This window comes from Acanthopagrus latus, chromosome 1 (genome assembly GCF_904848185.1).
Source record: "Acanthopagrus latus isolate v.2019 chromosome 1, fAcaLat1.1, whole genome shotgun sequence".
Lineage (NCBI taxonomy): Eukaryota > Metazoa > Chordata > Actinopteri > Spariformes > Sparidae > Acanthopagrus > Acanthopagrus latus.
The window spans coordinates 10,033,946-10,168,392 of NC_051039.1; the positions used below are offsets into that span (position 1 = coordinate 10,033,946).

The 134,447-nt window shown below is 42.5% G+C and overlaps 3 protein-coding genes across 10 annotated transcripts; 1 reads left to right on the forward strand and 2 right to left on the reverse strand.

The window, feature by feature from the left end:
* The first annotated feature begins 1,950 nt into the window (after positions 1–1,950).
* On the forward strand, positions 1,951–73,900 carry znf827 (zinc finger protein 827). The gene is made up of 14 exons (XM_037116731.1): positions 1,951–2,309; positions 23,396–24,670; positions 26,869–27,041; positions 27,335–27,830; positions 36,219–36,497; positions 47,611–47,853; positions 51,785–51,839; positions 52,005–52,105; positions 58,340–58,477; positions 59,828–59,999; positions 61,306–61,472; positions 64,544–64,753; positions 65,817–65,994; positions 69,613–73,900. Exons 1-14 carry the CDS (start codon positions 2,267–2,269, stop codon positions 70,631–70,633), a joined length of 4,551 nt encoding a protein of 1,516 aa, XP_036972626.1. The 5' UTR covers positions 1,951–2,266; the 3' UTR covers positions 70,634–73,900.
* mmaa (metabolism of cobalamin associated A) lies at positions 61,294–97,613 on the reverse strand. 8 transcript variants are annotated; one of them, XM_037116690.1, is made up of 8 exons: positions 97,456–97,546; positions 97,300–97,361; positions 96,693–97,116; positions 95,346–95,468; positions 94,984–95,154; positions 93,007–93,092; positions 91,597–91,746; positions 86,983–88,430 (listed from the first exon to the last, which is right to left on the reverse strand). In XM_037116690.1, the coding sequence occupies exons 3-8, from the start codon at positions 97,114–97,116 to the stop codon at positions 88,146–88,148; spliced, it is 1,239 nt and encodes a 412-aa protein (XP_036972585.1). In that variant the 5' UTR covers positions 97,300–97,361; positions 97,456–97,546; the 3' UTR covers positions 86,983–88,145. The 8 variants fall into 8 exon arrangements, with proteins under 8 accessions (XP_036972613.1, XP_036972585.1, XP_036972567.1 ...); XM_037116718.1 differs by lacking the exons at positions 86,983–88,430; positions 97,300–97,361; positions 97,456–97,546 and adding exons at positions 61,294–61,422; positions 97,203–97,259; XM_037116672.1 differs by lacking the exon at positions 97,300–97,361 and having other exon boundaries at positions 97,456–97,613.
* Positions 97,614–99,361: 1,748 nt separating this feature from the next.
* smad1 (SMAD family member 1) lies at positions 99,362–116,273 on the reverse strand. Its single transcript, XM_037116644.1, has 7 exons — positions 116,041–116,273; positions 106,803–107,370; positions 104,227–104,496; positions 104,013–104,129; positions 101,933–102,157; positions 101,444–101,700; positions 99,362–100,996 (listed from the first exon to the last, which is right to left on the reverse strand). The coding sequence occupies exons 2-7, from the start codon at positions 107,200–107,202 to the stop codon at positions 100,853–100,855; spliced, it is 1,413 nt and encodes a 470-aa protein (XP_036972539.1). The 5' UTR covers positions 107,203–107,370; positions 116,041–116,273; the 3' UTR covers positions 99,362–100,852.
* Positions 116,274–134,447: the final 18,174 nt, after the last annotated feature.

The window sequence follows — 134,447 nt, forward strand, 5'->3', positions numbered from 1 at the left end:
CTTTGTCAAAGTTGAACATTTTACCAGCAGAACTTTATATGTCAGTGCTTAAACAGAGTACGTTTTCCCCGAGGTAGTTCGAGAAATCGTCTAGAGGTCTTGCCATATGCATATTTTGTGCTGTCCACCAAAGCAAAAAAAATACAGACAATGTGGAGAAAATGCAGAAACCAAAAAGAATTGAACTGTTTCCCTCATAGAAGGTCATTCACTCTTTGGATAGAGTGCTTGTCCATCCGCATCTGCAGGTAGGAACACAGCTGTCTCCGCACAGTCTATTAAAATTGCAACATAAACCATTAAAATGTTCAGCATTGCATCCCTGCGTTATCCCCTCCACAAATGAAAAACCTAATGGGATGTCTTAATCGTTTCATGCAGGAGATGCAATAATATATAACTCTTTTCTATTTGTGGAACATGTTTGTCCACTCTCCTCCTGATAGGCCCCATTTAATCATGTTGTTCTGTTTCCTAATTAGCAGAAATGCAAAGTGTCTTTGTCACCTGTGGACAGCCAAGAGGGCTAATTTGGGCTTTTCACTAATTGCCACGGTAACGAGCCTCCTGCGCCTCCGCTGGGGGTGGGTGGAAGGCATGGCAGGAGGAGGACTGGAGGATGGAAGGATGGAGGGATGAAGACACAGCTCTCCTCACACACGGCCGAGGTGTGAAAGAACGCGGCAGGCCAACAGAACGCAGCCTGGAGGAGTCCAACAGCAGGGAGTGGGGGACAGCCTGCGCTGTGAAAAAGCCCCAACACCCAGCTGAGAGGGAGGAGGATTCAGCTCTGGCCAGTTCTGGTCTCTCAACTTTGATGAGGAGATGACTACATTGGGTTGGATAATTGTTGGACATTTTTCTGACACTGACACCTGTTAAAAAAAAAACAAAAAAACCCTCCACCTGATTTCATTCTGGTTCCCACACAATGAACCTTTCTTTCTCTGCTGTTCTTTTAATAGACACATTTTAGGTAAAACTCAGCAGGCAGTTTTTAAATGAGCCGCCTGACATGTATGAAGCCCATGTGTGGGGGAACAGAGGTAGACGGGGGTGATGGGGGAAATAAGCCAGATATAAATAAAGGATGTTTGATCACGGGGATGTTTCCTGTTATTAAGTAAGCTGAAGTTCAGACTGCAGCTTTCAGGTGTTGCTTTCCCTCATGCGACTCTTATACAGATTATAAACGATGGTAAGATGGAAGCCTGGGAGAAACTTTCCTCAGAGGAGAAGCTCGGATTGTCATTACTGTAGTACTATTAAAACATGTACCGAAAAAAGTGTAATTAGTATTACAGATGCACAGCAGGATAGATTCAATGCATGCAGTGTTTCAGTCAAGACAAGCCCTTTTTTCCTACATTTAATTATCACCATGTTGCAAATGTTATATTTCATTTTAATTACAAGGAGGATTTGGTCACAGCATGTACAATCTATGCCTCAACGCGCCTCTGCTTTATGCGTTTCATGGCGCCTAAATGGACATTCATGTTCGCATCATTTGCATAAATTACCAACGTCACTCACTGTTATATTATTATTATTATTATTATTATTATCATTATTATATTGCTATTATTTTTACTGTTGTTGTTGTTGCAGGGGGAATTAAATAGATTCCGTAATTCAACTCCATCAGTATGGCCCCCTCTGCTGAATTATACCCTCTTTTGCTTTTTTTTTTTTTTTTTTCAAATACATTTTCTTTCCAGCAATACACCCTGAAAGCTTGGGGGCACCTTGTCCGTACGCCGCTCTCGGGGGCGAGCTCCTCGAGTGTGTGTGTGTGTGTGTATGTGCGTGCAAGGGAGCGCGTGCGTGTGTGTGTGTGTGTGTGTGTGAGTGAGAGAGAGCGAGACATAGGGAGAGAGAGAGAGAGAGAGCAATAGAGAGGGGGCGCGCGCGTGTGTGTGTGCGAGAGAGAGAGAGAGAGAGTGAGTGAGTGTGTGAGTGTGCGTGCGTGCGCGTGTGTGTCTGCTCTGCTGTTGCTGCCCTTTGATCCCTGCATTAGTGTTAGTTAGGGGCTCGGAGACACACTTGCACCGAGAGCAGCCATAGTCAAGACACGGCAACAACAACAGCGGCACCTCCTCCGCCTGTGTTCCCATTCCCCCCTCCAACAATACACTTTAAACCGAGCAAAGCCAGGTGCACGACCAAGTCCCTGCCATCACTGGCGCCTCCAGTCTCAATGGGAAAAACCTTTTTTCTTCTTATCCCCAAACAAGGACGAGAATGTGATTAAAAACGGGGGAAAATGCCAAGGAGGAAGCAGGAGCAACCCAAGCGCCTGCCTTCACGTAAGTCGTTCACTCGATTTGTTCCATTTTAGCGGCTCTCCGTGTGTTTTGCGCAGTAGTTTAGGGTTAAAGAGGTGAAACAGACAAAAGACTCGGCGTAGGTTATTTCTCCCTTTTTAGGTCCGAGCGAGGCAGCCATGTTGTTGGCGATGGGTAACGTTAGCCAAGGCAGTGAGTGGATAAATGATACGTGGCTTTATTAAAGAGTATTATCGATAGTGGTCCGATTCCGTCAAAGGTTGCGGTCAGTTGGCGTATGTGTCGGTTGTGTGTGAGGAACAACGGCCGAGCGTTTTCGGTAATGTGTTTCGCCTCTCGCTTGGTCGCTTTTCGGGCAGAAAGGGGAGGATCTGGGAGTCTGGCCGCAATAAAATGAAGGGTCAGTCGGATCAGACAAGCCAGAGTCTGGCTACCCATACCCCAGTGTTCCTAGTTAGCAATAGCGCTATCTAGCAACGCTCGGTAAACTTCAATTTCCTCGGCGATAAACGTCTAACTTTCGCCTCATAGTTAGTTGCTGGCTTCCATATCGCGGAACCCAATTTGTTCGCGCTTGTTTGTCGTCGACTTTAAAAAGTGTGGTGAGATTTCTTCCAACCCCCCCCCCCCCTTCTCCGCTTCTCCCGAGTCAATGTATTTTTTTTTTCTACCCCTCCCAGTCTGCATGCAGGCTATGTCAGAGCCATGGTCGGTCACCTGAAGTTCAGGGTTTTCCCCCCCTTCCCTTTGCAGCCATTCATTGCAGACAGACTACGATCGATAACGCGGTTAGAAAAAGGAAACGACAGTTATATGCTCCTCTACCTCGCTCGAAATAACACCGTGCCGCAGCTGAAGCCCCACTGTGATTCCCGTGTGGAGTTGATTTTGGTAGTAGCTCGGTTTACTTTTGTACGTTTGACCCTCAGTATCTTGGATGTTCGTATTGTGCCTTTTATCAGTCCAGATAATGAAATGCTGCGATAACACACTCCGGCCACTAGAGGATTGCCTGGACGGTAGTGGGCAATGACAACCATTATTAAAGGGAATTATCCACAGAGTGACATCTTTTTTTTCTTTTTTTTTTTTTTTTGTAATGCTCTTGGATCATTTCTGCTCAATACATGTGTAAGCAAACATCTCAATTAGTCACATTTGGTATGTGAATGTAATGAATAAGTGAGTGATTCATCTGTAAATCAACGGCGGCTTGGTACATTTATCTTATGACACTTATCGTCTTCGTTTCTTAAATGTCAGACGGTGCCAGCTGTTCGGCAAGAACCAGCCACGACCAGAAAAGACTCCTTAAGTTGTCTCCTTAACTCAGTTTACTGACGTACAGTTTACCTGATGCAGGGTTCAAAGGCAGGAGCTGCGCTCCCTCACCTGTGACAGATCAAGATCTCTCACACCTTGAATCAGATGTACATCAGAGGAATTCCTGCAGCTCCATGCAAATGTTTTCTCTATTTTTATTTATTTATTTTTTTAATGGGAATGCTCACTGCTCTGCTGCTCAGTTGTTTGACCTAGGGTTGAACTTGGGAAATTGCAGCGGCTGGCTGGGAGGCATAGAGAATGAGACTGGGTGACACTGGTGACTGACTGCGTGTGTGTGTGTGAGTGACAGGAGGATATTTGGACAGTGAGCCTTTCCTGATATGCTGCATAAGGAGTACGTAAGCCACATAGTTGGACTGCACTGAACAGGGTTATGATATATAACTGAACATGACCCTTTGCAGCCTTTTTTTTTAACTAACGCTTTCCATGCCGAGACTTCTTTCAGGGACCTTGTCTGCTGAACTTATTCTACTCATCAGTAATCAGAATCTGTGTTTTGTGAAGTGTATAAAGGGTAAAGTGTAATCATGAAGCTTTTTTTTTCGCAGCAGTTTTTCATTTCAACACGTGAAACAGGTTGCCCTTTCCTGAATTTCCCTTCTTGCACTCTTGACATTCATCTACTTAATTTAAGAATATGTGTTCCAGGGCATTTGTAAACTTGTTCATGATTAGATTAATAAAAAAAAAATCCAGTATTGAGTACAGTACAGCCCATTGATACTTTGATAAGTTGTTCATTTTCCTCCCAGATAAGAAAATAAGTGTCTTTTCTCCAGTAATTGCAGTGACTCATTGTGTAGGATTGTATGACATGTCACCTTGTTAACGGGGACAAATATATATTAATAGATTTTGAATATAATTCTGATGTGAGTCAGTAGTCTTGAAATATTGCAAAATTGGAATCGATTTGATGTGTTTGTGGAGCAGACGTAACATCATGTGTTAGCACCTGCTGCGATGCTGCCTACCTAAGGAATAGAAATTGATTGTCTATTTTAACATCCAAATGTACCCTGGAGTTGAATTTCCACTACTAGGATTTTTTTAGATGCTTCGTAATGATTAGAGTATTTAAGGACATGCTTTGTTAGTGTAAAATGTAAGATAAGCAACCAGTTAAACCAGTTTGATTATGATTTTATTTTTTATAAATCATCTTAACATGTTAGAAAATGATGGACAAGATAATTGTGAGATCCAGCAATGAGGTTGTGTTCACTAAAGCTTCCCTAATGATAAACAGCTTGTGTTGGAAAAAGGTGCACAGTTTATGTGTGAAAGCTGTGTTTCATACTGTCATCATTATAAAGTATGGATCAGTCAAACGTGAAGTCCTGTATTTTCCATCTTTTGGCCAAGAAGACCAAAGGTAGTCCATGTCAACCTTTCAATTAAGCTTTGTAATTGGTCTGCAACAAAAAATCTTCACCCACGGATCTGTAATCATGTACTCCCATGCAGGCACTGTACTAGGAGCACTGCTGTGCCTGTGTTCCTGGGTTTAAAATGAAAGGCTTTTTTTTATGATTTAGGAGTTGTTTCCCTCCTCAGTCAACAAACTGTCACCGAAAAGTATGAATTTGTCAGAAGCTTTTTGCGCTTTGTTTTGGATCTTCCCACTCTAGAATGGAAGTGTCACCTCATGCCATTCGCTGTCAGTCTGTGTGTTTTCATTATTCAGCCAACAACACCCTGGTGGTGTGCCAGCCAACAAGCACAATATCGAGCTTCAAATCTCTTCATCTGTGGTGAAAAAGGCCAAGCTAATACACTGGCTTTAATGCTGGAGGTGCTTTATCTTAGCACAGACCCAGATATATGGGCTGTGCAGCCCAGTGTGCACTGTCCTATTGTCTGTGGCACAGCTTGTGAGAGGAGACTATTCTTTAAGTGTGTGTGTGCACATGCGAAAGTGAATACGCAGCCTGTGTGTGTTTGTGTTTGTGTGTGCGTGTGTGTCTGTGGGTACATAAGCCGGCTATGGAGGTCACAGTACAGTATGGCGCCTTCACTCTGACAAGTAAACATGACCTTTGGTGCCACAATGAAAACTGCCATTCTTTATGACCTTGCAGCGTGCTATTGTTTGTGTAATTCTGCTGCTTTATTACTCACTCTTAAAAGTTAAGGTTAGTCAAAATGCTTATAAGGTCTAATATATTGTGTATGTGTCTTTGACTTTATAAATTACACAAGGGTTTAGTCAGAATGAGGCTTGATATGTAGTATTCTTTGCCACATTCTGGGCCAAAATGCAAACATTATAGGCTGTGTTGTCATCAGGTCGAAACAAGGCACGAGCATTGAGAGCATTTAGCTTTTGTGTTCGGAAGCATTTTCAAGTGAAACAGAATAAGCATGAAGGACACAACGCTGGGAGGAATTTGACTTGAACCTGGAAAAGTGAGCGTGAGAGCAGAATCCGTCAGGGAGCGAGAGATGAAGCCCATCGTATGCTCCATGTAGTTGCTGAAGCAGTCCACTGTAAAATGCCTTGAGCTGTCACTGTACAACTTTTCTGAAAGTGAATAAGTTCTAGCCAGCGGGCCCTTAATCATGGTATTTTACAGGAAACTGAACAAGATCTGCCATGGCGAACACCTGAAGGCACGCCAACATACAGGTTGCAGGCTAGCTAGCTGTCTTAATGAATATTGGCTCTGTGCAGCTAAAAGTTTAGGAGTAATTGACAGGTGGATGTCATGATATTATTGGTTGGTACTGGTTAGTTCAAGCCTACGTAAGTGCACGTCCTTTTTTGTTCAATAGGAATAAAACATGATTGGTTTTTGATATAAATATACAAACAAACTGAACATTTTTTGGCATGGCTTGTGCACGTTATCACCATGAATGTGATATTGAAGGGTTAAAAAGGCTTTTTTCATTATTTCTGAGCCAGTCGTCATCCTCGTCCTCAAAGCCTCTCAAGGCCATTGGGTGAGTACGTCAAAAATACTGCGAGTCCATATCATAAAGAGCACAACCTTAAGTGTTTTTGGAGTAAGACTTGTATTCTGCTCTTTTCTCTCCTTGCTTTCTTCATTTGAAATGGACAGATTTCTACTCCTCCTCATCAGCCAATAGCTGACTGACTGGGTGGCTCTCTACCTTACTGTAATGGCGGGTCACTGGCTCCTTTCCACTTGCTATGATTATAATGACCTTGGTGGGGCTGGGGCTTGAAAACATTGGTATAAGGGGAAAGGAAAATGAGAGGAGGTTTCCATTTCGCTCTTGGCATAAAATTTGCGGGGAATTTCTGCCAAGAATCCCCCACCCCACCTCACCACCACTGCCACGTCCCCCCCCAAGTTGATGGGGCTTGGGTGCTCTGGTGGTGTCGGGCGAGTGGAGCTCAAGCGAATAATGATACACAGGCTTTAACTTAGAAATGAATTAAAGGCCGGGGAAAGGTGGTGGATGCCTCTCTCCCCATACGCTGTAAGAAAGAGCATAGAAACCAGCTGTCAGGGAACGTTCATATTCTGCAGCCAAACTGAAGTCTGTCTTCTGTGTTTTAGAGTAAATGAAAACACAGACTGTGAATAAACAGTTGGGTAAGGTCTAATTGGCCTGGTTTCAAAGAAGTCGCTGAGCCTCAAGGTCTGGATCTTTGTACACAAATGTTAACCTTATTTGCTACTTTAGACAATTGGCAAGTCACATTTGCAGCATGGTGGTTTATCATGTCGGTGTTAAGATACAGGGTTAATACAGCGTTAAAAATGCATGTTTCCAAAGCTCTCTGTGGACACGTTTTTGTGTATCACGAGCATATGCACAATCTGAGATCACATAATTTATTACATTTATTGAACACCAAACACTGGCACTTCTCAGCAATGTCCTAGACACATGCATGCAACTTAGCAGATTTTTCACTGCGTGAAGAGCCAATAACCGTGAATGGCAGGTGACTCATGTAACTTAACATCCATAGAGGATTAAAAGGAAAACAATATAATGCAGAAAAAGATGCTCTGGGCTCTAATTTAAGACATTTTTTAATTTAAGGTTAGGGATAATAAATTTAATTGTTTAACTGTAACATAACTTGCCTCCTTTTTAAATGTCTGTGTCACAAGTGTTGGTATAAGCACATTTGAGGAATAATTGCAAAAATGTGTATATCAGCCAATATATTGATTTTCTGAATTGTTTGCTCCCTCGTATTGGTATTGGCACCAGCCTAAAAGATCAGTCATGCTCTAAACAGATTTTGAAAAAATATATTTTTTTAAGCTGCGCTGGCATCTGATAAGCACACTTACCAAAATACAAAGTTCAGGTGTCAGAATAGGTATCAGGAAGAACAAAAGTGGTACAGTCATGTTTGCCCAGCACAACTTTTACATATAGACAGGATGGCAGGAGTAAAAGCCAGACATCTGTCTGTTGTTCAGCCTAAGTTAGTGTAAGATATGCTTCTGCAAATAGTTATGTGAAACATGCCTTTGTGGTGGCATAACCCAAGTGCGTCTGGTATCGAGGTTGGGGTGCCAGTCTTTCCCTGCATGGTGCTCAGGCTGCCTCCTGCTGCACATTCAGGCATTAATGAATACCATTGTTCATCAGTGTGAGTATGGCAAAATAGTTAGCCACACACTTTATGGTATTCAGACATATTATCAAAGTTCCTTCCAACAGGTGAGCATGGTGTTGTAGATAAGTTGGAGTAATACTGGTGAACTTGGTTGACCCAGAATACAAGTGTATGTGTGTATACATGCATGTATGTGTGTGTGTGTGTGTGTGTGTATATATATATATATATCAGTCCCTAAATTTCATCCTTCTCCAGTAATTTTTATCTATTCGGAATTAACAAGAACAAACGTCTGTATTTTTTCTTCAGACAAGCAGAAAAAAGTTTATGTGACCTTGGCAAGAATTAAAACCCATGTTTTTGTCCTAAAACATGTGTAACCTTCACCTGAAAACCCTGGTACACCGTGGAATTTTGCTCACTTTTTACACTCCTAAATAGTTGCTCTTATCTTGTCGTATAAACCACACATTTTCTTGATTAGTAAATGTTTGAGGTCACTGGGAGACCCGAGTGTTTAATAATTTAGTTTTCAGCAGAAGAGCTGCAAAAGTGTTTACATGTCCATGTAAGAGAGGCTAGTTGTGCCCCTGAAGTCTAAAGTAGCTCACCCAAAGTTTTTACGTGGCACACTTGCAAAATGATGAGCATCTTTATTAAAGAAAAGTAATAATTTGACTGTTTCTCATACATTTATTTGATTTTCTTAAATATTATTATGTGCCATAATATGTCTGTCCAGCGAGAGCTTGACATTCAGGAGGTGAAAATACAGAGGGATGGGTATTGAATCTTAAACGGGTTTGCACCGTTCTCAGAGATAAAATATGCTACTTAATGCTCGTTCGGATTGGTATTTTAGTTTACCTGTTTTGCCCGATTTAAAACATTTATTTTGTTGATTTTTGTGCAGGCTGTAAAACCACAGCGACAGTAATGTTGTTTTAATGAATTATACAGAACAGAAGTAGACACATTGTTACTTAACAGCAGGTATTCTCAGTGCAAGTAGCAAAATGTTTCACAGTCTTGTATTTGGTAGTAATAATCAGCATTCAAAAAAATGTTCTTTCCAGTTTGTGATTCATTCGTTGTTTGCTGGCATCTTTTTAAGAAGTAAATTCTGTTACTCTGGTACACCACACTCTAGTACAAATTGTAAAATCAAAAAACTTTTAATGAGTAACATTTCCACATCGAAATGTCTAAAAATGACTGGACCTTATGTTGAGTTGTTTACTTGACATCATCTCAAATGTTTCCAACAATGTTAAAACCCAGAAAAAAAAACTAAATTTTGTCCAAGGTAGTAGTGGGTTTGATTTGGTCATCTCGTGATTTAACTTCTGGGGAAATGGAGGAAACATTAGATAATACGTCAGATAATGGGGGAGGAAGCTGTGAAGTTTGCTAAATGTAACTTTACAACATTACCTTGTCTGAGAACATTTCTCCCCGAATCACTGTCAGATTTGGTGTCAGATGGTGGTTGTTAAAAGACCACAACTCCCATGATCCCTGCGCTGCGTTATCAAAGTACGTCTTCAGTTTTCATGAATCGTTCAACTTTAAAATTTTGTCTCTCAGAAGAAAACCTCTGATTCATCCTGTTCAGCATCTGATTACAAATTACTTAATTTAATATCAATAGCGCAAGTTGAAATTCACTTTGGGAAAGTGTTTTTTCCTCTTCAGATGTTTGTTATCTAATAACTTCAAAGAGCCTCCTCTAAGCAGAAAAATCCTCTGCAGCACAAAATCAGGTAACAGTAGTCGTCCTAATACCTCCAGTACAGTACCTGCCTGTCTGTCTGCCTGGTCTCAATCAGACCCCCTCTGTGTGGAATGGAAGTGCCTCAGCCTTGGTAACGATTTTTCCCGTGTTGACAAGTCACAACATGGAGATCTACAGCTCGGAGAGCAGCCCTTTGGCTACGCAGAGCCCTGCTTGCACTGAGTAATAGCAATCTCACAGGAGTAGCAGGCTTTCAGCTGGCAGCAGTTCATACGGAACAGCTCGCCGGTGCAGCTGGGAAAGACAGAGCAGAGTGGAGAGGGAGAGAGGAGCTGGTGGTGGTGGTGGTAGCAGTGGAGATGGAGGGAGGGAGGAAGTGGAGAGGAAGAGCTGTTAAGAGCTTTGGGCGGTTTCTCTGTTGTTGTACCACACAAGTGCATCCAGGCCCTGCAGGACAAGCCTTTAACAGGCATGAGGGATGGAGAGCATGAGAGGAGAGGAGGAGGAGGAGGAGGAGGAGGTGGAGGAGGAGGCAGCGGCAGTGGAAAGGAGGTGGTGGTCTAGGGAGCTGAAGCCGGCCAGTCGTGCCAGACGCCCGCTCTAAACAGGGATGTGATTTATTGTTGGACTCTGTCTCACGTTTCACTCCTAGAAAGACACTAAAATTACATTGTAGAGATATAAAGAACTCCCCCAATTGTCTTAGAAGAAAGACCATCGCCTGTGGGCTGTGAAGAAATTTTGGAGCAAGTGGTACGTCTTTAACTAGTACGTGAAATAGGGAAGTTTTTGGCACAAAGGGGCATATGATCATAGTTTTTGGCTGTGGATTCTAATTTGCTTGTTGCTTTCTGACTGTCTTACAATCATATTGCTTTGCACATTATACATAAACTCTCCAGAATGCTACTTTTTAAAACGTGGTAATTCAGTGTAGGGTTATCAGCGTATGTATATTTTGCCAGGGGGCTTAAAATGGCTTTTGGCCAACACGTTGATCTTTGTCGCCCTCGCTGAATGCACTCTGCGCGGCGCAGTGCTATGAGATGACCTCACTTCCTGTGTGGGTAGAGGAGGGCAGGAGGCCTCTTACACACATGCATGCAGATATTCTCTCTCAAGCACAGCCTGGCTCTAGTTAGCCTTTAGTGCACTAGCCAGGCTAACCCCTCTCTCCTCTCAGTGTGGAAGTGTTTCCACATTGCACATTTAGGCAGTCAAGAGCAAGGCACAGGCTAATGTCTTTAACTAGCCGGGGCTAACAGCTGCGTGTCTGCAGCTTTTTGGGCTGTAGGATCAGTTTTATAGGGAGATTAAAAGTACAAGGAAGGAGGGGGAGCTGTTACAGACACAGGATAGTAGGACCATAAGGCAGTGACAGCTCTCTAGGGAAACAATATATCATCTCTAAAAAGAGAGTGGAAGTGTTTTGGCTGCGAGACAAAAATCCTGAGAAGTTAAAATCATTGACGTGATGTCATCTCAGAGAAAGCCATTGTCACTGCCGTGAGAGGTTATTTATGATGCTGAAAACGCAGGTGAGCGTCTTGACTAATTCAGTTTTGTGGAGGAGGCTCCCCCTTTTGCTCACCGTAGCTGTAGCCTCTCTTAATGCATTAAATGTACACTTTGATGCAGGTCTCATCCTGTCATTGTTTACCAAGGGTATTTGGTCACTTGATTTTGCCCTTGTGATGCTAATGAGATTAGCTAATCACTGGGTCTGTCAGCGTGAGTGAGGAGCCCCGTAGTTTATGGTACCTGTAAGAACTATAAGCATAAGTAGATATAAATCAGTGTTCCATGTATTTCATTTTTAAAAATAAGTGATTTCGCATTAATTATGACCATTTTAACACCATATCTGTGTATCAAAAGTACAAAAAGCTCAAGCTCCAAATGAATCTGGGGAAAGTAACAGAATTTAAAAAAAAATGAACTTATGGCTCCAAATAAAGAATATTTATTGGTCGTGGATTATTTTCTAAATCAATTGATAAGGTGTTTGGGCTCTAAAAAAAAACGCAGAACGGTGAAAAATGTCAGCCAGTATTTCCCAAAGCACAATCCTCAGATGACGTCCTCAAATGTATTATTTTCACAACCCAAATTTATTGGCTTTGGAGGACTAAAGAAATAAGGAAATATTAAAATCTAAGAAGCTGAAATCAGAGAATTTTACTCAAATTACTCAAACATTTGATCGATTATTAAAAATTATTGTTTTGTTTGATTAATTGCTGTGGCTCTAAATGAATGAATGGATTTAGGTAGCAAGTTGTTCTAAAAGTAGTCAATCAGACGGCTCAGCTCATGATTGCCCGTATGTTCCCACTGCCCACGAGTGTTTTGAATGGGGGCCATGTTGGTTCAGATTGCCATGTCATTAATCCCTCGTACTCTACAGGGGAGTGGTCAGCAGCAGATGTATTTGCACTTCCTCCAGAAGGTTTTCTAGATTAGCACAAATCCTCCCAGAAAAACCGTTTAAAAACCTCATTTGGCACGCACAGCCAGACTTTGTGCTCATAGCTGGCCAAAGACAGGCATCCCTCCCTCTACATCTCATTCTCTCTGACTCCCCTGATTTTTTTTCTTTTTTTTATCCCCACCTTGTGGTTGTCCGAGCTTAGCCCCGTGTCGATTTGGACAGGCCAGTGTAATTGTTTGGAAACTCGGGTTCTGTCATTTGCATGTAGCAAGCAGCCACTTTGCCAGTTTCAGTGGTTTGACCTTGTTGTACCTGCCAGCCAGAAATGAGATCATCAGAAGAGCAGACGAGAAGCTGACATCTCTCCTCCACCTACCCGTGGCTTTAAGTGATGGTTGTCATAGCAATCATTATGCCACAGAACAGACTCAGTGGGTGAAGGATGGCTTTGAATGCGGCAGCCTCGGGTCACAACCTGGTTATGACAGAACAGATAGACCTATGAGGGTTGCAATACACAGTCTGCACAAAGTAAACAGCCGCATACATAGCATGTCAGGTTCATATAGGTTTCAGGTGCAGATTGAAATTACTGAGGCAATGTCTCTTTTTATACCTTTGAAGAAAGGCAAGGCAGGTATTGGTGTAACGGGAGGGAAAGAGCAGCATGGGGCGAACAATGCCTCTCATTCCCATCAGCTGCCCTGGCTAGCATTTAACATGGAGATTGGAAACGGAATAAGCTCCCCCCCATTCTCCCTGGACCTGCATGTAAATGAGGTTAGCGGTTAGCATTTCCTGCTGTGCCACAGCAATTCTTCTCCCTCTCTTGCTCCCTCCTTTTCCCTTTTTTTTAATAATGGCCTGAAAGTGCTCCCCCTCTTCCTGGGGTAGGGACCGGGACCAATGCTGATTAGTGTCCCTGTCCTAAGTGACAGGCTAAAATCCAAGCAGGCACTGCCTTGGGCGCCTCTGCCAAACAGCCGTCAAAGCAATACCAGCATAAAAAAAAGGCATCTTCTCCAGCCTCCCCTCAATTCTCAAGATTCCCTCCCCCTTTCGTCTTCCTCGCGGCTCTGCTCATTCTCCCTTGTCGCCCATTCTCTAATAGACACTGCCTCCATCGCTCTAACACTCTGTCCCCATACATACATACATGCACATACAGAATTACCTCTCACACTCTTCCCCCACCTCCCACCAGACCTTGCTTTGTGTCCCTGGGTGGACTGGCTGCTATAGAGCCAAGTGTCCCTTTTGCCAAAAGGGCGATTTACAAACAATACATGGACGCTGTACACACTCCCACCTTCCACCCTCCTACTCTCTCTCTCACTTCTCTTCCACAGACACACAATCACCTCTGTGAGGAGTTTCAGTATGCCAGAAAACTACACAGCGGGGTGATGGCCTGTTCTTTTTCGCACTTGTTCCAAAGAATGTACCCTGTCTACTTGAGAATGCAAGTGCGACATCCACGTCTTGGTTGAATGAGGTTACTTTGTCAACCGGAAGAAAAAAAATGATGGGATCTGACTCGTATGTCAGGTGGCTTATAATTAGCAGTTTTCAAAACCACATGAAATGGTAATGTGAGCTGTATTGATGACAATTTTGCCTGATATAAAGCAAATACGCAAGGGATTTATGTTAGTTGAACAGCGGGCATATGCTAATTACTCAGTGTTTTAGAAGAGGAAATTGTAAAACTAAGAAAAGCTGTTATGCCTCCATTGTAGCTGTAATAAACTGGTTATCGTCATGCTGGATTTTTGGATTTCTCAGTAGGAAACACTGAAATACCTGTAAAACAACCACTGTAGCACGGTAAATTAATCAGGTTTTGCCAGTCAAAATGTAACGCTAGCAAATGCATTTTAAATACTCAGCTTATTATTGGCCATTTGTTGAAAATGTATTGTGTTGTGAGCAAGTCTTTGTCAGAGGCATCTTTTTTGTGTGTGTGTTTTTCACACATGTGCATGGAAAAACACTAAAGTTTTTTTCCTACCATATGTGGTGTTTTAAAGTGTGCTGCATGTGTTTGCCTGTGTTCAGTTTTTACAAAGAAGGATGCCACCCACATAAGCCTATTCCTATGAGATAGAACGGGTGAAGTCTTGATGAATATGAACAGCACTTTCTCACAAAATCAAGAGATGGGTGTACGTTGTATAGCGTTTAGACACAATACTGGCGGGGCGGCTCATTCATCCTGCAACCTATTTATTTATTTTGTTCATTTACATCAGCAGCAGTGATAATTGTTCGGAAATCTTTCGTGTAAATGAATCAGTCAAAAATAGAATTTTAAACTCAAAGGTTTCATTTTGAGTAATTATTTTATGAGAATGAAGGCCAGTTATTCTTAATTTGTTTGAGGTAGAGACATGCCATCTCAATAGTGTCCTTCTGAATAGCCTACTTATTTTTCAAAAATGAAAGGGCTGTGTTTTGGCTGGTTGCAGACAGACTTGGCATCTGGCTTTTATCTACAATAAATAGTGTTATATTATGACTCATGAAAACAACACAAATTATTACAAATTCTGGAAAGACTGTGTTGAAATTAAAGCAATGTTGGTTGTATTGTGTGTGTGTGTGTGCGCGTGCGTGCGTGTGTGTGTGTAGCTTACAATAGAGCAATCACAAAGGTCTAAAACAATTAACTAAAAGAGGTATGTAAAGAAGCCTTAAGTGGTAAAGATTGAAATACACAAAATAGTGCAGTGCAACATGAAATGATTTGAGGAAATTTTTAGCACTTTCCAAACCCATGTGACCAAGTGATTCTTTATGAGCAGAAACGTTGGTCAGCAGTTTTAAATGCTGGGATTAGATTTACGCTTCTGAGTAATACCCCTCATTGACACCCTGCTCTTAAAGACCCCAACACCCTCATCTGTTTTGGGATTACTTCCCTGCAATCCTCGAATAGAAACCTTTTGCAGACAAACATTTTCTGAATACACAGGCAGTTTTGCTAATTATGACAATAAATGTTCACTCAATTACAGACAAACCAATAAATGATATACAATGAATGGGAAGGCACTTCAAATTACATCTGACATTTAATATTTCTTTCTTCAGACTTTTGAAATGCTAATGTTTTCTGTTTTGGATGAACCTGTAGTGGGGATCCACAGATTTTAGCTGTTGAATTATACTTTTGAATTGTCAAATAATCTTGTAGTTTTTCATATTCAGTCACTGGAGAGCTGATGCATAGAATTGCTTTTAAAGATGAGAGGAAATGCGTACAACCTTGTCGGACATGAGGTCTTCTTTTCTAATGGCTACTTACTGTAGGTCAGTGCTTGTAAAGCAGATCCAATAAAAAGCATGACTCACCATTACCCAAAACTGTGCAAGCAGTGGACAAGTCATTCATAATGATAATAATAACACATTTGTCACCATGTTTGTCTGTAAAATCATCTAGTAAGATGTTGACCCAGGGCCAGTTGAACATCAGTTCCAAACCAGTGCCTTGGGAATACCAGTATTTGCGACTTAGTACTTCTCACTTTAAAACAATCCAGTTAATACGTGTACCTCTGTTGTAGGACAGGTCCGCAGTCATTAATGTATACCCAGTCAGAATCAGTGCCACCTTAGAGCTCCGCCGAGATCCAGTAGCTTGTAGAGTTATTTACACATGAATATGCTTGGGAAATATATCATTCGTTTGTCAGGGACAGGGTAAAAAATTAAGCCTTTTGTCCTCTTTTCAAATGGCTACTAAATGTTCAAAATGTACCAGCAGATCAATAAATTACAACAGTTTTTTGGCTGGTGAGTGAAGCAAAGCTACCAGCCACGGACTGCATATTTTACATTACAGCTTTTGGCTAGTGTCTGGTGCTAATTTTGACCCTGGTCAGTGGTATCAGTGGGTTTAATCTGTCTGATTTTTAAATGCACACGATGTCCCTGACCTTCATGAGCATCAGATTCATTCATGAATACAATAAGTGAGCATCTCTATGTTTGTCAGAAATCATTGACATCATGTAGGATTGGACGATATGACAATATACTGGATACATTGTGGGCATTTTTGTAAACCATATCAGCAGGACTGTGGAATGAATTTTTGGTAATATTAAATTATGAGTTTGATTAAATATTTGGATTTGGCCAATGATATAACACGGAGAATGAATTAAAGTAATTTCCTTGATGTCTCCCCAGTGATTGGCATTAAATATTTGCATCTTATATTGACAACTGAAATCAACTGCACTAATAGATTAAGTTGGGCATGTCAGTACAGACCGTTGAACACTAAACAAAAATATAGAAGCTGAGTGACGCATTTGCATCAGCTGAGCACCTTACCTTCAATTTATGCAAAATGCACATAATATGACTGAAGCTAGCGACACCAGTTTGGATCTGGTCTTATAAAGATGCCTCATTTCCATCATGTTTGGCTGCCATGGACGATCTTTATTGCCGCTGGCTATTTGTAGACAAGTGGTTAATCTTTGGGGAGGCACATGAATAACACCATATGCAGAATCTGGCCACAGTCTCTGCTCCCCTTGAGTGAGAGTCAGCATTTTTTATTTTACTGTGTAAATTTAGGTTAACTTTACAAACCAGTTGAGGAAGAATTTGGTTAGAATAATAAATGCTGCTTGAGTGTAATGCAAGATACAACTAGTTAAGTGATAGCTTCATTAACTGGCTAAGCACACACAGACTTCAATTTTAAAACAAACCATTTGAAATATATATATTTTTTTTAAATCTGGACACCAGGAATTTATACCTTCAGGCTTTTATTTTTACCAACTGACTGACACATTGGACAGATCAATGTTGTTTCTTATGGCTTTCACTTATTCATTTGTTTTCTTAAAGTGTTGCAGTTCTCTCTGTTTAGAAAGCCATAGCTTGGGTTTCATGTGGAAAAGTGTGCTTTTCCAGTAGACGTTTGAAGAAGAAAAATAAGCAAAATACACAAACATGACATTGAAAGTCTCTCATAGCAATGTGAAGTAATTAGAAAGTGACTGCCCTTTGTCACTTGAAATGGGGATTGGTAGACAGAGATGGGATTTGAAGTCTCATGTGTACTAGACATTTCAAACATTTTGATGCTGTTTTTGGGACTGTGACAGCGAACATTGGCCCGCTTTCACTCACCAATTAGTGTCATTAGCTGGGTAACACGGTTTGCTTGAAGCCTGGGATGTAGATTATTGCTAGAATGATAATCCTAATCATTTAGTGAGATACTCTTGGTGCTCAACTACAGAGGATGCTGTAAAGTGAGATGAAAAAAAGTTGTAAATGCTTCTTTCTGGGCGATTAGTTACTCACTCAGGCTTTGCTGTAATGGTCTCACACCATATTCACACATTTGCACCAGGATGTTGTTACATGGGCAATGTAAATTTGATGTCTTTCTTGGAATGTGGGAAAACTTTGAAACAGCTCTCTACAATTGAGCTGAATTCATAGACTATGATACCTGGCAGCAAATAAAATCAACTTCTAGAAAATATTGTTTGTTTAACTTTTCTGTGTGCGTCCAGATGTCAAAACAATAATTCATATTTTAGTGATACAACCATAATACAAACACATGTAAAACACAATATGTTTAGAAATGTAAGTTGCACACAACTTGGAATTGAATTATATCAGGACAATCGCTAGTCACTAATCAGACTGCATTGTTATCTCCTCTCATCACAATCTTTGTTATGTGTGTCAGTCTGTGCTGCAAAGATGCAATAGACATACCACTTCGCTCCCTCCAGCAGTTTAGATCCATAGCTTTGATGACACATTTGAGGTTATGAGCAAGTATTTTTTTTTTAACATGAGATGCTAAAAATGGAAGGGAAAAATAAACCAGGGGGTAAAGTGCACTTCATCTGCAATGAGGAATTTCAGAGGTCTGGGGCTCTCAGTCGTCTCATTCTCTTCCAAGAACACTTCTCCTTCCTGTTTCACCTCTGGCATGCCGCCCAAAGTACCCACAAACCACGGAGGCCAAGGCCGAAAATACACAGATGGTAATTTGCACTACATTTCAATACGACTCAACCGCCATTATATATAGCCCTGCTGCCTGAACCCTGATCCTCACTCAGAGTATCGTCTCACCTCAGATTCCAGCTAAAAGATGGGCTCTCTATGTCTTTGTCACAGACTCAGAATCAGTTGGACAGGGCAACAGAGGCAGTTGTGGGAGAAATGAAGGCGTTTTCGTAATGTTTGAATGTCTAACATGAACCTTGATCAATGCACAGGACACGTGTCAGTTGTTGAAGGGATGTTTAGCTTATATTTTCCTAGAAGGAACACCTTCTTTCAAGCTTTTCCGAAGTCAGCATAGGTAAAGGCAACTGACAACTTCTGTACAGTATAATTGACTACATAATGGTCAAAAATAGTTTACTATAATATAATGTATGTATGTAACCAACTTCGAACAGGCGAATTTAAAGAAATGGTGGTATCTTCCAACACAGCGCACAGGGCTTCACACCTTCACCAAGTTCTTTAAAAAGTAAAAAAGTTACCTGCTCCACTGTACGGCATTTTTGCTTCAGTGATCACATGTCTTGCCCGTAACCTTGTTTGTTGTCATGTTTCATCAACTTCCTAATGGAAATAACATGATGTGTAAACTTTGGAGCAATTATCATGTTGCTCCTGCAAAAGAACAACAGTGTTTAACAGATTGATGGTGTATAATTTAATGTGAAGCGGGGAGAGAGGGAGGGGATGTATGTCTGCGAGCTCCCACACATCCAGCTGGATTTATTTAGAGCATCTGTGTTATTTTTATTTATTAATTTATTTTTAGTATTTGCATTGCTGTTGATGGAGACGGCATAAAGGGGGGGAAGGGATGAAGGGAGATGTATACAAGATGAAAAAAGCCTGTGGGCGTGAAAGAGATCAAGCAAGTGAGAGATTACGGGAAAAAAAGTGAAGGGAAGCGATCCTGATCCAGTGTGTCCCAATTAATGGAATTACCTTCCTCCTCGGGAGGACTGTTAGTCATTTGCCGAGACGTGAGCCCGCCAGTAGAGCGTCTCTCCCACCATATTGTCCAGCAGGCGCTAATAAGGCAGCCCTGACCGCCGGGCGTGCTCATTAGCATAGCCCGCGGCCGTGGCAACCCCCGCCAGGGCCCAGCCGGACACTTAATTACCGCCGTGGCTCCTTCCTCACTAAATCCATACTACTGCCTCCCTTCCTATGTCCTCACCCCCTGCTCTAACTCCTTAACCCACCCACGCAGACACACACATGCATGCAGCATTGTTCCCCCCCCCCCCCCCCATTCATAGCAGGGAAGATGTAGGGCTAATCATTTTGGCGATGTACATGTGATGGCTTTAGTCTTGGTACGTTGTGGCAGTCTTTTATGTTTTCTCTCCTTTTTATGGCTTTGCGGTCAGCAGTCTTTTGAGATTTTAGTGATTCCTCGACCTGCACTACCTCTCTCTTGGCCTCTCTTACTCTCATTGCTATATTAGCTCATGGCCATGGCTCTCATTTTGACATCAGCACAGTATCGATGCACCCCTGTCCAGCCTTAATCGGCTAATGGCCTCCTCTTCTTTCCTGCCCAGCCAAATCAGCCCCTCCCATAACCATCTCTCTATCTGTCCCTTCCTTCCTTCACCTTCCCCCTCTCTTCTCCCCCCCATACCCTGTTCAGGCCTGGGGTCAGTGAGGCCAATTTTCATGCCTGGCTAAGTCACAGAACAGCTTTGTGTGTATATATGTGTGTGTGTGTGTGTGTGTGTGTGTGTGTGTGTGTGTGTGTGTGTGTGTGTGTTCATGAGAAAGGAAGGGAGGAAAGACAGAAAGAGAGAGATGTTAGTCAGCAGCCTCACACAAGTCATGTGATGGATGACCTCCTGACCTACCTTTACTCCAGTCCCTTTGCTCTTCCCCTTACCAGCGATCATTTTGTGTGACAGGGAAATCTGGCTGACTCCTGTACCGAACTCATACATATGTGCCTGCGCGCACACACACACACACACACACACACAACATGCACCCCACTCTGACCTAGAAAAACCATGTCCAAAATAGTCTTGCCAAGTTCACAAATGGAGATTGTTGACAGCACTGCGTGGTGAAACAATGAACAAGCACACTACCTGTAATGTCCAGCTGTTTTTAGCTTAGTTACAGGCTGTGAGCTTTCTGTCTCCTTTTTTTATGACAGGTTAACACAAGGCACAGGTTCCCAAACACTGTAAGTCACAGAGGTGCTACATCCAAATATTTTTAGCTGCTCACTGTACATCTCTGTTCAGTCTCAAGGCAGTTTATTTTAGCCAGTCTTGAAGCCTCACAGTCCCCTCTTAATGCAGCCTCAGCTTGCACTTTGACTTGTTATGGCACTCTCTTTGTCTATAATGTGGTGGCACTATACATCCCTGTGGCCCAGAGAGAAAATCCCCCGCCACTGCACCACTGAATCACCCATGTGTGAGTGATAACAGATCCAGACTGCTGAGCACCCCGCAGCTGTTTGTCTCAACATGCAAGTCATCCCCGCCATTACACCGCTAAATGGTTCCCTTTCAGTGGCAGACGCTTGCCGCCTCGTCCCGTATCTCCATGCCTCCATCACTTGGGGGAGGTTGCAGTTACTGTCGCCGAGCCAGCCGCCTTACTGGAGGCAAAGCAGTTGAATGTGTGTCAGGGGAAAAAAAATGCAGTGGGGGCAGGACTCCGGCGTTAAATCACATTCTTGGCTGTGTAGTTTAAACATATGTGTGCACGTGCATTTGTTTGTCCCCATGTGTGCGGTGGGCATACAGCAGCAAGTACAGAGCTCAGACGAAGCCCCCTTAGAGCTTGGGCCGGAGACCATGACCTTGGGAAATGTCATTCCGCCTACGGGGGTGGTTCGCCTGTGACACACAAAGCCATGGTAGTGGAGTGCATCGATGCACTGTACCACTCTGGCAGAAGCCTGGTGGTGTAGTCTTGCGTCCAGTTGCACCTAACCCTGAGATTTAAGAGTGGACCTTGGAAGCAAGAGAGTTCAGCCTCAAAGCTGAGACCTCGGGTCAGCAATCTAGCGATTTCCCTCTAACCACATTACAGCCATTAGTGGCTCTTGCTGCTTTTCACATGTCACATGGAAATGGGTCAAGCCCTGCCCTGCATGACTCACTGGCTCTTTCTCCATCTCCCTCTCTTTCTCTCCTGTTAACCCTACTCAGGTGGCAAAATGGCGTCAAGGATCATGGGAAATTGGGTTCACAATCAGTACATTATGGAGTTTACATTCACCTTTGTAACAGTCACAAGAAATGAGAAGGGTCATGTATGCTGTTTATGCTAATCGGCCTCATGCATCTCGTATGTTTGTCTAAGTGAAAGTCTATTAGACGTATAGTTATAGACAATTTGGTATTACAACATAATCTGTTGTGTAGGTTTTTGGCATCTTGACATTCTCTGTCAGCTTTTGGTTAAAGAAAAAATGTAACATGCAGTGTGTGTGTATGTGTGAGACAAATGATAAGATTGTGGGATGTGTGTAAGCCCTGTTTGATATCTGTTGCAGCAGGAGAGTAGCGGTCATAGCGGGTTGTGACCATGGTCACCTTTGTGGACCACGGTGAGCCACGCTGGCCAGATGTCAGCCAACTCTAATGATCCCAACAGGTTGCTGGGGCTGGGTTGCCTGGCAACCGTTTTTCCTTTGCCTGTAAACAGACCCACCAGTCCTCTGTCAGGGTCGCGAGGGCGAAGACAGCTTGGCGTGTGCGGATATATGTATGTTGGCGTGTGAGACATTTTAAATAATTCTTTCATTGCCTCATGTTTTGCTCTGTGATTGTAAGTGCCCACTTTAGTCAGAAATCTCAGCCGTTTCCTTTTTTTATTAGATGTATTGTGAGGTTGTGTACAGTAACCCAGAGATGAGAAGAAAAAAAAGTCAGTTTTGACATTTTGCTTTGCCCAGGCTTGGTGCTTTTGACATATTCTTATGGAGGTTTGTTAATATGTATCAGGAATATTCACTTTTCTTTGTTCGCCCTTGTCTGGCAAGCTGTAATGTTTTGCTTATGAATATTGATACATGAAGTGTATATTAATGACCCTTGGTGACCTTAACCCTATCCTTATTGGCTCCCCGGTGGTATCTGCAGGCTCATGAATATTAATCTAGTTCTGTAACCTCCATTACCCTAATCTTTGCTGTCTAGCCTCCCAGAAGGACCCGTTGTCATGGTAACCCCTTTACTAGACTCTTCCAGACCAAGGGTGGGAAAAATATGGTTAAAAAAAGGACAGAAAAATCTAAATTACTCAAACATCTTGGATGCGCCTTGTGGAAAACTGCCATTATATAAGAAAGAGGTTGAATCTGTGTTGGAAGTCGTTTTTGCACTCATTGCTGAGCATTTGACTTTGCTTTGAGCAGGCAACTGTGTTTCTGAATGTTCAAAATCGCAGTCTTCATTAGGCTTCCACATGAGAGGAGCAAGAATGTGAAATAATAAAAGTAAATAGGAAATGCTAATCGCCAATGTTAAAAGCGATCTAGGGCTACGACTATGCCCTCTGCTTAACTCTTCGTAATAAATGTTTGATGTTTACAATTCTTAATCAGTATACTTGAGTGTTCAGCCAAAAAAGATAATGCCCAACTGAGAAACTTTTAGCCACGTCTCCACTCCATGAACTGTGCTGTGCTTGTGCTTTGACATTTTGACATGGCGTTACTGAGTTCAGGCCTTTTATAGTGTGTATACACGCATGCAAAAATATTTTTTAAAAAGAACTGTTGCCATGTCATACATCAATGAACTAATTGACCTTATCTTTGTGGGTTCTTAGACCTCAGTGGAAGCACAGGCAATGGTGGGATGAAGGAACCTATTAGTATTTTGAAATCTAGTTCCTTGGACAAAAGTTGAGGGCACTTTGAGTGAAAATGATGCTTTGATAATACTTTTGTCCCACGACACAGCATTTGTTTCTGTTCTCTAACTGTATATTGTATGTTCACTCTCCTCTTACAGATTTGGACAGCACCGAGGAAGGAGGGCCAGATGACGGTCCTGTTGAGGAGGAAGGCTGGTTTGGGAATGCTTCTGACACACGCTCAGAGTCGTCGTCCTATGGAGACACCCAGGATGAGCTCCTCCTGGCCAGGGGTTCCTCTCCTGATGAACGGCCTGGAATCAGCACTGGATCTGCGGACCCAGATAACTGCGGGGGTGAGAGCTCATTGGGTTGCCCCACACCCATCCATCGTGCCTCTTTGGAACTTCTCGGACTGGATGGAGGTGCATTCTCGACCCAGGACACACTCTCTTCTGTGGTATCATCACTGTATGGTGAGGCAGCATCTCGTGCCCTGGGCAAACCCCTCAGCAGCAACCTACGGCGCCTCCTAGAGGCTGGGTCGCTGAAACTTGACACTGGGGATCTCCTGGGTCGGTCATCTAGGGGAGGTGCTGGGGGAGAGTCTCCACCAATAGGTCTAGCCCCACCTTTGACCCTCTCCCCGTCTTCCCATCATGCCCAGCAGTTAAGTGCTCTTGCTCGAAAACTGGCCAATAACAACAACAACAGCGGCTCAGCCTCACCAGCCTCCTTGGCACCCTCAATTACCAACATCAAGCAAGAGCCCCATGACCCCTTTAACTCTGTCACTCCAAGCAATGGCAGTGGCTTTGTATGGGCAGGTGTTGCAGATAAGTGGCCACCAGCCAGCTGTTCCACGCCCTGCGGCTCTAGCCTTTCCCCGGACTCTGCAATCCAGAAGTTAAAAGCAGCAGCAAATGCTGTGCTTCAAGACAAGAATGCCGTGGCCTCCTCCTCAACAAATTCGTCGTCGTCCTCCACCTCTGCCTCATCTGCAGTGCCCGCTCTTGGAGGGGGTGGTCGAGGAGATGATGTGGTGCGCTTTGATGCCTTCAACTCTCCGTTCAGCCCACAGTCAGCTAGCTCTACCCTTGCCGCACTTTCCAAGAAAGTCAGTGAGAGGAGCCAAGCCTCGTCAACGGCCAGTGCTCCTGCTGACCACCAAGGCTCAGCCAGCTCCTTTCTCTCACTTGTGTCAATGACCTCCTCGGCTGCCTTGCTCAAAGAGGTGGCAGCCAGGGCAGCGGGAAACCTGCTGGCAGAGAAGAAGGAGGGTTCCTCCTTGGCGACGCCTGGGGTCCTCCAAGAGGATGTGAAGCCGCTGCTGGACAAAAACCAGAAGGCTCCAACGCCTTCACCAACCCAGAGCCTAGAGTTGTTGTTGCCGTCTACTCCAAAGGGCAGAGGCAAACCAAACAGCCAAGCAGGTAATGTTAGGAAAGAATATAACTAAAGCAATCGGTACAAATGTAGTCCAAGTAATACTACAGTTATTGCATTGATACAGATAATGAGAGCAGAGCTCAGCTCAGCTTAGCCACAGTTACAGAACACTGAAAACACACTCAACTGTTGCCACTGAATGAGGCTACTTAAGCTCAAACAAGGTCGCTACACTGAAATATTATGACCTCATGTCTGTATAGAAGAAAGAGACTACGACAGTTCAAGATCATTTCTACTGCACTTCATTTATGGAAAGTTTTCGTCTTCCCTCACCATGCCCTGTTCTTTAAAAAAATAATCATACAAACTTACCTGAAGTTCAAGAGAAATATTTCCCCATTCATTGTACTTTTTTCCATTCAGTATTCACCAAGAAAGTAAAACTTATATCATGAAATGCAAAGTGGAACTCTTAGTACTGATACATTAAAATTAATATTGCAATGGAAGATAAAATGTTTTTGCTGTCATTGTGTTGAGTCGCAGGTTTACTTGTCACCCAAAAAAATCAGAAAAAGGACAATTCTGAACTTCCATGACATGTTTTCTCTGGTTTTGTAATGGTTTTGTTCTCACCTCACTGGCGCTGAAATAGCGAGTGGTGTAGCCACGGCTTAACTGTCAGCCGAGCAGAGAGCATAGCCGAGAGAAAACAGCCCTGGCTGGCCTTCTAGTCTGGGAAATGGTCTGTGGGCTCAACGGGGGGTTCCGACTGAGACCTCACTGCCTTCCCAGACCAGCTCGTTTGTGCTCGGATGTGCGTGCTGCCAAAAGGGGGCCGTCAGTGTGTGCTCGGCACAGTGGGGAGCCCTGGAGTCCATATCCATCTCGGCAGCCTCCTCCTGGCTTCAACCCCCACTAACCAGAGCCCTCTGCACTGATCAGCACAGCAGACTTAAGGCCAAACACATCATACTTTCCACTGACTGGATACAGATGCGTGCACACTCTCTCTTTTGCTCTCCCTCACATGCTCTCTCTGTTACTCACAAATGGCCATGCAGTATATTCTCTAAGTGTGTACTCAGATGTAGACATATAACCCAAACAATGGTGCACACAGAGATCTCACTCTTGCACAGGGAGAGAGAAAGCTTCAAAGTGCAGGCTCTCACTAAGTAGCCTTTAGGGAGAACAGAATGTTTTCAGGGAGATGGATGGGCACTTTTGAGGGATTGTGTCGCAACCCCGCCAAATCTAAAATGGCTGGATCAAATTGACTTCAGACAGATGAGGCAGTCGATGTAATATTCTGTGATCTGCATGCTAAAAAGGGGGTCTGCTCTAACCCACGAGCCGTCAAGGTCGAGCAGCGCTGTAAAAATGCAGGTAGTTGTTTGGTCGCCAGACTGAAAAATGTGACCTTGATTATTGACTGTCATGTCTTGTTTTATTGTCGTCCCTTGCCAGTTCCACCATAAAACTCTATTGCAGGGTATGTTGTGCACTCTGAATGTATAAAGAAAGTCTCCCTTTTTTTTCTAAAACATGGTTGTAATTAGATAGGAAACAGGTATGTTAAGCACTAAGATGAAGGCACGAAACTCACACACTTTCCCCCTGTTTTATTTCCGCTTCACTTGGCTTGACTCACAATAAGCAGAAGTCATTTTTGCATTGTGATCTGTTCTGTGCTTGGAGAGGTTGGGCCGCAGATGGCGGTTTATTGTTGCAAATAGGCAGTCTCGAGGTTTTACACCTCAGGTCAATGAATGGCTGAGCACAGTAATTTCACCAAACACTGATTACCAGATGTTTTTCAAGGAACGGCACTGGAATACTTATGAAGCCATCCTGACAGGCCCTTGTAGAATTTGTAATGCAATCATGCCTCTTTCTAATAAGACCAATTAAACAGTAATGGATGCCGGATATGAAGCCAACAACAATAATCGAGATACTAAAACATGCTTGAGTTTTTACTCCCATTGTTCCATTGCTTCCAGCTGGCATTTCCCTTGATAGTTTTCACCATTAGGTGTGGAGAAGCTATCTCCCCCAGATATGAGAATACTGTAGTCTGTATTTGGAAAAGCATGGCTTTTATTTTGTAATGGCAACAATGGTACATTTCAGCAGTATAGTACATATTTCCACACACTGAAAGACTGATGACTGGCTTTTTAAACTCCTTGAATGTTCTTTGTAAAAGGTAACAATGTTCTTTGGCGCCCTCCAGGCTCCCCTGAGGATGGAGGCAAACCGTTTCAGTGTCCTGTGTGTGGACTGGTCATCAAACGCAAGAGCTATTGGAAGAGACACATGGTCATCCACACAGGCTTGAAAAGCCACCAGTGTCCCTTGTGTCCCTTCCGCTGTGCTCGCAAAGACAATCTTAAGTCCCACATGAAGGTGAGATGATATCTTCATCTTGTGACTCTGCACCTCCGTCACCCTCACTCATATCATCTTTAATTAGTGGCTATTATGGCTCTGGCAATATAATTATTAACATTAAAGGAAATGCATGCGTTCGTTAAACATGTAATATATCCTCTACATGACATGATTAAACACTGCTGCATTACAATGTTTGTTAAAGCATTAAACTCAGAAGAAGCAAAGAATCCAGTCTTTGCTCTTGATGCTGTGCAGCGCCACAGTGAAGCAGTGATTTGACACTTAAACCTGTCCACCTTTTCCAGGTACATCAGCACCAGGACCGGGGTGAGACGTTTCAGTGTGAACTTTGCCCGTTCACCTCCTCCCGTCACTTCAGCCTGAAGCTTCACATGCGCTGCCACCAGCACTTCCCCCGCACAGACGTCAAGGTGAAAGAGGAGCTCACCACAGACACGGAGGGCGAGGGCTCCCTGATGGGTGACAGTGGCTCGGCAGACCTGAGGGGGACTGAGGTGTCCCCGCTGCATTCAGACACTCAGCAGCAGACGTCGCCTCCGATCGAGGCCTCCTCCAATCACATCCATATCAAGGAGGAGCCACAGGAGAGAGATCTGTCTGTGCTCTCCCCCTTTAGCATGTCCAGGGACCGTCCCAGCAGCAGTGCCAACTCCTTGGACCTGCCTGGAGTTGGGGTAGGAGTCGGGGTCAGATCCAGTCCGAGTGGTCCAACCACAGCCTCCCTCTTCAGCCCTGACATTAGTACCAAGACGGCTACTGATCTGCTTATGAAGCTCTCAGGTTAGCATCATTGTTTTCGTAAAATGGAAAATGCAGTTCACTCAAGGGCCGCAGCTTATTGTCATTATTGCTTAAGCTACTATAATTTAAGCAAATAGCAAAGTTGTGACCATCACAAGTTTGCAGAGCCAAAAACTATTAATTGTATACATTAACTGTAAAATATAGACAGCCCTTTCATGCCTGAAAAGTGAATCTAACTCAGAAGATGCATTAAACCTGAATTCCTTGTAACTGCCAGCAGTTGGCAACTCAAAAAAGAAAAGTGATTTGGTATATGGTATTTAAGCTGTGCCTTCTAAAATACAGCATATTGTTCATTTTGTAAATGATATCCCCATTTAGAGTAAGATAGACAATGAAACAGGGTAAACTTTGAGATTGGCTACCTTGTGATTTACAAGTGGCTACCATGGTATCTCTTTGGGTTCTCAGTCAGATCCAACTGCAGCCTCACCATGAAAAATGTTCTCTTCTGCCTCCAAAAGCATAACGTTTTTTACATAGGACACCTTTTCAACAACAAAAGACTTATCAAAAAATTTGACAAGTCATGTTAAGATAATCAACTGACACACATTTCAGTTCTAATGTGTTCTATAAGTCATCCAGGTGTTTATTTTTACTAACTTTGCAGCCTGTTTATAATGGCACCACCCTGTAGGCTATCAAAATTAATAGCGTAACACCAGTGTAAAGTCAGTATACCATATTGCCATTATTTCCTATAAAAAGGATTAAACCCGCAACTGTCCAAGTGTAAGACACATCGCATCAAGTAAAATGGTTTTGAGAAAAACAGCTTCCACAGTCACACTACCAGCTTGACTCCTGTAATCCATAATTGTTCTGTTTATTGTGCAGTTCTCTCAACTTGACTTCTCAACTCCAGTCGCTGCAGTTGCACTTTTATCAAAAAAGTGCTTCACTTCTTCCAGACTTGAACGTGAAGACATGCGTTCTGATCTTCGTTCTGTTGTCTCCCCTTTTGCCTTAAGTTTTGTTTTGATTCTTCGCTGTCACCAGAAATAACACTCGTAAGAAGTGTAAACAGTTTTATGTTTATCGTTTCAGGTCAAGGCTGCAGTACTTCTCTGTGAGCTGTTTTTAATGGATTTTAAAACAATGGGAGCCTAAAATGTCTGGGAGTTAGTTCAAGCCTTTAATGAATAGACGACAGTTTTAATTTTGACAGCTGCAAATACATTAAGGTGCTTAGACTTTTTATGGACATAAACACAGGGGAGAAAAACGCAAAACCCACTGGTGTTTAAGTAGAAATAGTTTACACAGTTGTGTGAAATAACGCTGCATGGGTCTTGGGTGCATCTCTAGACACGTATGTTTGAGCTGATGTTTTTCCAGACTTTAAATATTATTGTGCAGATTGGGGATATCAGGCATGCCTTCACTTGTACACAGGGTTATTCACAACCTTGGCTTCTGTGTCTTTCCCATGAGTATAGTTGGAAAGTAGGCCATGGACTTTTAGCCTTTTCACAAGTACCACATGCCTTTTTAAACTGGTACCCAAAGAATTCAAAACCTAAATAGGTACTGATTTGAGGAAGACAAAATACTGTATATTAGCCCTTTAGATCTCAAATATTTAATGTATAAAATAGTCACAGAAAAATTGCTTATTTAGGAAAAGTTTGATTAGGTGCTCTCAGCACTCTGATTCTCTATGATGTACAGTAGTACCTACATATCAAACGGTCTTTCTCATCCAAGTTTTAATAGAAAATTGTCTTGCCAGTAAACATATTGTATACTGTATGCTACATATTGTTATTGGAAAAACATAGTAGGCAGTCACAGACACAGAGGCTTGAAATATTCCAATAACATCCCACAAAAAGCTGTCCAGCTTGTGCAACACTGAGATACACACAGAAAGGATCTACATTCTAAAAACAACACATCTCACTGATGGTGGCTCGATCCATGCTCAAATAGTGGATACTCCTAAAGCTGGCACATCCTACTGATTTATTGGCACCCTCCTTGTGTCATGCCACGTCTGTGTACGGCTAAGGTGTGTTGGAGTAAGCAAAAGAGAGCAGACATTCTTCGCATAATAACAGAACATTCTCAGTTTCCTTACTCCTGCATGGTATGCTTGGAATCTGGTATCGAGGTTTCTACTTACTATAGTTTTTAAAAGTAGGCTTGAGTGGCTTCATGCCTTCAAAAGTTGCACTGCTGAATGGTCATTGGAGATGATGTTGTAGCTGTTCATCCATTAAAGTGCACCTGATGTAGAAAAATTGCTGTGTACAATCCTGATTGGCAGCAGCTGAGTCTTAGATGCTCTCAAACTTCAACTCAAGTGCCACTGCGCAGCACTAACGTCATGACCTAAATCAGAGTAGTGCAGTGTGTTCACATCTTATCTTATAGATGAACAGTTTCCTTTAAAATTGCCTATTATTTTCTTAAAATTGTCATTATAATACCCAAATGATATTACAAATTTCTGTAAATTATGAGATTATTTATCCATCCAAGAACTAATGCTGTATGATGGATTTATTTAACACACAGTTAAAATGACTCTCAAAGTCCTCTCCTGTTGGTCACTGATTAGCTCCGTTAAAGCACTTCAGGACCAAATGGTTTGTTCAAGGGCACCTCAATACTAGTTGAGAAATTAATTTTACTCACCCACATTTGACATTTGTCAGGGGATTTAAAGATCTGTAACATCTAGACATGTTTGTTCTGCTTACAATTGTGTTTGCGTGTGTCAGTTTTATTATGACTGAGAAAATGGTTTATATTTAATGATACTTTAAGCTGTTTACGAAACAGAAAATGACCCAGAAGTGGGTCTGAAGCCCTGATGCTTTACATGGAACAACTGTATTTTGGTCAAAAGCTTTTGATGCGGATTACCTGGTTGTCTACATTGCATGACTCATGACTTAAAGCAGTTTAAATAGTAATATTTGCCATTCACAAAGTAGTTTCAGACTTAGAATTTCACCTTCAGTTCAGTATTTTATGCCATTGGTAAAGTTGCAATGTGACATTGAATTTTTCTCAGCGTTCTAACATAATGACACAGCACTTCTTAAACAAACTTAAGAAACATGCTGCTCTAAGGTGTACCAGGTCCAGGCCTTGTTTAGATGCATTTCACCATGTTGCACAATATCAAAGGATAAGCTTGGAGACGATGGCAAGATTGATGGAAAAAGGTTGACCGAGGTTCAGCATCGGGGTCGAGGCTACGGCTGCCAGTCTTCCACTTAATGCTGTGTAATTAGATTGAGATCTTGAGCGAGGATGGGAGGAAAAAACCCTGGGAACATTAGATTAATTAAAAATTTATGCATAATTCATAATTAAAAAGGAATTCATAATTTGAAATGATTAGCGCCCTCAGCGCCATCCTGTGACCCCGCCAGGATGCACAGGGACTGGGCCGGCTTAGTTAACTCCCCCTCGATCTCGCACGCCCCGGCTCCACATGGATGCCCCCCGGGTGCCAGTTGCGCTTCACTCCCAGACTGCACAATCAAGCAGAGGCAACTCCCAAAGGAGCCAAGATGGCTCCTCGCAATGTCAGTCCAGTGTCAAGTGGCGGACATCTTAGTCAGGGCATCATTCAAGGAGAATGAGGAGGGATGTAAAAAGATAGGGCGAGAGGATGTTGAACTTGAATGCATGATGACGGGTTTTAATGAATACTGCTTCTTTGATCACAAAGTTTTCCCTTTGTTGGGGGGCGGAGTTAAAGATGGAGGGTTATGAAACTGAGAAGAACGGGGCTCAGATCTTTGTGAGACTTACCCATGCCACGGAGCAGCCAGGGAGGGAGAGGTGAGGAAGTTCCTCCTGGGACCTCTAGACTCTATTTCTTTTGACCTCCCTGCCAACCTAGATTGAATGTGTACACGAGCAGCTCATCCCTCCTGCTTTTACACTGCTGTCTCAGTGCCTCAATCCCACAAGGCCTGGGAGAGGGAGGGGTGGAGGGAATGGGGGGTGTAGAAAAAAGCTGGAGAGGGAAAGATAAAAAAAAAAAGAGAGAGAGACAGATAAAGTGACAGCATGTGAGGGAGAGGGAAAAGGAGGCAAAGAGGGAGTTGCATCGAGTTCCCCAGGCATTAAAAGATAGTGAACTCTTCCTGACCTCTGACATAATAAGCATATCGTTTTTTTGGGCTGCCCTGCTTTCCATTGAGTCTTGTACTGATACCCTTTGATTTTTATCCTTGCACGCTGACACAACCGTTAGCGATCCAGTGTGATCCACATTTTGATTCAGAGATGAAAGCCACCGGAGCACTTTGAAATGCACAGCCCCTACCCTGTGCCCAGTGGACCCTGAGTTAATAATGACAGTGGGCACTGCACACCCTCCAAACACCACCCCCACCTCCCGCTGCGGTGACACAGGCACAACGAGCTTGACCCTGGCTGGGTGTGAATAATTGGCATGCAGGGGGTTGTGGGAGGTGTTGCATCTGTCATGATGCTTCTGCAGTTGTCTTATTTATCTTTTTCCTGGGAGAGTATCTTGCATGCAATGCTTTGGCTGCAGTGTTATGGGGCGCAGTTAGAATTTTAACATTGTACATTTTTAGACATTTTGAATACTGTCACGGATATTTAGAGAGCACAGATTATTTTTTCGAGTCATTCTCCTGGTGACAGTTTATTTGACACTATCATTGCAGCATCAATTGTATGTTCAAGTGTGAAGGTATTTCAGTTTTGTTGCACCAGAATTTCAGAATCTGAAATGTCTTTTCTTTAGTTTTGTCTCTCTGTAAACATCTAGATTTAATCTACATGTCCCTTGCTTTCCAGCTCCGCATGAGCAGACACAGGCAGGCCTTTTGTGTGTGACCTCTGGTCCATACATCCCCACTGCAGCCATCAGTATCACTGTCCAGTGTCTAGCACACTGTCAGCTATTGTTGGGTTCTCAACCTGCCCCACGTAGCCTTGTGCTTCTTTTTTTTTTATCCGGGAGAAAACAGCAGCCAATTGTCAGAGGGGGAGCAGGCCGGCGTGACAGAGGTGGAAAGCTAATGAAGTTATTTGACGGCAGCCCTGGCCACAGAGCGAGAGGTGAGGCGTAGTGGACAAGCGCCTGGCAGCGAGACGGATGAGGCGCGAGAGAGAAGCGTGGCAAAGGGGAGAGAGTCGGGCGAGAGAACGACGATGGAAGTAGCATTGGTGGCAGGTGTCAGAAGGGTGTGATAACATGGAGACACACTGATAGCATCGTCACCGGAGCTAGAACCATCCATACAGTGCCATGCGATGTCAGGGGGCTGACATTGGCCTGGGTACATACTCACACAGGCAGGAAGCTTACAGAAGAGATGCCAAGTCACCCAGAGACGCCTACCTCCTCCTCAGATCTGTGTTCATTTCACAAGATGCTCTGCCAGAGACTCGATGCTCATGACGCTATTGTGATTGTGAAATTTGGACAGACAAAAGGCCAGAGTGTGAGCTGAATTGTTCCTGTTGGTACTGTGCTCTGTCTTTTTTGTCATTGAGCTTAGAGGAATAAAAAACGTGCCCATTGGTTTGGGCTACTAAATAATTCATCGGGCTATGTAACATAGATTCTTAGTGGAAATACACTCTATTTATAGCAACAATCCAAAAGGTCACTGGAGTGGTGTGACTTTGTGTGTGAGTGCACGTCCTGGGGTTGTTTTTGTTCTCGTGAGGCCACAGAGAAGAGGAATTTAAGAATCTAAGTTTGTGTTCAGCGTGTTTGTCAGAAGCTTATGTGCAGCGCAGCTTGACACACAAAGTAAGCATTTCTTCGAAGATAAAGATAAGTATGTGTCTGCGTGGGTAGACAGGATAGTGTATTTTTATGTGTGTTTGTAAGGCGGTGACCAAGTGTGCTGTCCCTGTCTGATCCGACATGGCCCAACACGCTTCTAATTAGAGGACGTCCTTCCAGGTGCTGACCAGGTTATACTTAGCCTGCCCGCTGACATCTGACGGTGTGACATTTCCAGCTGGTGCTGTGTGCGACCCTGCGCCACTGCCCCTGAACTTGAAGGTCACTGCCCCCCTCCCACCCCTCTCCACCTCCACCTCCCCCACCGTTCAAACTCTTCCTTTTCCCCCTCTTGAACTGCAGCCCAAGCCTGCCATAGAGTGGCACTGTGGCATAGTGGCACCACATGGGTGGTCAAAACACCAGCACCTGTCCCCTCTTCCTGCCCCGTATCCCCTGTCCCTGAGCCCTCTATCCCTCCGGCATAGATCATCATTAATCAGAGGGGTTGGAGCCGGCACAGATTGATGATGCGGGCAGGGGGCGGCAGGCCTGTGGCTGTTAGAGATGTTAGGTGAGACGGTAGGGTGAGGAGCGGAGCAGATCTCTGCTGGGGCCAGAGGAGACTGGACAGCAGTCTGCCCAAGAGTGATAGCCCCTCTTATATCCATGCCCTGTGTGTGTGTGTGTGTGCGTGCGTGTGTGTGCGTGTGTGTGTGTGTGTGTGTGTGACAGATAGGGGTGGGTGGTGTACAGGTTGTTCAAAACTGTTCATGTGTCAAGCCTTGCGTTAGGTGTTGATGACGTGTTTTGATGTGTATTTTGGTACCCTACTCTGTCACAATCCAACTTCATTGGAAACAAATTAATGAAACACTTAAAATCTGCATTTTAATATATTTTTGAACTAAATCATGACTCAGATTTTAATTTGAATATATGGATAATTGTAGAAGTATGTCTCAAAAGCTTTAATAACTTTGTTATCTTATTGTTATCTACTTATTACAAAATGCAGATGACATTATATTCCCAGGATAAATCACATTAGGTTTTGATACAGATCCAGATAAAAGGAAGGATCCAGGAGTTGTATCTTACTTTCTGTGACATTGCAAATTAGGGTGTATTTCAACATTTTCCTTTAATTTTCAGTGAAAATTAAAAAAAAAAAAATTATTACCTCAGAAAACCTGACAGAAAAATGTTTTCAAAACCTTTCAATAATATGTCATATTTTAAAACGACATATATTACAACAAACACAGGAATTGGGCTAAAAGCTAAATTTGTACTTGCATTCATTTAGCAGGTTCAAGTTTCATGTATGCTGATCTGTACTGTCAACAGCCAGTCCACTTCATGGAATACTTAGTACTGTAATTAGTGCTGTAAAATGTCACGGTGCACCTGTAGTAAATCAGGTTACAATAGTGGACAATAGTATCCTTTAACCTTCCCCATGGTTCCCATAGTTACACTGACTAAAACAAAGATATCAAATAACTTTCCACAAATTGACAGAATGTGTTCCAAAAAACACACTTCACCACCGTCTCTGTGTGTTTTATTGCCATTTTAAATTTCATAACGTTGTAAGCTATAGCCTGTGTAAACCTTTGTTTTAGCACAGAGTGTAGTGGAGCGCGCTGAGAGACACAAAGAGAGATGCTTGCCCGCTGTTCTTTTCTTGGCGACTATCGGAAGTTGCTCCATGTCTAATTATTAATTATTCATCTTAGGCGGATTAGATGTGGCCCAGTTTCTCTTGAAGATGACTTTAGAGCAGAGGGATCCATGTGACAGTTCATTCCCCAACCTAGGCTACACACTGCAGAGATGGCATGATAAGGCTTCAGCCGATTGCTATCTTGCTCTACAGAAGTACAGGAATTATTTCATGTTCTTACGCCTGAAGAGGATTCAGACGAGAGCCAGGGCGAGTAGGGATGAGGAAACTGGACTTAAAGTAGAATCGAGATGAGAAGAAAGTGGAGAGAAATGAATGGGGTGGTGAAGGGGGGGCCGTGTGAAGGAGAAATGAATTGGGAATTTGTTGTCGATGCTCTAAAGACCGAGAGAGAGAGAGACAGTCATGAGGTTGCACACTCGGTGTTGGCCCACAGCACGCCAACTGTGGTGTCTGAACCAGTGACAAGACTGTGAAAATCCGCTGTGGGCCACTTTGTTGTTTCTGTTTAATTTGCACATTCATGTATCATACTTTATGTTGTTTGTGTAGTCATCCTCTCGCATAAGTGATGTTCAAGTGATGTTCAAGTTCAGGAAATGTTGATATAATGTCCCTGTGGGATATTAAACTCAACTTCAGGTGTTGCTGTTTGTTTTTTATCAGTTAGCGTCAAATTAAATTAAGGTTAGATGCTCATCTTGAGCCGAACGATAAAAGGTACACAGAATGCAGTATGTGGCCCTTAAGTGCATGCACATTTTAGAGACTTTTTGCTGCCTGACACTGAGATGCTGTATTAGAAAGAGCCTCCACATGGCCTCTTGTTTTCACTATGAACCTCACTTGTTTGGTCAAAACCAGTCGTTAGTCTCCCCTTACATTCTCTGTCTTAGTACCTCTTCATTCCTTCGATTTCTATTATTTCTGTCTGCAGCGGCCAACCAGAGAGAGACCCTCAAGTCTCCTTTCCACCTGAAGGAAGAGCCCAAAGTGGAGGAGGCGCTGAGCCCCAGACCATCCTCTCAATCCCAGAGCCAGGTCCAGCCAAGCTTCCCGGCGTCTTTCTGCCAGGACGGACCAGTGGGGACAGCAGCAGCGACTGAACGCCCGGGGCCACTGAAACCAAGGGAAGGAAGTCCCATGGCGAAGAACAGCTTGCTGAGCCAGGATATCAACGTCAAGGTGGCTTCTGAGCTGCTGATTAAGCTCTCAGGTATTATTTTTATTATTCTAGATACAAACAAAACATAAAATGTTGATGCTTATTGTGCAAGTTTGTGGAAAAAAAAAACTTTGCGCAGACAACCTTGAATACCTTTTAAAAATCTGTCTCCTCTATCCAACAGTATTTCTAAGTCAGAACAGTTCATGCACTGTGTTAATGATATTTGTGGTGCTGGTCGGCTTTTTGAGTGTCAGATCAGCCAATAGCAGCTCAGGTTACGACACATAAAAGGGTTCCGTTGTTCTCTACCATAGCTCACCTAACCAAGCTGAAATTGGGTGCTTCTCAAAGGTGGGCAATGTGTATCTGTGGGGGGAAAAGCATATGGGGTGAAATAGTTTCTTTGAGGCCTCCAGATTGTGGCTGCAAAGACTTTGTGTCTTCAGTGATGATATTTGGGTAACTTGTCTTGACCCCTCATTTTCCTTCTACAGCCCCTCTTTGGGCATCTATTTTTTTTCCCCCATGTTCTTGTGAACAAGGAGTAGTATGTTGAGGATCAGTTCTGCTTTGTGTTGTGCAACAGCTTCCTGTCTGATGTCTTTTGGACAGTTTACACACTGTTTAAAACATTAATGAAACACAATGTGATCACTTGTCAATAGTTTTTTTCACATAACCTCAATTAAAAACAGTTTGAAGACAATATATTACTCAATCAACACTGTTGATTTTAGTAAATATATGCATATTCTGAGCTTGATGCCAGGGACACAAATGTTGATGAAGGTTCTCGGCCTCAGGTTTTATCGACATGTTGTTTGCCCTTCACTTTTGTTGAGGGAAGGATCCTGTTCACAGTTTGAATGCAGTCTCATCAGCAATATTTGGGTGGTCCTGTTTGTTTGGTCGTGATGTTGTCAGCCCTTTCCATAATCTAGAAAAAATCAGTAGTTACCTACTCTCTGAAGTTTGTTCTTTCATTTCCTGGAGGCATTTCTTCATCAGAAGTCATACAGAGTAGGTATGTTGGGTTTTAGTGTGTTTCTCCATGCATCTCTCATTGACAAAATAAGATTCTCTGATGAACCATCCGTCTTTTTAGATTCCTTGCAAAACACTGTGTAAGGTGATTGTATCATGATTGGGTATAAAGGGGGCATCCTAGAAAGGCTCAACTGTTCACAATCAAGGATGGGTTGAGGTTCACCACTTTGTGAAACACACCATTGTATAAAGGATAATATGACACAGGACTTTATAAAACCATTGTTGGCTGTCTGTGAGTTCATTTGGAAATTATTGCATTCTGTTTGTATTTACCCACTATTTGGGAATCAGCATTGTGTATTTAACTCAACCTTGACTCACCTCTTGTTTTATGCCAGACAGTTAAACAGTAAGATATTTGACACACATCATGTTTCAACCTGTGTGGACCACTCTGACATCATCTAGAGCAGCACTGTCCAGACAGACTTTACAGCTTCTGATTTGAGCTCAGCAAGAATGTTGCTAACAAGTCCTCAGGCAGAGACTCAAACCGAGCTCTTTATTTTGTGGCACAGTGCGTCTGCTGCTGCGCTGTTGTTTTTTGAATACTAGACAGTTTGTGTCGCTGCTAGATAAAGTTGAAGCTGCTGCTTGTTTTAGCCTACATACAAAATCACTCCTGAGCGCCAGGGCCAGTTCAAGTGTGTTATGGACAGGTGTTTGTCCGCTGTGGGCTGCTGGAGTGTATCTCTCAGGCTGTCAAGAATGAAATTTGCTGAAGTATGTATCAGTTTGTACCAACACAGCTGGTTTCCCGAGCTATATACAATAAACCTTTTCTCCCACCTGATTTGACTGTGTATTTTAATGGCCTCATGAGCTACATATCCTTTTGAGAAAAATTCTGATTTCATCATTGGAATGATTAGTACGCTAGAATTATGCAGCCATAAAATGTGACACACACGTGAAAATATGCATCCGTCTACAGTGTTAAAAACCAAAGCTAGAGGCAGTCTGATGGTGGCGCAGTGGGGCGTTTCTCCATCCGCCGCTCTTCATCCTGTGCCAGTGTGTGCGTGCCTGACAGACACCTCACACACCGGTTGCCATTGTTCTCTCTGGGTTGACTGGTGTTCACAGTGACTCATGCTGGCTTGAAGCTCTGTGGTACTACACGTGTGCTGCTCCACTGCCTGCCCCCAGGTCACGTTTCCCCTGTGTGTGTGTTTGAGTGAGTGTGCTTTTGTGTAAGGAAGACAAAGATGACATGATTACCACTTAAAAACAACAGAAAAACCTAATTCAAGACGTTCGCCTTTGTGTTAAATCCGAGAGAAAAACTGAGAGAACGATGTGGGCTGTATCTAATTCCTCCACTGTACTGCCTCCAACCTATGTTCTTTGTTTCATCTTTGTTATCCCTCTTTCTCTCCCAGCATTTTTGCCATTTTCCAATCCCCTGCACTGATGTTATCCTGCCAGTTTATTTGGTCCTCAAGCAGCACGGCCGGCGTTTATCCCCTCCCATCACTTACACTAGCTCTGCAAGGTTGACCTAGGTTAGGGAAAGATGCTGCAGCGTTCATCCGTCCGCTGGCTCCCTCTGCCCCCTCACACAGTCCTCGGAGCGCAGTGCCGTCCATTGCCATGGCAACAGCGGGGGCGGTAGATGGAGAGGGCCGTCTAGAGTGACAGCCTTGACAAGAGTCTGGACCCTCAAATGACCCTAGGGGGAAGGGAAGGAGGAAAAGATGGCGAGGCGGAAAGGAGAGAGCCAGGGAAAGGTCAGCACCGTTACAGTCACGTGTGATTACGGTCATGAGGTTCAAGGGCATCTACACTGTGACCTCTCTCTGTCCCCTGTTAAAGGTCAGCCCCGGTGCGGATACTAGAATAGGGAATCACACTGGGGATTTTAGGAAAAGTGTTTTCTTTCTACAAAACAGCTATGAGTGCTTATTTTCTCAGTCTTGCTTGTCGCACAGAAAATGGACACAGCCTAATTAGATTTCTGTTGCTCATCCCTCCTCGGCCGTGGCATTGGACAATCGGAGCAAGTAGGGTTGTCATCATTACTGGCCATTGTGCTGTAACATGAGTTGCATCATCCCTTTAACTAGGTCACCCCCCCATACCCCCCCACCCCTTCCTTATCAAACATTGGTTGGTCGTGTTGAGTCGCCTTGCTAGCGCTACCTCCCCCACATCTGTTTAAAACCAGGCTGCTGGTGTCTGGGGGCTAATTACGCCGGGCTAAATAGTCCCTGGCGCCAGAGGCTAACGTGTCCTAGCAGATGGGCACTGGTGTTGCAGGGCAAGGGGAACATGGCGTCACAGGAAGGGAGGGGGGAGGCAAGGGGGGGGGTATGTGTGTAAGGCCCTAGGTGGTGCCCTGGCAGACTGGCATCGTGTGGGTAACAGCCGTGCCACCCACTCACCATCCAGCCACCCTCACTATAGGTGTGAAATCACACTTTGTACTGGCTTAACTCATTCCTCATTCCTTAGGAACAGGCCCTCCATCTCTGAGGACATTTTACAGGCCCTCTCCCCTCTGCAGTGCTCGTTACCTTGCTAATAAAAGTTGCATTAAGCAATTTTGACCACTAAGGTGCAGAATGACTTGGAATCAAACTGGCAGCAACACAAAATTTTCATGATTGAAGTTCTTTTAGTTCATATTTTGGACAATAACAGCCTACTTCTACATGAACAAAGCAATATGAGCCTTTTGTTGTTACCAACCAAATGTAGATCTAATATTAACTGGTGTTTATCCATGGTTTCCTTGTGTATATCCTCGTAGTTTTTTTTAAGAAAGTGTATTGTTTTGGTCTTTGTCTGTGCGTCAGAACAATTAGCCGAACGCAGCGAGGAGCTAGAAAGTGGGTGTTGATTTCCAGAAGCATTGGCAGGTCTTGCAGCAGTGGCCAAAGCTGATTGATTGAGTGATAATTAACGCTGTTTATAATCAAAGGATGCCAGCTCCACCTGGCTTCCCCTCAAAAGATTTCACATGATTGCCTCGACTGCAGGAGCCACAACCAACTGACATACCACATGTTGTCGGCCCGCAGCGTTGATGTTCTCATTGTCAGCTGGATAATGTGACAGCTGAATGACTAGGTTTCTTTTCTCTTTCCACTTTTAAATTTAACCAAAACATTTGTTTTTGCCCTTAAAATGCATTCATTAAATTGCAAAAGATAAAGTGGCGGAATACAACTGCTGTAACAGACCAGAATGACGAGTGCTGGTTGGTTGTGTCTGATTTCCTTGAGGTAACCACAGCGTGTCATGGTGCATGGTGGCTTTGCTCTTCGGCATGAAACTGGATACAGATGAAACACACACATTACATCACCTGCTGCCTTCAGGTAGCTGCAGGGATTTAGTAAACCAAAGTGGAAGGCTATATGAAGTCTAAAAGCAGTTTACAGTCACAGATGCAGACACACTTATTCACATAATTGTATGTTTTGTTATTTATTACATGTTGTTATTTAATTGCTGAACATTTGCACCACTCACATGTCCATTGCAGAATGACCAAAGTTTCAACTCTTAAAGTTGTTCAGTGTCAAGCATGCAAACAGCCAGTTATCACCAAAACACCAACACCTTGCCTTAGAATATTTTGTTTGTATTACATTTTGTTGCACTCCTCCTACGGACAGTAAAGCACAGTTAAAGGTTGAGAAATTATATTAACACTAATTGTGCTGCCCAGCAACTGTAACATGACCCAATTATATAAAATGTTGAATTTAATTCAAAAGAAAGAAATACTTTCTTCCATTTTATTTGTGACCATTTTTCACATTTTCTACATCACCAGGACTGTGGTCACAAAAACAAAGAAGGGATAAAAAAAAAAAATCTGTAAACACAAGACACCACTCCCAATCCCAAAGTGTCAGTATAACAAGTGTCCATTTCTATGGCTTCCAGGAGAAAACACTATCAAGCAAGATAAGGAATGAATGAAAAACTAAGCACAGGGAGAGCTGAAAATAATATTTGTTATACAAAAATATTTATTTATATATTTAATATGGTTATAGATATATATATATATATATATATATATATATATATATATATATATATATATATATATATATATATATATATATATATATATATATATATATATATATATATATATATATATATATATATATATATATATATATATATATATATAATATTCAGCCTTTATTCTTCTAGTTAGTACGTGAATGTAATGCTCATTATCTATCCTCATCTTGACATAAAAGGATTTAGTGTTTACTCAGTAAAGCTTAACACAGCAGACTGTGTAAGCAGGTCACCATTTAAGTCACAACACTGGCATTACTGTACAGTATTACTTTATGTTAAGCTCGACACGGCTCTGACAGTGTCCTCATCATGCCCCCTCAATGTGGCCGCTCGCTGACCTCTCCCACTCCCACCCTCCTTTACTCCACATCTTCTCTTTCTGTCTCAGTGGCTTCTCATCACTGCCTATAGTTCTATTTGCAGAAATACAGAGTTGATTCCTCTCACCCTTCGCTGTGTGTGTATTTGTGTGTTTGTTTCCTCGGTTGGTAGAAGCAGTGATTGATAGAATCAAGGAGGCAATCACTTGTCATCTCTTGTCGTGACCTCGTATGATAAAGCTTCATCAGCCTCAGATCAGCTCCGGCATGTGCCAAATGTTTTTGTTTAGGGCGGCTTTATAAGGGCCATATCTGGATTTTGATGGGCTGTTTATCAAGCACTCCGCTCCAGAGTCAGATGTAGCTGCAGCCTGTGACCATTGGAAGGCTGAACTACCCAGAGCTAGCTGGTCGAGGATCAATTGTAGCAGCAGCTGTCTGTGAAGTCTGCAGGCAAGGCTGCTGTGGCTCCCACATGACATGCAGTCTCCACACTGCAGCCTTTGAAGCGCCTGAACTCTTCACCCCTGTCTGAGCAGGTCGGCTAGAGAGCAGGAGAATAGAGAGATTGAGAGAGCGAGGGATGGGGGCAGGGATGGAGAGATGTGGAATAACAGAGCAGGCAGAAGGGTAGATAACGGGCGGAGGGGAGGGCGGAGAGGTTGTCATTTAGGCTCTAGCAATTCCTCATCCTTCTTTTCTTCCCCCAGCTCTTCTCTCTCATCCCGCTTTCTTCTTCCCTCTCTTACCCTCGGGTGTTCTTTTCCTGGCACTGTTTGACAATATCTTCCTTCTCTTTACCCCTCCTCTTTGCCCCTCCCACTGTCTGTCTGTCTGCCTCCCCTGTCCGTCTGTTTGTCCAAGTTTTTGTTCCTCTGCTGCCGATGCATCACTGCAGTGCAATAAATTGACTTTGCATGCATTAAATCACTAATGGTATGTGACTTTTTTTTTGTCTCAGCGTAGTTTCAGATCCATCCAGGGTCTGTACCCTCCTATTGTACATTCTCTGTGAAACAGGCTGTCAGTTCTGTGCAGATTCAAGTAGACACCTGAGGTCAAAGTTGATCACTAAAAACAGAGCATCGCACAAACCCCAGTCACTTTCATTCTGACTCAAAACTTGAGTAGTGCTGTGTCAGATGGAACAAGGTATGTATAGTGCATTAAGAGGAACTTGGCATACAGATCACATTCAGACACATTGTAAAACTGTGCAACATGGTTTCATTACAGACCACATGGTTCTGAAAGATGCTTTCATTTGCAGCCTTTTACTTTGTTAAGGGTCACACTGGGTTAAAAATTTTAACCTAATCCAGACAGACTTGCAATTTAAAGTTTGTCACTAGTTTCTAAAGCACACGCTGTGCTTTACAAATAGGATGTGCATTTGTCGAGGCAAAGATTGGAATCTTGAACTGAAAATAAAACTAAAGGTTCACTGCTTAATTCCCAAACAAACAGCCAGAAGGTGTGCAAAGGGTACTTAACTGTAACACCTGCTCTTTTACAAACCTTCAGGGAAAAATGGGAATGCTCATAGAATTTGGCAATAAAAGTTAAAATATACACCGGATGTGACAAATGAATCTTTTAAATTCTGTTTGTGTACCCTCCCTCTTTAAATATTGACTTTGAAATTGAAAATGGTGATGATACATTAAATGATCGGAGGATGTTGTAGCCGTCTAATGTTTAAAAGCCCTAACACACTATTGCCATCAGTGAGCGTACGTGACTAGTCATTGCGCAGCCCTAGTCGGCGACTTTTTGGCCGATTGAGCCAGTAGAAAAGGCGGTGGCTTGTCGGTGAGATTAATCTGTCTGATTGGCTGTTCAGTTTATGATCAGTACCCGAGAAAGAAAGGGAACGCCTCTTGAGCCTGTCGCTGTAGTATCTATCATGTCACCCATTTAATGTGGTCACTCCTTATTTTTCTCCTCTGCCTCTTTGCCATTTGCAACTTTTTGTCAGACATATTCTCGATTAGAAGCGGCTTTGTCAGCAAGAGTGGTGTCCAAAAAAATGCAGCTTAATCAGAACAGTTTGCAGAATGTGCTTGTAGAAGTCTTTGCGGTGTGTTCAAATGCAGCTTCTTGGCCGAGACACCGGAGACATGAGGCGACATAACAGTCTACTTTCGCCACAGTGAGTTCTTTGATTTCAGTTTGGTATGTCTGGGCCTTAAGAGGACAGATGTGGGATTTATCACAAATGCGATAAATTAGATCATATATAACGAAACAAAACATTAGAGGTTCGTTCTCCTGCTTTTTAATATTTCACAAATAATACCACGAAAAAAAAATTATAAAATATAAACCACCAAATGCCAGTTTTCATTTTGCACACCGGAGTTAAAAACCCTACAGTTTAACCCCATTTATTTTCCATGTTTCACTGGTTCATTTTGAAGTAATATTAGGAGGAACTGAAGCAACACTGACGCGCACAAAAAAGAAGAAAAGCTATGATATTTATTTTATAGAGTGGGCACAGGCAGTTTTTTTCACGTCTACACATTCCTCTAGACCTGCTTCTGTGGCCTAATGGCAGCTGGTGTATCACAGAGGAGGCTTCTGCACCAGAGGGGATGACACATAAGCAAGTAGACACACACACTCACTCACTCTGTTAGAGACACACACACACACACACACACACACACGCACACGCTGGATTGAGGCAGACTGAGGGCTGCTTTTTATGGCTTCAGAACATTAGGTCATGACCCCGACCAAAAAGCCACAGCTATTATCACTATGCGAGTGCGGCCACATTTTCATTTTATTTCATTTTGTGACAGGTAGACTTCTGATCCACCCTGCCGTGATGTGATGCTTTCAACGTGTTGTCAGCGTGTTTACGATCAAACATTTTCCCTCCGTGTCGTGTGATCTGTCTGTAACGGTTCCATTTGTTTGTCCCTGCGCTGAGAGCTCAAGTCCATATCATGCCCTGTTGTACATGGATGTGTTTTTGCGTGTGTGTGTTTTCGCAGAGCACAGCAGTCCACTCAGACTCTGTCGTTGGGCTGGTGATCCAGTGATGGAGGCTCGCTTGTCCCTTGTTTGACCCTTGCAGAGCCGTGCCCCCCCTCACCCTCCGCCCTCCCGTCTCTCTCCTCCTCTACTCTGCCCCTCCATCAGCCTCTCCTAGGTTACTCTTGGCCAGCTCCGGCCACCTGATTAAGGGATTAGTGGGGCTGATGGTTGTCAGTGTCCCCCACATGCTGGCTACTACCACTAAACCAGACACCTGGACCTCAGGGAGGAGGCAAGGGGGAGTTTAATTCATCTACATAAACACAGTAGTATACACACACACAAACACTGATTCAGTAGATACACGTGCGCACAATGGACTGTAGGTCCGGTCTTGGTGTCACACACTGGCCTCGTTCAGCAGAGGAGTGGAGAATGTGAGGGAAGGGGGGGGATGGCAGGGTTAGCACAGGGTTACTGTCTTGTATCTCCCTCCCTCCCTACTCTTTCTCCAGCTTCTCTAACCTCCCCCCTGCCCCTCCCACTGCTCCCGATGCCCTGCCAAATTCATATATCCCATAATCGTGCTGAGTCGCCATGTCAGCAGCACTGTATCAACCCCACTGCTTTTGTCTTGCTCTTGCTTGTCACCACACTGAGACACTGCCTCCTGCCACCGCTGCAGTCAAAAGATCAGATACCTTGGATATACATATACTAGCTGGTGTTTATTTATTAAATTTGTCCACATCATGCAGCTGCACAGTTTATACTTACTGTAGGCCCACATTTAATCGAGTATATTTAGCCACAGAGACCATTAGAGAGCCACTTTCTGACAATGGAACAGCTCTGCATTAAGAAAATATAGCCTGCCTCACAGTTTCCTTTTAATAGTTTCCAATATTTTTTTATAGCGGCCTATAGTCTTTTGTTTTAATATCCGTAGAGAGAGCACAGTCGGTGTTTGATTCTGCAGATCGGCTCGGGACATTCCTAACAGATGCCATCTCGACTATTTTTAGCCTCGCCTCACCTTTTGAACTTGAGTGAGAAGTGAGTCAACAGCTGTTTTCACCATTTCAGACCATTGTTTATGTCCTGAAAACCTACCTTCAACCTGAGACGCTTATATCCAGCAGTTATTATAAACACAGAATTAATTGTTTTTCAGGATTTAATGTGTTTTAGTGTCTTTCCTGTTTGCTGCAGTGGACCTACACAAGCTGCAGGAGCTCCCCCCCCCCAAGCGAGAGTGTGACCTCTCGATGCCCTCGTGCCCTAATAATTACACAGCAAGATGCTAACCGGCTCAGCTCAGCTTTAGCTGCAATGCTTGTGTTTTGACTGATTTTTTGGACTTCCCTCTTTTAGCTTCAGTGCCATTCAAACATCATCTTTTATGCATTTATGCTGGAAGCTTGTACATTCTGATGAAAGTCAGTCAGATTTTTTTATGTGTTTAATATTCTTATCTGAAAATTATCTGTCCAAACATTCAAGGAAAGAAATCATTTATCCTCCATCCTGTTACCTGTCTGTTATATAGGAATCCCTCCCCTGTTTCTCTTTCGGAAGGTTAAGATTTGTTGTGTTTTCTTTCCCACATACTTACTGACGTTCTGATGACTGAGGCTGTTGTATGTTTTGCTGATTGTGGAGCTTTTTAAGGCAGATGTGTGATTTGTGAATTCGAGCTGCATCTGACAGATGATTTGGCGTACAAACCATTTTGGCATCATGGTAATGTGCAAGACATACATTATGCATGTCTACATATTTCAGTACAATTCATTATGCTTTTTATGAATTGATTCTAACAAGTAAATTACAAAAGTGCATCTTTTTTTTGATCTCCCATTTTTTTTGCCAGCTGGTTGTTGTTTTTCTTCAAGTAATTACCCCTGTCAAGTAGGTTATGTTTTCGCTTGCGTCCATTTGTTTGTTTGTTTGTTTGTTGGGTGGTTTGTCAGGATTACACTAAAACTACTGAACAGATTTTCACCATACTTGGATAGAGGATTGGTCTCTGCCCTGAATAGACAACATTAACTGTTGGTGTAGATCCGGATAAAGGGACAGATTCAGGAATTTCTTTACTGTTTTAAACATATCGAGATATTCCACATTTACGTTCATTTCTCAAGGAATAATGCATGGATCTTGTTTGATCTTAGTTGCTTGTAACTATGAGTGAGTACAATTTGATGTGGACCTAAATAAAAAATCTGTATCTAGCGAATTTAAATCTGTTTTATTTGATACAGGATTATGCTTGATTGAATTAGAAGGGACTGCTGGGCCTTGATGAAGCTATGCGCTCTACTTAGTGCCATTCTAGTTCTAACTATAAGTCATTTTGAAGTCTGATGTTGATGAAGGTTCTTAGTCATCAAGGTCGTGGTAATTCTATGTGCTGTATCGTAGGCAACTGGAAGGGAGCTGCAGGCTTTAAACCCTGTATGGGGAGTATCCGTATAGAGTTAGGGCCACTTGTGAATCGTTGGCCAAACCGGCCTTATTATGAGATCTGAATGTATATATGGAATGACCAAAAATGTGAATTCCTGTACACTGTAATGAAATACAATATAACAGCCCTGAACCTGTCATATTGTAGAGGTTTCTATTTTTTTTTTCTTCATCTGTGAATAAAACATCATCTTTACTCCTCAATAATGTGTGACAGGTGAATCTCTTTAATCAGAATCTAACCAGTAATTGTCCTCTTTTGGTCTTGTGATCCATTGCAGAGAACAACAAAGATGCCCACTTCCAGAAGGTGAAGGTAAAGGCAGAGCCCATGGAGGTGGACCCGCCCCCCACTGAACTCACCCCACCTGCCTCTCACCTGCTGGCCTTCAGCACTTTAGGGGCGAGCGAGAAGAGTGAGCCGATGAGCAACCTCCCTGAGACGCTGGCCCGCCCCCAGAAAGACCTCTTCTCCCAGGACATATCGGTCAAAATGGCCTCTGAACTACTGTTCAAATTGTCAGGTATGTTCCTTAAAGACGCGTCAGGCACACACTGTTCTCTGTACAACAGTAGATTCCCAACACACACGCAGAGCAACACGTTTTCTCTCTTCCTGCAGCACGGCAGCATTAAACCTTGGACAGTTTTTGATACTCAACCATAAAACCTACATGTTTCCATTTCCATCCTCTGGTGGCTCTGTAGTAAAGTCAAGGATATATGACATGTAATGACATCCTGCTTTTTACCTGTACGGCCATGAAAGTGACATTGAAGCAGCAGACAGCTGTTTGTATTGCTAGATTAAGACAGAGCTTTGAGGTGGAACCGTTGTCCCCCAGAGGAAAGGTGTAGATGTGTGTGTGTGCAGGGGGGGTGGCGGGGTCAAGCTTGTCGTCCTGGGCTGTGACCCCTGTTCCATCCAGCCTGTGATTGCTTCGCTTAAATGCCACATAGAGAAACAAGCTTGTGTAAAATTCTTCTTCTTTTTTTTTTTCTTGCTCTCACACATATTCACAAATTCACACGTTGACAGTCTTTCTTTCCCACACATTCTTACATGCACACCTTTACACACTCACACAAGGCCCCATGGGGAGTGGTGTCTGCACAAATGCCCCCCTCTCTTCCCTCCTCCCTCTCCTCCTTCCTCTCATTCTCTCTCTCTCCCTCCCTTGACTCGTTTTCAGACATGCCGGCTCAAGCACACTTGGCTGCACACGCCCCCCCCCCCCCCCAGCACTTCCCCTCCCTCCCTTTACATTTCTCCCGTGCGGCATCTCCATGGCAACGTGGAAAGAGACCTCTGTCCTTGGCGAGCAGTGTGACGGAGTGGGGTGTTTAGGGTAGGGTGGGGTGGAGGGGGTTGTAGCGGGGGGCAGAGGATAAGGAGGGTAGAGAGGGCAGCAGGGGTACACAGTATGCCCACCCAGGGAGGCCGGGGCATCGCTAGCCTGGCAACAGCGACAAGCATCCCCCCCCCCTTTAGAACTGGGTTTGAATGTGAGAGGGACTGGAACAGAGTGGGCTGCTGTCACACAATGAGCAATCAATATGAATTACCCAGAGCAGTAGGACCTCAGAGACACATCAGTAGCAAGGTCGCTCTGAACACTGAGATGGTTGCTGCTCTGAAATTCACTTCAGTACATCGCCTTGAAACTCACACATATGGCTCCATTCTCAGCCATTTTCTATGGCGCTCTTTACAGCTGAACACCCATAGTCCGTGCTCGCATCAGCCACCCAAGTGGTGGCATTAGCTGATTTTACAACTATAGCTTTAGTTACCACTTAAAAACCTCGTAAAATCATTTTCTGTTTAAGACTCAGCCATTCGTTGATGAGCTAGAAATGACTTTCTATGCTCTGAACAAGACCATTCCAGACTTAAAGTGACTCATGCTGAAACAGCACTCTGGTATACAAAGAGGGACTTCTGTTTTCTTCTCGTCTATGTGTCGCTACAGGTGTATGCAGCTCTCCTAGCATTTGACAGTTTATAGAGAACTGGTTTCAAGTTTGATAATGACTCTAAAACACGTGTGATCGTAGGCCCAAGAAGGGCGGGTGTGCTTAGATTGTAAAGTTGTGAGAACCCCAAAGGCAGCAATTGCAGTTATTGACACCCTCCACTTGAAAATAGTATACATACATACAGTAGAGACTCAAATTAGAATGGTACTCCTAACAGCACATACCTCCTCTACAGTACCCTTTACTTCAATCAAGCCAAATTCAATATCAAATTAAACATATTTAATTCTGCTAGATCCAGATTTTTATTTGGTTCCGCATCAAATTGTTCTCACTCACAGATCCATACATTATTCCCTGAGAAATTAACAAAAATGTTGAAAAAACAACCTGTGTCTTGCAATGTTAAAGAAAGGTGAGAAAGTTTCCATTCCTGGAAATTTCCTGGTAACCTGTTCAGTAGACCAAAAAATGAACACCAGCAAAAAAAATAACCTCCTTGGAGGAGGTAATAGAAACAGAATGCAATGATGTACATTTTTTAGCTATATTCTTTTAAATACACTACAAAGACAAGGTGTTTGATGTTCATTTTATTGTTTTTTGTAAATACATAAACATCCTTCTAGTGTCAAACTCTGCTCATACATCATTCTACACAGTGAAGCTCAAAACAGTCAACTGTTGAAACAAGAAGAAAAACACATTATTGACTGGAAGGTGACTTTTTTGTAGTCTCACCTGTAAAAGAGCCTCCACTACTGTCAGAGGAAATCATCACAGTTTTGTGAAACAAAATATTAGGCTTGTTACACTTCAGGAGCTGTCTGATTCTGCTCAGCAGGTGATTAATTGATCACCTTGTACAGTGTCATTAATCTGAGCAGCATGTTGCTATGGCGGGTGAAAAAGAGAATCCTCTGAGCTTTTAGAAGTTGGTAAAAGTCGAGATAAACAGCCCAGAAAGTTACAGTATGGGGCTGAGGTGTCGGAGGGGAGAAGATCAGATTAGTTTGATAATCACTAGTCATGCAAATGTTGAATTTATTGCACCTGAAGGATACTTGAAGTTTTTTGTTCTGATTAATTGCTTTCAGCAGACTTTCTTATTTATATACAAGAGAGGAACCATACACAAAAACACACATGTGCAGCTGGGTAGTCTATTGAAGATCTGACCATCCATGTGGATTGTTTTTCTTTTTCATCTTTTTATATTGGTGTTGTTGGCCTTGCCTTTGGCCCACAGGTCAGCAGGCCCACCACAGAAACTCCCACCTCTCCAGATGGCCGGAACACCCTTGCTGGCATGGTGGAATCAGGATTACATAGCGTTTATTCCTCTGTGCTGTAATGGCCAATGCACAGGAAAGTTTTAGAAACTATTGTAACTTTGTATTATTTTACAGTGGCTGCTAGTCATTTCTAAATATCTGCTCTGTATGTTGGACCCAGGACTTAAAATAAACACACAAATCAAGAAGGAAAATTAAATCTTGACTGCTAAAGTACAAATTTTCTCAACAAAAGGTCCACTACAACCATGTGCTTTATCATCCGTGGTTTGTTTAAGCTGAGTGCATACTACAGGATTTTAGTCCCGATCTTCCACTCTGTTACGTTTTTTGGAGGCCACTGACAAAAAGCCCCAGATCAGAGGCAGATCGGCGCGCATGAACGGCGATCGGTATGTGTGTACTGTTGGAAGATGTGATCCAGGAGCTCAGGGACAGTTAGCCAGCATGTCACAGACGGCTGCTGGATATCTAGCAGGCTAAATATCTGGCCGCAGATGGGTCGGGGAGCCAGGGACGGCTACAGCCAATGAGAGCAGACACTCCCCTGCTGTCATCCACAGTAGCTCTCAAGCATCTATTCATATCATAGTCACAATAATATCTTATAGTTTCTATCAGAATGCAAACATCAAGTTTTTCAGTATTTGAAACCGTGTGGTCCTTGTTGAACCACAATACGAGGAGGCAGTTTCACATTTTCAGTGCACTAATGGTAATAATGACATCCATCCTCTCACAAGTATTATTTTCTTCTTCCTCTTTGTTTTCTTTCTGCAAATCAACACACACACAACACTGACTGCTTGGACCGCGTCACTCCGGTGTTATGTCTCGCGTGTGTGATCTTGTAGTGTGTGACCCCTGTCGCTGATCAGTCATGTAGCATGCAAAGCACAACGACTGCAAGACAAGACAGAAAGTTGTCTACTGTGAACAGCACAGAGATCTGACGACTTTTAACGCTGTGTAGTGTGGCCAAGGCGTTAGTTGTCACGGGGATGGCTCAGTTGTCAGTATGTGAACTGTGGAACTTGAGTCACATAATAGCAGGTGGTCGTGTTTGGAAAGTAAATAACCCCAGATCTGAATACATAGAGCGATGAATGAATAGAAATGTTCAATATAATATGAATGTTGTTGTGGTGACTTCAAGGGTTTTTTGTTTTTGTTTTCACAGAAAAAGTCAGCAAATCCAACAACCACAAAGATGGTAACATGGTGGGAATAAACAGGTGAGTCAAACATACTGAATAATAAATGTGAAAGGGTTACATAATAAAATGTATGTTTTTAATTTAAAAATTCATGTTGGGTAATAAACCATATTTTTAAATGCAGTTTGAAGATGTGTTTATTAAGTGGCCATTTTACTGTTATTATCTTGTTTCATGTTTCAGTCCGTTCCTGGACGAGTGCTTCAGACAATCACCCTTTAACTCGCGCTCCAAGAGCTCTTCCCCCGCAGAGGCAAGCTCTTCTACCAGAGCAGCATTTCATGGTAAGACACATTAAAAAAAAAAAACAAACACACACACACACACAGCACACAAACATACAGAACCATGAACAGAGATGTAGAGTGGAGGAACACAGACATATCACTGGCACTTTGTTGCAGGCAGGATTATCTTTGCTCATATTGTGTTGTAGAGCTGCAGTGTTTAGTCGCATGATTGATCAGTCAGTCGATCAGAAAATGAATCAGCAGCTATTATGATAATCAACAAAGAACTTTAATAATTTTTCAGACAAACATGCCAAAAAATGTTCTGGTTCCACCCCACCAAACAGCAGATAAAAGACATGTAGAAAAGAGACAGCGTGTCTCAAGTATTACAGATATGAATATAAAAACTATGAAATTGATATAACGAACAGACAAAAAGGGGGCAAACAACAAAACAAAAGCAACAATAAACAAATTGGAATAAAGCAAAGCAGCTTTATTCAAGTATGTTTTCAGGAGTAATTTAAAATGACAGTAAATTGAATAAAACAAAAACTGAAGACATCTTGTAACATTTGTGAATAGTATTTTTCACATTTTCAATTAAATGATACAGTAATCTGCAAATTAAATGGATATGAAAATAATTGTCAGCTGCAATAGTCCACAATTGTTGTTTTACTGGTTTCACAGGAAGATTATTATAAAGAACACTAGAATGGCACTAAATAGAGCGCATACCTCCACCCAGGCACAACAGGATTTTATTTTTGGGATCTGCATCAAATTGTACCCGGTAGAATAAATTTTGATTTTTTTCGTCAAAATCTATGCGTTGTCCCTTGAGAAATTAATATAATTTTTGGGGTAAACAACCTGATCTTGCATTGTTAAAGAAAGAGTTCCTGGATCTGTTCCTTTTATCTGGATCCACACCAAAAGTTAACTGGGCCTACTCTGGGCCAAGACCCATCCTCCATCCAAGTTTCAAGGAAATTCCTTTGGCAGTTTTCATGTAATCCTGCTAAAACACCAACCAACCAACAAACGGGGCTGGAAACATAACCTCGATGGAGTTAATAATGGACAGAAACATAATCTGTAGCTGACCAAAACATGGAAATATTACCAGCTGTATCATTCATAGTAAAAGTATGTTCAGAGACATATATCCAAGGCTTCATGTTATTCTCACTGTAGCTTAGAGCAATAATTGATTATGCTCATCATACATGCACTTTACATACATGTGCACAGACACAACACTTGCTCTCAGTCTCTCTTTGAAGTCTGACGGGCTGCTTAACATTTTACTACCAGAGGGAAAAAAAAAACCCTTTAAATCTGAGTTTAAGGCCACAAGGACACATCACAATTAACCACCTCCAGCTTTACATGATCTCCCCCTCCCCTTTCCTCCTCTCATATTTAGAGCTCCATCCGGCCTCTCTGCACTCTCACACATTTCCCCAACCTGAAGGCCTCTGCCCAGGGCATCCCCCCACCCTCCCTCCTGTCTCCCTCTCCTCCCCTCTTCCCTGGCATCCCAGAACTTCCCTCCATGTTCCTTTGGCAGTGAGAGATCCAGAGGTTAATTAGCTTGTGCCAGCTTTGCCTGTCCCTCTGCCAGTTAATGAAAATCTGATTGGCTTCTGGGTGTCAAGAGTGTCCTGAAAGTTAATTCGCCCAGCCCACCTCCCCTTTTCCCTTGTGTGTTTAAAGCTTCAGATCCAGCCTCTACAGCTCACTCTTTTACTGTTGTACAGTTTAACTCTTTTCTCTACTTCATGTGTGTCCATCTACACCTGTTCTTTTAGGGTGCCTTCATTTTCTATCCCTCTCTGTTTTATTTCCCCTCCAATTATTGGCAAGCATTTCTAATTGCTGGGTGAACTTTACTGTCCTTTCCTGTTAGTTGACATCTTTTACAGAGCCTAGACTGAAAGACCCAAAAGGTTTAGTTTATTGCGGTGTTGATATTAGTTTGTGCAGTTTACTGGTTGTAAAATTATTTTAGGGTGATGAGTTAACAGTTGGCTGCCGTGTCATGATTGTCTTGAAACAATTCTGAAAAATTGTATTTACCTTTTTGAAAATGAACTTGTATTGATTTAGGGAATTGGAAAAATGTATCGAAAATTAAGTGAGCTTTCAATTCTGATCATTGAAATCAGAAAGAAGGATCAACGACTCTCCCATAATTTTTCTTCTCTGCATCCTTTCCCACTGGCATGCATCCAAATAAACAGCAAAAGAAAAAAGAAAAAACACTTCAAAGACAACTTACTGATGGCTTTCATCTGAAGTTTTCAACTTGTCACCACTGCCAGAGATGGAGAAAATAGAGAAAATCATCCTGCTTCTCTGAAGTCGCCGGTATGGAATCATTTTGACTTCCTCTGGAGTTATGTCAACAACAAACAACATGACACGACAGTGACATTGCCAGAGATATTCCAGAGGTGCGACAGCTGTCTATAATGCCTCCAAGTTAACTGAGCCGACGAAAGCCTGGTGACTATTTAGTACTGTTTATTTTGCCTCTTTATCTTGTTTGATAACAAGAATTGGTTAGTAGTTTAACATTGTTTTGTTACTTTATGAACTGAAAAAAATCAAACCAGAGATGCACCAACTGTAATCATGGCTGATTCCAATTTTTAAAAGATCTGACCTGCCAGCTCCAATTTTCTTTCTAAGAATTATGATAAACAGCACACACACATTTTGTAACCTTTTTTTTTAAGGAAAATTCAATTCTATGTTAGTAATAAATGACTGACTTTTAAATGACTAGTAGAAATAACATGTTGAATATATCCAGAAAATGCTGAAAATAAGCTGGCATCAGTCCCTGGCCAGTTGATATAAAGAACTCAAGATTTTTCTTCACCTTTTGCTCTGGTATAACCTTTGAAAACTGAACCGATGGTATGGTTGAGTTCATGTAAACTGAGTGTTTTTTTTCCTCTGCCTTTTTAATTATAAATTCAGCTGCATTGCAAAAAGCGAATTCTGAATGCATGTATCCTTCATGGGTTTTAATACCCACTAAACCATTTCACTGATTTAAACTTGGTCAAACTGCTACCAAAATAAATGGCTAACCAGTAATCTGTTGATCCTTACAAATCAAGATTCAATAGGTGTCTGTGCTGAAAAGGTTTAACTGGTAAATTGAATCAAATGAAATCGTGACCTCAAAATCACAAGTCAAATTGAATCGTGACCTCCCACCCCCGATTATTATAGTCAAGTTTTGATTCAAAAACAGAATATCAGGGCTGGAGTTTATACACTGATAGACTGAAGTGACCATTTCTCTGTGCACAACAACTGATAAAATAAAAACAGTGAGCCTGTTCCTTTAAGCAAGAAAGAAAGAATACTCAAGTAGGAGTTTGAGTGTTATCAGCGAGACCTCAGAAGTTGCCTTCTTCTCCCTTCAGTCTGGGATTTAGTACAATCCTTCATTTCTTGTTTGTGTCCCTCTCTCTCCAGCTCTAATAGCGCTAATTAAACCATTAACCACTTCAAGGCCTACGCCACTCCCTAACTGGCTTAATCATCAGCCTGTTTGCCGGGTCCTGGCCTGGAGCCACTGCCCTGACCAGGCCATCCCCTAGTCTCACTTGTGAGTCAGGACAAGTTAATGCTTTTATGTGCTAAGCTTCAGCTACAAGCCCCATAAGAAGGTCAATGATTCTCAGAATTAGCGACACACAGACGAGTTTGGCGAAAGGCAGAACAGCCGGTTGAAAACAGATATCAGGGCCATCATGGGAAAGAAGGAGATTTTCAGCTAATGCAGGAGGTCAGAAAGTCTGTGACCTACAGATCGCACTAACTCATGTCGGCTTCTGTCGCACCTTCACTTCCTGTGAGAAACCACACACGCGCTTGTGCCCTCATGCACCTTTATTACAGCAGCGAGACCTACAGTGGAAAGAAGAAACGGATACTTTTTTCAGTGCTCCAAGCCATCAGAAAATATTTGGTATTCCTTAAAATCATATTTTCCCCCAAATCAAGATAATGTGAGACATGCAGAGCAATTAAAATGTAATTATATTTGATTAGTGTTTTGCTTTCACGATCCAAAAAAGATATGTTAGAGGTTTGTTGTGGCAGTGAAGTTAAAGCAACTACACAAAGGCACACAACATACATTCACTAGTTTAGGGGGCAGAATGGGGTTTAAATATGTGAGACAGTGTGAGAAAAGCCATCTCAATCGAAAAATGTTTAAGGTTTCCTTTGACTTTTTCTTTTCTCTTTAGTAAAGTCAAGTTTGTGTGCACTGATTTCCATCTGCAAAGAATGAAAACTTTTAGTGAAAGGTAATGAGCAGCAAGGTTTTTCCTTTGCTTTATTAAAACTCTTGAGTGACATTAAGAATATTTTTTCTTTTCATAGCACCTTGCAAATACAATTGTTTTGGTAAAGGTCAGGATGTGTAGTATGTTCTGTGAACATTATAGACGCCAAGTAAAAAAATAGGAAAAAAAACAAGCCTCCATCTGTGAACGCTGCATAGCACAGTGACAAAAGTCACATTTGTTTTTATCCCTGTGAATTACTCTTCCGTATTCATGTGAAGAGGTCAGATTCAAACCAGAAACTTAATTCCTTCAGATTCTATAATGTGAATAATACAGTCACTATTGTTTCTTTGAGAAAGGGGTGGAGGGAAGGAGGGGTGACATGCAGCAAGGAGAGCTTCAGTAGTGATCTGTGTATGCTGCAGGCTTCAGAGCAAAGGACTGCTGCCTGCCGTTGACATTAAGAATGCATTTGCACAGCATCGCTCCCGCAGGCGAGACGAGGAGCATCTGTCAAATGGTAGCAGACAGGTTTCAATCTTGTGGGTTAGCAAATTAGCCCACAGTTTATTAGTTGTTTTGTTGTTTCACTGACTCTAAAGGAAATGAGACTTTTCCTGATTTCGTTTGTAAGGAATAGATTTACGACACATTTTCACTGTTATAGTTTTTGGCTGTGTGATACTTTAACAGATAGTATTAAGTTGTCATGATTTAAAGCAGCCAAATGAGTGAACATAATGTTACACTTTTGAGGATGTGGCCCATAATCTTAAAGGTTAGAACCATTCATTAACTACAGATTAAATTTTCCTCCACTTCTTACAAAATGTTATGTGAGTGTATTGTTTCTTTCCCTTTGTCATCTCATTTAATTCTCGTCTGTGTCATATTTTCCCATCGCCCTCCAGCCTCTCCTCACTGTCTCTGTGCAGTAGGGTGGAGGCTGGAGGAGATGTATGTAGTATGCAGGCTGATTAGCATGGAAAACCACACAGTCTCCATAGGAGAAATTAGTGCTGATGGGTGGGTGGAGGGCACATGGACACCTTCACAGAAAAAGAATACTGTATGAGGTTACAACAGCTGGGTAGAAAATGTCTTGTATGTATTCATTTTTTTAAATTATTTTTTTTGAAGGAATAGTTTGACATTTTCTGGGAATAAACAGGGGTTTTATTGAGGGTTATGCACCAGACTATTTCTAGACAAGATGCAGCACCTTCCGTCCTTTCAGATGACCTGCTACTTGTTACTTTCCTAAGTCAGTGCCTCAGCTAACATTTACTTGTGTCAGACCTGAGTCGAGAACTAAAAAAAAGAACGGCTGCCAAGTTTGGGTTGGGCTCAGTTACTATCCTCAGAAAGATTCTGGTTAAGACACAAACAAGGACTGTCCTGTGTACAATTTGGGGGGTTTTGAAGCTTAAGTGAGAATCACATATGATCATATCCAGCTTAGACATCGCAGACGGGGGGGCATGCATGTCTTCACACTCCCCACTGGACACACAAGCTTCCACTAGTAACAGCCCCCCTATAATTTTGTACTTTTTTCAGCAGATGAAATGTCTCCTGCCCTCAAAAGATGATTTGAACGTCAATTACCATAGCAACGTAGAAGCTTTGAAACATCCTTTATACTCTACTATAATTGCAGCTTTACCCAAGTTGTTTATGACCTTTTTGTAATCATTCCCCCTGTCCTCTTCTTTCCTGTCACCTCTCAACTGTTTACTATTGACTAAAAGCCCCAAATGCACAGAAAAAAACACCACAACTAGGACATGAGCACATACCACAGCAGTGTGTTATGGTTTCAACATCAATATATATTGAACTCAGGTTACTTTGATTTATAACGGCATGACTTCACAGCCCTTAGTCCACCTGCAGATGCATTTGTGGCTGATTGTGTCAGCAGTGAATGATGAGGATGGTTTTCTGCGTTTGTGTGTTCCAGACTCAGAGAGGGATGATGGGGAGCCGGGAAACGGGATCGCCCAGTGGAGACTAAACGAACAGCTCTTCCCCTGTCCTGTCTGTGGCAAGGTGTTCGGTAGACAGCAGACTCTTTCAAGACATCTATCGCTACACACAGGTAAATACACGCACATACACAATGACATTGTCACCGTGTGTGCACATCACTGTGCCACACTTGTTTGTTAATGTATAGATGGATGCATATAGATGTTGGCTGCTGTGCATGTGGTTCTGCTGCCGACAGTAAGTAAATAAGGCTTACTAGACTAGATTACCCTTCCTTTAAAGAGATTACTACCATGATTAGTCTCACTGGGAAAACTGCCCGTCTAATTACCCAGCTAGAGGGATGCCTCACAGAGTATCCACACACACATGCACGTACACACACACACACACACACACACACACACACACACCAGTAATTCTGATGCAGCTACGATTGGTTCCCACTTTTACTTTCTCCCTCACACTCACAGACACGGGAGACTTCCTCAGGATGAGGCTGTTCACTCCCTTGTGTCCTGATTACACTGTGTTTTCAAACCTGGCCCTGCTTTGCTCCAAATTGATCCATTCTACCCTGTCACTGTCCTCTGCAATCCATCTCTCTCTCCCTATTAGCAAAATGGAAGAAAAAAAAAGAATGAATATTCTGCTTGCACAATTTTATTTAAAGTAAATTAACGCCGGATTAGACATTAATGCAACCTACTTGAGATCACAGACTAAATCACTGGGCGCACAAATGTGTACTCGTGTACAAAATGCCCCCACACAATTGGACATGCTCTCACATTTTGCGTGCACACACTACACGACAGATACACACACACACACACACACACACACACACACACACACACACACACACACACACACACACACACACACCATCTGAGAGTGTTGGCTGTGAACAGCTTGGCCACACCACAGAGAGCAGAAGCAGGGGCATATGTCAGTGTGATGGTCTTTTTGGTTTCCCCGGCGACATAAAGGTTGCCTGGCTTCATGTCCTTGGGGCAAATGGTGTGTGTGAGCGTGTGTGTGTGTGTGTGTTTGTTTGAGGGGGAGCTAGAGGGAGAAGATGTGCTATGTTGATTTGTCGTAAGTTAAAAGGAACGATTGTGTTTTTAATATTTGATTTGATATTATATCACTCACAATTACAGTAAAGTTACATCTGGACCTGCTTGATATATTCACCATCCTTTGGCACCTACAGGAATATTCCACTCCCAAGAAAGGCTGATTTAGTCAGACATCACAAGGTGTTTTTTTCTTCCTTTTCCCAGGATCAGAGTTGCAGTCGGGGTCAGGCGGAGGTGAGGCAGGGTTAGGCGATAAGTAATTAGGTTTAAGCTTGCTTTAAAGGCTCGGAGGCTGAGCATGACTTAATGAAATATCATCTGAGGTAATGTTTACAGTAACCCGAGGTCTTGTGTCTGTGTGTGTTTGGTTGCAGAAGAGAGGAAGTACAAGTGTCACCTGTGTCCTTACGCAGCCAAGTGCAGGGCTAACCTCAATCAGCACCTGACCATCCACTCTGTCAAGCTGGTCAACACAGACGCTGAGCAGATTGTCAGCGCTGTTACAGCTGACGCCGCCGAGCGCAAGAACTGCCCCTACTACTACAGGTAGTGATAACATATCAAACCCCAAACCCATAACTCCCTTTTTAGGGACAATATCAGTTGATGGAATCAGAGCATTTATTTTTAATTTTGATTTATATGTATCAGGTGCGTGATTTCTAATCATATTATATATAACTAATTTGTCCTTGATTCAATTTCTCGCCAGCTGCTTTTTTTCTCTTCATGTTTTCAATTTCCTCTGTTCTTGAGAATCATTTATCGGGAAATTATGCTTATTTGCTTCTTTTTTTGAGAGTTAGATGAGAAAATCAGTACCACGCTCACATCTGTTTATCAAATACAGAATCTAGTTCAGGTTCAAGTCAACTTTCTTGTCAGTTCTGCCATATGCACAGTAAGTATAAAGGATCAAAATGCTGTCTCTGTCAGACCCTGGTAATAGCATACATAAGTATGAAAACTAAACAAGCCAAAATGTAAAAAAAATATCTTACTGAGAATTTAGATATTTCAAACTTAGCTGAGGTTCAATAACAAGGCATAGTTAAGAAAATTAAAATGGTAATGACAACAAATGTAGTTCAAATTAAGAATGCACAATTTAAATTTCACTGATAATTCATTGACCTGATAATGTGAAATTAATCTTATATTATTGGCAGATGAATTTCTAGCCAATAAACCCAGAGAACTAATTTTTTGTACAGGAGTAATGACTTCTTGGAGTCTGTGCAGGTTGTATGGCAACTTCACAGTGACTACAAGACTCCTTAGTCAATTTTAGACATGCTGGCATATGAAGATTAGCTGTTTCCCCGGACCTACACGCTTTCAGATTCAGACAACTTTATTGATCCCAAAGAGGGCAATTAATTTGCAGCTCACCCCGTCCACAATCACAGTAGCAGCATCCATTATGTTGCATGTCAAAAACACAGATAAACAAACGAGCAGAGGTTGGGGAAGGACAGCAAGATAAAGAGCTAAGGTAAAATGAATAGCAATGAAATAATAAACAGACTTTTGATACGTCTGTAATCATGCAAAGGCACAGTCATTGCAGAGTGTTCTTTTCATCTAACTCTCAGCGAGAAAGTGAATGAGTGCATTTCCCAAAATGTCGTTCTATTGCTCTAATACTTTTTATGTGGCTAATGATCTGAAAAGAAATCAAATAGCACCATGTCTGTGGTGTGGAAATACTGTAATTTCAATCATCTCTCACAAATTAAAATAAATGCATCCGCACTGTGCCACTCACCAATTTATGCGGACATAATATAACACTAAAGCTGACTGTTATTCTTGCCATCTTCCTTCCTCTTCCTCTCTGTTCTCTGTCCAGCTGCCATGTGTGTGATTTCCAGACGGAGCTGAACGCCCAGTTTGTCAGCCACATGTCGCTCCATGTGGACAAGGAGCAGTGGATGTTCTCGCTCTGCTGCAGCGTCTGTGACTACGTCTGCATGGAGGAGAACGACATGAAGAACCACATTAGTACCGGACACGCAGGTAAAGAAGAATCCCCGATGATCCGCTGGTTCTGAATGACAGCATTATAAAGATTACGTCTGAAATATATGCTGGTGTAGTGTATGGTTGGAACTAACAATATATAATAATATAATTTATTCTGTATATTATTTTGGTCAGTAAATAGATTTGTTTTTCATCAGGAAATCTTGACATCTTCCTCTTTTTTATCAACCAACACTCCAAAACATATCAAATGTTTTACTGACAGGTGAGAAGCTAACTCGAGCACATGTTTGGCTTTTCAGCAATTATTAAAATAGTCACTGTTTTCAACTTTTTTGTTGAGTAATCATTTGATCAATTGACTAATCGTGTCAGCAGTAGTGCTCATGCTTCTGCTGTTCACGTCGGTTTCTCAAACTGGATAGTGGCAAAGTACATGATTCAACCCCTAGAAAAAATGATTTATGGAGTTATTTTCAAAATTACTCTCACATGTTAGAGTGGGTGGTAGCTTACACATTGTGGCTCTTGTTCACAGCTCAGAATAGAAATACAGTGCAGTACTTGGACAGTGACACATTTTCTATTGTTTTGGCTTTGTACTCCAACACATGGGGTTTAAATTTAAACAACGGCCGAGGTTAAAGAGCCGACTTTCAGATTGAAGGGTTTTAAGAATTGGAGTGTTTTTATACATATTCCCTCCATTTTCAGCCAACGAAGGGTTACAGTTCCTACACTATTCATTTGTATGTGTACACACACATAAATTAAACCCTGTGTTGTACCCATACAATTCATATTTTATGTAAGAGTTCAAGGTTCTAATGGAACCTTAAAATCAATGTTATTTGAGCAAAAAAATCAAGGCCCTGAAATCCTAAAATGAAATAGACCTAAATAAGCACGAGTCATTGAAAGTGTTTGAATTTATTTATTTTCTGCAACAAAAGAGATTTTTAGAATTTGTTTTGTTTTAAATAAAATAGACTTCCACTTCCACAATTCGCTGTCTGTGTGTAATATTAAAGTTTCTAACCCTAGATTATGCACATCTGAGAGTAAGAAAGGCAAAGATGTAGTGAGCAAGGATGGATGATTTATTATTTTATATAAATGCTTTCATTATTGAGCTGATAATTTATCAGTCTGATATATATTGTGCATTCCTACTGATGATTTATCAGTCGGCAAAAATGATAATATACTTTAACACAAATCAGCAATGAATTTATAGATTAACTGAATAATAATGAACTCAGCTCTTTTAATTTCAGATCCACTGTGCTTCAGTACAAAACCAACACAACCAAGGTGCTGTCTACATACTTATCGACTGTCCTGTAACCTGCCGGTTTTTTACTGTTTTGAAAGGAAATCAGCAAAGGCTGTTTCAAGTCAGAACATCCTAATGTGACAGTAACCTAAACTTCATAAACTCACAGTCCAGTATCAGTTCAGAGGGCACCGGGAAAGAAAAGCAGTAGAATTGGGTTTCACACACAAGCCTCCTCCAGCCGACCTTCTCTGGACTTTTAAAGCTGCTGGTGTGAACCCCTGGTGGTCGATACGAGTGTTTTTGTCTAAAACAGCTTTGTCCAGTTTATTGCTGACGTTTTGCTCTTCCTCTGCTCCTCAATGTGTGTGTGCTTGTGTGTGGGTGGGTGGGATTGTCCGGCCTAGACAGCTGAGGGGTCTTTCAGAGGCCACAGTGGCCTTGTTTATCTGAGAAGGTTGGCCCTTATCGTGCCTGAGGGGAAAAAATCAATAGGCCCTGGGTCCTTTGGAGACGAGCTGGGTTTACGATGCCACTGTGGCCATCTTTTAAGTCTCTGAGCCCGGCTTGGCATTTATCTCAGTCTCACACAAGATGGACACCACCACCAAACAAACTAACGTACAGCAATGTGGCTTCTAGTCACTTACCTTCCATATGTGGTGATTTTAATGATTGTTTCACGGTCCAGCCCCGTTTGTTAAAGTGTCTATACTTCAGAGGGTAAGCACCACTTAGAGAGGGCCCTACTGACTGTAAAAGGCTGGTTATCTGGACACGCCCACGCAGGAGATGGCTGAGCTCAGCAGGTGTCATAGTTCAAGCTGACCCCCTGTGAAGTCTGGACTCACGCGGTTAAAGGGGTCGGTTGGGTACACTTCTCCGTAGTGGAGGAAGGTGTTGAATTATGTGACATACAGACTTTAGATCTCCATTTCCATTGCCTATACCATGAATGTTGCCAGGCAATCGCAGACAAAGCTATTCAGTAAAAGAGAAAATAGAATGCTTTTCAGTTGAGGTGCGTTTCAAGGTCGAGGCCCACTGCCTCAGGAAGCAGCATCTTCCTCTTTTTTTTTTTTTCCTTTTTGCGTACATTCTGTAACATTGGCCTTTTTGGATGTTGTATGAGAAGGCAAATGTATGTTAAATATTGCAGCGAAGGAGATGAAAGCTTTCTCAAGCTGGCTCAATACTATATTCAAAACGCTGCTCTGACCGTAATGTGAACGACCCGTGTACACTTAGATTTGATTGAAAGCAATTAATCACACCATCTATGGCTAACAGTTTCTTTGTATGTGTGCTGTATGCCTACATACCAGTATGTTTTAGAGTTTGTCTTGCATGTCTGTGTGTCTGAATTAAAAAGATAGGTCAACCATTTCAGGATCCGTGCAGCCTTTTCTCCCTCCTTTCACTCCCTCCAGAGTGAATGCCCTTTGTTGAGCTGTGCCCTTAGATGCTCCCGCCATCTTAGCTCCTTCGGCCATGACCCACGCTCCTCACCCCTCCCTCCGTCTCGCCCCCTCCCCTTCTAATTCCCTCTCTCTTCCCAGTGAATTGCGGACTTAGAGAGAGGGATCAATAACAGCACACTGCATCTAGATTTGACTGGCAGCGGGGCCTCAGTTAGAGCACAAGACTGTGGAGGCTGCCTGCTTTTATTCTGTTTGTCTGTATGCATGTACATAACGTTGGGGCTCTTGAGACTGATTTTTCACCATCAAAAAAGTGTTTTTTTTTTACAGTAAAGAGTACATATTTACCTTTTTATATTACATCTACTAAAAGTTGTCTTACTTTCTATCTGTCCCCATGTGAACAGGTCTGACCTCAAGGAGTCCCCTCAGCGAGACCAAGAGCACCTCCTCGTCTCTCTCGGCCCTCAGCGATTCACTCAACAGCTCGGAGGGCGGAGACCTCACCCACGGTAACGAAGAGCTCAGGGGCCTGCTAGCCCCGCCCTCCTCCGCAGGCAGCCAGTCCAGCTCTGGAAGCCACTCAGGATCAGGAACTGAGGACAAGTCTGACAAAGGCAAGGAACTATAGGAACCACTGTAACCTGATTAACTTCATTATATATTTTTCCACACCATTATATTATATGGACCTTCCAACTGTCCTTCCAACTGGACCTTCCAAATTTTGATTCAAATGTCACTTAATCAGGACTGGTGCAGGCAATAAGTCAGCTTTTTCCAGCTGGCCCCGCTCACCTCACACCAGTTGGCTCACAGTGAGAAAAAAATGAAATCAGAAAACTGTACGTTTTTTCCCTTAAGCAGAAGCAAGAAGCTGATTGAGAAAGTCAGTTTTGAGAGCTTTTTAAAGCCATCAAGCCCATCATAACGTCTAATTACCTTCATCTTTTGGAGTTGTATCAAGTCTAAAAACACTTACTTTTTAGTCAGAAAGCTGCTCACACTGGGTGACAGACTAAATACGGGTGTCAAGAAGAGAAGGGATCATTCATTAGTACTTTTGTCACACAAAAATACACCCGTTAAACTAGAACATTTGCAGAACGTTGTAAATGAGTCCTGAAGTGTCGAAATTAACATCTTGACTTCATTCACTTAATGTGAATGATGTTCACGTATGAGGCCTAATCCAGGCTGTTTTGAATTACTTTTCTTCTTCCTTTGAGTAACCTAACAGTGCAGCACGTATAAAGATCAGTTTACTAGTGACGAGGAGTACTACTCACCCAAAAAATGTGGCAAAAAACAAGTCAACATTCTGTGATTACAGCTTCTTAACTGTGAATATTTTGTGGTTTCTTTACTCATCTATGACAGCAAACTTGAATATATTTGGGTTGTGTACAAAACAAGACATTTGAAGTTATCTTTTGTTTTCGGAAATACTGATCAACATTTTTCACCGCTGACAGATTCATCTACAATGGAAAAAAGAATGATAGTTGCAGCCCTAACTGACTTTTCTCTGTAGCTGAACTCCACATGTTCCTATTTCAGATTTTTAGTCATGTTGAGTATGAAGAGTACAACCGCTCTGCAACTAAAAATTTCAAATTTAACCTCATTTGAAAACAAACACTGTCTTAACTCACTGTCTCCTCTCTTTCTTCTCTCCAGGCTTTGAGTGCGTCTTCTGCAATTTTGTGTGCAAGACACGTAACATGTACGAACGGCACCTCCAGATCCACCTCATCACGCGAATGTTTGAGTGTGACGTCTGCCACAAGTTCCTCAAGACGCCCGAGCAGCTGCTGGAGCACAAGAAGTGCCACACCGTCCCCTCCGGAGGGCTCAAGTAAGGAAAGCAAGTACAGACAGAGGTTCCTAACTCCGCCCGTCCTTCCCCTCCCTCCCCCCACCCTTTAAATTCACTGCACACAAAAACACACATACAGTAAATACAGACTCAGACCTATACTAGGGGTGTGCTGGCAAAAGCATATTTAAATTTGTCTTATTTAACATGCACTGTATTACTTACTTTATATACATATATATGAAATGATGCATGTAAATGAACTTGAAGGACACAAAGATAAATCATTTGAAACACATAAAGCTGGCTGACATTGACATGATTCGTTTTAGTTAGAGCTGATTATAACAGCCATACAGATTACACCTGTACACTCTCATTAATAAGACAGAAACACAGACTGGTGGTCTATTTGAAGATTATTCCAGCCATGTGTCCTCAATCAGTTAACCTCTCTTTTAATGTTCATCATCTGCAGCCAGCAAATGAAATGATACAAGCTGTAGTTTAGCTTGACAGCCTCTCTTGGCAAGTGTAAGTTATTAGACAGTGGTCTGTGGGTCTGCAGTGGCTGCTATGAACAGAAGGGAGAGGGAAATGGGCTTCGCCTCAGGGTCTGTTGTTCCACTGCCCACAGCTAACAGCCATGCCAAACAAGAATATGTGATGAAACCTGCAATCCAGAAAGCTACTTAATTTCTTCCCCAAAACAGATACTATGTACACTATATACTGCATATTGTACTTTGTGTTATAAAAAATGTGTTGGCACACCCCTAGAAGATAATCATGTAGAAGCACGTGACCACACTCTATACATGTCAGCTCTTCACATTTGTAAAACCATATTCGAGTCACACAAACGTCCACGCCATACTTGCTAGGGTTGGAAATCTCTTGGAACCTGACAATTCCATTTGATTCAGAGGGCGATAATTAGGGGTGTAACAATTCTCGTAATCCACAGTTTGGTTCAGCCTTTATATTTTTATTATTATCTTTTCATTATTTTTTTTTTAATCAACAGTTTGGTTCATACAGTCCGGTCAGTGATAGGGTTGAGGTTGGTAGAAATTTCTATATACACTTCTTTCATGACGAGTCTACATATTAAAGGGGCACTATGTAGTTTTGGTATATTTTCAATATTTACGAGGTAACAATACAAAATGAGAAATATTTATTTTTTCCTTGACTGTATAAACAAGCTGGAAAATAAGGTTCCCAGATCACTGTTTGAAATTGTCCTGTGCTATCCTTTTTAAGGTCAGTTTGTTTATTAAGTTTGACTGATTTTTAAAAGTAACAATGAAGAGGTTTCTCTTCTGAATAAAACATCCTTCCCAGAACTACATAGTGCACCTTTAACTTGCAGCAAAAAGCCCCTGAATTCAACATATAGAGCACAGTCAGTTGACAGTTTACCGCAGACTGACAGTCCGACAAAACTCTATTTTTGAGGCGTGAAGTGAGGCCACTTTGAGGGGAAAATGGGTTTCTTTTGTGCAGTTTTTGTACTTTGGAGGACAGGGCTGACGGGTTTACTGACACGTTCAACTGATTCATGTTCAAAGTGAAAGTGAAAGACCAAGTTTTGAGGCAGCGGTGGTAGTAGGTTGGGGCTACGGAGCAGCGCAGATCCATTAGACAGGACCATGAGTCGAGGCGGTGGTTGTCAGTATCGCAGTTTTGTCTTGGTGCCAGAATCGTTACACCCCTATCCACGATGTGATGGTTAAATGATTATCGATTGCTGCAAAATTGTTGATTTCCATACATGATTAATATTCTTTCAGTGTGTGACAATTTATAATCCATAATTAAATTAAACAGTTGAATTTACTTCCATTATCTCATGCTCAGCCATCCTCCCAAAAAAAAGCAGCCAAGCTCAGAATGTAACATGTCTATGGCCGGCATGTTAGATTCCAAATTCTGACTATTGAGACAGATGGATCTAAGAATCTTTTCCCCACCCTTAACTTGCACCCGTACATACACAAATATATGAACAAGCACTCCTGCATGCCTAGAAATACTGTAGGTATGACCTTTATTGATCAGGCAGCCTTGTTTTCTAATATCCACTGTTTCTGTAGCTCTAGTCTCCTCACATGCTCCCCTCTCCATCTCCATCCTCCAGTCCCACAGGAGCCTTTGTTGTACTGTGACACATTTATGTCCCATTTCAGGCCTGTCAAGCTAACATAAAGCCCATCTGTTGATCTCAACATCCACGCCACACACTGATGAAGTTAGTGTTTGAGCTCAGGGCAGTCAGAATAAATGTGCTTAGACACCAATACAGACAGCAAGACAAAAACTTCCACATGACTATATTTGCCTACATTTTTAGGGGGGAAATGCAGATTCATAACAAGTAAACAACACGCCATGTTTTTGTTTTTCAGTTCTCATATCTTCAGTCTGTGCATGTGCAGAACCATTATGATTACCACCTCATCTCCTCATTAACAAAGATCTGTATTCGACATTTTTTTTTGTGCAGCCATCAGTAGCGGTAGCATTTCACTACATGTAAAACAAGGGAGCTGCCAACACAGTTGTATGGACGTTTACTGTAGACGGAACACAAACACACAAGAGGCCCCCCTCCATAGCTCCAAGATCTTCACACAGCATCTTTAGTCACCAACTTGAGGATTTGCTGCTAGCTGTTAGTGTGTGCGTGAATACATGTACAGGAGGTTTTATAAATGTTTCTTCTGTCTGGTTTTAATGTTTTTGAAGCCAGATTGATTTCTTTAAGCAAGCATTCAAGGGGGAAAGAAGCAGGTTATTTTAGGTTCCTTTTTTTTTTTTTTTTTTTCCATTGGAGAAGAACAGCGAATGGAAGAAATGAGCTCTTTTGATATTGTTTTTATAGTTAGTTTAATCAAAGTCTGCTTTAAGTCAACTTTTTTGCTGTACTGTTTATATCTGCACATGTGGGTTATATTTTCAGTTCTTCAAGGTTTACAAAGTCTCTTAATTTATATAAACCACATTTATATTTATATACATTTACTTTCAAAAAGCAGGCGGGATTTTGCCAAACAGGTGTAGAATAAGTTAATGGACTGTAACGGCAAACAAGTTTTAAACAAACTGATTGCCTATATTTTAAGATTTCTTTTTCTAGACCAGTGTATACACGAGTATACACTCGAGCTATGTGAAGTATTTCTAGAATTGTAGCAGTGTGTAGAAAGGGAGAGAGGGCCTTGACCATTTCGAGGTTTTTCTGAGGTGATTCTGTTCTGCAGGGTTTGTGAAGCGCTTTGGGGCCCAGAGCAGATGAAAGGTGCTATTTAAATGTAAGTGCCACTCCATTCCTTCATTTCCCTTCATGTCCTACTGCTCCAATCTTTTCTCCAGCCTGTCACCACCCCTCACCCTCCTCCTCCACACACACACATATACCTGATCACTTCAACTCTCCCACCATTAAACTGCCACACATACCACCATGAGCACACAGAACTGTACATGACACACACTTTTTCCTTTACCTGTCCTTCTCCTCTTCATCATTTTGTGTTATGAATATTTCAAGGTTTGTTGTGTGAGTTCTGAATGCACACTCCCTCCTCAACTGTCCTTTGCTTTTGTGTGTTGTGTTCTCCCTCCCTATCTCCCTTGTGTTGCACTACCCAGGTGCCCTTTCTGCATCTACTCCACCAATCGTCCAGCGGCCATGGAGTGCCACCTTAAGACGCACTGTAAGATGGAGTACCGCTGCCGCATCTGCCAGGGACTGTGGCCCGACCAGGCCTCATTGGAGGCCCACATGCGCGGGCACCGCCTGGGCAACCACTACAAGTGTGAGCAGTGTGGCTACTTGTCCAAGACGGCCAATAAGCTGATCGAGCATGTGCGTGTGCACACAGGCGAGCGGCCCTTCCACTGCGACCGCTGTTCTTATAGCTGCAAGCGCAAGGACAACCTCAACCTGCACAAGAAGCTGAAGCACGCGCCGCGCCAGACTTTCGGCTGCCAAGAGTGCCCTTTCACCACCACACACCCCTTCGTCTTCAGCCGCCACCTCAAGAAACACCAGAGTGGAGGAGCGGGGGGACTGGGCGGAGGCTTAGGAGGAGAAGAAGAGGAGGACGATGAGGAGGCAGGAGAAGAGGAGCTGCCACTCCAGGGAACATCACTGGGAGGCTCATCGTCGCGGAAGAGCCAGGAGAATTTCCTGTTCAGCGGAGGAGGAGGGAGCAGCGGGGGGAGTGGGAGTAACAGCCCTCTCATGAGTCTAACAGCATCCCAGGCGCTCCAGTCCGTCGCCCTGTCACTCACGCTGGGTAAGTCCCGCCAGCCGGACGCCACCAGCCCTCTGCACTGCTTGGTCAGCACTAACGGCAACAATGCCACCAGAAACCTCGGCGGTCCGAGCAGCGGCGGCCCCTCCCTCTTCCTCCCCTCCTCCCGCCACGTGTTCGAGCAGTACAGGAACTGCGACCAGGCGCACCTGATCCCCCTCACCACCTTGTTCACCCACAACAGCCGCTTCACATTCCACTCGCACCTCCACTCCAGATGGCGGCCCGCCACATCTCCTCTCCTCTTCTCCTCCAACTCGGTGTCCCCCTCCCGCTCTCCATCCTCACCCACCTCCCACAAACACTCCTTCCTGGCCTACCTGGGACTGATGGAGAGGGCCAAGACTGTTTGACCTCGCCCACCTCCTCTCCTCCGCCTCTCCACGCTCTTTCCCTCACTCCTCGGACGGTGGTGTGAATGACACTTGACCACTGCAGTGGGAGCAAATGTCTTTTCCAATCAGACCAGCAGAATAAGCTGGACCAGACAAACATATTGAAGAAAAGAAAAGAAAAAAACATTTATAAGAGAAAAAGGCTGTACATGCTAAAAATGCATTTATATCAAAAAGCTGCTTTTCTTATCAGTTCTATCAATTGAATTATTACTACTTCAACTACTACTCTCTATTACCTTTTTGTTTTTCTGTTTTTAAATGTCTGAATGACCTGGACCCAGTTGCATTATCTGAGGAAACTAATGTATCTCAGTTTTATAGACATTTTCTTTAGTCGTTTGACGAGATAAAAGTTGAAAAGACGAAACAAAACTTGCAAGTGCTATATTTTAGTGCATTTTTGTCTATTGCTATTATGCATCGAAATAGCATGCCTGTTTCTGTGATTCAACTAGCTTTGACGTCATTAGGAAGCTAAAAATTCGAGATATCCTGAAGTGTTAGCGGTGCAACGTGGACAGAACCAATGAAACGGAATGCTTTTCATTGACAAAGGCACGTTTCCAAAGCAACGCCTCAAAACCACGCACTTACTTATTTATCAGTCTTGTACATAGTTTTGTAGCCCTCCCCCCTCCATCTTTTCGATTTCTGTTGGTTTTTTGTATAATGGTGAAACCATATTATGCATAGCTGCCGCCTGATAGCACCTCTGCCTCAGAATAAATCCCATTCGAATGGTTTCCTAGCTAAGTTTTTGTAAGCTCACGCAACAGAAGATAAGCTGTGATGATGTAAATAAGAAATATTCAATCGGACCTATCACGACGAGAATCAGTACAGATTTAGTCCTTTATAATTAGATGTGAATATAAATTGCCAATGAATTTGCACTCATAGACAAAAACATGAATTCTTTCTGAGACCAGGTGGATATCAGAGCAGCTTCGTATGCAGAACTATGTACGACGCACCTATACTTAGAAGAGATATATGAGATAACTGTTTTGTGGAGGTGACCGGCTCCGGGTTAGCGAGCTACCCGCAAGGCACGGTCACCACAGGCCGATTCAATGGTGCTTTTTGGAGCTTTTTGTAATTTTTTGTGTACAAAAAAAAGAAAAAAAAACTGTTCCAAAATGACTTGAATGAATGTATTTTTGTTTATGTACATGAAAAATGAAGCGATACAGAAGTGTGAACAGGGACGTCTTCTGTGCTGGAAAAAGACGGGAAAGTTAGTGTGTTTGGTGGCCTTCTGTGTCTTTTTTTGGTTTTTATTTTGTTGTCTTGCATTTTTTTTTTTTTTTACTTTTTTACTGAGCCTTTTACATCATAATAAAACATTTTCTACTAACATTCATAGAGAACCCATTGTGAGAAGAAGAAAAAAAAGAAAATCTCCTGTAGGTGCAATGATGAAGCAAAGCCATTCACTTGTACAGCATTGTGTTCAATGGCACTGGCTTCTGTTAGGCCGGCAGACATGGTACTGCTTTTTGCCCCCTCCTCCTCTTCCTCCTCCTGTCAACCTTTTGAGTTTTAATTGCACTTAATGTAGTCACACTTCAAGCCAAAAGCACTTAAACCTTTAATTTTCCACTTTTTTTTTTTTCGTAAGTGCAAACTTAGATCCACCAAGTTACCGTACTGTGAAATGGACAGTAGTTGCTGGAAAATCACTCAATCATCACCCCTTAGTTTCGCACGTAGACATTTCTAGCGGTGCAAAAGGGTCTGCCTCTGTGAAATCGGAGAAAGTAAATGAATACAAATTGCGTGAATTAGACAGTAGAGGTCAAGCTCTCCCTGGGAACTAAAGGTCCCAGGCTAAATTGTGATGAGCCAATTTTGCACAGTGCTGCACTTTTTGATTCAGAGAATATGTATTTATCCGTAAGATGCTCAAAAAGAAGTATGTGATAGGGGCAGCATAGTGCAAGCGTTTTATTTTGAAAGAAACAAAGCTTTACCCATTATGGATAGCACTTGTGTTTGTAAGTGGTCTTCAAGCCAAAATCCCTTATTTGTAAAGGGATTGTTTTTTTATTATTATTTTCATTATGTTTTCCTTTTGTCTTATTTTACTCATGCATTTTTCTGATTATGAATCATTGTTGCTTCTCTCTCTTTTTTTTTTCTTTTTCTACTTAGAACATGTCAGAAAAAAAGAAGTGTTGATTGGACAGAGAACATGAATTTGAACAAGACCAAAATGTTAAACTCGCCGCAAGATGTGATGTTAGGATCGAATCCGTCACTTCCTGCTCTGGAGCGATGCCTCGATTGTCCCCCTTTACACTGCTGTGTGTTTGTTCCTTTTTTTTTTTCTTTTTTTTTTTTGCTCTGTCAATGTCTGGCATGCTGTCTCTGGAGTGAAAGGAGCATCCCTCCAACACACACACACACACACACACACACACACACTCTCTCTCTCTCTCTCCTTGTACTATCTACGTTATCTTTTATACTCTAGTGCCACTTGGTGGAAGGAAACCACCTGAGACTTCTGAGAATGAGTCAAACTAATTGTCAGGGTCCAAAAGACAAAAAAAAGATGGAGATATAAAAAAAGACAAGTGCTCACTCTTGACACCTTTTTAAAAATGTTTGCCTTTTATTACAGCATTAATCATGAATGGCTGCACTTCTTTATGTCCCCCTCTAGTTCGAGTGTAATGTTTAGAAAAAGGCAACAGGGCTCTATCCTTTTGAAAATCCAGTTTTCTTAAGCACTTATTCTGTTTATTTCTGCCCGTATGTAAAGCAGCACAGTGACTTTTTTTTTGTTTTTTTCCAAAAAGCTTGACTACCTTTTCAGCACTTCAGGAGTATGCATGACATTTCCCTCTCTCTTGTTCTTCAGCACTTAATTGTGTTTAAAACTAACTCCCTCGGTTGCATTTAGTTAGCATCACACTGCACTGTCTATACAATCAGTTAGCTTTACGTTTGGCTGTATTTTATGATTAGAAAAAAAAGGCTCAACTATCTTATCTTTTGGCACTCGGTAAAGATTGGTATGTGCTGTACAAAGCTTTTTTTTATTACTCCATTGTTAAGGCTGTACAGGGTTGTGACGATAACTGGTAAATAGATCATTTGTACTTTTTTTTTTTTTTTGGTTTTGTATTTGTTTTTCTTTATTTGGCATTCTTTTATGTTCAACTTGCCAGATCTAAATGTAACAGGATTTGAAAGTAAAGCTTACATCAGATATTACAGCAGTTTGTTTCGTCTCCTTCTCTCCTCGTTCTTTTAATGGCGCACGTCAACGTTCATCCACCTCCTCAAACACATTGCTTAACGTAACAAACGTGTTTTCTTCACCTTCATTACTGTTTGTTACCTCAATGAAGTATATTTACTATAAAGTTTATTTGCATATTGAAAATTTAAAGTTGAGCTACAGAGACGATTCGGCCAACTGTGAACAGGTACGCACGCTATGAAGTTTCTAGCTTTTACATTTTATAGATTTTACTTTTTACGGACCTTCTCTGCAGAATATTTATAAAGTCACATTTAAGTCTTTAAAGTCCAGTGAACATAACAGTCAGCATACGAAAAATGAAAGTAATAAACCCTGTAAAAACAATGACTAGAATGAGAAGAGCGCGTACATTCGCCAAGACCCAACAGTCCTCTTTGGTACTTCCTCATAAATGCCAGTCACATAAACATGACAAGATCAAAATTCATGCATTATTAACTAAGAAAATAAACACATGTTCCCTCACGTCTGGAGAATAGGATATGTTTTTTAAGCTGGGCGCATCTCTGTAGTCGGGTTGAGAGATTTTCGAGGTACGATAACCATCCCCGAAATTATCAGGGTTTCACACAGTTATTATTATCCGTTACAATGACCCTGAAAAGAAGGAAAATAAAAGTTTTTTTTAAGGGTTGAACAAATGGTAGAATCCAGTACTTTCAGTTAAGCAAGTGTAGACGATACGATAAGCATCAAGTTTTGTCTCACGGTACACCTTAAAACCGTTGTATCTCTGTAGCACCATGACGCTTCATTTGTAATGCAGCTCCTGCAATTGTTCAGCCTTAACGCTCAGTATCGTTTTAATTAAATACACTGGAACAACAGCATAAAACGGTAACAAAACAAAAAAAAAAGATCATATTATTGTAAGATTCCACTGGAGGTCAAATTGAATATTACCCCGCTCTGACTAGGGTCCTCATATTCAAATCAGCTCACAAGGACTGCACATATAACCTCAAATCCTGCACAAAGCCTTGGTGGCCTCTCAGTATTCCTCTCAGAGATGATGGCTAGTAAAGACATAAAAAATAAAGGCTGAGGGAAAAGATCAGAAAAGCAGGTTTCAGACCGATGAGAGCAGCGGGAAGGAGCAGATATGATTCAGCGGGGGGAGACGGTGGAGGAAAACAGCCGTGATCATCTTTGAGGGACGCGGCATTGTCTAATTTATAACGGGTGGCGTGCCATCATAATAATAAGGAATAGGATCTGTCATGGTGTCTAGCTAGTGTTTTTATTAGACCGATGGGAGGTCTCTCTCCCTCTCCTTTCTGTGTTGTAGTAATGAAAGTTACAGCACGTTCTCGCCCAGCCAAAGGTTGGCCCTGCCTAATGAAAACAGATGAAGCAGAGATAAAGTGTTTGCCGACATTAAGGGACTCATTTATCACCGTTAGCCCCCGAGCTACAGAACACCTTGGTCCGGAGCTCTCCTTTAAACAGGCCCTGCCTCACAGCACCCTGGTGGCGCGCTGCAGCCTCTCCTGCCACATGAACGCCTCCATCTTTTTACCTCTCTTCCCTCTTTTTCTTTTTTATTTACGCCGCTTTAACGGATAACACTGCCTGCATCCAGTTCTCATCCACGCCGTGTGTTAAGTCAAGAGTGAGATTTGAGCTGTTGAGAAAGAGAGGAGCCGCCTTTAGGGATCTTTTGGCAGTCCTTGCTTTGACGGGGGGGGGACCTCTGTCTCTGCGGCCCCTCGGCAGTGTTGACCCGTGTGGGTTCAACAGCGCAGCCGAAAGCCGACTCTCCTCCGGTTGAAGGGGCCGTGTTCTCATCTCCGCTGCTCATCTTGCCCGTGTAATAATGAATCTTTTCGACTGTGTTTAAAGCTGCTTAATTAAGTTCAAAGCAGCGCTCGGGGCACTTGTGCGCCTGCTCGTCTGACCTCCCCATGAGTGGAAGTGTTGATTAGGAAGTGAAGAGACATGCAGGCACTGCAGGGGATGGCTATTGATTGAAAGGATAGAAAAACCTCATTTGGATTTTCTGATTTGAAAATATCTCACTGTACAACGCCGGTGCTGGTGTTTTTTTTTTTTTGTTTTAGCGACAACAACAACTCCACTCCTGCGCTGACATTTTTTTTTTTTTTTTTGCTTTTTTGCTGAGATTGTCAACTAAAAGTGAGGAATTTTCTGTGATCAGACTAAACGCTGGAGTTTTCCCTCATCCCAGTAATAGCCCTTCACCCCGGCCCGAGCTGTCTGCACAATGTCGACCTTTCGACACCACCTCGCGAAAGTTGGCCGCTGTCGATCGATAGCGTGTTAGCTTTTTGTTTGAAGGTTCAGGCTGCCTTGGCTTTATTACAGCTGCTGAGAGTCATGGGGGAGTCGTGCACGGCTTTGTGAGAGAGGAGCTCCCTCTTGTTTGCCAAAAGTGTAATCCCGCCATGACCCGCCGTGACCCTGCCCTGAGAGGAAAGCTGCTTAGACAGAAGTGCGTGTCTGTGGGAGCTCCCAGCTGCCCGGCCTCTCTCTCTCTCTCTCTCTCTCTCTCTCTCTCTGTGTCTCTTTTTCTCTCTGTTTTGCTCACTACCTCTACCTCAGCACTCCCCCCTCTCTCCTTATACCTCCATATACTGTACACTGTCCTATCACACAGGATCTCTCTCTCCTTTCTGCCCCTCCTCGCTCATGTTTACCTCCTCATTCTTCTCTGCCCTCTCGTTCTTTTACAGTAAACTCCATTCATGTATCACTCAGCATCAAGACCCCCCCCACCCCCGACCCTCCCATCCTCGCCATCGAAGGCTTTTTTTTTTACCCTGTGAAGGAGCCGAGGCTTTGCTAAGTGGAGACAGATCTCCTCCAACAGAGAAAATAAACACACAAAGTCCTGCCACAGACAGCCTTCAGTTCGGGCTGCAGAGCAGGACCAGTGGCACACGGGAGAGAGAAAATGAAGGAAGAAAATGACCTCTGGAATCGATTTGGCACGGGTTGAAGCCAGGGCTGAAACTGCAAAGAATAAAGCTCCGCCGAGGCTGCTTGTTGATTCATAAATCTATTCATCTTTGGACAGAACAAAAAAAAAAAAAGGCACCAAAATGAATTGGGGAATGTGAAATTCCATGTTTATTCAGTATTTAATGGTGTGTAGATGTTGTACAAGTCTGCACAGGCTGCTGGAGATGTGCAGTTTTTTTTTTGTTTTTTTTTCATGCAAAACAAAGACGTCAAGTTCGGGAAAAGACAATCCACACCTGAGGTACATCTGGAGGAGGGGGGGGGGAGACTATCATGTGGTGTGCCACTCACTCGCCGCTCTACATCAGGTCGGACACGCATGGTGGGACGTGTATTTACATGCATGTTTGGTGCCCAGCCCAGGGGCATAGCATCACTGCCTGCCCGGCCCCCCGCTGCGCCTGTTCCCCTGTTCTCTCGGGTGAGACATCACTCGGCGGGGGTCAGCAGCAATCTGATTCAGGAAGCACTGCAGGGGGTGTTTTTTGGGGGGTTGGGGCGGGTGGAGGGGGCAGAGAATTACCCACAAGTCCCTGGGCCTGGCACATCCCAGACTTAGGGCGGCCTGACTCAGCAGGGGGGGGCAGATCATACCCCCCTGCTGGGTGCTGCCTCAAATATAAAGCTACTGCTTGGCCACTCCAACTGGATGACAAACACATTATAGAAGAGAGGAAGGGGAGGAGGAGGAGGAGGAGGAGGAGGATGGTAATGGGCAGTGGAAGAGCAGCTCTACTTAAGTACGATCATGCCTTTGAAATAGATAGGACACAAGCCAGCCAGCTCCCCTGTAGTTAGGGCTCCGCTGTTACCATGGCGCTCTTATGACAGTCACCAGCCATAGGTTACTTGGTTTCTACGGGTAACACTTCATCCGCGTCTCCCGTGACACCGAAACTAAAGACGCTGCCAACTGACTCTCTGCATCAAAAAAACCTCTCTCCGACTGGAACGGCAACAAGATGGTAATTTTACATCCACGCACGCCGCCCCTTGAGTTTTTTCCCTCCGCGAGATGCGATGATTTCAATGATTCCGGTCTGCCGAGATCTGAAGCGAGGAGATTCGGTTGGAGTAGAGCTTAACAGAATAGCCCCAAGGTCAAGCCCAAACTAATCAGGCTCCTCATTTCCCTGGATGGAGTAATGAAGTAGAGCGCTGACCTCCGGCTGACCCTGGGAATCTGCAGCGGGGAAAAGCCGGCCTAGAGACCAATTAGGCGAAAAAGAAAAGTAAACGGAAATATTAAAACACACCAGTCATTTATTAATAAATACGATCCGAGTCACCCGAAAAAGAAGCGTCTTCAAAGCGCTTAAACGTGCCTTTATGTGCACAGAGAGCAGGTTTTGGTGTTTTACATCGGCTGCCATGAAAGCTTCAGCACTGCAGGATAACAAGCTCCTTCTTTCGTCCGTCTCCTAAAGATGATTCGCACCGAGGGTTGATTACAACCTGGTTAGCTCTCCTAATTATCTGCTGCACTTGAGCTTTTAATGATTTCCATGATTCAATTATCGCTAAACTGAATTCCTGTCTTCAATCAATTAAAGCCATAGCTGCACACTCATCCATCTTCCAATCAGGACATCGGGAATCCCTCCCATCCATTCTCATTTGAGACGAGAGTGGGTCAAACAAATTAACAGAAATCGCATCCATCCACGTCTTTGCATCTTTTTTTTTTTTTTTTTCCCCAGCCCTTTTCTGTTACTTTTACTTTGTTGCTCTTCTTCTTCCGGGGCTGAAGGAAGGAATTGATTGTATTACGTGTTCCTCAATAAGAGGAATTTGTTGCAGATTTTTCTTTCCAAGCAACTGGAAGATGATACGTATTTTTAACTTTATTATAAATAGGATCAGTGCGAGTACCCTGACCCTGCGTCTGCACAAACGACTGCTGTGCTTGTGATCACGATATTCTCTCCTCAAACCTGAGAATAAATACTGTTTAGTCTTTTATCTGAGAAAAAAAAAAAAAAACCCTTTGAGTCCTGCTCCTCCACTCGGCTGGTTATCGTGGCACCTGATGTGAAGGTGAGTGACAGTGGCACTCTTCATCTCTCAAGAACGCTCTCGCACAAAGACGCACACTTAGAGACATCAACACACACACACACACACACATACACACACACTCACTCAATAACATTCACTTCTGTCTTCTTCTTCTTTTTTTTTTTTTTTAAACACAAACACACACATAGTTTGGCACCATCTGCTGGAACCTTGAGAAAACATGCAGATGGATTATTTAGTGTGTAATAAAGTAAACAATAAAAGGACTGGGTGAAAAAGAGCAAACATCTGAATTGTTCACATGTACGGACACATTTCAAGATTTCCTCAATTTCAACTTGTTTTTCTCGACAGAGACGTAAAAGATGCGATTGACTGATGAACGCAACTCCAAATTTAAGCAAGAAGAAGAAGACGACGAAGGACGACAGAAATGGTTGCCAAGGTGCCCAGATAGTCATTTAACCCTCATTGGTCGCGAGAGGAAGCCGAGGGCAGGGCAGGCTTTTCACATGCTGCTCTTTCCATCCCCATTTTTATCTCTGTTGTCTCATCCCCGGCAACTACCAATATGGTTTCCTTGAAAGGGTTGAGCGTTCTTTTTAAATGTAAATACCAAACTGTGCTCTCTCTGCGCAGATGCACAGGATGGAGCTGGAGATGAGGGTTTGATGTTTCTCTTGAGCGAAATTGTTTAACGGCCGTGCAGAGCATTGGGGCTGTTTTTTTGGTCACATTTAACATCGGGGTAGATCAAACACAAAGACAGGTCCTGCCACGCTGCAGCGGCCTTGTTCGAACATCCCACCATGATGGACTCCACAGCAACGTGGCTGCAGACTTCAGTCTCATCGCTCTCAGCAGCGTTCATCATGTTACTGAGTAGCCTCACATGTCTTCATTCGGAGGGGCAGCTTCGGCTATATCTTCCCTCAGAGCTCCTTGCATTTTTTGGGGGGGGGGCGGGCGGCGAGTGTGCATTCCCTGGCACAATTTTCAATAGAGCTCCCCCTGGAGTAGCCCGGGAATGGCTATCACAACAATTACACTGACAGCTCTTTTCTAAAGTGCACTTGATTTATTTGATTTAGCTAAGATTAATGGCCCTCCCTCCAAGCGGGCCTGGCTGCGATGCGCAACACAACACAGGCTCAGTCCCGACAGAAGCACAGGTGTGTGTATGTTAACGTAGATAATGGGATTGTGTCAGCTGTGTGTAAAAATCCAAACGTGTGTGTGTGTGCGTTAACTCACAAATCATCCTTGACCATAAAGCATAAGGCCTGTTTTCTTTTTGTAGTTTTTTCTGGTCACCCCTGAACTGACAGATATATTGCTCGCAGTAATACATTAGGATGATTACAGCTGACATATAGTAAAAATAAGACACTGCTATTATTGAAGAGCAGGGCTGCCAACGCTGAAATGTAATAATCAAATTGAGTTTTATTTCTATATCTGTGTGCATGTCAAAATAAAAAAAAAAACATACATTTGTATTTATATTATTCATTGTTTTAAAAAGTGAAACAAAAAATTAAAGGCACAATATGTAGGAACATTTGTTGAACAAAAAGAAAAGGTATCAACAGAATAGAAAAATAACAGTTTTTAACTATGACATCTGTGTTATGTTGAAAGATATATAATGAAGTTAGCAAATGCTCATCATGTCGCTAACTGCTGTAGCTAACGGCCGCTACAGTGAACAGCAGTTAGCGGTTACTCTGGTGGTATGCTGCCCCCCATTTGTTTTAAGTGTGAATTAAATGGGTGGCCAATTCTTACACGTTGCACCTTTAAAATTAAAACTCCATTTGCAAATTTGTGTTTACTTAACGCACAACATTTTTATTGAGGAAGAAATTAATTAATTAAAATATTAAATATTAATCAATTATAATACAAATCAAATTAATTGTCAGACAGTCTAGAGCACTTCTTTTAAAACCAAATGTAATTTCAGTATTATTAGCCCTAGACTTCCATAGAATAAACTTCAGAGTTGCTTGAAAGTAGAGTGTTCTGATTTGAGTTTGGGCTTTCTTATTCTACCTTCCCATGCTGCCCCTGCTCCGTCTCTTTTGTTTTTAAATAATTTGTCAAATTTGCCCTGCGTACACACAAAATTAGATATTAGATAAAGTATATTCAATTATTCTTAAATTATAATAACACAAAGTCAATTATTTTGTGTTGCATTAAGTCTGATCCTTTTCTTTAGGGCCTCACACACTGACTGCAGAAACACTTGCTCCCAGAGCTCGCTGCTAGAGGGAGACACCTGCCTCTGCACTATGTGCCAGGAAGCGCTACGTCTGACTGGCTGGCAGACAGTTGCCAGGCCAGCGGTCCGGTACGGTCCAGTGCGGTTGGCACTGACGCCTGCCCATCTGCCCGAGTTGACACGTTCGCTCCCACACCACTTGTCCAGGAGGACGAAATGTGCTGTGGTCCTGGCAAAGCTCCCCGAAATGTCAACCTGGCGTGACAAACCCATGCCGGCCCCTTGGCCCTCACAGGCCTGGTATTGTGGGGCGCTGCCCTGGATCAGACGGGGAGCCAGGAACATGCCACGGTTACAACAACCGCTGATCGACTACCGGGGCGCCACCATCTTGTCCGGGGTGGATAGAGCTTGTTCGGTCGACTAGAGGATGACTGTTCTCATTACTGGCCCTGAACCTTGCAAAACTTGGCTATTCACTAGTTGATTGAGGGCAGCTGGACAGAAATGAGACATCATGAGCAGGAAATGCATTCAGGGAGCGAGCTTGGACCCTCTGCTGAAGCAATCCCATTCCATTAAAAATTGTTCTGAATGAAACAAATTGTAACTTGCTGTCTCTTCCTACAAGCCAAAAACAATGGAGGCAGAAGACAAATAACATGTGGAACATATTTTGTGTTGTTTGAGCAGATGGTCTTGGAGGTGCTGTGAGGGTCTGATGTTGGCTGACTCTGTCCTGCAGCCCCCTCAGGGCAGCAACTGTGAGTGGTCATTAACACAGGGAGCAGGCCATGCCAGGAGAGAGGAGTCTAGCGGTAGTTAACAGCCACTATCCAGTTAAATCCTCCTCCTCTGTGCTGACCAGGAACAACTACAACATTCCTATTGGTTGCCAAGGCTGTAAAAGCAACACATCATGTAAAGACGTTTAAAAAAAAAAAAAGACGTTGTTTTGCAAGCACAAAGGAACAGAATGGGAAAAGGTGTATTTCTACTCCACTGAGCCTCATCGCTCACTTTTGCTGAATCTAAGGTTACGGCCAGGGCTGTCTGGCAGTTATCCATACACGGTGAATCACGGTGTGTGTGTGTGTGCGCACGCGCACGTGTGTGTGCGCACAAGTGGATCCGTGGACAGGTATGACAGGCTGACCTCCACGTGTTACCAGAGAGAGTGTGCGGCCCGGTGTTACCTGTCATAACATGGACTGCCTGGAGCCCCGGAGCACCAGCCTGACCAGGCCACTGGGCAGCCAGAAATAATAGAGACTGGCAAGAGGGCAATGAGGGGTCACACGGAGGGAGAGAGGAGGGGGGACAGAAGGGGGACAGGGACATATGACAGCAAGACTGGTGGAAGGATGAAGGCGGGAGAGTGAGAAGGAGAAGAGAACTTTACTGTGGCGAGGAGAGCTGTGAGGATAATGATGTGGGAGCAAGTGGGTCAATCAAGGAGCAAAGAAAGGAAGATAAAAGAAGGGGAAGGTACGGAAGGTGGCCGCTGTTCTCCCTGCATATTACCTTTTCAAGCCTCTGAAGAGAGCTCAAAATTATGCGTAAAGGCAGTGAGGGAGGAGAAGAAAAAAAAAAAATCCGACCGCTGCTCTGCTCAGCTCTCAGTCTCTGTGTGACACCCTCAAACCAGAAAAACAAGCCTCGCTTTTTTAACAAGACGGACCACCTCGCATCACTTCCCATTTGTTTTGAAGCCCAGTTTATCTTTGAGAGTATGATGTCGGAGCGTTCTCGATGAGCAGCCACTCGCCTGCAGAGATGGAACAGCTGAATTCACTTAGGCAGGCTTGGCCAGCAATTAAAGTGCTGGATTAAGAGTGATTGCATTTTGTGTCCTGAGGAGGCGCTGCCTGCCATCTTGAGAGGTCTCATTAACATGGCTGCCGTGGGCTGTGCTGAGCACTGCCACAGGCAGTTAAAAAATAATGGAGACATTATCAGCCTTAATGTCTTGTACCTGGAGTGGAGAAGATTTTATAATCACTATTGTGATGGGCCACAGGCTGCCGGTTGTGCAAAAGGGAAAGGTTGGATGAAGATAACCCTTTTTCTGACCAGACCCCTGTGTGTTTTTTTGATCAGCCACTACACGTGGGGAGTCTGAGCAGCTGGATTTCATTAATTGAGTGCTGGCAGCGTTCTGCTCTGGCGGCAGGGGTGAGTCACACTGGTGGGATTGGTCTCTCTCTCCCTGATATCATCTTCCAACCATAACTACAAATAATTATTCACTCAAATCCATTACCGGGGGTCAATCAAGTTCCCCAATCAGTTCTAAAGTCCAATTACTGGCGCCAAGGCTCTATTCGCGCCTTCCTGCAGATGAAGGCCTGGCCCACAGGCTGCCCAGTAAATTACACATAGCAAACAGTGGAGTGTACATGTGTGGGAGAGCGAGCCTCCTCAGGTGGGTAATAAAGCAGAGGTACATACCGGCCTCCTTGGGGCATTCTGACCGTACCATCTAGCAGACTTTGCCAGGTTAAATAGAATTAGCCCATGCAATGAGACGCACTCCGAATACCGACCACGTCTCATCACTCCACAGGCTAGAGAGCACGCAGCATGCACAGTGCAGCCTGGTATTAACATCCATCTCAGCAGTTGATATAATAAGACATGTCGCCATAAGGGTCTTCTTATAAAGAGGCTGCACAGTGACCCATCAGAGCAGCATAATGAGTGGGGTGTTACAACGTACAAGCGTGTGCTCACTCTCATACACACACACACACACGCACACACACACACACTGAAGGCTTCGCTGCAGCTCTCCAACCCCATTAGCGTGTGGCTCCTTGTATCGTTTTGCAGCCGTCTTTTGAAAGCGAGCCCCGAGCCTGGAGGAAATGCTTCTCACACACTCATCTGTCACTACAGAGAGACAGCAGTGCAGCCAGCCGAGTCGGAGCAGAGCGGCCGGGGTGGGCGAGAGAAAAAGGCAAGGCGGCGAGCGAGGGTTCATGTGCGTGTGACACGGGATGGATGGCTTGTATGTATGTACAAGATGTGTAGGAGGGGTTTTGTTCACGTGTGTGGAAGGGGGTGGGTGGGTGAGCGTGGTGGCATGTGCTTGTGTGTGAGGAGCGGAGCAAACACGGCAGGGGCGGGGTGAGGCTTTGTGGATCAGCAGCCCATGACTGGTTGTCACACACTCACACACAGGGCTCCCAAATCAAGCCCAGTGTGAGGGGCCAGTGTCAGGCCTTCCCTCACGCTCTGGGACGGACCAGAAAGCAACCCAGCTATAACACCGACACAACCAACAAGAAGGGAAAACACAGGCTCCTGTCAGCACAACGAAAAACGCTCGCTTTCTTTACTGACATTCGCTGAGGCCCCATTGTTCAGAGTTTGAGGCGTCGGGAGGGGGGGGGGAAGCTGAGTTTTGGGGATTTATTACAACAGTATGAGGGCACCGTTTTGTTTTTTCCCGAGCCAGGAAAGCATTCTGACTTCAGACTGCTGACACAAAGAAAAGGCTGTCAATGCAAGCCCCCTCGATTAAACAAGAAGAAACCTCATCAAAGAGCCAGTCTCTGTCCTCTGCTTACATTCGAGAGATCCAGCGAAATGCCTAACACATGTGGATGATTCCCCATGCTTAGGCTAAAATGGCCGAACACGATCCGGCAGCATTTGAGTTAATCTTCCTCAGTGAAACCGCATGGTGTTGTTTACACTGGAGACAACTGTGTGTGTACATATATGCCTGCGTGCGCGTGTCGGTGTGTGTGTGCGTGGACTGTGTCCAGAGCTGCAGAACTCACTGTTCCCTTTCAGCAAAGCCAGAGCGGCTACGGCGTGTATGTGTTTGTGTCAGCATGATGGAGGAGAAGGGTGTTACTCAGACCTAATGAATCCATCTGCATTCAAGGGGCATTCTTCCTCTTGTACGCAGGCGGGAGCAAACGAGCAGCGACCTGGGAGCGTGTCCAGCGGTCGGGGAGGGGGCTCAGGCTCCGTATTTTCTCCAAAGCACACCAGCAAATGACGACCGTGGATTAGTATTGAATTCACCTCGTTTTCTCTCCCCCCCCTTGAAATATAGGCTGTTTCCAAAGAGAGGGTTGAGGTTGAAAAGGCGTACAGCCACACACTCAACCCTCCTGCTCTGTGCTCTGTACTGTACCCGCTCAGCGTCGCCACTTTGTGTTTTTCAGTGAGGATTGAGAATAGCCGACGACGGTTTGGCACTCAGGGGCGAGGACTACAGTACAGCCTGTGCTCCAGGAGAGTGGCAGCTGCTGATGTCCTCACCTCTGAGTGACCTGGCACCCTAGGCAACCTCGATGAAGAATGGATGGAGGGCAGGAGGCGGGGGCGTTATGAAGGGGAGGGTGGTTGGCACCGAGGGCCCAGTCATTAAGATAATGAAGCCAGGTCTGAGTGGAATTTGGGAGACCTCTAGTGGCTGAAGAAACTCACACCCACAGGGGGTCCATGTCCATTCTCATCAATACTTTACAATATCAAATCCAGTCTTTGCTGTTTGTCGCAGACCTGGAATGTTTAGAATCTGGATATAACTTTTAATGGACTGGCTTCAAGTCGCGTCTGCAGCATTGTCTTGAAGGTACAAAAAGTTCAGGAAAGCAACATGATTGGTTCAACGCCCTGCCACTACAGTCTTTCTGCAGAAATATCTTCTTCCTCAACCCTTGAATGCCCCATTTTCCACAACACTGAGCTCTTCAGCTGTTGAATGAAAAAAGCTTTGACTTGAATTGTTTTTATATTTCCTGGATTATTATGTGTACTCAACAAATCTGATGCATTTCACCATCTAATTTTTGTGGTATTACTGTCACCTTTCTTCTTTCATACCTTGATATCATTTCTGGGAAAATGCTGTAGGGATGACTATTTCACACTACCACACTACTTTCACAAAATATTAAGTGTAAAAGTCAGGAATTAGAACAAGGAGAACAGCCTGGTAAGTTCAGAAAATTGCATCACTTTAGTGTAATTCAGCCTTTAAAACTAACTACAGACTTGAACCATATCAACATATGAAGATGTCCAAACTCTAAGACAATATACTGTATAGTCTCCTACCATGAAATCAATATATTGCCCTGTCCAACTTTATCTGCAACAAACTGAGTCCATCTATAGAAAAGGTATTCATTATGATAACTGTCATTTCAGTCATTAATCATACAAAAATGCCAACATCTTGTCTGGTTCCAGCTTCTATGCAAGGATTTGTTGCATAATTTACTGGGCGGTATTGAGCTGATGGTTGGATAAACGCAGATGAATTTAGGTGTCAGCTTTGGCTGTAGGAATTGTGAGGCGTAATTTTTCAAATTTGTTTCTGATTTGAATAGACCAAATTACTATTTGTCACCCTTAGTCATATACTTATACTGGGATATAAGGGAAATACCCTTGTATAGATGATACAAGCATGTGTCAGCGACACAGGAGTCTGGAGCTTCTTCACCCTGAATGAAGCAGCATGTCTGTTTAAATTAATAAAAGTAGCTGCCGCAGAGTTCCGAGTGTGTGACTTCTCCTCTTTGTCTGTAGTTCTCTGGTGGTGTCCAGGAGTGCAGCGCATTATGAAGGTAATTCTAACAATATTAAATCGTGCCTGAATTAGAAGTTACTGTGCGGCTGACTCGTTCGGAGGATACCTAGCACTGACATTTCTGGCTCCAGAGTGCAGCAAAATTTCATTACATCTTTGACAAATCTCAGGACTAATATTCGTCGAGGTAACATTAATCACTCGCCCTTTTTTTCATAGCGTGAGCAAACACGAGGAGAGAGAGAGGAGCTTGGCCAGCTGTACTGACAGATTTAATGTTATTCATTTATCCATTTAAGATTCACATCATTCTTTTCATATAATATTCAACACAGAAAAAAAAAAGGTGAATAAAACATATTTTGAAGGTCCAGTGGCTTTTCCCACAGAAAATTGGTGTTTGTTATCAAAGCAATGTCCACAGAAGTTCAAATAAGAAAGACGGTATTGTAACAAATCCCATCTCTCTCAGCCTGATCTTTTCATCACACTCTTCTTTCTGGGTTACAAACACAGTTGCACAACTCAACTTCTTTTCAGTTTCAGTTACCCGAACTTGGATATCTGCCAACACTGACACCAGAGATCTTTTTGCATGAATTCTAACATTATTATCATCATTATTATTGGTTTTATGTATAAGGCGGCATGATTGCTATCAAAAGAGCAAAATGTACAAAAATGCAATTAAATTTAAATGTATTTCAAAACAATTTATTTGACCTATTTGAACCATGTCTGGAAAGACTTGGAAAAAAAGAAAAAAATCAAGTGCACAGCAACCCATCAACTATTTTTATGTAGATTTTGTAGATGGGAAATTGACAACCAATCAATCAGACTATGGAATCTGGATCAGTACATCAGTGGATTGATAATGTCAGTCATACATCTGAATTTAATTGTGAAGTGAATTACGTCAATTTCAGCACTTGATACCAATACCAAAATGGATCACTCCCAATCAAAGTAACAAACAGTTTGTATTATTGATCATATATCAGTAGTGTTCCTGCTCACGAAGAATATCTATAGTATCTGCTGCAGAAACCCAGACCATCAGATACCTCACACCACTGTAAAACCATTTGAAATGTTTTATTTTGCTGTCCTCTGTCCCAAAGCTCGATGTGTCTTGTAGCTTAAAAGGCAAGAAGCGCCCACTGTCAGCTCTCTCAGCTCTTCCCTGATTGGGATGTAAGCATGCAGAAACTGTGGAGGGCTGATTTCTATCTTAGGTGTTCTAAATTTCAAATCAAGTCCAAAAAGAGTAAGATGGCTTCTTTTTGTGCAAACCACGGAGTCAAGATCACACATTCTCCTGCTGTGCTGGCTTTCACTGGCACTGAGTGGCCCTGATCAGCCACAAGGCATCCATCCTTCTCCTGCCGAGCTGCCCCATTGTTCACTATGATGATGAGAAGGCTTTGATAAGCAGGTCAGCAGCCAGGCCTGGGGAGGTGGCTCCTTTGGTGACCCGCTCCTCGAGGTGGGGTAGAGCGTCTCTGACACTGGGGTGATTCTGGAAATGAAGGAGGACGTTCTCTTGGATCAAGCTCCACATCCAAACCTTCTGCTGGGCCCTCCGCCGGCCCTGGAATTCCCCGCTGGCTAGCATTGCGTCCCGGTATGACTCCATCTTGGCCCAGACCTCCGGGATGCCCTCACTGGTGTGTGAGGAGGCGCGCACCACCTGAGTGCAGGATGCATGTGTGAATTTTTGTGCTTCTATTTATTGTGACTTCACTTTGTATAATGTTTTTATTTATCATCTTAAGTCCCTTATCAAGTTGTATCGAGTATAAAGGTACAAATTAGCACTAAATCTGACACATTTACATTGATTTTTTTAAAATGTCATTGTTGATTAATGTGCTTTGTGGTACATGCTGTAAAAGAAAAAACTTTCTACACTGCAAAACCAAACAGTTTAGTTTCCTCTTGACAAAGACGGAATCAAAAAGGTGCAGATGTTTTTAGTGATGTACTTCCATCCCCCAAGAAGCTGTCATATCACTTCACAAAAAGTGTGAGTATCTGCCTCCTAGTAACACCTTGTTCCACATGAAACCTGGGGATGAATGTCACTTATGTGTTAAGTACAAGTGACTCCATGTCTCTTGTCAGGGCTTGCTACAGTTTCAAGAGCACATGATGAAATTCAGGGCAACGTTCACAATCAAAGCAGACACAGAAGTGAAAGTGCCTCAGCTTAATGAACACAAAAAAAAGTCAGGGCATTCATTCAAGTTATCCCGGTAGCCAAACGGCTGATAGAGATAACTACAACGTTTGATAACAGCCGAAAAACTGTTGTTGCATGTCAAACCATTTTATTCCTCTTCTTGCTTCCTGTTTCTGTCCAATAGGACGAAATGGGGAAAGAAAACATGAAGAAATCTACTCAGATATGTCCTAACCGTTGTCATGGTATTGTTATCCTTGTTTGGATGGCATAGTTTAACATAATACAAGGGGTTTAAAAGTTATTACCATCTCAGTTTAACACTGATGCCTCTATATGACCTACATATGCAAACGAGACCATAAGCGAGTGGACCATACATACATTTATGACTTATAAAGGTGCTTACATAAAAGTTAACCTTCTGTCCTGTGAATGTAAAACGAGAAAAGGGAGTCTGGAGGAGAGACGAGAGAAGACCTCAGTGTTGATCCCCACAAATGCTCAACAATCTCCAGACTGCTAAAGTGTAATGAAATTACATGTATCATTTGGAGATAATTTGACATCAACTGGCAATCGGAGAGGTTGAATGTGACAAGCCTGATAAATACTGGAGGCCTGTGATCAACAGCCAATTATGAATCCTCTAATTACATCATTAAGTTAATCATTTTACAGGGATCTGATTTGAGTCTGATGCAAAAACAGGAAATCAAACTTTGTGAGACTAACCGTACTGCACGTTCTGCAATTATGTGAGGGCTAGTTCAGAATGAAAAAAAGTAAGAAGATACAATCCTTCTGGTGTCTATTCAGATACATTTATGAGGTCGTATATGTCTGGGATTTCTGCCTCCACCCTAGAAGAATGGAGTCGGCTGTAGGTGTGTTAGTTGTGCCCACAGCAATTAAAGAAATTAATTAAAATAAAGTGTTCTTCCAGAAACAATGCCCCCACTTTTCTGGGTAATCCCCATCACTGTGAAGAGTTTTTTCTCTTTATAAACCTTTACCTTAACCTTTCATGAAAGCTGTAACTTGACTGAAAGGACAACACAGGGCTGCTTTAGCATTGCACTTTTTTTTTAATATAGGAGTAGCAAGAGACAGATTGAGCTTCAAAGGCACCAGATCCTACATTTATCCCACTGATAATCCCATAATCCAAGATCATCCCTGCCTTCTAAACACATTTAAAATATCTTGCTAATATCTTGCTATATCTTCAACATGTATTTTAAGTGCTTTGAAGTTGCAAAAACAAGATAAGAGTAAGAGATATTGATTAAATATTGAAATACTTATGATTAACTAGTTGTATAGGTAATCAGTCGGTCAGTCGATTGACATTTTGATAATTAATGAAACTTTTTACTCATTTTAAAGAAAAAAAATCAGAATACTCTCTGGTTCCAGCTTCTTTAATGTGATGATTTGCTGCTTTTCCTTTTGATGTCATTGTCAACTGAATGTTTATTTGATTTTAGATAACAAGGCATTTGAAGATCTCACTGGCTCACTGGTATTTTTTTTAAAAACAACTTTCTGACATTTCATATTACAAAAACAATCCATCAGTTGAGAAAATAATTGTTAGTTTGCAACCTTAAAACACATCTTTTCACATCCGCCTTCAACCTCATTTTGTCTGACCTAAATACCAAATTACAGTTATCCAACTTTACTCAGTCTAAGCATGCATGGTTATGTATATGTGCTACTGTGTTTACGTATGTGTTGTCTCACTTTTGAGAGTGAGAGTTTTCTGAATATTTTGTTACTGCTGTTCATTTTAGTTTTTAATGTGCAAATGTGATTTTTATTCTATGTACAGCACTTTGAGACATGCTTTGTGATACTGGGTTCCAAAAACTTTAATTCTAAGCAAGTCAAAGTAGCTTATCATTAGGGCTCACTGTTAGAAATCAAGGTAGCATTCATGCCATTCATGTTTTAAGCTTTCATGCTGAGAAAACGTAGACAATAGAAGGCAGACTGATGAAGACAAGAGAAAGCGAGTGGCTAAATTATAGATTTTGGAGGGCCAAACAGACAGACACAAAAGAGGGCAAGTCAGCAAAGGTAAAGAAACATATGGAGAAGAGACGATGAAGAGCAGCCTATCAAGTTTTTATGTCGAGTGTGCAGGCTTCTAATCAGCGAAATGCATGACACAGCAGCAGAGTATTCAGAGCAGCAGGAGTGGGGAGTGGGAGGGTGGGGGGGGGGGGGGTGGGGGGGGGTGGGGAGGAGCAGGGGGTGGGGGGTGTTTCCTGGCAGCTTGCCCGGTGGGCAGATGCTGCATTGGGCTGGGAAAACAAAGGGACAGGCCAGGAACGCAGGCGGGTGAGCTGGGACATGCAGGGAGGAGTGAGACACTGCAGTACTGAAAGCATGATGCTGTGACATCATCCACATCATCATCATCATCATCATCATCCTTCCCCTCCCTCCCTTGTCTGGGTCAGCTGACCTCTCAGTGTGATGGCTTGTTGGGTCTACAGAGCCGTACTACTTCTGCTGTGGCTGGCCAGTGGGTCAAACGGTGAACACTTGTCACTTATCCTTTTTGATTTTTTTAAAATGCAAAATCAGTCTGTTCCCTCCCTCCCTCCCTCACCACACACACACACACACACACACACACACACACACACACACACACACACACCTTGGGATTCCAGGACTTGGACTGTCTCCTGAGCAGCTTGAGTGCGCTGGTGTATTCAGCCTGGATCCTCCTGGCGGGCACCAACAGGTCTCCATCCGACTTCGTCACCACCACCAAGTCGGCCCTCTCAATGATGCCCCTCTTGATACCCTGGACAGAGATTTTGGCATTAAAAGGGGGGGATGGGGGGGGGGGGTCCATTAACTTCTCAAAACACTGTAAATAAATCTGATGTCTAGACACCTAATCTGCTCTGGGATCTGTGTACAGAGTGATGGATGGATTCACTGTGGTCAGCTGCCAGTTTGGAGTTTTTCGTTAATCTGCTATCTGTCCCTCACTGCTGTCTACTTCTGACTGATCCAAAACCTGGAAAGCAGTTGAGCTTATTTGCCATGAGAAAAAAGTGCCTTTCACCTGTTGAGGTGCAGGTTCAGTTCAGGTGTTTGTAACCAGCTTGGGTACTCAAATCTGGAGTAGCTGTCATTGTTGTTTTGCCTTTATTTGACAAAGATATCATTCTGATCAACTTCAGTCATATGATGGTGAAAGGGAGCGGCTGTGGCTCAGGAGGAAGAGCAGTATCTTGTGATCGGAAGGTCCCCGACTAAGGAATTCTGTCTTTGTGCGTGTCTTTGAGCAAGATACTGAACGCTGAATTTGCTCCAAGGCATAGTCATCAGTGTGTGAGATGGGTAATTCCGACTTGTGCTGTAAAGCATTTTAAGTGGTCGGTGAAAACCCTCCCCAAAAAAAGCAATGTTACAGCTTAAAAACTTTTCTATTGCCAGTTCAAACACTTTAAATTGACAGAGCTGTTGGGAATATTGTACTCATCTGAATAACATATGTTTATCATTTATATGTCGGATGAATTTTTATGTTTCTGTGGCGATGTGTTTCAATTAAGACATAATTACAATAATGAAAACAAATGTCACTGGAGCTGCTTAATGTCCCACAATAATCGCCATATTAATCCTAATGAGTGAGGCTAATTAAATCATTAATTTAGCTTATAAATAAACTGATTAGCATATGACTGACACACATATCTTTAAATACATTAATTTCTTTTTAAATTGTTTTAACATTACTACTAAAACTTAACTGAAAAAGATGTATGTTGTGATGTATGTATGTATGTGTAAAAAATAAACAACCTTGTCGTGAGTTTGTTTAATGTATCATTTCAAGGTTACTGAATACACCAGACAAATGCTAGGACACCCTACAGACAACAGCAGGGAAGAATAATGTTCAGTAAACTGTTTTAATAAAACAATCAGAATCAGCTTCATAGCCTTGAGCATTATTCAACCGAACACATTTGATATTCTTTTTCTTCCAGTTAGTGGCACTTGAAATAACATCTGACATTGATGGGTTTCATTTTTTTTCCCCACTGACCTGTAGTTCATCGCCCCCTGCTGGTGGAATCAGCAGCACAAACATGTCAACCATGTCAGCCACTGCAAACTCTGACTGGCCCACACCTGTGAACAAAACACAGATTTTTGCCATCACCACTGACCAAGAATATGATAAAATATGATGCGTACTGTTAAGGCAACAAATCAATGACAAACTGAAAAACCTCAATCTAAAACAACACACACAATATAGAGCCAGAGATTTGATATGTCCTGCAGATTGAAAAGCCAACTTCATTTTACAATATCATGTATGTATGAAGAGCAGAAAAATAAAATTAATTCCCAGTAAATGGTCTCTGTCTTGTCAGAAGTACTTTTGAACCTGACCAAACGCTGTCTGAAGCACTGAGTACTAAAGTGTACTAAATGTTAAAATGAATACTTGCAGAGTTTGTTTGTTATAATTTTCAATTGTTTGATCAGATTTTTCCTGACTTCAGAATACAATTTTGTTAATTTTATCCTGCCTTAATAAAGATTTTTTTAACGTAGTGAGGTAGAACAGCACTAGATACTGATGCATTTGTGACATTGGGCTTATTTTGTTAAACACAAAAGAAGGTCATTCTGACATTGTTATCAAGACATTCTGTATAAATACACAGCCGCACTGATGAACATAAATAGAAAACGATAAAGGACATGTGCCACTATGCTAAGTTGCTATGTTTCTGTTTATAAAGAAATAATTTATTGAAAATAAAAGGTTTAATATAGGGCTGGGTATTATACCAATATCATAGAATTATATTATGATATGAGACTACATATTGTATTATTGATTTTGGATATTGTTAAATCATCCTGTGTTGTTTTTCTTTCCTGGTTTTAAAGGCTTCATTACAGTAAAGTGGTGTCATTTTCTGAACTTACCATACTGTTCTACTTTTGTCCTATACTTTCCTTCCACTATCAGCTCAAGACTAGTATTACCTGGGGACTACCAGTAATTTGCAATAATTTTGGAGATCGTCTGATTTTAAATCCATTTATTTGTAAAGTAAAAGCTCCACTGCAGATTATCTGCCACAGCCCCCCAAACACAGAGCTCCTGTGATTACATTAGTCTTGTGCAAATTGGCATCACTGTAATTTTGGGTCATATTATCTTTTAACATCTGCTTAATTTGGTCAGACAACTGAATAAGTATGAAATTTGATTGCGGCTCATAATGTGCTGAACAGAAGTCAACAGCTGTGCTGTGAGATTGGCTTTATTGATGTTTAATAATGACAGAGAAGATCATTAGCAGCCAATGGTTGTCATATTCGAGTACAGCAACAAATAATTAGTCTTGATGAGTTAAATTCATGCTTGTAATCCATGCAAAGTGGGTAAAACAACTGTAAACTACTTTATTAAGAACAGACGCTTCACTTCACTGATGTTACATGAGCCTTGACATCATATGTGGGGTAAACTACTGTGAATTCATCTGAAATACAGACTTCATTTAACCTGTGGGAATGTGCAGCATGAAACAACAATGTGGGGGATCTTTTCTAAATTACTGCTTGTACTTTTCCCATGTGAATAGGGCTTTAGTCATAATGTCCAAGTTACTGATGATTACTTATCAAAGTTAATATTTTAGGATAGCACCAATAATCATCCCTACAATATTGTCACAATGTAAATTATGAAGTATTCGGTTAAAATGTTGTCATATTTTCATTCTGCTGCCAGTCCTAGCAATTATACATACAATTTATCAAAAAGCGTGAAAATATTGTGAAATGATTTGCGCTAGTTTGAAATGATGGAGAGCTAAAGGACAAGAAAATATACAAAAAAGTATGTTTTGTATTTAAAAAGATGTATGATTACAAAAGGGAAAAAACAGCTAACATGGTGAAACCAAGATTATGACCTCAAAGACATCTGTCTTCTAGGGATAAAACTACTATTAAAGCTGCAGTGGAAATTCACTTTGACATCGCAGTGTCTTACCTACGGTCTCTACAAGGACAATGTCATATCCGGCACCCTCACAGAGAACAATGGCCTCATTAGTTGTTCTAGTGACTCCACCGAGTGTTCCTGAGGCCGGAGATGGCCTGATAAAAGCATTCATGTCCCTGGAGAGTTCAGTCATACGAGTCTTATCACCCAGCAGAGACCCTGCAAAGAGAGGGATGAGGCAGTTTATAGAATAAAGTTTACAAAATTTAGTGGAGGAGTGCAGCTGTCGATTCCACAAATATTGTAGTCGTAGCCTTATTTATACATCAAAACACGTATAGACTATTGTAATCACTGAACCTGAAAAATAAACATATTTATAGATCTCACAATAATTTCCCACTTGTTACCTCCTGTAGTGCAGGAGGACGGGTCAACAGCCAGCACTGAAACTTTATGTCCACGTGACGTCAACATCTTGCCCACCACCTCAATGAAAGATGACTTCCCTGCTCCTGGAGGACCAGACAGACCTGAGAAATCAACGAAGAGATCAAATCAGCAACAATTGACACCAAGAACTGACATCTGTGACGATTCTGTGATTTAAACACAACGGGAGCAGTATGAGTTTGAAACCACTGTTGAAACTAACACTGATGACTACACCAGAAGCAGCTCATCGTTGGACAGACAAGGTCAAGAGAGCAACTGCATGTAAAATTCATGATCAGTGCACTGCTCTCACTGTCATGTTTTGAACACAGACATGGAGTCGAAGAAGAAACAAGCCTGTGTTCGTAAAAACTGGAGGGAAGGAGTCAACTTAGGCCGTCAAGGTGCATTTCAGAATGCAGTAGCCAATAAGTGTTAAATTCTATTGCGTGCTCAATCTCTGTAGAAACCTCATAAAACAGTTAGCAATTTAAATAAGAAATGATGGTTAAATGTTTAGTTTTGAATTTGCTTGAGAAATGTATGGCACACAATAAAACTACAGTAATTTTTCAAGAATACATACACCTAAAAACCAAGATTCTGTCACCGTCTACTCAGTTTCATGCCGATTGAAAGCCAGGTGTGGTTAGGTAGTCCACAAAACATTTTTGGAGCTTCACAACAAATCGGTGATGCAGCATTCTCTTTAACGACTAGATAGATGGGGACTTAAATTGGCATTAAAAACAGAAAGCACAAAACAAACAAAACTCCATATAGCTCGTCTGGCTAAATCCAAGTCTCTAGAAGTCTCAGGTTCCTACTTTCCATCAGCATCAGGGTGAGTGGATAAAGACTGAGTTTTAATCCTTTAGGGGACCCATCTGTAAAATTAAATTTTAAAAGCCTGTGTTTCTGTGTTTTTTGTTTGTTTGTTTGTTTTCATAAGAAAACTTTGACATGAGAATGTACCTCAGGGAAAAATAAATCCCAGCTCTATATGATGAGTTGTACACTGTTGTGGCTCTTTCCTGTAGAGGAGTTTAGTGCCAGGACCTGTTTAAAGAAGTCATTTCAGTTTATATTCTGGCACACAAATGCGCATTTCTAAACTAAGTTTTGTTTAATCAAATAAACAAACAAACTGCAACACACTGAACCTGGGGCTACATATGGTATGTGAGAATGTCAACAGAAAATTAACATTGTCATCTCCCTAAATGTAGAATTTGTGACAGATTTGATGTGATCGATTGCATTAAATCAAACAAATGCAAAAAAACCCCAAAAAAAACAAAACTCGAACTCAGACCACTCGCCTACTCTGAAGGCCACTGGCTTCCCTCCATTTTGACTCTCTTGCTCCCTCCTGTAGGCCAGCACCCTCTGCAGCAGCACCTGGGCCAGCTCTTTTTTCCTCGGATGCTGGGTCTCCACCAAAGTGATGGACTCGGCCAGAGAGGCTCGCTGACCTCCGATCAGCCCTTCGTACAGTTTATCCAACAGTCTCTGCTCAGGACCACTCAGGTCCTGTATGTGCTGCCCGAGGGCTGTGCTCACACTCCGCCTGTGCTGGCAGCTGTGACCCGGGTTGGGGCTCTGGTGGCAAGAACCGTTGAGGACCCCTCGGTGGAGGCAGCATGACCGGGTGACTGAGGGGACAGTCAGTGAGGAAGGAAGGGAAGAGATGTGGCGGAGGAGGGAGAAGCCAAGCTGTCGCATTTTGTAGTGAATGTGTGGCATCTAGGAGGAGAGACAGGGTGAAAAACACTGAGTCGGTGCTTAATATTTAAACTCACTATGGCTACATTATATATGACTGTTATTACATTAAGCGATAGACTGCAAATGTTTTCCTTTGTGTGTCTCATGTTGAAACAAGCTAGCTGTGACATGGTTACATAAATTCCATCACACCAAACTTACTAAACTGTTTTAACAGTTATCTTCCGTTGGACGTTGAGCTGACGTTGCGTCAACCGTCCGTCCTGCGAGTGTTAATACAGTTGTCAGAAACACAGCTTACAAACACTACTTACAAAAAAAACTCATATTACGTTTCAAATAGGAATTCATGCTGACCTCGTACCAGCTGCATAGAGGTGTTACAGGTTACATGACAACGGTTGTTTCATTCATCCCCCTTCCGGTTTCCGGTGACGTACATCCCCGCCCCCAACAAATACTTCCGGCGATTCGTTGATACATAAAAATATTTTTAAAATAAGAACAAAAATACCTCTGCAATGTACTTACAATCATCGTTTATTTCTTCAAAACAAACATGAAAAGTTTTAACTCGTTTTCGAAAAGTATTAAGTAAAAATGAAAACGTAATGATGACAGTAGCCCACTTTAGTCAGCAGGTGGCAGCAGAGGTTTAAACCCAAACGTTTCCCTCGCTGAAAAGTATGAAACAGATCCAAGGCTGTGGACTTCAAAATTGTATCACAGCAAATGCATTCTTTCTTTATCAAACAATTTAACCAAGTACCTCTTGTAAGCTGCAGAGGATTTGGCGCATTTTCTATTGACAGTCACAGTGTTGTTAAAAGTACCCATAAGTCATACTTTGGTAAACATAAAAATCACCTATTAAAATAGTACTTGAATACTTGATCTGATATTGAGTAATTCTCTGACAATATATATAATAATATATTTTCATGCATGTACATGCAGGTCTTTGACTCTGATGCAGCATACACTCTGGTACCAGTATCAGTAACAAAAATTATGAATATAATGGAGGGGAAGCATAAAGGAGCAAAATAAGAAATAATAATAAGAAATACTGTGTACAATTGGGCACAGTACTTGAGTAAACTCATCACTGGACAGTAATAATAGAAAATACAGTTTGTGTTTGTATTAATCACAAACAACTGTTTATCCTCAACATCTCATCTGTAAAAAGATTTCAAGATTTCATTATCAGTTATTGAAATTTGTATACCCCTTGGACTGATTATTTACATTACAGTCAATAAAGTTTTGGGCAAACATTTAGTAAAGCAATGTGACTTGTCAAAGCTACTGGAACAAGTGTTATAACCAATAACTAATATTTGATGGGACATAAAGACACTAAAATAATAACAAAAGTGTGGGCCTTCATTTTGTTTAACAATGAAAATGTGAGTGATGCTTACTCAAGACAGCAAATATGATGGAAAAATGCACCCAATCTATATCCAATGAAATGCATTTTATGAAGAAATGTGTTTGCTAGGACTTATGCAAGATACATGTGCTATGTTTCCAGCAAAACTAACCAACACAGAAACATTAAATAATGGGTTTTATAAGTGTCAAATTGGAATTGGTTTTCACTGAGTCTGGAATACATCAAATAAAGTAAAAGATGGATTATGAGTGCATCACAGCCCTTAACGAACACTCACTAATACCATACGTCACCAGACATTCAGTGTCTAGTCCACCTGAGGTGCTTGTCTGTGGAATTTGGGAGAAACATGCAAACTCCTGGGAGGCAACAGTACTAACCACTGTGCAACCACACCACCCACGTCATGTGCAGTCGAATCTAACTCCTGCACGCACAAACGCACACACACATACACGCAAGTCAGTGATTTCCACAGGGAGCTTCCTGGAAGATTGCTGTAACTTTTCCAGCGCTGTCACAACGTTCCACCATAAAACAAAGGAGAACACACGATTTCATGCACTTTCCTGCAATTTACTGGAAAACGCAATTACGCTTAACATTAGTGCAGTTGGGTTTCAGATGCACTTGTAATTGTTCTGCCTCCCTAATTGAAGGTCTACGTCCATACACACACACACCACACAGAGTGTGGCTCATGTCTTTGAAAGTCCCTGACAATACCATGATGCGTATTTTCTAACCAAAGGGTAGCCTGTAATTAAAGAGACAGACACACAAATGCCACACACACACACACACACACACGCCCTGACACAGTGATCATATAACAGACAGAGAAGCTGCAAGTAATGAAACAAATTTATTGAATCTTCCAGTAGAGGCTTGATATTCATGGAATAAAACTGCTTTTCTGGGAGTTTTACTGAGCAAAAACACAAAGGAGAAAAAAAAAACAAAAATGCAACGTGTGAAAGTGCAGACAAACAAAACAGAAACGTTCAAAAAATACAAAAAGAATGTAAAGAGTAATACAGTTTAATAGCCAAGAGGATTTCTCAAAGCATAAAAGAATTGAAGGGCAAAAAAATCTGCATTTTATTAAAAAAAGAAATCATACAGGGACATCAGTAACTGATCCCCTTTTCTCAGTCAACAATTAAAATTTGAATGCTCAACATTTTCCCATAACAGTCATTTAACGCGTTTTGCTCAGTCAATGTAATCAGAGAATGTAGCGCAGTCACTGAAATATTCATGTCCTCAATGTGACTCCGCATTTGACACATTTGATTTTGCTTTTTACAACAAGGGACAAACTCAACTGCACTCGTATTTTTTTGCCTCTGCTTCACGTGGTGTTTAGCTACCAGTCTTAAATGTGTAACACTACACTAATCAAACTATGCTTTGCAAAAAACCAGACTGCACAGCACATACTCTAATAGTGAATATACCTAAACACTATTTTTTTTCTCGTAAAATTCATTTGAAACACGAGTGTAACATAAGATGAGCAACATTTACACATTAGTCTTTTTTTCTTCTGAATAGTCTGAAATGCCCTTTTAGTGCCATGCCCCACACTACAACCCACTCTAAACTCTCAAACTCTCCCTAATTTTGCCCTCCTGTTATTTTTTTATGATCTGTGATATGGGATTTTATTATTTTTTTTTAAAACAACTTTGTACTGCTTTAATTTATTACCCTTAAAAAAAGGAACACTTTGAGGAAAACGGCATACTTTTTTTTAAGTATCTTGAAGATGATTTTAAAAAATTCAGTAATCTTGGTCAGCCTCCAAGTCCCTGCTAACTTTTTACATGTCCTAAAGTACATTTCATGCCAGCTTCACGGCAGTCAGGCGGTAGGCAGCAACTGACGCCAATTTCGGTGACCTGGAATGTCCCATAATTATTGTAGCTATACAAGTATATCTGGATTTCAGAGGGAATATTTAGATGCGGACTAGTAATGAGTCAGAATAATAGAACAATGAAAAAGAGACACCGTGGGAGCAAGATCAGGGAGAATACTTGCGTCATGATGAGTGTGATGGTCTAATTATTACAGTTGGTCACAAAGATCAAGTATCTTCCAGTTGCATCACGCTCACTTTGCTTACTCCTCTCCCAGACTGCAAATGTGCCCAATTCAGACATCCTTCAAGTAGAGAACAAACCAACCCACCCAGCCCTTATGGTCTCAGGTCAGCTTGTGTTTCAGTTTACCGGAAAACTCTGATTGGCCGAACCACAAGCCAATCTGTGACCCTTTCTTTTTTTTTCCACTGCTTAGACCAAAATGCTGGGGTACGGACAGCCACAGGGCTGAGGACAGTGAAGCCTAGGAGACGGAGGATATAGGGTTGTGGGGGGAGCCCATCTGGGTTAGCACCTTATCCAACCACTGCAGGGGACCATGCAGGTGAATCTCAATCCAGCAGGGTGTGCTGGTCACGTCCTGGCGGTGGTACTCTGCTCCCCAGCCCTGAAAATACATGAAAATACATGAAAACACATTGTTTTAAGTGAAGTAGTAAGACTGTTCCTTTTCTTCATTTGCTTGAGTCAACATCAATATTGTCTTGATTGCACTGCAGTTAAAGTTGATGGTAAAGGGGATAAGGTTTTGTTCAGTATTCCAGGTCCAGTAATGTTATGGTAACCAATTGAACAGCCCTCTCCTCATCTCCCCTCCCCTACAATGGCTGCTAAAAACATGAAAAATGCCAAAGTCCCTGCCTAAAGTGAGAATTTTTGTTTCTGTGATTTTCTAAATCCAATTTTCATTTGTTTAACCCTTAAAAATGAACAATGGACACGTTGATGTCAAGTGTTAATAGTAAGTCAATTTCAAAACTTGATTGAGTCAATTCTTAAGAAACAGAGGTCAAGGGGTGATACTGTTCTCTCTTTTAAAAGCTGATCTTCTTACCTTAACAAAGCTCATGCGGATGGTACACATCTTGGTGAGCTCATAAACGGCCTCAAAGCCGTGGTTGACGGACTGCGCCAGCAGCTCAGCAAACTCCTGGTTGTTGAAAATCTTCAGGCTGCAGCCGCTGGGGATCTTACACACAGTCGTGGGATGGAAGCCATGGTGGTAGTTACAGTTACGACTCTGGACGAAGATACTGCTATCACTCAGACATTCTGCATACACTTCCCCGCCAACATAGTACAGATGGACACCTGGGAGGAGGCAGAACAAAGTGTCACCAGCAAAGTAGAGGCCACTTTCAACAGCAAACACAAAGGTCCCAAAACATCAGTGTGGTCATCTTAAAATCAATACACACACTAAAATGTTTCCTCCGTTTGTTGTTATTGTTCCGTTCTAACATCTATTGACAGCATAATTGATTAAGTCTCGTCTGCTGACGGTCTGTGCATTGGAGTCATTGAGGGGCTTTCCATACTGCACCTTTGCCGATGTGCCGCCGGGTGTTCTCAATGGTGGAGTTGCGGTTGACGTTGGAGAGCAGGCCGAGGCAGAATCGGTTGCGGTTGTTGGAGGGATCTGTGAAGCCATCGACGAGCACGCTGGTGGAGGACGCCTGGAACGCCTCTCCGACGCGATTGTTGAGCTCGTAGTAAACAATAGAGCACCAGTGCTTCGGTTCCTCGTAGGCCACGGGCTGCACATCGACTGAGAGACACATTTACAGGTCACAGGGGTGAGCTTGCAGTACATGCAGAGACAGACACAGACACATTTAATGCACATTTAAGATTCTTCTGAGCAGACTCGTGCAGACAAGCTGCCAGGAAACACTGATGCAAGCAGAAGCTTAGCTATAAATCTTACTCATCTGCACAATTATTTTGTCCAAATTGTCCCCTGTAGCCCATAACAATGATTTGAATAAGCATATAGGACCCACTGGCTACATCTGTATACATTTATGCTGACCGAAATCAATGCAGACGCATCTTAAAGTATGCCTATTGTCTGTGGTCTGTGTGCCAGCCTTTATTGAGCCGGAAAACAGTCAATAGGAGGTGGCTGGCCATGCTCTCTGTGCCCCGTCGTATCTGACAGCAAGCCAGTGCCAGCTGGCCTCACCCTCTCTCAGAGAGAGGAATAAATCATGTTTATCTAAGCACATACTTCTCCCAAACTTCCTCTGTAGCGGGGCACTGGCTAGCAGGTGTGTTTTGTCTGTCCCCTTCCCAGAGCTGGCCTACAATAGAACCCAGCTCCCCCCAGTACAGGATGCAGCTTGTGGAAAAGAAAAGAACTCCCCAATCTCCCACCTCCACCAAACATTTCAACAGCTCTTCCCGTTACTGCTGTCACCATGTGTGGGCAGGATTTTTAAGCCTTGTGTGCATGATCATAAAAAAGTACAAATATTATGTTGGTGGAAAACTGAAGTTCAGACCAAAGTCCAGCTGTTACTCCAGTGTGAGGCCGGAATAATTTAACAAAAAAACACCTACAGGGTGTGTGTGTGATGAAATTAAACATTTAAAAATCAAAGAGAAAGTTTTGGTTTACAACTTGGTCCAAATTGGTCACTGTGATAACATTATGCTCAATAAAGTCACTGCTAAGATCAAGATGACATGATAGCGATTTTGGTACAACAATCAGATGAGCCAGCCAGTAGATGCCAGCAGATGAGTTGTGAACCTCAACAGGGAATCACAACATGAAAAACAATCTGCCATTTTTCCCTGAATGTTGACGAAGCCCATCTGAAGTCACCTCGACCCGCTTGGAGGCAAAAATGCCAAAAAAAAGCCCTCGATAAGTATACCAAGTAACAGTGGTACCAGGAAGTTGGTCTATTGTCTCAGCTCCAAAACCTTCCTCCATCTGACTTTTAGCAATGTTACTGTGTTGTCAGATCTCTGCGATTAAACTTATCATTTATATTCTCATTATTACTGATAAAAATGATCGCCAGCACTGCACCGGATGGCTCTGGAGTCCAAGACACGTCTGTTATATGGTCTTTAACGATCGTGGATGCAGGGTTCGGATGTGTCTGCTCTTTAGCACAATAAAGCCCAAACCACAAAATAGAGATAGCAGCAATTACCGCACCGCATTTCAGATCTGAAAGTTGGGGGTAATTAGTGAATCTTATCGTTAACGAGTTTCAAGTCATTACCACCAGCAGAGATGACACAAGTCCCAGCTTTTATAGACCTCATAAAACTGCTCTGAGGCCTGGCTTAATTTGTTGAGGCTTTGAGCTTCCCATGGGCTCGCACCCACAGACAGGCTCACTGTAAACTCCCAGGTCCTTTCCACTGTGCAGGTTTTATCAGACAGGATATGGCATCGACTCAGCTGAGGTTTCTCTTTCTTTTTGCGGATTTCAAGTTTGACCACAGGAGAAGAAAAAAACTTTAACAACATCCAGGCTTCCCAGAAATCTTTGCACCTGCAGATCAAGGCGAGCAGGTGCAGACAGCTTTATGTGGATGATATCACCGTGAACACAAGAACCAGGGTGTGTGTGTGTGTGTGAGATAGTAACTGCCATGGTTACCTGCCCGGTTGTTACTCTCTAGAGGCAAGGGTGGAGCCATGAGGTTGGTGTCCATTGGCTGAGGGCAATCCTGAGACATCTGCTCCTCTGGGGGCATGTAGGCAGGAGGGGGAGTCTCTGCATCAGGAAGGGGGCAGAACAAAGAGCAGAGAGGTGAGTTGTTGTTGGCGGAAGAGGAAGAAAAAGTCCCAGATTATTTACTGTTTGTGCTCACCTGGCATCTGGAATGGACTGCCGGGGTCGGAGCTGGATGGTGAATGAGGGAAGGTGGCGCTGCTGCCGCTTCCCGGGGAGTTTGGGTAGCTGTTTCCTGGTGAATGGGGGAAATTGGGGGGCATTGTGTTGGCCTGAGGAAAGGATTCTGGGAAGGTGGCATTCTGCGGCATGTGCGGCTCGTTTTGTTGTAGAGGGTTGCGGAAGCGGGGCAACATCGTATGCTTGGCATTGAACTCGCTGTTCCTCGGTACCAACACAGGAGGCAGCACTGAAGAGGGAGGGAGACATCAAAATGGTTATAAAAGGAAGTGCTTTTATGCAGCCAATTGACAGTATGTTTCTTGAGTGAGTAGATACCCATAAGGTCAACTAAAGCTGTTTTGATTTCTATCATTCTTGCATGTGGGACTGCAAGTAACCAAATTCTCAATGCAATTAAATGCCCATCTTAAGTTTTGCAGAGCCAAAGACAATGTCTACAAAATGCTTTTTCTGCCCAAGCAACAATCCAAGAAGGAAAGAAAAGTCAAAAAAACTAGTTTAGTAGTAAGCCGGAATGAACGTCATATGTGACTGATGTACAGTGCCATTATCGTGGCATTATCACGATACAGTCATTAAATACATAATAAAGTAAGAATACTTTCAATACTTTTCATCTCAAATTATATTTTATTTGAGCTGGTTTATTATTCAATGGATTTTGTTTCTTAAGTTCCTTCTCGTGTGTCTTTATTTCATTGTTCTGTGATTTACGTGACTTGGCTTTTGTGATAATTGACCGCTGGGATTAATAAAGAACTTCACTTATCTCAGTTCGATGCTTCATCGTCTTAATGTTCCAGCACTGCAATCATCTGGCACACTTACACACATGCAAAGCCTCTCCACACAAACTCAATAAGAATTGAGTTATTTTATTCCAATATAATAAAGAAATCTCTTTCTGGCACTCGACATGTTTTTACATTCTGAGCGCAGATGTCCCCGCATTTTTTTAAAATGTCAGCTTCCAGCCTTTTCGGTCTGAGCCAGCAGTACTTGGCCCAAACTCTCTGGTTTCTGCTCTGAAAAGACATTTTGAGCAGAGCCATTCTTGAGGAATTCATCACTTGGGGTAAATATCCTGGCTGATGTGAGGGCTATTCAGGTGCAGTGCATACAAACCACACAGATACGCTCCACTTGTGCCTATAAATACCTGTGCAGATAAATAAAGCTGGTGATGAAATTTTAGATGGGGCCGGCGCTGCTGTCAAATGTTCCTGCAGGTAGCCCATGTGTGCCTCAGCGGGGCCAATGCATCAATGTAGCAGTTTAATTCCAAAGGTTATATGTGGAGCAGGTGTTTGGTAGAATAGTGAGGGGAGATTGACAGGATGTGTGTGTAGGCAGGGGGGTGTTGGGAGAAGAAGAGGAGGGTAGTGTGGACAGACAGGTGCTGTGGGGTTTAATCACCTTAGCCCTCCGTCTTCCACCCGCTGCTAAAACAAAAAGTGTGCAGGGCAGGCAACAACTCTTTCCTCCCATTGTGTGTGGGTGACTGGCTTCCTGTTCCAGCCATCCTCAGAGAATCTGTGCACGCAGTCATGGATGTGTGTGTGTGTGTGTGTGTGTGTGTGTATAGCCCGCTCGTTTTGTAACATGTGTGACAGTGTGTGTGCCTGGGTGTCTACATGTGTGCATAAATGTAAAAAAAAAAGAAAAAAAAGGGGGCAGCAGCCCAGAGCATGCCCAAAACAAAGCCCTCATTCTCTCCCAGATGGAATTTCCTGCTCCACACACATGAACAAACACACACACACACACACACACACACACACACACACACACACACTTGGCCCTTTACACACTAAGCACCCTGCACACAGCTGTTTCTATCTTGTCAGCTGACCCTCATTTTCTGTTTAGTGAGAGGCCAAGTAGTGTTTGATATGTCTTGTTTCTGCACTACCTTTGCAGTGAGGGCTCAGAGGCTTAGTCAGTATCTATTTAACTTCTTTCTTGGTGTTTTAAACAGATTAAAAAAAACGTTAATAACTTTTACTTACATTAAACGTTATGTGGTCTTAACCACTAGCAGGGTTTGACCTGAAGGGCTGCCTGATTGCCCAGGGCAAGTTAAAAAAAAGCTATGCTGTGTTCTTAAATCTAGCAAATCAGTAAATGCCGATTTCAATGCAATTTCGATAACTTACTCACTCACTCACTTAGTCTTTTGCTAACTTGACCACTTTCTCTCTTACTCACTCTTTGGTTCAAGATCACTCACTAACTCACTTGTTCACTTACTCATTCACTGTGGTATGTGAGTTGGGACATTTTGAATGAGTGAGTTACTTTGCTATGACACACCATGCCCTTGTTCCGAGTCATTCAGTTAAATAAAGACAAAACATGACAATTTGAAAACTGCTTAAAAAAAAATAAACAACCCCAGGACGTCTGTGAGATTTAACTTTATCAGAAATTATTTCTCTTGAGTTTAATTTTAGACAATTCATGTTTCATATAAAACTTTGAGGGACGCATCAATCCAAATGTTTCTTTCTCCCTACTGATCAAATCACTCACCTGGACTGTCTACTCGTTTGTAGTGGTAGGGGTTGATACACACATCCTTCTGTTTGGAGCCAAAGGGGTACTCGCAGCACTCCAGGGCCTTCAGCTCATGGTGGGACTGCAGGTCGGGCCAGCGCCACACCCGACAGTAAATGACATGCGGCAGACCTTTCCTGTGGGACACCTGCAGCCGTCCATCCAGGGAGCGGGGGATTGTCACGCAGTTACTGGGCTGACCCGGGCAGCTGAGGGCCCTCTCCAGCTCCTCCATGGCCCCCTTCTTCTTTTTCAGTTTCTTAACCAGAGCATCCACAGCCTTTTCCGCCCACTTTTCTTCCTCGTCTCCCTGCTTCCAACCCAGCAGCCGTTTGACTGCCGGGCTGGTGAAGGAGAAGAGTGAGGTTACGTTCATGTTGGACGAGCCGCCCTCCTCCCCTCTCCCTTCTGTCCAAAGGAACTGTGAGCAGCGGTGATGGACAGTCCAGTCTTAGAAAAAAAAAAGGGTAAAACGCTTTGTGTTTTTGGACTTTCCGATAAACCTCAGCTTCCAAGATGTGAGATCAGATCCTCTTGACAGTCACTAGAAGAAAAGGAGCAGTAGGTTAGCACCGATGAGTTTTTCTAAATACGTTCTGACAGACATTTCAAACACACCTATGTACATCCTGTCTGCTCTCTGTGTCCTTTCCCTCACAAAGCTGTAGCAACTTCAGTATGTTGTGGTGTACCTTAACCTCTCCCCCTTTTTGTCTCACTAGCGCCACTGATGTCTCATCAGAATGACTCATGATGAATCACTGATGTCACCTTTATAGCTGTTATGGCCATGTCAATCATGGCTTCTGGGAAACTGGCAGAGGAGTCACAGTGGATTCTCCAGATAGCTTCCTGTCTGTTCAGCTTGTCACATTACCACCACCTACTAATGCCATTTACAGTAAAAGACTTTACCAACAATATTCAGCCTATGGAGACAGGTTTAACATCTCCATCGCTTTGTAAAAACACTACTCAATACTCTAGACCAGCAGAAATGTATTCATTAGTTGTCAACTATGAAATTAATCGCCTGTTTCCAGCTGAAATGTGAATATTTGGTTTCTTTCCTCGTTTGTGACAGTAAAACAGAATATCTTTGTGGACAAAACACATGAAAAGTTAATCGACAATTAAAAGTCCTCATCAGTACACTTTTGATATCGATATGGAAATATCACACTTAGATAGAGATACAGTGGTTAAATGGATGCATATTGCCAATCCATAGTTTCACTTGACACTGCAGGTCAAAGACTTTGTAGTCCTCTCTGTTGCTCTTTCTCAAAAAAGGTAACTCTATAGCAACTAGAGCTGGAAAAACTAAGTCTTTGCGGGAGGATTTTGCATAAACATATGTGGAATCTGAAAAGGTCTTTCAGATTTCAGAGGAAGGAGACTTTCAATGAGCCGCCCGCTGAGGCAAACGCTCTGTAAAGCTTCAACACCACCAACCAACAGACCCTGGTTTTGGGCAGGAATCTGGCAATGTGCAGGACAATGAAAAGGAAGTGCATGTGGACCCCAGGATAAATGTGCCCATTCAATTGGGTCCCACGGGAGCAATTCAGTAGCCAGGAGGTACATGCATTCTCGCTTTTAAAAGGGAAAACAAGAGCGCATTGAGCTCTCCCAGTTCCACCTTCTTTTCAACTTTTTCTGAATGCAATTAGAGAGATAAAAACGTAGTTATGGCTGAGGTCCGGCAGAGCATGAATGTTGAGATGCAATCCCAGAATCGAATGATTAGCTTGTCAGAAATCCACCACCTTTTATCCGCACTGACTCATGGGTGAGGACGCATCACTCTCTGACAGTAAAGCCTGCAGTATATTGGATTTCCTACTAGCAGGAACAAATACATCATTAAGACTGCTCTGTAGTTATTCTTGGCCCTTCAGATTATGGGATGAATAGCGATTTCTATCTTTGTCAGCTACTGCATGCGTCGGCTACATCATACTGACAAACGAGCAGGGAAGTTTGATGAGAACAGGTGCTGTTTACAACGAGTGTGTGTGTGTGTGTGTGTGTGTGTGTGTGTGTGTGTGTGTGTGTGTGTGTGTGTGTGTGTTTGTGTGTAACGTATGTGTGTTGTGGGGGCCCAGGACACTTAGTGTTGCCAGCCACACTGACAGGAAAGAAGCAAGTTGTACCTATACTTAGCTTAGCCACCCGAATCACATTGGCTGATCAAAAGTGACGTGGAACTACTGACATAAGAGGGGGCATACGAGAGGACTTGGGGTTATGTGTGTGTGTGTGTGTGTGTGTGTGTGTGTGTGTGTGTGTGTGTGTGTATTTGAGATCAAGGGGAAAACATATCTCAACTCTGATATCTCTCATGCCACAAGACCCTACTCTAATGTCACACCCTGCTAGCTTCCCGAGAGAAGAACTCTCCCCCATCAAAGAAACAGGAAACGTTCGGTGAATGTATGTCTCTTCATCTGTCATCACCAGCACAGCAGTGACATCATTTCCTCTTGCTGAGACCTGCAAATATTTTTCAAAACATGCAGGGTAGGAGAGCAACTGTTACCTTCCTTAACCGACCACCCCTGACTTTTATCTCCCTGTCTCACTAAGAGATATACAATCATATTAATGAGATTGAGGAATAACACAGTATGTATTAACAATGCTCAATGCTCTATTTAATGAATAATGCCCATCAAAAATAAGGATAGACTTGTTTTGTGTTTCTCTTCAGTGTTGATACGATGTTACTTGTGATGTGTAACCAATCAGCCCAGTTATGGGCGGGACATTGAGTCAGACTGCAGCGTGGTGACTACAGACAGAAGAAGGATGCTGCATCAGTGCTAAAGTAGATTAATTCATTCATTTTAATTGGACACGACTGGACACAAAACCAACAACAAACCAACAATCAGCCCTGACAATCAATGCGATAATCTCTAATCATCCCCAAAAGTTCCGAGAGCCCAAACCAACATATCTGAATTGCATGACATGTCCAAACATCTTTCTTTGATTTCTGTGATTAAAGAAAACAAAAAGCAGCAAAACCTTTAACATTTACTGGCATTTTTGCTTCAAATGAACAAAAACACTGATAAGCAAAACACATGCAGATTAATTTTGGTTGATTGACTATATTCAATTGATCATTTCAGTACCAAACATTTAATTCCTGCTTTCGGTATGTGACAGCTATGAATACATTTCAATTGGTCTCAAGAAAGTATGATTTTGAGGTTCAAAAGATCAAGGGTACGGTCTCTGCTCGCCGCTGCTCTGACACCAACATGTCTGGATTTCTGTACTGTTCTGTTTATTCTCAGTCATAATGTAATTGAGAATTTTAAAAAAAAGTATATATAACATAGAAATTGCAAAAAGCTGATGTTTAGTACTGCATTACATTATGAACTTGTCAGCGCCTGATGCAGAACTGACTCAGCACTAAGCAAAAGACACATTTAAACACCAGGCATAACAATGCAACATCAAGTTCAAAAGCAAACGCTGCAGTATCATCTTTGTATCAGGGTCACCAGCCAGACATACAGAGAGTCTTTCTGATCCACTTCCAGCCACAAAGCTGCTTTGATGGCCTCTCAGTAACAGGCAGCACTATCAGCAAAGGTTCAGGAGTAGCTGCGGAAAGACAACCTTGAATCTATTTCAGATGGAAGAAAAACCACAAAACTAGTACTGGAACATCTGTAGCTTTCTAATCCTCTAGTGTCATCCTGCTGCAGCTGGAGACCATATCTCTTGGATATTTCCAACCTTGACAGACAGAAAATATCTGTCTGCTGGCTTGACCGCATGCTTATTTAAAGGGTCCTGATGGCTTTGTATTGGTTCTTTGGACAATGCTAGTTTAGAGTTGTCTGTGAGGCAGTCAAAATATAAAGGCGCCATTGTGCCTCCCTGCTCCTATATCTATGTATAGACTAGGATGTTTGCATCTTTCTCTCTGACAGTTCCACTCTGCATAAACTTTATGATCACATTTAGGATTTTGCTGCTTGTCTGCCAAAACAAATTCTGAATATTTAAACTCAAATCTAATCTCAAAGTAAATCAAAAGCCCTTCGATCTTACCTTGATTACATCACTTTCGCTCACAGAGATTTACTACCCGTATGAGCACACTGAAATACCATCTTGTTTCACTTCCTGATAGAGGGTGAGATTTAGCTCATGACATGCTGTTTGCAGTCCAGAGCAGTTTACCGAGGCATCCCGATCAGAGAAAAATGCAGATTTAAAAGTTATTCCTGCAGACTGACTAATGACAACCCGAACAGCTGCACTGATCTCATCCATTCTTGTTGCCATATTTGTGCTGCTATTTTTCGTGAACGTAGCTATTTTCCTGGCACTGGCGTGAAGAGAGCACAGTTGTAATCCCACCTTGTTGTAATAGCGAAAGTAACTGCTAAGAAACCTTATGTTCAAACCTATTTCAACAGTAATAATCAGTTCACGTCAATGCTGACATTTTAAAGGCTATATCGCCCCATACTGATGGCATGCCATTATCTGTAACTTCTTCCAGTTTATCAGTGATCAATTACTAACCTAATACTGAGAACAGCAGCAATGTTTGGATTAGGGTTGGGCTACGTCTACTGAACCGGCATATGACGACGTCCACAGTGAAACATCATGACTCAACTCGTGCCTCCAATTCAGTGTTTCTGAATCTGAGGAGGCGTGTCCCCTCAGAGTTGCCGTAAGGTGTAAGGTGTTATCTCACCACTGTAGTCACCGGGGCAAGCAGGATATGGAGACGTAGCGTTTGTGCACTGAGCGGCAACATACTTCATTTAATTTTCTCTCCCACATAGTCAACAACTCGTGGTCTAGTGGGGCCCCTTTACAGTCATGATAGTACGATCGTACTGACTCAGGAGTCAGTGACATCATCTATCAGCCCAACCCCAGTTTGGATGACTGATCTTCATTAATTGATTATACATTTTTCTGTCAACTGACTTTACCACTTATTCTCCTCGCTGATTATATGACTCAGTGAGCTCAATAAAGATGTATTTCTTCCATCAACTATCTATATGTCTGTGCATCACCCAGTCTCCCAGTCAATGAAGAGTAACACAGATGCCTGCAGTGGCCTTGGCTGCTGCTCTCCCCATAAAAGTTGAAACACACACCATCATTTACACAACAGCTCCATAAAAACCACTCTTGACATTCCCCTCAGCTGAGTCCAGGCAATGCTCTCTCACTATTGTGTTAGCGGTAGCTTGTTATGGCCATCAGTTAGCCGACTGGACAGAAACTGAGGCTAATGGGAGCACAGAGTGGGATCATGCGACACTGACAGGCGGAGGCTTTGACCCACCTGGTGCGAGCTGTTAGCCACTACACTAGCCCCATGGATCATTTTGCACCGCTCCAGTGTCTGTTAATCAATTTAGGCCTGGGCTGTGTAGGATGAGGAGGCAGTAATGATGCTCTCTGGACCTTCCCCAGGGACGGAGCATTATAAAGAAGCTACATTATTTATCAGCAGGGTCCTGGACGGGGCCTCCATTAGCCCCCGCTCAATGGAGTCACAGGCTATAAACAGAGGAGAGCAGGAAGAGAGAGGGTGATAGATAAAAGAGAGCGAGCGGGAGAGAGGGGGAATGATGCAGGAAGAGAAAGAGAGGAAGAAAGTGAGGGTGACGGCGAAGCCAGAGATCTAAGACAGGGAGTGTTCTGGAGACCGATGGAAAACACAACATATATCTGGTCTCTTCACTGAGCACTTCTCGATTAAGTGCCTTCAAGGGTCATTACTGAGTTAAGAGTAACACTACGAAGACGCAATATACATGCTTTTTCCACACATACAAATCATAGCAAAGCAGCACTGATGTATGAAACCGTCTCCTGAGCAGCAGCTGTCACAAAGTAAGGTTTAACATTTTAGTATTGATATGATTATGAAAAATGTCGGAGCAAGATTTCTTTAAACACATTATTCAGAGAAATCTGAATTGGTTGATAACCCAATGAGTCAATTGTTCAAGTAACTTCTGGTATTAAATAATGCATCCAACTAAATATTGGCAGATTAACAATAAAACATTTGTTCTTTCAGTATTTTTTCTACAAAAAGATCCTTTTATTCATTTAACAGAAGAAGTTCTCAAATGATAAAATGTGCCAACACAAAAGCAGCTGCACAAGAAATTTGCAAAAATAACATGGATGAAAAACGTTTTTTTTAAAAAAAACATATATTTGAACCAGGAACTATCTACTATAATATACACACTGTACATATCAGTTCTCTCAGGTGGACAAAAACTTGCAGTGTTGCAAAGGCAACTTATCTTTGGAATTTCTGTACTTGCACATAAAGTCCAAATGGCTAAATAATGGCTGATTAAACAGCCCCTCCTGGTTGCCTGGCAGGCTCAACCTTTACTTTATCAAGCTGTTCCAAAAAATCAAGAGATTCAATTGCCAGCAAATGCAGACATTTATGAAACTGAGGCTGCTCAGACTGATCTGCCACCGATCATTATTTGCCAATATTTGTTTTCTTAATAGCGGTGATTTGAGGTCTTTATAACGACTGATCTGAGAAGCCGATCAGATAAGCACACAAGTTTCTCTAATGGCTGCCAAAGTGCCATAACGTGCTGCACAGCTCAAGACAAAAATGTGCTTGTGATGAACAGACCATCACTTAGCAAAATGACAAACTGAACTGACTTTTACTGACTATGCTAACTATAATGGAGTGTGTCTTCTCATGCTGTTACTGTACTACAAGAGAAAACTACAAATCCATATCAAAATCTGTTGCCTGTAACCTGCCGGTGAGCAGCAGTGTCCTGAAGTGTGTTCGGCTAACGGAGCTAACGGCTAATGGACCTAATGTCTTACACATCCTGACTGTGAGTTACTGATCAGAGAAACATGATTTGGCACTTTAATGCTCAGTTTACTGTCAGAAAAAAAATACTTCAGTCCTTCAGCTGAGTATAGTTTGGAGTGAAAGTACTTTGAGTTTGGAGTTAGAGACTTAACATCATTTTACCAAACTTGTAACCAGTAACCAGATAGACGCAGGGACCAGGTGATGGAGTAGTGACTTCAGAATACAAAGACCTCAAAGAATCACATAAACATGATTTGTTAATATTCCCTCAACATTTTAGTTGTTTTTATGCCACTGAAAACTATAGATGACAATAAAGTAAATAAACAATCCTTTTGATTGGTAATCAGTGACAGCTTATTGGCTGATACAACTTCTGGCAATTCTGATCTGTGATAGGCCCCAAAAATCCTGATCAGGATACCTTTATATGAAAGAGCAAAGATGGAAAATAACCAGTCAGACTTGCTTGGGTCACTTTTCTTTAACAAACACCTACACATACACAGCTCCGACCTGGTTAGGATAACACACAAGTGAGCAAAATCTGACAGTCACATTACTTCCCACTTGACATGGAAAAACACTAGAAAAAAAAAACTCTCTGTCACCAAAACTGTGGTGAGTATTGTCCTGACTTTGAAGGGCTGAGCTGGGATCAGATTCTTTGTGTCCCAGACACACCAGTCCACACACCACTGCAGACATAACTAGCAAACACATGGGGTTTCAAGCAGCTATCTCAACCATGCTTGGCACTCAGTGTTGGGTTAGTGTTGTGTTAGGGTGGACACCTCACCCCCGACACATGGCAGGCTATGTTGACCGGGCCGCGCAGACACACGGGAGGGTTTTGACGCTGTTCACTACTGTTGTGACTGACTCTGTAGATACAGGAATGCTGTTAACCTATATTTACACCTCGCAGTTGAGAGAGGTTTTTTTTTTTTTTTTTTTTGTTTTTACTATAATCCCAGACAGATAGATGGACGTTTGTCTCGGGTATGTGGAGGCAAATAAAATGTTTACGCAAATGTTTTGTGAGTAAATCTGCATTTCCGTTTATTTAAGATGTAAAACTAACCCTGTCGTTTCAGTCCTGTGAAACCACCATTTGTTCAGTTTTCAAACATAATGTAAAGGCTGCATGCTGGGAGAACGCAGGACGGTAAAACAATTGGAAGTAAATCACGGACAAGGACAAATTCCTGTCCTATGGGTAATCTGATATGTCATCTTCAATAATGTCAGGGGATCTAGCCTTAGCTGCTGTGGGTCTCTCTCTCTCTCCCTCACTCACTCATTCACTCTATCTCTCTCTTCTTTCTTTCTTTCTTTCTTTCTCCCTCTCTCCCTCTCTCGCACTCAAGACAGACACAAATTCATAAACACATTGACTAAAAGCCACACATGGGACACATGTCCAGTTTAGTACACTTAGTGCACCGGAGGCCTCAGCGAGTGTGCGCCAGTCAAAATGACAGTGAACATTTTTCTTTCAAAATTACAGGATGTAAAAGGATTGTAACCGGCGTGGTGTAACACACATGCTACCTTCTTTTATCCACGATACACTGCTTAAATGACATCAAGTGTGATAAGTTATCACAGAGCGGCCACTACAGAGGATCGATCTTGAAAGTTCAGTCGAATAACCGATAAGCTGATCATCAGAAACTTTGATCAGGAAACACTTTTGACGACTGTTTCATTGTTTAAATCATTCATTACAGGAGAAAACGCCACTGGAAATGTGAGGAACTGCTGCTTATCTCTGATTCACATCAAAGTAAAATAAACATTTCTTTCTTTTTTTAAAGCAATTTGAAGACCTCTCAATCGAGGAGGAGCATTTTCACTGTCACATCTCCCTCCCATGTGTTTAATAACTGCAGTCTTCATTCCCTCCTCATTATTCACTGCACACAGCAGCATGTCAGTAACATTTTACTAGCATCTCAATTGATACCAGAGATTTAAAGCTCAATATATGGTGGGTTTTTTTCAGTGTCCACTTCTACAAAATTCCTATCAAACTTGCTGTTTTCTGTAAAGCTTTCTCACTTTATTACAAGCTTGCTATAACCCTGCAGTTTTGAGCTAACACTTTAAGGAAAATGTGGCTCCACGTTCACCTCCAGTCTGATACCGTGAGTTAAAAAGGAAGAAGAAGAAAAAAAAAAAAAGTTTGACACACTACTGTTGCCTTGATAACTGTTGGGATCTACTTCCTCACAAACGAGAGCCACGCACACCTTAACAACTGAGGAGACCGATAAAGAAACTTTTTCATTTAGCATGTTACAAAAAACAGAAGAAGAAGATAAAAGTTTACAGTACCTTTCCTCTCCCTGCTGCTGTGCCTCCTCTCTCTCTCTCTCGCTCTCTCTCTCTCTCTGTCCTCCTCTGGGCTCTCTCTGCCTGTCTTGGGTCTGCTCGGCCTGGCGTCAGCGAGTCGCGGAGCCGCCTCACCCTCCGCTGAGCGCCGAGTATCACGCCGCGGGGATGCATCGCCGACAATAACAAGACCTACTTTTCACACATCCAAACATCTTCATTCAGTGTGTGGAAATGGATTATGTAACTGCGAGACAATGCCGGGGTTTTCTCTCGCTAAAAAAGAAAGAAAGAAAAAAAAAGGTTCTCTCACCAGCGGAGAGAGAAAGAGTTTTCTTTTCTGTGTGAGGTGGTGAAATGTTGGGGTTGTTTTGATGCGGTTTAAAGAGAGAAGAGAGGAGAAGTGGGGTCTCTTTCACCTCAGAAGCTCCCAGGATTGTTAATTTTGAGTCCTCTGCGGATGCATGAGGTGAATTTGAGGACTCAGAAAAAAATAAAAAATAAACATCAACCTCAATTTCTATTCATTCAAAAGACAGGAAATGCCTGCAAGAAGTTAGCCTGTTATGTCTTGCAGTAGTTTTAACTGACAAGACGAGTCAACTCTGTGGTTTATCTGAGTGAACTCCTGAACTGCATCGTGTGAAGCCTCCCCCCTCTTGCTTTGATTGTGATATGATAAGCACTATTTATGTTGTCAGGAGAACAAAAAAGCGTCCAAGAGCAGAAGGGTGAAGCACAGGAGCGTGCTTACACATGCCATCATCTCAACTTCTCACCTCAAGACAATAATGCTCTCTCTCACACACACACACGCATTCACACACAACCTGTTCAGCCTGGATTCGCCTGCATGCTGGGTGTGTATAGGGGCTTGATTTTTGCAATGTCAAAAGTGAAACTTCCAGCAGTTCTCCTCACAATCTCATTAATATTGCATGATAATGCATGGAAATAGCCTCCAGGCGGGCAGCAGCAGCAGACATGAGGTGTCATTTCCACTCAGAATCGGGCGGAATCAGTTCACGTATGTGCATCAGAGATAATGTGAGTCATTTAAGAATTACCGTGTACTAATGTTATCTGATTATAACAGAGGTGAGTTCCCTCTCAGAGCACGAGAATGATGCGGAAATTCACGCGGGTTCCCTTTACGAAAATGACTCACAAGTAGAATATATTAATATCTAAAAAATATATAATATAAATAAAAAAAATAATAAAGTGCACTCAATGACGGGCATTCAGTTGAACACAGGATTAATTGCAGTGTTAATCAACCCAGTTATTTTTTAATCATTCAGACAATAACGTGTGGAATAATATAAATCTTCATCTGATGTTTCTTAAAGCCTGCTTGAGTTTCTTTTTTCGCGAGCTCATTAGTCAAGTTCAGGGTTGCCGCGGTGAGGGGCGGGGGACTAGATTATCTTGAAGACAGGCGGAGGGAAACGTTCAGAGCGGAGGAGGCTCCTGGCGTAGGTGACGTCACGGCGCTGGCGACAGAATGTCTGAGTGAGGCGGGAGCGAGCTGCACGTGAATAAATCTGGGAAAACAGTGCGAGGAAGGGGGGAGGGGGGAGGGGCATGGATGATGATGATGATGATGATGATGGTGGTGGTGGTTGTAGTGGTGATGATTGTATGTAGGAATAGAAAGAAGGCTCCCCAAACTTTTTTTAAGCTCAAGGATTCCCTCCAAAGCATGCGCACACACACACACACACACACACACACACTCAGCAGCTGCACACTCATTTCACCAGTCACCTACAGCCCACTGCTTCAAAGGAAGGGCCTGCATGGAGTTTATGCAGACTGTATCAGGCTTTATGGCAGTTTATGGTATTAAAAAACGATTAATCAACCAGTAATATCCTCATAAAGATAGATTACTTTGATATTACTTGGATTTAACGCTGGATTACCAGATAAAAAAGTGACATGTAGACCTACTTAAGCACACTTTCCATTTTAAGATACTTTATAATCCAATGTAGTATGTATGAGATTTTTTTTTTATATACCCCACTACAAATTTTCAGCCCTTTTGCAGTATATTTTAATTTTATAACATGTATCAGCTCATAAAAAATGATGCATTGCAATAATAAGATCACTGAACGTGTCTTTATTTTCACCAGCTGCAACATTAAAGGTCCAGACTTGTGAGAATAAATTTGGGATGGTGGCCGACCCCACATACAGTCAGTGTCAGCAGCCATGATTCCATAAAATTTAAAGGGCCATTTGAAAGTTTGCAAAGAAATCACTTGGCGGATTTGTGCTTTTCTGTTTTCCAGCGAATGAACTAGGCTAAGTAACGCGTCATTTTGTCAGAGGAGGAGGGAAGTAAACTGAGGCTAGAGGTAAACAAACCAGAAGACAAAATGGAAAGAGGTCTTCAGGAATTACTTTGGATAGGGCGAGTAGTGATTGTTCTTGCATGCCATGTTGCATGCTGTCTGGATACGACGAAAGAATTGCAGTTATATGAGCTGAATGTTTGCTATGTTAGAGTTTATTCGTCAAATCTGTTTCCATCAAACATTCTGCACACTATCACTGCAACATCACAAAGTAAAAATACTCGATTATAGGTCAAATTAATGTAATCACAATGGAATGTGCTAACGTTGTGGAATTCTACATAAAAATGCTTCAAGGTCTCTGAAACCTTTTCGGTTTAATACCGATTCCTCTATATGACCGACATTAACAAGTAAAATCAGCAGCGAGTAGATTGGCTATTTCTGAATTACTGCACAGAGACATTATATAAAGTATATTAAGTTTATTATAGGAGCTTTAAGTAAAGGATTTGAATCCTCTTCTGACTCTGAAATGAGAACTGCAGAAAACAAATAATTTTATATATATATATTCTGTGGAATTCTGTTAAATATCCCATTTCAAAGCCATTTGTACACTACCAAGCATAACACTGTTATTCCTTTTTGGCCTATACATTGAGTCTAATAAATGGCCTACTGGAATCTGTCCATAAAATATCAAACAAGATTTGTTGGCAAATTTAATTACTTGGCTGCCGCGTGTCGTCCAACCTCTCTTATGCTGCATGAAGAGGCCACAATGCAAATATTTGCATTTTGTAAAGTGGCTAACGGGAAGCAAATTATATTCCACATCACTGAATTCACTAATGCAGTTGCAGGGATCGGGTGTTTGTGAGCTCCAGAAAACACAAAAACAATAGTCTCAGCGAAGAGGAAGCTATGAAAACTTTTTTTAAAAGGATGAGATTTTCTCCCTTGGTAGCACTAATGGCTATGACAGCTGATGCGATAATGGCTGTATCTCAGTTTGATTGCTCACACTGCGGACTAGGTAAACAAATAATGTGTTTCATGCATACTCTGAACGGACAAAGGGAGGCCGTTGTTATTTCCCATGGCCGTGCACTGCAGTAGTAAGAACTGAATGTGGACGCAATTAGATGACAGTCCCCATTGTTGAGCCATCACACAGCGGGACACCAGCTGCTGATGGGGAGTAGAGAAAGGCCAGCAGAGGGGACAGCTCTTTCCCATCTCTCTGCTGTCTGACACACTCACTCGAAGTACATGTCACTTAGTGAGCTAACCTCAGGTCACCTGCACTGCGGCTGACAGAGATACAGTAAGCGCCCTGTAAATCTAAAGCCATGACATGACACGGGGAGGTAATGACTCAGGCACTAAAAAGAAGTTCATCACAACCACGTGATTTCTAAATTAAACTGAAAAACACTTAGAATAATGTGACACCCAATCAACCTGTCTGCAAATTAATCACTAAATGCCCACTAAAATATGGCAATATGGCTGCCACAGGTCTGACAGGACACTGCAACATCCACATCCATTAATGGTCATTATACCACAGCAATAAAAATTCAACACATTTGGGTAACAAAGTGCTAATTATAAAGGGTTAAACTCAAAAGTCTATTATCAGAGGCTCACTTTACACCTGCTAACTTGTTCTTGAACGTGGAAAGATAAATACATGTTGCCTCTTGACGTTGAACTGGTTCGTGTTTGCACTGGCTATAGTTAAGTTCTTACAGTTACAGCTCCTGGTACATTTGTTAAAAGCCAGTGTGAACCAGAACCGGAGCAGAACTGAAAAGCAACACATTTTAATTCCTTGGTCGAGAACAAATGAACCAAACTTCAAGTCTGGAAGCACCACCAGAGTTTAAACCACCAATCCAGTCAGGTTAATCAACATCAAGTATGACTGGAATATTATGAATCTCACATTGGTATCATCACGATTTGCTACACAATCTGTAGAACATCCTGCTGCCACAGCCCTGGCCCAGACCCGGCCCATTCAACTATGATTTTAGAAGGACCGGATGTGAAAACAGTCGAAAGATTATTAAGTGTCAAGCAGCTACACTTAAATGTGTTAAATCAATGTACACGTAATCTTATTTCTCTCAGCTTTTGTTTATTAGCTTTCACCAAACAAAAAGAGACATAAATACAAAAGTGTTTGTTTAGCAACAAACATAGTTAATGATAGACTAAGTAGCCAACAAAGAGAATGACCAAAGGGCCAGAATGAGTTTTTCAAATGGGCGCCATGTGCATTGGTCTGCCACAGACCGTCAATTCAGATTGAGACGACTACAATATGTAATGGATGGATGAATACTTCATCTGCTCTCTCAATAATTCATGTCATCTTAAAAATGTGTCAGCGACCAACCTACCTGTCCTGTTTCCAATCTTTTCAACATTATACTTAAACTAGCTAGTTAGAAACAATGCAATGTGTCTGTGAAGATTGTGATGTCAGTATTATGTGGCTTTATACGGTAATGTTACCTTTGAACTAATGCAGGTCTTTTTGGTGATGGTGTGTTGGTGTTCAGCTGATTGTGTGGTCCACTGCACCGTCTAACCTTTACGTCTGACATAAACTGTCTTTGGCTTTGGGAATGGAATAAATGCAACATCTTCCACATGGACAGTGTATCAAGTGTCGCTTTGACAGGTCCCCCAGCAACATCCTTTGACCAGCTAGTGAACTTGTTTTTCATTTAAATATAGTCAAATTAAGCACCTGTAATTTAAACAAGAAACAGGGAATTTTACCAGGGTTCATCCAGGTACTACGCTTGCTCAACTCAACTGGAGCACAGAGGGAGGGTCAGGAAGGGTTAGTCTATTCAATCCCGACACATCTGACCTTTAAATGTGATCATTTAAAATGTGTGCAAGTGTCAATTTTGAAGCATGTACCTTAACAGCAAGCAGTCATACCCAAAACATTTAATTTGTAGTTTCAAGCTCCAACAAGCTGGTAAGTGAATCTTTGGGTTGAGATTATTTTGCTACACACACTGTTCCCAGAGCTCAGTCATAAAATGTATTGCACTAACTTAATATCTCATCTTGTCACCTCAGTGTTTCTTTGGCAGCGAGTCCTGCTCCACTGTCCAATGCAGAAATAATCATACTGATTGTGTTTAATCAAAAAGAAGAGCTCCGGCCTCTCTGTTCCCTCGACCAAAAACAGGATAGGAACGACAAGGCCACTTAAAAGGTGCAGATGGGACATTACCATTTAAACCACTTAGTAGTATGCTCTATTAGGTAAGGGTTCATGAAGATCGGGAGCCATTTAGAAACTTTGGAGCACTGCCTGTCTCTAACCAGATGGAGGAAGAGTGGACTCGTGGGTTAGGATTGATTACAACATTAACTCCATAGACTTCCATGAATTAGCACGGGGGTGGAAATGCTTTACGATGACCGACGCTGGTGTTTAGATGACACTCCTTCACACATGCAATTCATTTTGCCATGCAGGGGCTCTTGGCAGCCCCGTCAGATTTTTTGCTGCAATGCGAAGCACGGCAGCAGTGCATCAGGCCAGCTCGCATTTCAAAAGGGTGGCTCGTTTGGCGCGGCTTTTTGCAAGTCCTTCTAGAAATAATGTCTGGGGTGGTAATATTTGAATGCTGTCTCCAGGGGCTCTCGGCTTTCCTCTTCTAACTTCATCGCACAGAGACAAGGGATGCACCAATCAGAGGGTGGCACCACTACCAGTCATGTAGCTCGTCACCTTTAAGGTCAAGATATGTCCATTAAAATGCTGCGAGGCTCACTGATGAGTTGTGTGCGTGACAGGCGGACACACACACACACACCTTATCTGGCTTTATTGCACGGCCTCGCAGTCACACTTGATTGATGGTTCTCTCAGGTCTTTAAGAGGTTTGATCACTGCTCCTCTCACCAGACAATGCTGTGTTTCTAATCGAAACCCTCTGTGTAAAATGAGACTCCCTTGAGGACTGTGTCTGCACCCCTCCAACGTCACACATGCACACAGACACAATTCTGTTCACCCCCAGCAAAGACATTCCCCCGGCCCGAGTATGGAGGGTGGTCTGCCCTGGTTTTTATTGAGTCGAAGTGTTCGAGTCTTGGGGAGGGGAAGTGTCTAACGGCAGCTGTCACGGTCACTTGTTCGATGGGACAGTTAACCCTAGATCGCACCAGCTGTCAGTCAACGCAGTCGTGGCACATTTCACACAAGTGGGTGGTGACACGATGAACTTCAGCCAACTGCCGACGCTTGTTGCAGGCTGACACATAGCAGTGCACCTGTATCTGGGCCAGCTGTCGCTCACTGTACAGGTGCACTCTCAGAGGCCTTTCTTCACCGAGGAATCGCCACTTTGTCCTCGTCACACACGCTGAATTTAAAGGTGTTTTACGTTTTCTTTTTCATTTTGCAAAGACATCTAAGTCAAGTGAATTTTGAGACCCTAAATTGCCCCGGGGTTTTCTGCTTTAAACCTGCAAAAAAGCCTCCAGACGTCCAGTCCAGGGCGTTCCCCCTTTGATTCATGAATTTGTGCTTGACATGTTTTACCTTTGAAGATCCCTCTGAGCTCACCTGCCCGGCAAAGGCTTGCAGGTACCTGCTAGATGGGTCGACACAAGACAACCTTTTGTCAGTTTTGTTTTCATGAAATGGTAAAAAAAGAGACGGGACAGACTTCAGAGTTACTGGGCTTACATGCATTGGCAGCACAGTAGCTCAGACAGGGTTTTGCATACATCTTGAGAAAATCGCTTATTTGCTTCACCCATTTTTGTACTTAAAATACAATGCTAAAACCAGCAGCTTGTTAGCTCAGCTAAGCATAGAAAGTGGAAACATATAGAAACACGTAGCCTGCCTGTGTTTAAAGCCAACACAGTAACTTAACCCAGGAAGCTTTGGAGGAACTAAATGTGTTTCTGCTGCAGATATCAGGGTCTAAATTAGCTGCCAGGTACATTATTTTATTGACCAAAAAGTATTACGTTTCAATAGTGCAGAAACTTTGGGGTGGTGCTTGTTGAACTTTTCTGATTGGTTGAGTGCTTGCAGTGAGGAGGAGTACATACAAGACAGTCATGAAAGGCCAGCCTTTTTTGAATGAATCTATCATTGCAGAGGTGAGAAGTGTGTGCAGGAATTTACTCTATTTCACTGGAACTGGGGTTTGCCTGACTCACTGGGCACTTGTTCAGTCAGAAATTACTTCTTTTTTTAAATCAATATGAGTTTTTGGCAAATAAGACATCCATAATATTTACAGGGAGTACAGGGAAACCCCGCGATGGAGCTTAGATGCTTCTGGTGGTGGTGATGGAGATGAAGATGATGGCTGAAGATCTGAATGAGAAGGGAGTGAGTCACAGTGAGTTAACCCTTAAACAACAGCTAACGGCAGCAGAGAAGAGAACAGATCTGAAGTTTGCCAGCATTTGCATAATTGGTTGGTTGACTTAGTTGAGGCAAAATCTGGCTGATTTAACTGAAAGACTGAACACCCATAGTCAATTGATCATTAAGTGGGAAGAGAGACCAAGATAGACATAACTGTGAATGAACATTGAGATAGTTGAACTTATGATAAGCTTTATTTTGTTTTTGTCATCCATCAACATGGAGTTACAGAAATCATACAACAGAAGGATTGACAGACATTCTGCTGTATGAGTTCATAATCACAGTTTTTTTCATTAATTTGCCCAATCTTTGGGTCTTTTGACTGCAGTGAGAACTGCAGGCAACATCTGGTGAAGGAACCTTTTAACTAACTGAAAAGTACTTCCAGGGACTAAAGGTAGGAAACAAAATCTACCTACCAGCACCTTTAAAGCTCATTAATTGACAAGTCTTATTACCTTAATTCAAGGTCCAATTGCTGGTATTTTCCTGAGACATCTCAAAGTGATTTTGTCCAAATCACAAGGTCAAGAATAAACATTCTGCGCCTAATAAAAGGTGCACTTTGATAGCATGTTTGACAGTGGACTGAACACCCTTTGACAGATCATCATGGGAGTGAGCAGTGTCAGGGCCGAAGTCTCGAGCAATAGGCTGTTTCTTCTTACCGATGGTATTTCTGTGTTGACTGGAATAAAAGTGTTTCACACGTAAATAGACCCTAAAATTTCCCATCAATCAATGTGCATTAATTAGTACACTTCAGTATGAGGACGGGACACATGAACCTTCGTCTTCTTGTTTCTCTGACCTATTTTAAGACTCCAGTCAGAGCTATAGTAGATGAAGACTGATCAAAAATATTTTCCACTGCATCACACAAGGAAGCTCTCTCCAGTGTAATGTCTTGCATCAGATCGAGCCTGCATCCTGCTAACCAGATCATCAAGCAGATGTTCCCTCTGTACTCCCAGGCTGAGGTCATACCTCAGGAGAGAGGGGGGTCTGTACATCTGCAGCTGGCTGAAGCATTGTAAGTGATAGCCATCATGACATCACCTCTTCCTGGTTTGGCCTCCAAAGGCAGATCTGCAGGGCAAAAATAGAGCGCTCCTCAAACAAAGCCGATGACTGATTGTTTGCAGCAAAAATGATTACGGCAGTGGAGAAACCACAAAGACATCAGAGGTCAAATGCCACAGAGTAAAGAGAAGGGCCGTAAATGGATGAGATTCTATTAAACTCTGTTTCATGGATTGAATGCCAATATCCCAGATATCTGTGGCACATTTAATCATCTGTTGCATCTGGGACTGATTGATTGTCGAACAGACATTTGGATATTTTGCATTGTCTCAGGTAAGGTTATGTTAATTGTTTTCCTCTGTTTTTTGCAAACAGAAACAAAAAAAATCCACTAGTTTGTCTTATTTTACTTGTTTTCTCATATCTATTTATTTATTTATTTATTTATTTATTTATTTATCTATCTATCTATTTATTTTCTCTTTCACTTTGTCTCATTTACTCTCTCTGGATAGCAGTTTCAGTCTGTATTCACCAATTTGGTCCAGACCGAAGTATCTCAACAACCACGAGACCGATGATCACGACACCCTGTACAGACATTTGTAGTTCCCATAGGATGAATTTCAATAAGTCTGAACAATAAATCAAAATTTGTCCAATACTTTACCAGATATCTTTAAAACTACTGACAATCCCACCAGCCTCAGTTGTGCTTTGTGTTTAATCCCATTGAACAAATGCAGCTTCCTTATATGAAATTAAGGTGTAATCATGGTAAACATTATCCCTACTTAATATTAGCATTGCCAGTGGAAGCATGTTGCCATACTGATATTCGCATTTTTAACTAGCTTGGTACAGCCTCAAAGAGCTTCCTTCAGGGCTGAAGTCTCTTAGTTATTTTGATGTATCCAGGTTTTTACTTCTTATATTTTCTACTCAACCCTAACCCTAAAATATTAACTATATAGATGGATAAAAAAAAAGAAAAGTCTTCGGCTCCACTAGTGTAGACAACATGCCTCAGTCAGCTCCTTGGTTTTGTTGACATTGGGCAGTATGTTGTTCTCTGTACACCGCTGTGCACCAAAATTGTTGATTGCTGTTTGCCTTGTTCGAAACAAGAGCGATGTTGACTTGGTTCGAGTGCTAGCTGTTTGCACCGTCTGATTTGTTTGCCTGCTCATTTCACCATGTACTCGTCTAAATATGTCAAGGATTTTGGTTTTCGTTACTGGTGTTCCACAGAAAAGAAACAGTTTTGGGATAAATACAAAACAATAAGACACCATGTTTGTCTTACTCAATGGGTGGTGCGCTGGCATTTGCTCTGCTGCGGTGTTGTGACACCATGCGAAATGAATGCTGCCACCACATTGCAAATGTGGCTGCAAATCTCTTGCTAAAATTGTAACATGCAGAACACATTTTCAAGAATTTTCCGAGCCAGTGCTTACTTGAACCCATAACAACAGCAACAGCAGTAACACACGGTCAACCTGGGAATTCCCTCCTCGGATGGGATCAGAAACTGAACCCAGGCATTGTGATGATGTCACCAATCTATAATTGATCCCTGACATTACAGCTGTCATGTGACCAGGACAGATGTGCATGTGTGTGTCTAACAGGGACAGGAGGGGGTTCGTACGTTTTATAGGGACTTGAACAGGATGATGCATGAACAGAAATCTTAACTGCCAAACCTTATTAGATTATCCTCCGTCTCAACTCCCATTCAGTTCATTCCTGAGCGAACTAAACGAGGCTTTGCTCATGTGTGAGCGTGGTGTCATGTGTTGCTTTCAGCCAGTTAAGTGTACCGCCCGTCTCCTCCGCCTGCCCCCCCACTGCACCTTCAGTTTAAAGACTCGGCCCTTGGCTGGAGGGGGTCATCGATCATGACCATTTACAACAGTCCCTCCTCCCAGGACACCAGAGGAACACTCCCACCCTGCCCAGTTATGGTCCACCTTACTTTGCCCTGATCTTTATGAGTTCCGAGGATTTGTTTTTTTTTTTTTTCTTTTTTTTTAAATTAAACAAATTATGTCTTTCAGTAGCAGGAGAAACCTTGTCAAGTCCACTAAACATCAGTTACACCAAGTCCCCCAATGTAAACAAATATGTTGTCCTGTTTTGAAAGAAGCGCAAAGTCATCATGTACCTCTGTAAGAACAGGAAACTGACATCCCTGAGCACCATTCATATTTCGCATATGAAATTCAAAGCTATGTAAGTTAGTTTCAAGTGAGTCCAAACATGTCATCAAAAAGAACAGGAAGTGAATCTCCAGCCAATTGAAAAGCACTCCTGATATTCTGGAAAATTAGAGGATTCATTCATGATTCATGCAGAAGGCATCCATGAGTTATTGTCTTGCCATGAAAAACTTTGAAATGAAATAATAATAATTATTTTATAATAATAATAATAATAATAATTTTCAACACTCAAACCTCTAAGGGTTCATGCGTACGTATGTCTGATATCAATGTTTGTTTGCAAAAGCCCTACACTATGTAACTATTAAATAGTCCAACAGTTAAACATAGATTATAAACCTTTTGTTTAATTATTTTATTAAACTAATTTGCCAGCATTTCCTATAAACTAGTAAAGAAATATGTGAACAAGCAGAAGTGCCCACTGGTAGAGAGGAGCAGCAAATCTTAAAGTAGATTATGAGCGCCATCTTATGGTGAAACGTGCTGAGTGAAAGATTTTGCATATTGGGCTGCAAGCTTAGCTGTATGTAATGACACATAACACGTCCAGTGATGTAAATGAATAAAAAAAGTAAAAACAAACAAACAAAAAACTCAAATATGTATTTATTTAAAGTGTAAACATAATTGTAACAAGCACAAAGAGACAACCAAACAGACACCATGAATTATCTATAAAGTGGTAAGCTCCACATTCTCTCACCTCTGACCCCAAAGACTCTGTCTGTTTCTTGTGATGTAGGCAACAGCACAAAGCACTGCAGCTCCCCTCTGCTGAGTGATCTTCTGCATCCCATCCTCTGACACGAGTCAGATCAGAGAGAAAACGATCATAATGAGAAGCAGAAAGGAAACTCTAGAAGTTCCAGCTTCTACCAGAATAAACAGCTTCTGCATGAATGGGTTTCTGCATATCAATCATAAAGAGCAGACTGCATGTGCAAGAAGCATCTACTGTGCTCAAGTTTTCAGTGCCGATTATGAGGATTTAACATCTGCTGATTTCATTATTTTTCCATTTTCTATTGTTCAGGAATTGCTGATTACAAAATGTAATGCTGTTGCACAGAAAAGCACAAAAGAATGAACTTTCAGAATTTTTGCAATGAATCAGAATCAGTATACCTTTATTGGCCCACAAATGGGGACATTTCTTTGCTACAGCAGCAAAAGGACAGTAGTACTTTAAAAAACAATAACAACAGAGCAAAATAAACAAAACAAGTTAAAAAAGGTAAGAAATAGAATAGAACAAACAAACTCCTATATATATGAATATATTTAGTGAACAGCAATTACAAAAAACAGTGTGGCATTGAATTTACAAATAATAATGAATATGGGTATTTATAAAAATTGTATGCAGATGTATGCTACTGGGAGCAGTGCTGGTTGTCCAGTCTGAAAGCAGCAGGAAGGAAGGACCTGTGATACCTCTCCTTCACACACTTAGAGTGTATCAGTCTGGAAGGAGCTGCCCAGTGCTGTGAGAGTGTCCTGCAGGGGGCGGGACTCCTGCACCAGCAGCGATGACAGCTTGTCACTCATCCTGCTCTCTCCCACCATCTGCAGTGAGTCAAGAGGGCATCCCAGGGTGTAGCTGGCCTTCTCGATAAGTTTATCAAGTCTCCTCCTGTCTGCTGCCGAAATGCTGCTGCTCCATCAGACTACTGCATAGGAAATGGCTGATGCCACCACAGAGTCGTAGAAAGAGGTCAGGAGTGCCCCCTGCACGCCAAAAGACCTGAGCTTCCTCAGCAGATGGAGTCTGCTCTGACCTTTCTTGGATGTTGCTGCAGTGTGGTCAGTCCAGTCCAGTTTATTTTTCAGGAGAACTCCCAGGTACTTGTAAGATGTCACCATAATGTCTGTTCCCTGGATGTTCACCGGTGTGCAGTGTTGCCTGTGCCTGCGGAAATCCACCACCAGCTCTTTGGTCTTCCCGGTGTTGAGCTGGAGGTGGTTCCGCTGGCACCAGTCCACAAAGTCCTGAACAAGTTCTCTGTAGGCTCTGTCATCCCCGTCCCTGATTAAGCCGATGATAGCAGACTTTTGTAGATGGCTGTTGAGTGATTTGTGGGAGAAGTCTGTGGTGTACAGGGTAATCAGGAGAAGGGCCAGGACTGTTCCCTGTACTGCAGATTATAGTGATGTGCATTCTTGACTGAAATTGCCGTATAGTATGAAATATTTATAAATATTGTGATTTATGTCTCGTGTTTGAAGGCTGACAAGTTTGTTTGGTGAGCATGTGATTGGTGGACGTCTCTACAAGCACGGATAATATTTGTTTGCCTCTGCTGGAAAAAATATGAGAAGTTAACAATAATAGTGATTCATGTCAATTGTATATTTTTATGGCAAAGGTGTATTTGATCTCCTTGAAGTGTGCTTTTGTTGGTCGAGGCAATGTTTTCTGTGCTAAACTATCCGAGTCCAAAGAGTCATCTGTGATCAAATGGATGGATTATCATGGACTACGCTACATGAGGGTACACACTTTTCAAACATACTCGGATGCATTTTACATTTATTTAAACTCTTCATTGAATTTTTTACATCATGGATCCAAGTGCGGATAACTAGGAAATGTATCATTCATATCACTAGACTCATGCACATTGCAACATTTCTCATCATTCTGTTTTCTTTCTGCACATCTCCCTGTTTTCCATAAGATGTCAGTGTTGCACTGCGCACAAGAAGCAGCGTCAAAGGAGCCTTTGATAGGCTCTTGGCAGCACCTGACTCACAGCTAAACACTGGTGCATTTGGATGGAAAATCAGACTCTCACTCATTCCTCTAGAAACATTCCACGTCAAATTATTTAAACTTTTCCGTCAAAATAGGCTAAATTTTCTCGAGAACCTTTTTAAACTGAGCCGGTTTGCCAGTAATTCATGGAGCTAACATGGAGGCCAGTGTTGATTTCTACCATGCCAAAATAGACAGAGTAAAGCCTAAAGTAAAACAATATCTCAACCAATGGTTCATAACATCTCAGCGTTGAAATGGACTGCCAGCAGCGGTTGAAATGTGGTCAGGTTGAGGTGAGGTTTTGGGGTTGCTGGTTCCTCCTCAAGTTTAGCTAAAGTGGAAATTGAGGTTCGGTTTGGCCCGCCTTGTGAGGGTTTAGAAATGGAGCGGGAAATGGGGACCCTTCTCGAGCAACACGCTGTTTTGTTGCATTGTCAACGGATACAACTAGAAATTAACATGGCAGAAAGTCAAAATGTCTTTCTGTCCATACAGTGTAAACGGAGAAAACATCTTTTTACGCCGCGTCTGTTCTCCTCTGTCTGCGATGAACATGCAATTTGAGCGCTACAGTAATAAAACGATTTCCACCCATTGAAGTTTTCAGCGGAACACACTGTTTTCATTTCTCAGTTCCACTCTGAAAATTTAGTGTGTCCCCGCAGGCAGGGTGGGGTGGCAGAGTGAATGGGAAGGTATTACACAGCATGACTACAGTCCGTCTCTGTGTCTACGTCCATGTTCCCCGACGACTGCCCTTGTGAGCTCACCGGCCACTGACAGGGAATTGGCTGCAGTCTGCTCTCACTGAGTGATTCCCTAGCGGGACAACCTGCCAAGCAGCGAGCCTGCCAGCAACCCTCTCATACATTCCTCAACAGAGCGGACACTGCCAGCTCGGCCAGTCTGGGTGGGTGCCACCCAGTGCTTCCTTAGCTGCCCCAGACACCTGAACTAGCACAGGAGTGGAGGAGAAAGGGAGAGAAACAGGGATAGCTGGAAGGGTGCATGGTGGGAGTGAGAGCTATGTTAAATAGACAGCAAACAGCCACTGCAGCTGTTGTGGACTTTTTCACAACGATCCCACTGTTCCTGCTCCCAGTACAGCACTAATTAAAACTGTGCCCATCCTTGTTCTTGCCAGAACTTTCCTTACATACATAAATGCACACGTGCATTTAGACACATGCTTTCTCAGATATATACACATTGCAGTGCTCCGACCCACGTCTGTAATGGCAACAACATGTTTGAATTAAGTTTGGAAAACCCTTGATCTTTTGTCCTTTTCGTTCCCTGATTTAAAGCTGCTCTAACAGTTCTTTTTGGCCACTTGGAAACAACAGAACAAACTGGGAACACCTTATGGAATTTGTTATGGTGAACATGTTAGAAAACAAACAGCAATTTCTAAATTTAGCAGATACAAAGTAATTTTTCTGGTCATCTGATGACTGTAAGTCCAATAGTCAACTCCCCTTTTAGCTCTGTTTTTGGTCTCCACCATCTGCTGAGGGAAATATCTACCTCTTTAACTGCTGGAAGCTCCTCTATGATCAGTAACAGCTATAGTTGGTTTGTCAGTGTGTTGTTTGGTGATGGCTGGGTAACATCCAGTAACTTTATCAGGGCTTTTTCACAAAAAAACATGTGTGCTGCATTTGGAAATTAAATGTCACGGTGAGGAAAAAAATGGACTCAAACTCAAATAATTGACCAAAACCGGCTAAACCCTCCGGCAACCACATAAAAACTTGCACCAGATTGGATGAATGTGACAATTGGGCTGCTGCTTGGGGATTTCAAACTGGACCAGCATGGCGGCTCGTTTGCAAACTTTCTCTTATATGACAAGAACAGCTCAGCGAAAGACATTTTGGACGAGATGTAAGCCACGCAGTTGCAGAGTCTGTCTTCATTATAGCTCTGCAACGTCTAGTTTTTATAGTGTTTCACAAGTGTCCAGAGACGCCACATAAGAGGATGTAAGATCTTACAAATGGCATCTTTAAATAAATTGATGATGACTATCATCATCTATCAAAATTGCTGACAAGTCGACCAGTCATGACTACTCACTTATCTCCATACTTTGGAGAAAACACGCATTGTAAAAGAGCAGAAATATATTGCCTTTCTCCGTGGTTGGGCCCTAATTGCAGCACAAAAGAATAATGAAGTGTGTTGGCTTCCAAGAAAAACCTTTGGTCCCAGCCACTTCCCTTCACCTTCTCCAGAGTGGGCATTCCTATATAGATTAGCTGGAAATCTTTCCTGTTCTATTGAGGATAATCCCTCGAACAAGGCCGCTCGGCTCTCATATTAAGAATGATTTAGGCACAGTGAATTCCGGTCAGGTCAAGTCTCCTGCTTTCATGTTATGATGTGGCTGTTCCAGTTGTTATACGTACCTTGTGCAGAGAATAGGAGCAGACAGAAAAAAGGGGAAGGAAAAGAGGGCAGCTTTTTTTTTTTTTTTTTTTTTTTTACTGTTCAAAGTTCAAAGTCATCATGTGGATTTGAAACATGAATTAAGGTCACGGATACACACAGACCGCTCAGTCCATTTGAAAGGAAGCGCGTGCATGTGTGTGTGTGTGTAAGAGAGCTTAAACAAGGGTGTCTGGGAGTTAACTTTTTAAGATGTTTGAGGTCTTACAGATATTTCCACATCAGGTTTTCCTTCAGCCGCACACACACACACACACACACACACACACACACACACACACACACACACACACACACACACACACACACACTACCCACCGCATAGCAGAACATTCATCAGGAGTGTATTAGTATGAATGAGAATTACAAGTGGTGCACATGAGCTTTTTTTCCTCCTGGGGTCACACAGAAGAGAGTGACTCACATGTATTTACTCCACATAATGTGATTTAAAAGTGACTGAGAGGACATTGCTGCAGAAGCTTTAATTATCTCCATGGCAAAATTGGGAATAGAGGTTTGGTTAAGCTGCTGTGATGTGATTCTATTTTCATTCCTAAAACTGAAACAAATGAGCCCCGTTCGTTTTCTTTTTGTCCTTTCTTTTTTTTTTTTTTTTGGCACAGATTCATGAATACGGGGAATGATTTGGCGACAGAACCAGTAAGCTCAGCTTTATTTAGTTCAGCTCATTTTGGTCAAATTCAATAGCGCATAAAAGAAATCTGGAGAAGATTGCTGCAGGCAGCGGGCTGTCACACTCTGCAGCGTTGTAGGCAAAGGCGAGCACAGAGAAAATGGCTCCCTAACAAGATTTATAATTTTACGCTGAGGGTTCAAGCTCTGGCTCATTCCCCCTGAGTGGGATTGGTCAGCATCTATAATTTTAATTCATTCATGGAAACACTGCACTGTGTTCCTCCTTATAGTGGCTGTGTGTCAGAGGAGATGTGGGTCCAATAGGAACATAATACCAGAATTAGCCGTGGAAAAGCCTCCACTGATGGAGCACGGGGAGAAAAGACTGGCTTATTTCAAGCTAAAGTGAAAAGGACAGTATGGGCAAGACAGGGGTTTTAGTGGTTTTACAGTTCAGTGGCGGTGTTTGAAAGCATGGTCTTTCAGCAACGTGGGTGGCATGGTTGTTCCTAGCATCTCCGCTATTGTATTGTCATTGGCTCTATGCACTTGTCAGCATCATTGCTCACTTTCTCAGGATAAATGTTGATTTTGCTTTACAGAAGGAGAGCCGAGGCAGCAGCGCTTTGATTCGTGAAATTGCCATGGCCTCGGCGTGAGAGCTTGTGTCACTGCAGATGTCCAAATTCCTCGGACATGTTTATTGTTGTCTTTTATTTTGTGGAGGCCATTCTTGCGCAGCTCAAGCCCAAGCCACTGTTCCTGTCGCTACTCCTCCATGCGAAATCCTGAGTGTCGTGTAAACAGAGAACCAGAAAATAACAAGCACAAGAAAAGGGAAAATTTCCACCCCGGCGTCGTCCGCCTTTTTTCTCCCGAAGCCCTCTCCAGTGTACCCACCACTTGTTGTCCTTTATTTGTGGCCTAAGTGCTTTGGCATTAAATCTTATTATTTTTTGGTAAATAAACCAGTTTCTGGTTGGAATTACACACAACTTGGTGTGAGGTCCTTTTCAAAAAGGGGCCTGGATCCTTTTATCTAAAATGTTTTCTATTTCTACTTTTGTAAGACACTTTTGACTGCTTTGAAAGAGAGAAACAAGGTTTTTCTTGCGTTTCTGGGGGTGAGGTCGGGGATTTTTCTCAGCATTGTGGTGAGATTTATTCGAAGAGGCTGCATTTTTTCCTGATTTCCCTCTTTGTTCTCTGTAAGTAGTTCCAGGTCCCCCCTCACACACACACACACACACACACACACACACACACACACACACACACACACACACACACACGCTCATCTGTGTGTGTAAACGTGCACCAGGCTCTGTGATTTTGCGCATGGGTGTGTGTGTGTGTGTGTGTGTGTGTGTGTGTGTGTGTGTGTGTGTGTGTGTGTGAGAGAGAGAGAGTGTGTGTGGAGCACATGTGTGAATGTGTGTGCGTGAGGGTGAGGCGGGGACTTGATGTGACACCTGCTGTTGGGATGAATAGGGTCAGTGGCAGGGCCCTTCAGCAGGCAGCAGCTGCTTGTTCTCACTGCAAGCCCGACTCTCTCAGCG

Coding starts and splice junctions, on each gene's coding strand:
- znf827 (XM_037116731.1), top strand. CDS start 2,267: ATGCCAAGGAGGAAGCAGGAGCAACCCAAGCGCCTGCCTTCAC. Junction 64,754..65,816: donor TGAGGACAAGTCTGACAAAG/GCAAGGAACTAT, acceptor TCTTCTCTCCAG/GCTTTGAGTGCGTCTTCTGC. Junction 65,995..69,612: donor GTCCCCTCCGGAGGGCTCAA/GTAAGGAAAGCA, acceptor TGCACTACCCAG/GTGCCCTTTCTGCATCTACT.
- mmaa (XM_037116657.1), bottom strand. CDS start 97,244: ATGAGACACACAAAGGAAAACATTTGCAGTCTATCGCTTAAT. Junction 95,155..95,345: donor GTCCTCCTGCACTACAGGAG/GTAACAAGTGGG, acceptor CTCTCTTTGCAG/GGTCTCTGCTGGGTGATAAG. Junction 88,431..91,596: donor CCAAGTCCTGGAATCCCAAG/GTGTGTGTGTGT, acceptor TCCTGCACTCAG/GTGGTGCGCGCCTCCTCACA.
- smad1 (XM_037116644.1), bottom strand. CDS start 107,202: ATGAACGTAACCTCACTCTTCTCCTTCACCAGCCCGGCAGTCAAACGG. Junction 104,130..104,226: donor CAGTCCATTCCAGATGCCAG/GTGAGCACAAAC, acceptor TTCCTGATGCAG/AGACTCCCCCTCCTGCCTAC. Junction 102,158..104,012: donor AGAGAGTAACAACCGGGCAG/GTAACCATGGCA, acceptor TGTGTCTCTCAG/TCGATGTGCAGCCCGTGGCC.